The sequence below is a fragment of the Heteronotia binoei genome, chromosome 4 (genome assembly GCF_032191835.1).
Source record: "Heteronotia binoei isolate CCM8104 ecotype False Entrance Well chromosome 4, APGP_CSIRO_Hbin_v1, whole genome shotgun sequence".
Lineage (NCBI taxonomy): Eukaryota > Metazoa > Chordata > Lepidosauria > Squamata > Gekkonidae > Heteronotia > Heteronotia binoei.
Genome location: NC_083226.1, coordinates 184,895,275 through 185,038,548, shown reverse-complemented (window position 1 = coordinate 185,038,548; position 143,274 = coordinate 184,895,275). Strand labels below are relative to the sequence as shown.

The 143,274-nt window shown below is 48.0% G+C and overlaps 2 protein-coding genes across 2 annotated transcripts; both read left to right on the top strand.

Moving 5' to 3' along the window:
* The first annotated feature begins 23,463 nt into the window (after positions 1-23,463).
* Positions 23,464-84,453, top strand: LOC132570216 (zinc finger protein OZF-like). Its single transcript, XM_060236644.1, has 3 exons — positions 23,464-23,509; positions 82,998-83,083; positions 83,198-84,453. Exons 1-3 carry the CDS (start codon positions 23,464-23,466, stop codon positions 84,446-84,448), a joined length of 1,383 nt encoding a protein of 460 aa, XP_060092627.1. The 3' UTR covers positions 84,449-84,453.
* LOC132569816 (oocyte zinc finger protein XlCOF6-like) lies at positions 76,088-116,186 on the top strand. The gene is made up of 6 exons (XM_060236259.1): positions 76,088-76,175; positions 107,807-108,298; positions 108,574-108,688; positions 111,462-111,538; positions 112,447-112,573; positions 114,378-116,186. The coding sequence occupies exons 2-6, from the start codon at positions 107,885-107,887 to the stop codon at positions 115,943-115,945; spliced, it is 2,301 nt and encodes a 766-aa protein (XP_060092242.1). The 5' UTR covers positions 76,088-76,175; positions 107,807-107,884; the 3' UTR covers positions 115,946-116,186.
* The last annotated feature ends 27,088 nt before the right edge of the window (positions 116,187-143,274 follow it).

Genomic DNA, 143,274 nt, shown 5'->3' with positions numbered 1-143,274 from the left:
ACCTTCTGGAGCCACAGAAAACAATTCCACACCATCCTTTATAGGACAGCCCTTCAAGGACTTGGTGATCCTATCACCTCTCAGCTGCCTCCTTTCCAGGCTAAACATCCCCAGCTCCTTTAACCTTTCCTCATAGGACTTGGTCTCCAGACCCCTCACCATCTTCATCGCCCTCCTCCAGACCCCTTCCAGCTTGTCTAGATCCTTCTTAAAATGCGGTGCCCAAAACTGAACACCATACTCCAGGTGAGGTCTTACCAGAGCAGAGTACAGCGATACCATCACATCACGTGATCTGGACACTATACTTCTGTTGATACAGCCCAAAATTGCATTTGCCTTTTTAGCCACCACATCACACTGTTGACTCATGTTCAGCGTATGATCCACTAAGACCCCTAGATCCTTTTCACACAGACTACTGCTAAGACAATCTAGTCTTTGTTTGAGAGAGAAGTTGGGCCACTCCACCTTCCATGACGCCAACAAAAAACAGGCATGCTGCAGTGGCTGGTTAAGAGAAGACAACTGCTACCTGCGACACCCAGGTTCAGATTCCCACTCTGCCATGGAAGCTTTCTGGGTGGCCTTAGGCCTGTCTGTCACACGCAGCCTGACCTACCTCACCATTCTGTTGTGAGGATGACAAAGTGCAGAGGAGAACGACGTCAGCAATAAAATAAATGAATAAAATTAGCCTCTGGGCATCCAGTGAACCCACCCTCAGGCCTTCCACCAGGAACAGGCCTTGCCGAAGAGGAGCAGCTAGGATTGCCAGGTCCAATACAAAAAAGATCTGGGGACTTTGGGGGTGGAGCCAGGAGCAAGGTTGTGACAAGCACAATTGAACTCTGAAGGGAGTTCTGGCCTTCACATCTAAAAGGACTGCACATCTTTTCAATGCCTTCCCTCCATTGGAAATAATGAAGGATCTTTGGCCCCCTGGCCCAATCCTTTTGAAACTTGGAGAGTATTTTGAAGAAAGAAGAAGACGATGAAGACTGCAGATTTATACCCCGCCCTTCTCTCCTAATCAGTCTCAGAGTGGCTTATAATCTCCTTTATCTTCTTCCCCCTGTGGGGTAGGTGGGGCTGAGAGAGCTCTACAGAAGCAGAGCCAGCTCGCCCACTAGGCAAACTTAGGTGGTTGCCTAGGGCACAGGGAGAGGCGTGCCAAATTGGGCTCACCCCCCCTCGGTGCCCAAGAAAAACACTTATATTTGCCTCTCTCCCCACTGCCACCGCCAGCCATTTGCCTGCCTGCCTGCCTTCCCTCCTTCCTGCGGCTCTCAAACATCTGATGTTCTTGTCATGTGGCTTTTGAACATCTGGCATGTATTCTATGTGGCTCTGATGTTAAGCAAGTTTAGCCACCCCTGATCTAATCTGAGGGCAGCAAACACATACAGCTTCGGCCTCCTTCAAAACTAAGAAGTTTTTTACGATGGCCTAGCCAGATTTTTGGCCAGCCTCAGCCACATGCTCGAGATGGACATTCCTTGCCCCTGAGGATTGTGACAAGTTAAAGTGCACAGAACCTCCTCTGCCCTGTGACCATCAATGATCCAGGCTCTGATTTTTGGTCTCTTCCCAAAAGACATAATTCTTGTCCTTCTCCATCTGCCAGGAAGTGTGTCGCCCTCTCCTCCTCCACCACCAGTTTGGTGTCGTGGTTAAGTTTGCGGACTCTTATCTGGGAGAACCGGGTTTGGTTCCCCACTCCTCCACTTGCAGCTGCTGGAATGGCCTTGGGTCGCCAGAGCTCTCTTATCTGGGAGAACCGGGTTTGATTCCCCACTCCTCCACTTGCACCTGCTGGAATGGCCTTGGGTCAGCCATAGCCCTCACATTGGCTTTGAAAGGGCAGCTTCTGTGAGAGCCAGTTTGGTGATGTGGTTAAGTGTGCGGACTCTTATCTGGGAGAACCGGGTTTGGTTCCCCACTCCTCCACTAGCAGCTGCTGGAATGGCCTTGGGTCGCCAGAGCTCTCTTATCTGGGAGAACCGGGTTTGATTCCCCACTCCTCCACTTCCACCTGCTGGCATGGCCTTGGGTCAGCCAAAGCCCTCACATTGTCCTTGAAAGGGCAGCTGCTGGGAGAGCCAGTTTGGTGTAGTGGTTAAGTGTGTGGACTCTTATCTGGGGGAACCGGGTTTGATTCCCCACTCCTCCACTTGCAGCTGCTAGCATGGCCTTGGGTCAGCCATAGCCCTCACATTGTCCTTGAAAGGGCAGCTTCTGTGAGAGCCAGTTTGGTGTAGTGGTTAAGTGTGTGGACTCTTATCTGGGAGAACCGGGTTTGATTCCCCACTCCTCCACTTGCACATGCTGGAATGGCCTTGGGTCAGCCATAGCCCTCACATTGTCCTTGAAAGGGCAGCTGCTGTGAGAGCCCTCTCAGCCCCACCCACCTCGCAGGGTGTCTGTTGTAGGGGAGGGAGATAAAGGAGATTGTGAGCCGCTCTGAGATTCGGAGTGGAGGCGGGATATAAATCCAATATCATCATCATCTTCTTCTTCTTCTTCTTCTCTTTTCCTATTTCCACAAAGGTTTCCCTGGACCCCCCAGCCTCACACGTCCTTTTGAGGCCTCTCCTTCAGCCGACACCCCCTCTCTTTCCCCTCAGCCCTCCTCGCCTTCCAGGCACGTGTGGGAAGCCCTAAACCCAAGCCCCACATCAAATCTACACCCTGCCTGGCTGTTGGCGCCAACAGACTGTTAAGTGGAAATTACAGCCTTTTCATAGAGCCTGCAAAAGAGCCATGTGTGAACAAGGAAGCAAACCCACTTACTCCAGAGCAACCCCATCGCTTTCAAGCAGAGCAGCCGCCAGCCCTCTGCAGCCAACGATGACTCAGCCCACTGCCTCATCTACTCCTGCGGTCACGGGGTGTGGATTTCTACACGAAAGCCCACCAGATTCAGCAATCAGAATAAGGTTGGGGAAATTACTTAATTTTTTCCCCAAAAAAATTGTTTCCAGATGTCACATCTGGGTTTCTGCAAAATTTGAAATTTTTGTTGGCAGCGACTGGAGATGTGGAGGGGGAAGGATCGCATGAAGTGCTGGGGGTGGGTGGAGGAGGGGAGAGGAAACCCAGCGCCAAGGGAGAGCAAGCAGCACGCGATGAGGGGCGCAACAAGATGAAGCGGAACCATGGAAGTTCCTGAGTGAACCCTCACCTCTGCCGTAAACTCTCTACTGATAGCCTTCTTCAACCCTCACGATCTCATCACCCCAGCTGCAAACAGAGCCATTATGGTGACACCCCTCTACCTTGCTCTTGGCTCCACCCCCAATGTCTCCTGGCTCCACCCCCAAAGTCTCCTGGCTCCAACTCCAAAGACGGGGTTGGTATCGCTTTACTCTCTCTGGTAAGTCCTCACCTGGAGCATTGTGTTCAGTTTTGGGCACCACATTTTAAGAAGGATGTAGACAAGCTGGAACGGGTCCAGAGGAGGGCGACGAAGATGGTGAGGGGTCTGGAGACCAAGTCCTATGAGGAAAGGTTGAAGGAGCTGGGGATGTTTAGCCTGGAGAGGAGGCAGCTGAGAGGTGATAGGATCACCAAGTACTTGAAGGGCTGTCCTATAGAGGATGGTGTGGAATTGTTTTCTGTGGCCCCGGAAGGTTGGACCAGAACCAAGGGGTTGAAATTAAATCAAAAGAGTTTCCGGTTCAACATTAGGAAGAACTTCCGTTAGAGCGGTTCCTCAGTGGAACAGGCTTCCTCGGGAGGTGGTGGGGTCTCCTTCCTTGGAGTTTTCTAAACAGAGGCTAGATGGCCATCTGACATCAATGAAGATCCTGTGAATTTAGGGGGAGGTGTTTGTGAGTTTCCTGCATTGTGCAGGGGGTTGGACTAGATGGCCCTGGAGGTCAGATACTGGGAAAGAAGATTAAAATGGCAACTATCATTACAGCTGCCCACTGGTCACTGGGAGAAGCACCACAATCTCCTCCCCCTCTTCCAGGGGTATACACCGCAAGAGCCAGCTGATATTCTGGAACCTTCTGCCAGCAGAGTCTGACCATAAGGATGTCAAACTGGATGGACAACCCAGCTCTTGTGCCAGACCCGTTCATCTCAACCAGACCTTGCTCCCCCACCTTTCTTATATATAAACCCCAAACCCCAGATTCTGCATTTTTTCTATGCCACCAACTTGGATAAGCATATGGAGCAGAGGTCCATCAGTGGCTATTAGCCACAGCGTATTGTTGGGGCAGTGTATGCTCTGTCTGTCTGGGGCAGCGATGCTCTGTATTCTTGGTGCTTGGGGGGGCAACAGTGGGAGGGCTGCTAGTATCCTGGCCCCACTGGTGGACCTCCTGATGGCACCTGGGTTTTTTGGCCACTGAGTGACACAGAGTGTTGGACTGGATGGGCCATTGGCCTGATCCAACATGGCTTCTCTTATGTTCTTATGTGACACAGAGTACTGGACTGGATGAGCCACTGGCCTGATCCAACAGGGCTTCTCTTATGTTCTTATGTGACACAGAGTGTTGGACTGGATGGGCCATTGGCCTGATCCAACATGACTTCTCTTATGTTCTTATGTCTGGGGCAGTGATGTTCTTATGGAACTTCATTCCCCATGTTGCATTAACAAAACGCAACCGGAGCATGATGTTCACTAGTTCTTCATGTTGCCTGCCAACCAGTCTTCCTCCAAAGCTCTTTGAGAAACCATCTCCCTTCCTAAGACCAGCTGTGGAGCTGTGCAGAAAAAGTCACACACACACCCCACACACAACTTGTACCCCATGGATGGGACACAAAAACTGAGATGCTGATATTCTGCTTGTGCCCCATCCCCTGAAGTTACAAGAGGCAAGTCTTCTCAGCAGCGACCCCTGGAATGAGGGTTGCCGAGGGTCTCCCAGTGGGAGATGGGGGTGAGGTTGTCAGATCCAGGTTGGGATGATTTGGGGATGGAGCCTGAGAAGGACAGGAACCTCATTAGATTCTGCATGGGATAGAGAAGGTAGAGAAAGAAGTCCTTTTCTCCCTTTCTCACAATACAAGAACTCATGGGCATTCAATGAAATTGCTGAGCAGTCGGGTTAGAACAGATAAAAGGAAGTCCTTCTTCACCCAAAGGGGGATTAAGATGTGGAATTCACTGCCACAGTAGGTGGGGGCGGCTACAAGCATAGCCAACTTCCTGAGGGGATTGGATGAACATATGGAGCAGAGGTCCATCAGTGGCTATTAGCCACAGGGTATTGTTGGAACTCTCTGTCTGGGGCAGTGATGCTCTGTATTCTTGGTGCTTGCAGGGAGGCACAGTGGGAGGGCTTCTAGTGTCCTGACCCCACTGATGGACCTCCTGATGGCATCTGGGTTTTTTGGCCACTGTGTGACACAGAGTGTTAGATTGGATGGGCCATTGGCCTGATCCAACAGGGCTTCTCTTATGTTCTTATGTGACACAGAGTGTTGGACTAGATGGGCCATTGGCCTGATCCAACAGGGCTTCATTTATGTTCTTATATGGAGCAGAGGTCCATCAATGGCTATTAGCCACAGGGTATTGTTGGAACTCTCTGTCTGGGGCAGCGATGCTCTCTATTCTTGGTGCTTGGGAGGGGCACAGTGGGAGGACTTCTAGTGTCCTGGCCCCGCTGATGGACCTCCTGATCGCACCTGGGTTTTTTGGCCACTGTGTGACACAGAGTGTTGGACTGGATGGGCCATTGGCCTGATCCAACAGGGCTTCTCTTATGTTCTTATATGACACAGAGTGTTGGACTGGATGGGCCACTGGCCTGATCCAACAGGGCTTCTCTTATGTGACACAGAGTGTTGGAGTGGATGGGCCATTGGCCTGATCCAACAGGGCTTCTCTTATGTTCTTATGTGACACAGAGTGTTGGACTGGATGGGCCACTGGCCTGATCCAACAGGGCTTCTCTTATGTGACACAGAGTGTTGGAGTGGATAGGCCACTGGCCTGATCCAACAGGGCTTCTCTTATGTTCTTATGTGACACAGAGTGTTGGACTGGATGGGCCACTGGCCTGATCCAACACGGCTTCTGTTATGTTCTTATGTGACACAGAGTGTTGGACTGGATGGGCCATTGGCCTGATCCAACATGGCTTCTCTTATGTTCTTATTAGGGTACAATCCCATGGAGCCCACCTTCCAAAACATCCATGCAGTCTGGAGATGAGGTGTAATTCCAAGGGATCTCTACCTGGAACACCCTTCCCACCAAGCTACAGTGTCTCGTGAGCAAAAATTCTACTTTGTGAGCTACCGGCATTGACGTTGTGAGCTACTGCATCAATTAGTTTCCTCTTGGGCCCTTTTTTCCTGAGCGAAGCCAAAACTTGTGGGCTGGAGGCTAAAAAACTGTGAGCTAGCTCACACTAACTCAGCTTTGAGGGAGCACTGCTTCCCCCCCGCACTTGGCTTGGCAAAGGCAACCTTCTTTCCCCACAATCTGAGACCTGCTTTCCAGCCCTGCTAACTGTGCTTTATCTCAGATTTTTGAGCACAAGCTGCCCTCTTGGCGGCGACATCTTGTTTTTACTGCTGTCTGCTTTTAGGATGGTTGAATCTCTGCACTGCTGTCAGTATGTGCTTTATGGGTCTCTGGGTCTCCTCTCGCTGGCAAAATGCTCTTTGGCTCCACGAATGTTTTTAAAAGGCAGACTTCTGCTTCTCCTCCGGACAACGGAAGACCAGCCAAGGCCGCTGAGTGCATCGCGATTCGGCCTAAGACGGGAGATGGGCAGGCCCTTCATTGAAGCCAACCCAAATGCACGGATCCGGCCCCAGAGAACCCAGCTGAGCTGACAGGAGGGCGTGATGCCCTAAGGGCACCCTGACCAGCTGTAGCAGTGATTGCTTGGTCCTGCGTCGTCAGGCAGCAACATTTCCAATGCTGTCCAAAGGAATCCCTGCGGTAGTTTTCCTTCAAAGCAAACCAAGACAGCACCCAGGGGTAGAATTCTAGCAGGAGCTCCCTTGCCTATTAGGCCACACCCCCTGCTGTAGCCAATCCTCCAAGAGCTTACGGAGCTCTTTTTTGCAAGCTCTTGGAGGACTGGCTACATCAGGGGTGTGTAGCCTAATAGGCAAAAGAGCTCCTGCTGGAATCCCACCCCTGACGGCTCCAGAGCCAGACGCAAGAGCAGTAACCCAAGGCCCTGGCTCACAAGTCCCCACCCCTGGAAGCCTTGCATGCAAAGTATGTGCTACTTTTAAAAAATGGGCCTCCATAACCCAATTCCATCCTGAGCCTAAAGCGATCTAAAGGTACTTCCATCAACTGCCAAGACGGTGCAACCGACAGAAGCTCCTCAAGGCAGCTGGACATGAACCTGCCTTTTAGTGAATCAGACAACCAATCCCTCAAAGTTAGCCTTGTCCACACTGCCTGGCAGGGGTTCTCCAAGGCCTCAGCATAACCAACACACCGTGAGCTGTAAGAGCACACAAATGAATAGTACGCAAGGCTGCTATTAGAAATATTTGCCACAAGGGCTTTGGAATCAAATAGTGTGGCTTGTCTAAAATAATTACTTGAAAACTTGGACTTAACCACACAATTAATTAATTGGACCCACAAAATATACAGGGTGGACATAAAAACCCGCTATGATGGCATAGTCTGGTACATGCCATTATTATCTAGGGTTCACTGAGGAAGAAGTCATCGGAATGAGGGATTATTGAGAATCCTTGTGTGGACTTCTCATGGACTTGATGGTTTTCATATGAACATATGAAGCTGCCTTCCACTGAATCAGACCCCCCTGGGTCCATCAAAGTCAGTCTTGTCCACTTACACTGGCAGCGGCTCTCCAGGGTCTCCAGCTGAGGTTTTTCACGCCTACTTGCCTGGACCCTTTTTAGTTGGAGATGTCGGGGATTGAAACTGGGACCTTCTGCTTACCAAGCAGATGCTCTACCACTGAGCCACAGCCCCATTCATGGCTCTCCAGGGTCTCCAGCTGAGGTTTTTCACGCCTACTTGCCTGGACCCTTTTTAGTTGGAGATGTCGGGGATTGAACCTGGGACCTTCTGCTTACCAAGCAGATGCTCTACCACTGAGCCACAGCCCCATTCATGGCTCTCCAGGGTCTCCAGCTGAGGTTTTTCACGCCTACTTGCCTGGACCCTTTTTAGTTGGAGATGCCGGGGGTTGAACCTGGGACCTTCTGCTTACCAAGCAGATGCTCTACCACTGAGCCACCATCCCTCCCCATTTTTCATTTGAGAACTAATGAGTGTGGACTTATAACGGACTCTGTGAATTAATTTCTTTGTTTATTGGACTTTATGTACTCTCCCTGTTTGTTTAACGCTCCATATTAAGAGACAGTAATACTGTGTAAAAATACAATAAGATTTTGTCATCATTGACATTTTTGAAAATTGTTCTTTATTTGCGTGCTATTACAGCTAACAGCGTGTTGGTTCTAGATGGTCTTTCATGCTGTAATCCTTAAATATTTTTTTCTCTAAGGTCTCAGGCTGAGGTTTTTTACATCACCTGCTGCCCATTCCTTCTAACTGGAGATGCTGGGGATTGAACCATGACAAGCAGAGAGTCAGTTTGGAGTAGTGGTTAAATGCACAGATTCTAATCTGGAAGAACCAGGTTTCATTCCCCACTTGCAGCTGCTGGGATGGCTTTGAGGCAGTCGCAAGTTCTCACAGAGCTGTTCCTCTCAAGAGCAGATCTCAAAAGAGCTCTCTCAGCCCCACCAACCTCACAGGGCGTCTGTTGTGAGGAGGGGAAGGGAAAGGAGGGTATAAACTGCTCTGAGACTCCACGAGAAGGGTATAAATCCAGTCTCTTCTTCTTCTTCCACTGAGCTGTGGACCTTCCAGCTATCCTTATTCCACGGCGCCTTTCTATGTGTAGCATGGCTCCGGTCTCTCTCAGCTCCCGGGGACCATAAAGCTAACTCAGATACATGCCTTGACAGTCCTATGAGGAAAGGTTGAAGGAGCTGGGGATGTTTAGCCTGGAGAGGAGGCGGCTGAGAGGTGATAGGATCACCATCTTCAAGTCCTTGAAGGGCGGTCACATAGAGCAGGGGTGGCCAAAGGTAGCCCTCCAGATTTTTTTGCCTACAACTCCCATCAGCCCCAGCCAGCAAGCCCAATGGCTGGGGCTGATGGGAGCTGTAGGCAAAAAACATCTGGAGAGCTACCATAGGCCACCCCTGACATAGAGGATGGTGTGGAATTGTTTCTGTGGCCACAAAAGATAGGGCCAGAACCAATGGGTTGAAACTAAATCAAAAGAGTTTCCAGCTTAACATTAGGAAGAACTTCCTGACAGAGCAGCTCCTCAGTGGAACAGGCTTCCTCCTCGGGAGGTGGTGGGCTCTCCTTCCTTGGAGGTTTTTCAACAGAGGCTGGATGGCCATCTGACAGCAATGAAGATCCTGTGAATTTACGGGGAGGTGTTTGTGAGTTTCCTGCATTGTGCAAGGGGTTGTACTAGATGACCCTGGAGGCCCCTTCCAACTACGCTTCTATTACTCCAACATCAGGAAGAACTTCCTGACCGTGAGAGCGGTTCCTCAGTGGAACAGGCTTCCTCCTGGGGAGGTGGTGGGCTCTCCTTCCTTGGAGGTTTCTCAACAGAGGCTAGATGGCCATCTGACAGCAATGAAGATCCTGTGAATTTAGGGGGAGGTGTTTGTGAGTTTCCTGCATTGCACAGGGGGTTGTACTAGATGACCCTGGAGGCCCCTTCCAACTACGCTTCTATTACTCCAACATCAGGAAGAACTTCCTGACCGTGAGAGCGGTTCCTCAGTGGAACAGGCTTCCTCCTCGGGAGGTGGTGGGCTCTCCTTCCTTGGAGGTTTTTAAACAGAGGCTAGATGGCCCTCTGACAGCGATGAAGGTCCTGTGAATTTAGGGGGAGGTGTTTGTGAGTTTCCTGCATTGTGCAGGGGGTGGACTAGATGACCCTGGAGGTCCTTCCACTCTACGCTTCTGTGATTCTAAGAAAAGATCAGCGATGTGGCACACCTTCTGGAGGGACCAGAGGTCCTGATTACACACGGGTGCAGAACCTCAGCAGGGCTGCTTTGGCAGGCAACTCGTTCCAGACCTCTGGCTTGGCACGGCCAGAGTGGGAGCAGGAGGCTGGAAGTCCGCACATCTTGAACCAGTTGAAGAGGTGCCTGCATTGCCAAACACCTCGGTCTTTTGTTTTGTGCCTTCTTGGAAAACTTGCAGGGACGGGCAGAACCCAACACTGAGGGAGGTCAGGACACATCTGGCTCAAAAGATGCTGCCCAATTTGCTCCCAGCTGCCAGCAGAGGCTAATCTGGTTCCATCACATAAAGCACCACGTTGGCACAGTGTGAAGCTTTCTCTTCCCTGCTGTATGCCAGGGCCTGGCGCTTTTCCCCAGCTGAAAGCCACCTCTAGGTCTCTGCCCACTTTTGCCCTGGGAAGCCCCTTGCTCCAAGCCACTTTGGTGTAGTGGTTAAGTGCAGGGACTCTTATTTGGGGAAACTGGGTTTGATTCCCCACTCCTTCCCTTGCAGCTGCTGGAATGGCCTTGGGTCAGCCATAGCTCTGGCAGGAGTTGTCCTTGAAAGGGCAGCTTCTGGGAAAGCCCTCTCAGCCCCACCCACCTCACAGGGTGTCTGTTGTGGGGGAGGAAGGTAAAGGAGATTGTGAGCCCCTCTGAGACTCTGATTCAGAGAGAAGGGCGGGGTATACATCTACGGTCTTCTTCTTCTTCAAGCAGGTAGTATCAGCAGAGTCCCTGAAGCTCTGGAGGTCAAGGTGGTGGAGGACAAGTGGCAAACCAGGGCGCCTTCTGCCCCATTGGTAAGGCTGGAATGGAGGGACTTGTATTTGTGTGTGTGTGTCTGCACCCAGAAGTCATGTTGACTTCTGGTGACCGACCCTTACTGAGGGCCTGGAGGATATTCACAGAGGTGGCGGAATAAAGCCAGCCCCAGCCTCCTGACTGGGTATTTCAAGGAAGTCTCCACTCCAAGTACATGCCAGAGTTGTAATAGAATCATAGAAACATATAGTTGGAAGGGACATTCAGGGTCATCTAGTCCAACTCACAAACACCTCCCCCTAAATTCACAGGATCTTCATTGCTGTCAGGTGGCCATCTAGCCTCTGTTTAAAAACCTCCAAGCAAGGAGAACCCACCCCCTCCCGACGAGGAAGCCTGTTAGAATCATAGAAGAGTTGGAAGGGACCTCCAGGGCCATCTAGTCCAACCCCCTGCACAATGCAGGAAACTCACAAATACTTCCCCCTAAATTCACAGGAATTTCATTGCTGTCAGAGGGCCATCTAGCCTCTGTTTAAACACCTCCAAGGAAGGAGAGCCCACCACCTCCCAAGGAGAAAGCTTGTTCCACTGAGGAACCGGTCTAATGGTCAGGAAGTTGTTCCAAATGTTGAGCCGGAAACTCTTTTGATTTAATTTCAACTCATTGGTTCTGGTCCGACCTTCCAGAGCCACAGAAAACAATTCCACACCATCCTCTACAGGACAGCCCTTCAAGGACTTGAAGATGGTGATCCTATCACCTCTCAGCCGCCTCCTCTCCAGGCTAAACATCCCCAGCTCCTTCAACCTTTCCTCATAGGACTTGGTCTCCAGACCCCTCACCATCTTCCTCGCCCTCCTCTGGACCCGCTCCAGCTTGTCTAAATCCTTCTTAAAATGTGGTGCCCAAAACTGAACACAAGACTCCTGGTGAGATCTTACCAGAGCAGAGTAAAGCGATACCATCACATCACGTGATCTGGACACTATACTTCTGTTGATAGTCCAAAATTGCATTGGCCTTTTTAGCCACCACATCACACTGTTGACTCATGTTCAGCGTATGATCCACTAAGACCCCTAGATCCTTTTCGCACATACTACTGCTAAGACAAGTCTCCCCCATTCTATAACCATGCAATGGATTTTTCCTACCTAAATGCAGAACTTGACATTGATCCCTGTTAAAATTCATTTGATTGGTTTTAGCCCAGTTTCCCAGCCTGTCAAGGTCATCCTGTATCCTGTTTCTGTCTTCTTCTGTGTTTGCAACCCCTCCCAAATGTCGTTGCTTAGCTTTCAAGATCTGACGAGATCGGGCCTGCCTGGGCTAGGAAGACAGATTTATGAAGCGCTTGAAGAAGATGATACAGACAGGAGAGATCAGGGCTCTCAAAGAAGAATTATTCAGTAGAACAGAGCAGAAGGCCCTGCCAGAAACACACCATGTCATTGAGAGCAGCTTCCCCTGCCCCTTCCCCCACTCAACACTGCATGAAAAGCATATTCTGCCTTTGCTCACCTCCTTCTCTCATCTGCGGCTTCTCTTGCAACAGATTTTAGACTACAGACTCCTTGGGGCAGGGAAATAACAGGACCTGTGTACAATTCTGGTCATCACACCTCAAAAAAGGTGTTATAGCTTTGGAAAAGGTCCTAAAAAGGGCAACTAGAATGATTCAACGGCTGGAACCCTTTCCCTATGAAGAAAGGTTAAAACGCTTTGGGGCTCTTTAGCCTGGAGAAACAAAGACCGAGGGGTGACATGATAGAGGTTGACAAGATTATGCACGGGATAGAGAAGGCAGAGAAAGTAGCCCTTTTCTCCCTTTCTCACAATACGAGAACTCATGGGCATTCCATGAAATTGCCGAGCAGTCGGGTTAGAACCAATAAAAGGAAGTCCTTCTTCACCCAAAGGGTGATTAACATGTGGAATTCACTGCCACAGGAGGTGGTGGTGGCTACAAGCACAGACAGCTTCAAGAGGGGATTGGATAAGCATATAGAGCAGAGGTCCATCAGGGGCTATTAGCCACAGCATATTGTTGGAACTCTGTTTGGGGCAGTGATGCTCTGTATTCTTGGTGCTGGGGGGGGGGAGGTACAATGGGAGGGCTTCTAGCCCCACTGGTGGACCTCCTGGTGGCCCTTGGGGGTTTTGGCCACTGTGTGACACAGAGTAATGGTCTGGAGGGGCCACTGGCCTGATCCAACATGGCTTCTCTTATGTTCTTATGACCATCTTGTTGGGATTATAGAGTTAACCTTGTTGTTATTGTTAGCCAACAGTAAGTCACATGTGTTTACTGTCACCTATCTGTTCCCGCGGCACAGAGTGTTAAAGGTGCAGTCCTGCAGTCCTAAGCTCTGCTCACGAGCTGAGTTCGATCCCTGGTGGAAGCTGGGTTTTCAGGTAGCCTGCTCCAGGTTGACTCAGCCTTCCATCCTTCTGAGGTCGGTAAAATGAGTACCCAGCTTGCTTGGGGGGAAAGTGTAGATGACTGGGGAAGACAATGGCAAACCACCCCATAAAAAAAAGTCTGCCATGAAACCAACGTCACCCCAGAGTCGGAAAGGACTGGTGCTTGCACAGGGGACTACCTTTACCTATCTGTTAGCTAAGGAGAAAGCCTGTGAAAGTCTGTAGGAGGTCTTAGTTAAATGACCAGTAATTGAGTGTTGTAATTGGAAAACAATTTATTGCCTATTCTGCATTTTATGACATCTCTTTCTCCTTTTGACTAAGTTTGGAGAAGAGAAGTCATTCCTCGCTTTGTACTCAAGCTGTAAACATGTAGGAGTTAGCATCTGTTATTTTACTCCCAGTTTACCCTCCCTTGTAGTTTTTAAGTAAAGCAATTCTATTCTTTTAAACACACAAATGATCTCTGCGTATTCTCTGCTGTGCTACTCATTTCTAACTCTGCTAAATAATATTTTTCTTTAAGAATACCCAATACATCTCCATCCCACTGCATAGAATCATAGAATCCTAGAGCTGGAAGGGACCTCTAGGGTCATCTAGTCCAACCCCCTGCACAATGCAGGAAACTCACAAACACCTCCCCCTAAATTCACAGGATCTTCATTGCTGTCAGATGGCCATCTAGCCTCTGTTGAAAAACCTCCAAGGAAGGAGAGCCCACCACCTCCCAAGAAGGAAGCCTGTTAGAATCATAGAAGAGTTGGAAGAGACGTCCAGAGTCATCTAGTTCAACCTCCCGCACAATGCAGGAAACTCACAAACACCTCCCCCTAAATTCACAGGATCTTCCTTGCTGTCAGATGGCCATCTAGCCTCTGTTGAAAAACCTCCAAGGAAGAAGAGGCCACCACCTCCCGAGAAGGAAGCCTATTAGAATCATAGAAGAGTTGGAAGAGACCTCCAGAGTCATCTAGTTCAACCCCCTGCACAATGCAGGAAACTCAAACGCCTCCCCCTAAATCCACAGGATCTTCATTGCTGTCAGATGGCCATCTAGCCTCTGTTTCAAAACCTCCAAGGAAGGAGAGCCCACCACCTCCCGAGGAAGAAGCCTGTTCCACTGAGGAACCGCTCTAATGGTCAGGATGTTTTTCCTGATGTTAGAATCATAGAATCGTAGAGTTGGAAGGCACCTCTAGGGTCATCTAGTCCAACCCCTTGCACAATGCAGGAAACTCACAAACACCTCCCCCTAAAGGTGTTGGGCACTTCCCTAAGACTCCAGCTAGATTGCTAGGCGAGGGAGAATTTGGGTCTGTCTAGCACAGCAGCACTTACATCTTTAAACAGGGCATGTTTGAGCAGGAGCTCAGCCTTCATCCACCAAGAGGGCCCACTTATGTTCATTGGGTTGTATAACATACAGACAGAATGTTGCATTCATACTTTGTGGCTAATAGCCACTGATGGACCTAGGGTTGCCAAGAAATATCTGGGGACTTTGGGGGTGGAGCCAGAGACACTGGGGTGGAGCAAAGATCAAGGCTGTGACAAGCATAATTGAACTCCAAAGGGAGTTCTGGCCATCACATTTAAAGGGACAGCACACCTTTTCAATGCCTTCCTTTCATAGGAAATAATTAAGGATAAGGGCACCTTCTTTTGGGGCTCATAGAATTGGACCCCCTGGTCCAATCGTTTTGAAACTTGGGGGGTATTTTGGGGAGAGGTACTAGATGCTATACTGAAAATTTGGTGCCTCTACCCCAAAAAACAGCCCCCCTCCTGAGCCCCAGATACCCGCAGATCAATTCTCCATGATTTTCTATGGGAATAAGTCTCCATAGGGAATAATAGAGTTCCCAGCAGACATTCCCCTCCCCTCCTCCTGCTTTCTGATGACCCTGAAGCAGGGGGAGGGCCTCCAAACCGGGGGATCCCCTGCCCCCACCTGGGGATTGGCAACCCTAGATAGACCTCTGTTCCATAGTCTGGTTCAGGATAAAGCAGCTTTGCGCAACCATGTGTGTCTCTCCGGCACTTGACTTCAGGAATAGGGAAGCCAGAGGAGAGAAGTGACACTTGGTAGGAGTGAGTGAGTCAAAGTCACACACATTTAGTTGCCTTGGAGGCTCTCCAGGGTTTCAGGCAGAGGCCTCGCGCATCTTCTCTTTCCAGATCCATTTCACTGGCGATGCTGGGGATTGAACCGGGAACTTTCTGCTTTCCCACTGAGCCACATCCCCACCCCACATTTCCAGAGGCTGAAAATGCCCCCGGATTGTTCATCCTCTCTGAAGGATGACTCTACGGGGAAAAGTTGAGCTGTCTACAAGCAGAAAACTATGAATTTTGCAAATGGATTTTTAAAAGCCTGTGAATTACAAAGAAAACCATTCTTTTTAAGTGCTGGTATGACCTGGAGAGGTCAAGGAGACTCATGTGCCAACTCTCTCCTCAGCCCTGGGCTGATCTGGAACTCTTGGGGTATTGCTTCCAGCTTTTTGGACAAATTATATCGAATTCCTTTCGAATTTTTCAAGTCTGGCTCAAAAAAAAAATCTAAATGTTCCAAGATTCTAAGGTCTGGGTTCCAAAAATGAGAAATGGTTTTGGAGAAGGGAGTGGAAAGATTGGAGGTTTCTCCCTCCCCCCTAAAAAAAAAGCTGGTTTTCTTTTGCCAAATGCAGTGAGACACCCGGCAGACCTCTCTCTGGTAAGCCAGATAAACAGGGGAGAACGCACATGGAGCGCATCGTCTGTTCGCTGTCAGCCCAGAGAGGCGGGCCAAACCCTCTGTTCCAGTCGGGTGGCCACTCTATTATTCAGAGAGGACACGGTCCTTGGGGGAGCACAAGGCCACTAATTAAGTTCTTACCGATGCCATAAACTATCCTGACAGGCAGGCAAGCAAGGACAGCAAGCGAAAAAACCAGCCAAAAACTGCGCCAGACAGGTGCTGCTGCTGCTGCAATACAAGCTTCCCTGAGCAGCTGCAATTTTATGCATTTTATTGGTTTGAGCCCACACACACACAACAGACACCCTGTGAGGTGGGTGGGGCTGAGAGATCTCTCCCAGAAGCTGCCCTTTCAAGGACAACTCTGCCAGAGCTATGGCTGACCCAAGGCCATTCGTCAGCAGCTGCGAGAGAAGATATTGAAGATCAATATTGGATTTACATCCCGCCCTATACTCTGAATCTCAGAGTCTCAGAGCGGTCACAATCTCTTTTACCTCCCCCCCCCCCCCGCCCTCACACAAAAAACACCCTGTGAGGTAGGTGGGGCTGAGAGAGCTCTCACAGCAGCTGCCCTTTCAAGGACAACATCTGCCAGATTTATGGCTGACCCAAGGCCATTCCAGCAGCTGCAAGCGGAGGAGTGGGGAATCAAACTCGGTTCTCCCGGATAAGAGTCCATGCACTTAACCACTCAAAACAGTTTCCGGCTCAACATTAGGAAGAACTTCCTGATCGTTAGAGCAATTCCTCAGTAGAACAGGCTTTCTTGGGAGGTGGTGGGCTCTCCTTCCTTGGAGGTTTTTCAACAGAGGCTAGATGGCCTCTGCAATGACCTGACAGCAATGAAGATCCTGTGAGTTTAGGGGGAGGTGTGTGTGAGTTTCCTGCATTGTGCAGGGGGTTGCACTAGAAACTAGATGACCCTGGAGGTCCCTTCCAACTCTAGGATTCTAGGATTTTGCAGAATAGGAAATCCAGTGGATCTGGAGATGACGCAGCAGGATAGAATCCTAGAGTTGGAAGGGACCTCTAGGGTCATCTAGTCCAACCCCCTGCACAATGCAGGAAACTCACAAACACCTCCCCCTAAATTCACAGGATCTTCATTGCTGTCAGATGGCCATCTATCCTCTGTTGAAAAACCTCCAAGGAAGGAGAGCCCACCACCTCCTGAGGAGGAAGCCTGTTAGAGTCATAGAAGAGTTGGAAGGGACCCCTAGGGTCATCTAGTCCAACCCCCTGCACAATGCAGGAAACTCACAAACACCTCCCCCTAAATTCACAGGATGTTCATTGCTGTCAGATGGCCATCTATCCTCTGTTGAAAAACCTCCAAGGAAAGAGAGCCCACCACCTCCCAAAGAGGAAGCCTGTTAGAATCATAGAAGAGTCGGAAGGGACCTCCAGGGCCATCTAGTCCAACCCCTGCATAATGCAGGAAACTCACAGACACCTCCCCCTAAATTCACAGGATCCTCATTGCTGTCAGATGGCCATCTAGCCTCTGTTTAAAAACCTTCAAGGAAGGAGAACCCCCCATTTCCCGAGGAGGAAGCCTGATCCACTGAAGAACCGCTCTAACGGTCCGAAAGTTCTTCCTCATGTTGAGCCAGAAACCTTCTCCATCCTCCCTCTGCCCAGTCCGCCCCCCCCACCTTTGCAGAGGCACCAGCACTCTCCCTCCGCCCTCCCAGGACCCAGCAGCAGGCCCATGCCAGAGCCAGGCAAAAGGCGGCAGCTGTCTCCGTTTGCAGAGAGGTCCCTGCTGAAGCGCAAACTGGAGATTTATCCCTTCTGCCAAGCGAGTGCCAGCAGCTGCTGCAGGAAGCAAATGAGAAATACGGGGCGGGGGGGGGGGGAGCAGCAGGGCTCAGCGAGGGACCAGAGGGGCTGCACACAACCCGGTGAGGTTACACAGCTATAAGAGACCAGGAGGATTCAGGGCGATTCTCTGCTGCTCCCAGTTGAGGAAAGGCACAGGAAAGCCGGGAAATGGGGAGGGAGCGCAGAGATACAAATCAGCCTCCTTTGGAACTTCGGAATCGGAAGTTGATCACTGCAGGCTGAGCTCCAGGAAAGGTCGAAGGGGAGTCGGGGCTTCTATACAATTTAAATCACACTGGAGGGAGGGGAGGGCCCCCCCTCTGCAGCTTCTTGCTCTCAGCCCCATGGCCCCTCATCCTACAGCCCCCCTGTGGCCCCCCCCCCACCTCTTTGACCTTGAGCTACGGGACTGATCCAGTGGAAGCCTTCCCTTGCAGTGTCTTTGGAGTTAGAGCAGCTCAGTTGTCCGGGGCAACAGCAAGAGGCCTTGCGAAAGAAGCTGCGGTCAGGAGAGAGATGCTGCCTGCATGCTCGGTAGTAAAAAGCTGGGGAAAGTGATTCCACAAGACGCCGGTTGCATCAGCCCCCCAGAGAAGGGTTCCCCCCCCCACACACACACACACATCTCTTGTTCGAGTTCATACGCTGAACGTGAGTCGACAGTGTGATGCGGTGGCTAAAAAGGCCAATGCAATTTTGGGCTGTATCAACAGGAGTCTAGTGTCCAGATCACGTGATGCGATGGTATCGCTTTACTCTGCTCTGGTAAGGCCTCACCTGGAGTATTGTGTTCAGTTTTGGGCACCACATTTTAAGAAGGATATAGACAAGCTGGAACAGGTCCAGAGGAGGGCGACGAAGACGGTGAGGGGTCTGGAGACCTAGTCCTAAGAGGAAAGGTTGAAGGAGCTGGGGATGTTTAGCCTGGAGAAGAGGTGGCTAAGAGGTGATAAGATCACCATCTTGAAGGGCTGTCATCTAAAGGATGGTGTGGAATTGTTTTCTGTGGCCCCAGAAGGTAGGACCAGAACCAATGGGTTGAAATTAAATCAAAAGAGTTTCCAGCTCACCATGAGGTAGAACGTCCTGATTGTTAGAGTGATTCCTCAGTGGAACAGGCTTCCTCGGGAGGTGGTGGGCTCTTCCTCGGGAGGTGGTGTGCAGGAATGGACTAGATGACCCTAGAGGTCCCTTCCATCTCTATGATTTTATGCCTCCATTTCCAAGAGGAAGGACTGGGCATCACCCTGAAAGGCCTCAACTAGAGAAGATTCCAGAAGGCCGGCGGGCATTCTTGCTCAGTCCTCCTCACCCAGCAACTGTGACGGGGCGGGAGGGGGCTGTGGATAAAGGCATCCGTTTTGGCATCTGGAAGGCTTCTCTCATCCTTTCGCTGCTTGGTGAGGAGGACCAATCCCGCCCCCATTAGTCAGGCATTTGACAACCCCGACTATGTTTCTGCTGCTGATTTTTTTTTTTAACTCCCCCAACAGAGAGGGCCTTTTGCAGCTGGTTCACGAATGCACTTCGGGAAGCCATCCGCAAGGGATTTCCCAGAGGGCTTTAGCATAACAAAACAGGGCTGGAAAATGCTCCCTCCTGGCCTGCCGGCACTTTGCCAGAGGAATCCTGGTGGCCTCTCAGTAGTTTCCCTTCACGAGGCCGGCGGGCTCGAAGAATCCCTGCACTTTAAGCAGTTCTCTTCCTTGGCATTTTGCTTTATTTACAGCAGTCCTATGAAGATTTTCAGTTTTCAAAATGCTTTAAAAACCATGAATTGGACTTCACACTTCATGCGGCCCCGTGGCGCAGAGTGGGAAAGCAGCAGTACTGTGGTCTGAACTCTCTCCTCATGACCTGAGTTCGATTCCGCCAGAAGCTGGATTCAGGTAGCCGGCCCAAGGTTGACTCAGCCTTCTGTTCTTCCAAGGTCGGTATAAGGAGTCCCCAGCTTGCTGTGGGGAAAGTGGGGAGGACTGGGGAAGGCAATGGCAAGCCGTAAAAAGTCTGCCGTGAAAACGTTGTGAAAACGACGTAACCCCAGAGTCAGAAACGACTGGTGCTTGCACAGGGGACCTTTCCTTTTTCCTTTTCTTGCACTTCTAGAGCTCATAGAGTTGGAAGGGACCTCCGGGGTCATCTAGTCCAACCCCATGCACAATGCAAGAAACTCACAAATACCTCCAGTTTGGTGTAGTGGTTAAGTGTGTGGACTCTTATCTGGGAGAACCGGGTTTGATTCCCCACTCCTCCACTTGCACTTGCTGGAATGGCCTTGGGTTAGCCATAGCTCTGGCAGAGGTTGTCCTTGAAAGGGCAGCTGCTGTGAGAGCCCTCTCCAGCCCCACCCACCTCACAGCGTGTCTGTTGTGGGGGAGGAAGGTAAAGAAGATTGTGAGCCGCTCTGAGACTCTTTGGAGTGGAGGGCGGGATATAAATCCAATATCATCTTCTTCTTCTCCCACTAAATTCACAGGATCCACATTGCTGTCAGGTGGCCATCTAGCCTCTGTTGAAAAACCTCCAAGGAAGGAGAGCCCACCACCTCCCGAGGAGGAAGCCTGTTCCACTGAGGAAGTTCTTCCTAATGTTGAGATGGAAACTCTTCTGATTTCATTTTGACCCACTGGTTCTGGTCCTACCTTCCGGGGCCACATCTTCTAATTAGGCACATCCCCCCTTCAAGAGAGACTAACAAGTTGTGTGTGTGTACGTGGAGGGGTGAATCGGATCCCCCATTCTTCCACAAGCATGGCTCTAAGGCAGGGGTGGCCAACGGTAGCTCTCCAGATGTTTTTTGCCTACAACTTCCATCAGCCCCAGCCATTGGCCATGCTGGCTGGGGCTGATGGGAGTTGTAGGAAAAAAAGAAGAAGAAGAAGATATTGGATTTATATCCCGCCTTCCACTCCGAAGAGTCTCAGAGCGGCTCACAATCTCCTTTACCTTCCTCCCCCACAACAAACACCCTGTGAGGTGGGTGGGGCTGGAGAGGGCTATCACAGCAGCTGCCCTTTCAAGGACAACCTCTGCCAGAGCTATGGCTGACCCAAGGCCATGCCAGCAGATGCAAGTGGAGGAGTGGGGAATCAAACCTGGTTCTCCCAGATAAGAGTCCGCACACTTAACCATTACACCAAACTGGAGAGCTACCGTTGGCACTGAACCCTGCGCAGGTCCCCTCCCCAAACCCTGCCCAGGCTACACCCCCAAATATTTGGTAAGGTCACAGGTTTCCCCATCCTCTTACAGGCACTGAGCCCCTCAGGCCATGAGAACTAAACACTGATGCAGCCCTTCCTGCCCTCCCTCTCATGATCTGCCTAATTCACAGGATCCTCATTGCTGTCAGATGGCCATCTAGCCTCTGTTGAAAAACCTCCAAGGAAGGAGAGCCCACCACCTCCCAAGGAGGAAGCCTGTTCTACTGAGGAACCGCTCTGACGGTCAGGAAGTTCTTCCTAATGTTGAGCCACCGCATCACACTGTTCACTCATGTTCAGCATATGATCCACTAAGACTCCTAGATCCTTTTCGCACAGACTACTGCTAAGACAAGTCTCCCCCATCCTATAACCATGCATTGGATTTTTTTCTACCTAAATGCAGAACTTGACATTTCTCCCTGTTAAAATTCATTTTATTGATTTTAGCTTAATTTTCCAGCCTGTCAAGGTCATCCTGTATCCTGTTTCTGTCTTCTTCTGTGTTTGCAACCCCTCCCAAGTTCGTATCATCTGCAAATTTAATAAGCATTCCCTCTATTCCTTCATCCAAATCATTGATAAAGATGTTGAACAGAACAGGTTCCAGGACAGATCCCTGAGGCACTCCACTTGTCACTCCTCTCCAAGAGGATGAGGAAGCATTCACAAGCACTCTTTGAGTGCCATCTGTCAACCAGTTACAGATCCACCTAACGGTAACAGGATTCAAACCACATTTTACCAACTTGTCAACAAGGATAGTATCTGTTAGTTAGGCACAGGGTAAAGATGGAACTCTGTCTGGGGTAGTGATGGTCTGCAGTCTTGGTGCTTGGGGGGGGGGCACAGTGGGAGGGCTTCTAGTGTCCTGGCCCCACTGATGGACCTCCTGATGGCACCTGGATATTTTGGCCACTGTGTGATACAGAGTGTTGGACTGGATGGGCCAGTGGCCTGATCCAACATGGCTTCTCTTATGTTCTTATGTCTGGGGCAGTGGTGCTCTGTACACTTGGTGCTTGGGGGGGCACAGTGGGAGGGCTTCTAGTGTCCTGGCCCCACTGATGGACCTCCTGATGGCACCTGGGGTTTTGACCACTGTGTGATACAGTGTTGGACTAGATGGGCCAGTGGCCTGATCCAACATGGCTTCTCTTCTGCTTTCTGAGGTTAGACAGCCTGGGAGCAGTTCTTGGTCATGGCCCCAAAGCTGTGGAACTCCCTCCCCAGGGAGATCCGTCTGCCCCCTTCAGTTGCCATCGTCTGCCAGCAGGGGAAGACTTTTCGTTTTGTCTGGCCTTCCCCTATGTGATCCCTTCTTCCTAGCAGCACTTTTGAATATATTTTAATATAGCGGAGGGACAGTGGTAGAGCATCTGCTTGGGAAGCAGAAGGCCCCAGGTTCAATCCCCAGCATCTCCACCTAAAAAGGGTCCAGGCAAATAGGCATGAAAAACCTCAGCTTGAGACCCTGGAGAGCCATGAATGGGACTGTGGCTCAGTGATAGAGCATCTGCTTGGTAAGCAGGAGGTCCCAGGTTCAATCCCCGGCATCTCCAACTAAAAAGGGTCCAGGCAAGCAGGCATGAAAAACCTCAGCTTGAGACCCTGGAGAGCCATGAATGGGGCTGTGGCTCAGTGGTAGAGCATCTGCTTGGTAAGCAGAAGGTCCCAGGTTCACTCCCCGGCATCTCCAACTAAAAAGGGTCCAGGCAAGTAGGCATGAAAAACCTCAGCCTGAGATCCTGGAGAGCTGCTGCCAGTCTGAGCAGACAAGACTGACTTTGATGGACCCAGGGGCGACTGATTCAGTATAAGGCAGCTTCATATGTTCATTTTGTATGCGTTTTAACTCTCCTTTTAAACTGTATTTTAATTGTTTTAACTATGTGCATCGTTGAGGGGGGCTGGTGTTAATGGTTTTATAACACGATTTTTATCAAGTGTTTTTAAAGCCGTTAGCCGCCTCGCTGGCCCTTGGAAGGTCTGGGAAGTGAAGTATGTACTTTCCTCCACGCCGACCGCTAAGAAGGAGGCAGAGATGCCGCACAGTAGCAGCAGCTGCTTTGGATTAACACTAGGCAGAGCTTCCCCACTGGTGCAGTGCACAGCTGTCTCCCCAGTGGCACAAGCCCGGTTGGGGTGACATCTGGCCAAGGAGACTTCCATGCCTCTCTCCAGAGAGAAGACAAGGCAGAGAAGGAAAACAGAGTGATCACTAACGAGTCACATGGGGATCACAGCTCCAGGGAGTACTCTCGGATCGACTTTCCCCCTTGGCGAAGCCCCTCGATGGCGGCGATTGCCAGGGTCTCCCTCAGCAGGTCTTCGAACTGGGACAGGAGGGCCTGCAGGGGGTTCATCGAATCCTCAAAATGGAGGGGCTTCGCCAAGGGGGAAAGTCGATCCGAGAGTACTCCCTGGAGTTCCGGAACCATAGCCGCAAGATCTGGGGGTGGAGCGAGAACATGAAGATCCGGGCCTACAAGAAAGGGCCCTTTGATAGAATGCTAGGTATGCCAAACGGGGGGGGGGGGAAGGAAGAGCAGGGCGCCAGAGGCCATAAACGGTGAGAAGACCAGAGGGAGGCGCCGCCGCTGTAAGGACATCGGCCGAAAGGGGGAGGATGGATGGCCCAGGAAGGGAGATAGCCAGCGTGTGAATCAAACACCTTGGAGAGGGAAAATAACTTTGTTTTGAGAATGATTTAGAGGCCCCTGTCTTTGATGTGCCCCCATATATGCTAGTGCCTTTTCAATGTATGTTATCACTCTCAAAGACCTTCTGCAGTAGTAACATTGTATACTCAATAAAAAGAAACTTATTTCAAAAGAAACAGTTCTATTATTTTGAGGATTCGATGAACCCTGCGCTGACACTGGGACCTGTTTTGTTCAACATCTTTATCAATGATTTGAATGAAGGAACAGAAAGAATGCTTATTAAATTTGCAGATGATACTAAATTGGGAGGGGCTGCAAACACAGAAGAAGACAGAAACAGGATACAGGATGACCTTGACAGGCTGGAAAACTGGGCTAAAACCAATAAAATGAATTTTTACAGAAATAAATGTAATGTTCTGCATTTAGGTAGGAAAAATTATTGCATGGTTATAGGATGGGGGACACTTGTCTTAGCAGTAGTATGTGTGAAAAGGATCTAGGGGGTCTTAGTGGATCATACGCTGAACATGAGTCAACAGTGTGATGCGGTGGCTAAAAAGGCAAATGCAATTTTGGGCTGTATCAACAGATGTATAGTGTCTAGATCACGTGATGCGATGGTATCGTTTTACTCTGCTCTGGGAAGACCTCACCTGGAGTCTTGTGTTCAGTTTTGGGCACCACATTTTAAGAAGGATCTAGACAAGCTGGAACGGGTCCAGAGGAGGGCGATGAAGATGGTGAGGGGTCTGGAGACCGGGTCCTATGAGGAAAGGTTGAAGGAGCTGGGGATGTTTAGCCTGGAGAGGAGGCGGCTGAGAGGAGATAGGATCACGATCTTCAAGGACTTGAAGGGCTGTCATATAGAGGAGGGTGTGGAATTGTTTTCTGTTGCCCTGGAAGGTAAGACCACAACCAATGGGTTGAAATTAAATCCAAAGAGTTTCCGGCTCAACATTAGGAAGAACTTCCTGACCGTTAGAGCAATTCCTCAGTGAAACAGGCTTCCTCCTCGGGAGGTGGTGGGCTCTCCTTCCTTGGAGGTTTTTAAACAGAGACTAGATGGTCATCTGACATCAAAGAGGATCCTGTGAATTTAGGGAGAAGAATTCGTGAGTTTCCTGCATTGTGCAGGAGGTTGGACTAGATGACCTTGGACGTCCCTTCCAACTCTATGGTTCTATGATTCTAGGTTTTTAAACAGAGGCTAGATGGCCATCAGACAGCAATGAAGATCCTGTGAATTTAGGGGGAGGTGTTTATGAGTTTCCTGCATTGTACAGGGGGTTGGACTAGATGACCCTGGAGATCCCTTCCAACTCTATGATCTGTCTTGAGCCCATTATGGGAAAGGGCAGAATATAAACCGACTGAATGAATGAATGAATGAATGAATGAATGAATGAATGAATGAATGAATGAATGAATGAATGAATGAATGAATGAATGAATGAATGAATAGTGTCTACCAAGAAGAATCTCTCCCCTATGCTGGTGGCCATGAGATGGCAAAGTCTCAACATGAGAACTAGAAGCTTGAAGCTGATGCAAACTATGGATGGCACAGGGCCTGTGTCAGCTACCCACAAAGATAATGCCCAGGGTTTTTTGAGTGCTACTTCACTATTGCCCATTTTAGGAAGCAGGGATCAGTTGCCCTCATGCAGACAACCAACCGGGGCCAGAGCAGCATCTTCATGGGGACCAGCAGAGAGCACTAGAAAAAGCAGGGCAGAAGAGTTGAAGGCCAAGGAGGAAAGCGGTGCAATTGCGGACGAGGGAGGAGGGTCATAGTTAATCTCAACTGAGAGCTTGCAGATATTTGGAGGACAACTCCCTCCTTCTCCTCCCTCCCCGCCCCTTCCGCCCACAAAGACTCCTGGGAGGGGAAGAAGATTGGAAATCGAAAGTCATCCTGACCTGCAGAAGCTCCTGGAGACAAACACAGCTAGCAGAGAACCATGCAGCATTCGTCAGAGAGGAATATTTATGTTATTTGCTTTATTTATAGGTCATCTTTCTCACTTCCTGTGCAATGGTAGGGTGGTGGTAAAATGATGGCAAGCGAACTCCGGCTCTGCAGCAGTGCCTGCACACAAAGGCTCACGCCCAGAATTAAACTTTGTTGGTCTTAAAGGTGCCACTGGGCTAAATGTTTGTTCTATTGCTTCAGACTAGGGTTGCCAAGTCCAATTCAAGAAATATCTGGGGACTTCGGGGGTAGGGCCAGGAGACATTGGGGGCGGAACCAGGAACAAGAGTGTGACAAGCATCATTGAACTCCAAGAGAGTTCTGGCCATCACATTTAAAGGGACAGCACACCTTTTTAAATGTCTTCCTTCTATAGGAAATAATGAAGGATAGGGGCACCTTCTTTTGTGGCTCATAGAATTGGACCCCCTGGTCCAATCGTTTTGAAACTTGGGGGGTACTTTAGCGAGAGGCACTAGATGCTATACTGAAAATGTGGTGCTTCTACCTCAAAAAACAGCTCCCCCAGAGTCCCCGAAACCTCCAGATCAATTCCCCATTATACTCTATGAGAATTGATCTCCACATAGGGAATAATGAAGTGCTCAGCAGACGTTTTCCTCCCCCCCCCCCCATTTCTGGTGAGTCTGAAGTGAGGGATTGGCCTCTCTACTCACGAGTTGCTGCCAACTTCTTCACAGCAACACAGACACCCCATCCCAAGAGGAAGCCTTTCAATCGGAGACTGAAGCCTCCGGAGGTGCAAAGGCACATGGTCCTCTGGGGGGAGCTTCCTCACGCTAGCGAGCTGACTGGGGGCGGGAAGGAGCCTGGGAAAGCGGAAGAACCCCCGCTAGGACCTGGAGATTGGCAACCCTACTCTCTACTCACGAGTTGCTGCCAACTTCTTCACAGCAACACAGACACACCATCCCAAGAGGAAGCCTTTCAATCAGAGACTGAAGCCTCCGGAGGAGCATATGGTCCTCTGGGGGCGGAGCTTCCCCCCGCTGGACAGCTGACTGGGGGCAGGAAGAAGCCTGGGAAAGCGGAAGAACTCCCGCTGGGACCTGGGGATTGGCAAGCCTACTTCAGACTAACATGGCTACCCAACCGAATCTATCCACAGCACAGAAGGATTCTAGGATCATCTACGCAAGCCCATTTTCCCTTGTTTTACCCTTCCCCAGAGAGGACAGCCAGCATGCCAGTTCTGGCCTATGAAATGCCCAGGGCAGGAAACTGGCACTTGGTAAAAAAGGCCCCTGAAGAGGCAACAATGCCAGTCTGGGGCAGCAGGCAAGTAAGCCAACACCCTCCCTTCCTCAGAGTAACCAACCAGAATAGCCAGCTAACCAAGCTTCCACACCAGAGTGGAGAAAATGGCCGCTCCCCAAACCTCCACCCTCCCCCACCCCCATATCTCCAGGAATTTCCCAACCTGAAGTTGGCAACCCTCCACGTGGGCGTATTTAGGGAGAAGTGGACCTTCAGACATACAGGCTTCTGACTGGGAATGCTCTAAACAGCAGTTTAAAGCACTTGAGCTTTCAGCAGACACATTTCGAAAATAACTTTTACGAGGAGTATCGAACTATTTTGGTCAAAGCTTAAAAGGCACACTAATTTTACCCTAGAAGGTTCCCTAGACCTTAATCCATTTATGTCAGGACTGAGGGACAATCCGTCTTCTGGGCCCCTCTCGGAAAGGCCAAAGACTCTGGACCCTACAAGCGCCAGCCGTTGTTGTGAAAGAGAGAAAAGAACAAAAGTCTAAGCCCCGTGTGGGACTGAAGCAACACCAGAGCGTTGCCTTCCGTTGAGAAGCAGCAAAACAGAACCCCTTAATGTCTGCTCTGGTCCAGGGAATTGCTTGGACACGGACATCCGTCATCTTTTAATTGTTCCTCACCCACTTCCTTCCTCGCCAACCAAGATTTGCAGTCCTACTTATTTCCTTCCCATCTTCTCTCCCTCCAGAAGCTGAGTTTGTACTTATAAGGCGATTGAAATACGCACCCCGATAAGCTTCAGACAATAATCAAAAGACGAAAAAGGGCTGTGCACAGTTGTAATAGAAATGCAGCGTATACTTTCCCGAAATACCAAATGTAACTCATTTTCTCACTGCAGCGCCTTTTCCCCTGAGTGGCAAGGCAACATTTCGTCTGGGATTTTCTCTAAGGCCCTCCCACAAAGATCCACAGGCTGAGATTGGATTTGACCCAAACCGCAATTCCTGCCTCAAGTCCATACGGACACCTCTCTCTTTCATGATCTGAAGAAGAAAGAAGGAAGGAAGAAGACGAAAGAGGAAGCAGCAACAGCATTTAAACCCTGCGCTACACTCTGAATCTCCTTTACCTTCCTCCCCCACAACAGAGACCCTGTGAGGTAGGTGGAGCTGAGAGAGCTCCCCTAGAAGCTGCACTTTCAAGGACAGAGACTCAAAATGGCTTACAATCTCCTTTACCTTCCTCCCCCACAAGAGACACCCTGTGAGGTGGGTGGGGCTGAGAGAGCTCTGACAGAAGCTGCCCTTTCAAGGACAACTCCTGTGAGAGCTCTGGCTGACCCAAGGCCATTCCAGTATGTGCAAGTGGAGGAGTGGGGAATCAAACCTGGTTCCCCCAGATAAGAGTCCACACACTTAACCACTACACCAAACTGGCTCTCCCAGAAGCTGCCCTTTCAAGGACAATGTGAGGGCTATGGCTGACCCAAGGCCATTCCAGCAGGTGCAAGTGCAGGGGGAATCAAACCCAGTTCTCCCAGATAAGAGTCTGTGCACTTAACCACTATGGCTGACCCAAGGCCATGCTAGCAGATGCAAGTGAAGGAGTGGGGAATCAAACCCGGTTCTCCCAGATAAGAGTCCGCACACTTAATCACTACACCAAACTGGCTCTCGCAGAAGCTGCCCTTTCAAGGACAATGTGAGGGCTATGGCTGACCCAAGGCCATGCTAGCAGGTGCAAGGGGAGGAGTGGGGAATCAAACCCGGTTCTCCCAGATAAGAGTCTTTGAACCTAAGAAGAAGACCATAGATGTATATCCCACCCTTCTCTCTGCATCAGAGACTCAGAGTGGCTTCCAAACTCCCATATCCTTTCCCCCACCCCCCACAGCAGACACCCTGTGAGGTGGGTGGGGCTGAGAGGGCTCTCACAGCAGCTGCCCTTTCAAGGACAACCTCTGCCAGAGCTATGGCTGACCCAAGGCCATTCCAGCAGGTGCAAGTGGAGGAGTGGGGAATCAAACCTGGTTGTCCCAGATAAGAGTCGGCACACTTAACCACTACACCAAACTGGCTCTCACAGAAGCTGCCCTTTCAAGGACAGTGTGAGGGCTCTGGCTGACCCAAGGTCATTCCAGCAGGTGCGAGTGGAGGAGTGGGGACTCAAACCCGGTTCTCCCAAATAAGAGTCCGCACATTTAACCACTATGTCTGACCCAAGGCCATTCCAGCAGCTGCAAGCGGAGGAGGGGGGAATCAAACCCGGTTCTCCCAGATAAGAGTCTGCACACTTCACCACTATACCAAACTGGAGAAGGCTGCAGAAAGGGAGGAGGGGACTAGCAAGAAGGGCCTGAGGAGAAATGACCCACCAAGGAGGGAATTAGATGCCCCAGACCTTGAGGCAGGATTCTGGCTTGACAGGAGACAAATCACATGATGAAGCGACTGAGTGACAGCTTCCATGTTTTCACACCACCCCCCATCCTCATTGTGATCTTCAGATGTCTCTTCCCTCATCTCTGAGACTTTCCTGTTCCAGTGTGACATTCCAAGCAGTTCTCCCCGTGGCAATTGTTTGTGGAAAGATGACCAAGGAATCAGAAGGGGTGAGCAGCTTTTCCCCAGGGGGATTTTTGCAATGATGAATGTGATGCTCCTACACGCCAAAGGAACTTCCCTAGAGGTCACAGGAAGTGCAGCATCTACTCAGGCAAAGCTATGTAAGAGGACCATCATGCACAGGGTCACACAGCGAACAGACATCTGATTGCTTCAGATTTTTTGCTACTTTGGCATTGCTTTTTCTCCCATTCTAGACAGATGACGCACTTCTGTATTTCTGTCCTTCATGAGAACATAAGAACATAAGAGAAGCCCTGATGGATCAGGCCAATGGCCCCTCCAGTCCAACACTCTGCGTCACATAAGAACATAAGAGAAGCCCTGTTGGATCAGGCCAATGGCCCCTCCAGTCCAACACTCTGTGTCACATAAGAACATAAGAGAAGCCCTGCTGGATCAGGCCAATGGCCCCTCCAGTCCAACACTCTGTGTCACATAAGAACATAAGAGAAGCCCTGTTGGATCAGGCCAGTGGCCCATCCATTCCAACACTCTGTGTCACATAAGAACATAAGAGAAGCCATGTTGGATCAGGCCAATGGCCCCTCCAGTCCAACACTCTGTGTCACATAAGAACATAAGAGAAGCCCTGTTGGATCAGGCCAATGGCCCATCCAGTCCAACACTCTGTGTCACATAAGAACATAAGAGAAGCCCTGTTGGATCAGGCCAGTGGCCCATCCAGTCCAACACTCTGTGTCACATAAGAACATAAGAGAAGCCATGTTGGATCAGGCCAATGGCCCCTCCAGTCCAACACTCTGTGTCACATAAGAACATAAGAGAAGCCCTATTGGATCAGGCCAGTGGCCCATCCATTCCAACACTCTGTGTCACGTAAGAACATAAGAGAAGCCATGTTGGATCAGGCCAATGGCCCCTCCAGTCCAACACTCTGGGTCACATAAGAACATAAGAGAAGCCCTGCTGGATCAGGCCAATGGCCCATCCAGTCCAACACTCTGTGTCACATAAGAACATAAGAGAAGCCCTGCTGGATCAGGCCAGTGGCCCATCCAGTCCAACACTCTGTGTCACATAAGAACATAAGAGAAGCCATGTTGGATCAGGCCAATGGCCCCTCCAGTCCAACACTCTGGGTCACATAAGAACATAAGAGAAGCCCTGCTGGATCAGGCCAATGACCCATCTGTGTCACACAGTGGCCAAAATACACACACACACTGTGGCTAATAGCCACTGATGGACCTCTGCTCCATATTTTTATCCAATCCCCTCTTAAAGCTGGCTATGCTTGTAGCCGCCAGCACCTCCTGTGGCAGTAAATTTCAGATGTTAATCACCCTTTGGGTGAAGAACTACTTCCTTTTATCTGTTTTAACCTGACTGCTCAGCAATTTCATTGAATGCCCACGAGTTCTTGTATGGTGAAAAAGGGAGAAAAAGACTTCTTTCTCTGCTTTCTCCATCCCATGTATAATCTTGTAAACCTCAATCATGTCACCCCACAGTCGACGTTTCTCCAAGCTAAAGAGCCCCAAGTGTTTTAACCTTTCTTCATAGGGAAAGTGTTCCAACCCTTTAATCGTTCTAGTTGCCCTTTTCTGCACTTTTTCCAATGCTATAATATCCTTTTTGAGGTGCAGTGACCAGAATTGTACACAGTACTCCAAATGAGACCGCACCGTCGATTTATACAGGGGCATTATGATACTGGCTGATTTGTTTTCAATTCCCTTCCTAATAATTCCCTTCCTAATAATAATGGCCTTTTTATTGCAATCCCACACAGTCTTGACATTTTCAGTGAGTTCTCTACCATGACCCCAAGATCTCTCTCTTCATCAAAAAAGGGGCACAGATCCTATTTCTTCTCTAATGAAAAGCTTCAAGAGGGGATTGGATAACCATATGGAGCAGAGGTCTATCAGTGGCTGTTAGGCACAGCTTATCGTTGGAACTCTCTGTCTGGAGCAGTGATGCTCTGTATTCTGGTGCTTGGGAGGGGGCACAGTGGAAGGGCTTCTAGCCCCTCTGGTGGACCTCTTGATGGCACTTGGGTTTGGAGGTTTTTGGCCACTGTGTGACACAGAATGTTGGACTGGATGGGCCATTGGCCTGATCCAACATGGCTTCTCTTCTGTTCTTATGTGACACAGAGTGTTGGACTGGATGGGCCTTTGGCCTGATCCAACATGGCCTCTCTTATGTTCTTATGTGACAAAGAGTGTTGGACTGGAGGGGCCACTGGCCTGATCCAGCAGGGCTTCTCTTATGTTCTTATGTGACACAGAGTGTTGGACTGGATGGGCCACTGGCCTGATTCAACATGGCTTCTCTTATGTTCTTCTGTGACACAGAGTGTTGGACTGGATGGGCCAGTGGCCTGATCCAACAGGGCTTCTCTTCTGTTCTTATGTGACACAGAGTGTTGGACTGGATGGATGGGCCTTTGGCCCTGATCCAACAGGGCTTCTCTTCTGTTCTTTTGTGACACAGAGTGTTGGACTGGAGGGGCCATTGGCCTGACCCAACAGGGCTTCTCTTGTGTTCTTATGTGACACAGAGTGTTGGACTGGATGGGCCATTGGCCTGATCCAACAGGGCTTCTCTTATGTTCTTATGTGACACAGAGTGTTGGACTGGGTGGGCCATTGGCCTGATCCAACAGGGCTTCTCTTATGTTCTTATGTGACACAGAGTGTTGGACTGGGTGGGCCATTGGCCTGATCCAACATGGCTTCTCTTCTGTTCTTATCCAAACACTGTGACACATCTCTCACTCTCTCTCACTGTGACTGTCTCGTAGTCCTCTCTGGGCCATGTGGGGCAGATGTTTCCAATGTGTTCCTTCTTTCAGAAAAACCCTCCGTCCCTGAGGTGACGGCAATTCACTCTTGCTCCCAGGCACGCATGTGAGCAGCTGTGGGTCTCCTGCCTCCGGAGCACAGAGATATGCACTCGTTTTGCCCCACATACCAAGTCTCACCCCATAACCCAACCTTCCAACTCAGCACCTTCTGCCAACGTTACTCTGAGGCCCAGCTGGTGTCAAGATACCTTTCCATTTTGTAATCTTTTATTCTTTTACTGTCTGTACTGAAACACCTTCTATGCTGCTGAGAAAATGAAAGTATTTAGGCCCTCTAACACTGTCTTTCCTTCAAGGTCAGTCCTATCTGTTAGAGTGCTTTGCTAACAAATACTGTGCTGGGGGAATGTCTCCCTTGTTACAATCCAGTGTTTTGAACTTAAATCGCGCCAGAAAGTTTGGTGTGCATGTAATGGCTAACTGCTTCTATATACAACAGCACTACAGATAAGATTTGAATTTCACCAGCCAATCCATATGCAAAAGAACCCCCTCAAATAAGCTCCTCCATTAGCATGTCACAGCCCAGGAAGCTCCCACAAGACAATGACTCAGCCCTACCCCACCTGCCTGAGTGGATATAAATTACCTGCCTACCATCTTCTTCTCAATTTGACCCACAGAGAACTCCAGTTTTCTGGGTTACACCTCTGAGGATGCCAGTCACAGTTGCTGGCGAAACGACAGGTCTCGCAATGCCAAGACCATGGCCACACAGCCCAGAAAATTTAAAGCAACCAATGGACTCTGGCCGTGAAAGCCTTCAGAAGAAAAACCCTCCCAGAAGTATAGAGGGCAGCACTGACAGAAAACCTGAGAGGAGCGAACCTGATGCCAAAGCTTAGGTGGGGTCAGCACAGTCAGAGGTCCCTTTGAGAATGCAGTTCAGAAGCAACATCTGGACTTGAACATGGAAACACACATACACATCAACGTGTGTGCACAAGGTCACCGCTGCAGTTGCAAGATTATTTCTGGGGACCTTGTAAAGGCGACACTTTCCTCATTCAAAATGCTTTCCAAGAATTGGGCCTGACCAAGATTTTGATGAAAGACTCCACAGCAGATGATAACTATTATTTTTGCATACGCTACGGACAGAGGCAGCCTATTTTCAGGAAGAAGTTTTTTCAACTCTGACCACTTTTGGTCCACAGTTAACACAACACACACACACGCTGATGTCATGATTCTGGAATGCTCAGAGTTTGCAGTTTTCTTACGTTGCACTCAACGTCCAGCTCTGCTGATTGCCCCCAGTACTGTGACAGCACAAAGATTGTTTCTTAGTCCAAATAAAGAGCTCTCTTTTATTTACTATGAAAATTTAAAGGCTATATTTTCCAATTTAATTCTTTTTCTCCAGTGGCAGAAGCCATGATCGATGTGCTTCAGCCACAAAGGGTACAGCATTATAATATTGGCCATTTATCATTCTAAATTTCATAAATATACCAACTAGTACACTTTTATATGCCTACAAAGTTCACTTGTTCATCTTCCAACATTATGTATGCCATGAAATGCCAACAATGCCCTTCCGTTCTCTACATAGGGCAAACAGGACAAACCCTCCGCCAAAGGAGAAATGGACACAAACCTGACATTAGGAATCACAGAACTGGGAAATCTGTGGGAGAGCACTTTAACCTTCCAAAGCATTCAGTGGGTGACCTCGAGGTAGCTGTTTTACTGCAAAGGAACTTCAAGAACAGAATGGAGAGAGAAATTGCTGAATTACAAATTATAAAAAATAGCAGCTCTCCAGCAGCCCTGGCCCCACTCAATGCACAGCAGCCAAGAAGGTCTGAGCGCCTGCTCCGGCTGCAACGCCACTGAGGATGTTCTCCGCAGCTGAGAACGAAACGTCTGGAAGGAAAACTTTCCCCACGGCACTTGATCCCGAAAGATTCTACAAACCCTAAAGAAATTGCTGAATTACAAATTATGATGAAACTTGGAAGAAACACCTCCCCAGGACTGAACAGGGATATTGGCTTTTTTTATCTCATTACAGATGCTAAACCCACTCTCAATGAGTATAGCTATACATCCACAGTATCCCAATGTGTTTCTCTTTTAGAATTGTGTATCAGTATAATTATTTGGAATGGCATACTCAAAATAGGGATATTGGCTGTATAACTCATTACATATGCTTTACCCATTTGCACTATATTTTATTGTATTCCTTTTTCCTATGGCAAATTAGAATTATGTTTATGTCAAAAAGTCAATTAGGTGGACAAGAACATCACTATGTAATGTGTTTCTCTTTTAGCTGCATTGACACATTCAAACAGGGACTTTGGTTGCTTATCCCATTACATATATTGAACCCATCTCCCATTGTCATTGGCAGACAATCTCACATTTTGACATACTACTGTTTTGTTGCTTACGCATGCTCATGCTACTCAGATCAAAGGTTTGCTCAATTTGTTAATTTTACTATTCTGTCATTGTACCCTTTTACATTCTAAACCACTGCCTATCAGATAATTTTACTTCACTGTCATTGGTTCTGAAATCTGTACCAAGCTGCATTCTGGGCCACTGCCTACCAGCTCTGTATGGCTCTGCTCAGCTATGTATGACTTTGCTAACTGTGCTGAATTCCTCAAATGATGAAGTGGGCTTAAGAGCACACGAAAGCTGACGTTCGAAATTAAAATAGGTTGGTCTTAAAGGTGCATTTTGAGTCCTGCTTTGTTCAACTGCTTTAGACCAACACGGCTACCCACCTGGATCTAGAAAGTTATAAAAATTCATTTTTAAGTGCACAAAGCAAAATACATTTCATTTTGATATGGAAATAAATATGGCATACGTTTCAACTGTCCTTCAAATGTCTGGGTTTCCCCTCCAAGAACTGCCTCCGTTCCCAGGTTTGTTCCCCAAGGCGTCAACATTTCTTGGAAACGTACCTCTCTAGCCATAGACCCAGGCCTTGGAATTTCTGGCACAGAACAGGTTGCTTTTGAAACCACAAGAATGATTCAGCTGCCTTGAGAATATGGATTTGAACACAAAACATCCAAGGAGCAGAGTTTTACGTGGGGTCCTGTATAGGGTTGCCAATCCCCAAGTGAGAGCAGGAGATCCCCTGGTTTGGAGGCCCTCCCCCTGCTTCAGGGTCATCAGGAAACAGGGGGCAGGGAGGAAATGTCTGCTGGGCACTACATTATTCCCTATGGGGACCGATTCCCATAGGGTACAATGGAGAATTGATCCATAGAAAACTGGGGCGGGGGTGTTTTTTGAGGTAGAGGCACCAAATCTGTAGCATAGCATGTGATTCCTCTCCCGAAAATACTCGCCAAGCTTCAAAAGGATTGGACCAGGGGGTCTAATTCTATGAGCCCCAAAATAAAGTGCCCCTATCCTTCATTATTTCCTATGGAAGGAAGGCATTTAAAAAGATGTGCTGTCCCTTCAAATGGGATGGCCAGAACTCCCTTGGAGTTCAATTATGCTTGTCACACCCTTGCTTCTGACTCTGCCCCCAGTGTCTCCTGGCTCCACCCCCAAAGTCTCCCAGCTCCACCCCCAAAGTCCCCAGATATTTCTTGAATTGGACTTGGCAACTCTAGTGTATCAGAAGTGGGGGACGGCCCTTCCTCAGCACCAATGTCTTGTAGAAGAAGACTGCAGATTTATAGCCCGCCCTTTCCCCTGAATCAGAGACTCAGAGCGGCTTACAATCCCCTATGTCTTCTCCCCCAACAAAATTTTCATTTTTTTTCATTTTATTCGATTTATATCCTGCCGTCCCCAACAGACACCCTGTGAGGTGAGTGGGGCTGAGAGAGCTCTCCCAGAAGCTGCCCTTTCAAGGACAACCTCCGCCAGAGCTATGGCTGACCCAAGGCCATTCCAGCAGGTGCAAGTGGAGGAGTGGGGAATCAAACCCGGTCCTCTCAGATAAGAGTCTGCACACTTCAGCACTACACCAAACTGGCTCTGTAGAGAAGGGCAAAGCTCTTGCACAGACTCAGGGTAGAAATCTGATGTCCCCTCCCCACCACACACACACACTGGATGTATCTGAGGGAAGCAAAACCCTCCCTGCAGGGTGGTTCAGGAAGTCATCTCACAAGCACAGGAAAAAAACACCAGGCCCTCTCCACATGCAAGCGCAGATACTTTCTGGCTAGGGTTGCCAGGTCCGACTGAAGAAATATCTGGGGCTTTGGGGGTGGAGCCAGGAGCCAGGGTGTGACAAGCACAATTGAACTCTGAAGGGAATTCTGGTTGTTATGTATTGATTCCACGAGGTTACCAGGTCCTGGGTGAGAGCTATATGGGGGCCTCAATCAGCCTGCTCCCTGGGTGGCAGTGACTCTGCTAGAACTCAGGGCTGAGAGATCTGAAGCATCGTTGTGCCTCATGTCTTCGCTCTGAAAGTTCTTTCCGGAGCCTGCTTTGAACTCTTGAGATGGGAGGAGGAGAGCTCGGAGGAGATTGATCGTCAACAGCTGACACTGGTTCCTGGAGAGTGATTGATGGGCCAGCTGCTGCTTGGTCAGCTGAGGAACTGGCTGGCAACTCTTCCAGGTCTGTTAACCCTTCCAGCTCCTCCTCGTCAGGGCTCATGACAATAATGAAGGATGGGGGCACCTTCTTTGGGGGCTCATGGAATTGGACCCCCTAGTCCAATCTTTTTGAAACTTGGAGGATGTTTTGGGGAGAGACATTGGATGCTACACTGAACATTTGGTGCCTCTACCTCAAAAAACAGCTCTCCCAGAGCCCCAGATACCCACAGATCAATACTCCATTATACTCTATGGGAACTGGCCTCCATACGCTATAATGGAGTGCCCAGCGGACATTTCCCTCCCCCTCCCGCTTTCTGATAATCCTGAAGCAGGGGGATCCCCTGGCCCCAACACGGGGTTGTCAACCCCACTCTGCCTTGCATTTAGCATTCCAGCGAGGAACACAATCTGGTTTCCGGTTGCTTGTTTGTTTTGCTGACGGCAAAGAGGAAAAAGAAAGGGGGCAAAGCCCTGCCCTGCATAACCCAGACAGGCTCTGCCCAGGTTGCTACTTGAATGGGACAGGCCACAGAGCCACGAAATGGCAAAGTACTCCTCTATGTCTTTTGCCTGATCTGAATGTCACAGGCCAGCTAGCCTAATATGACCAGGTCTCAGAAACTAAGCAGAGTCAGCTCTGCCTAGTCCATGGCTGGAGGACCACCCAGGAAAGGCCATCCCCACACTTCAGGGTTATCAGAAAGCGGGGGGGGGGGGGAGAAATATCTGCTGGGCACTCCATTACGCCCAATGGAGACTAGTCCCCATAGTAGGGTATAATGGAGAATCTATCCGTAGATATCTGGGGCTGGGGGTCGTTTTTTGAGGTCGATGCACCAAATTTTCAGCGTAGCATCTGATGCGTCTCCTAAATCCCTCTGCCCCCAAGTTTCAAAAATATTGGACCAGCGGATCCAATTCTGTGAGCCTCAAAAGAAGTTGCCCCCGTTATTTCCAACGGAAGGAAGGCATTTTAAAGGAACATAGCCCTTTTAAATGCAATGGCCAGAATGCCCTTCAATCGAGCTTGTCACAAATTTGCTCCTGGCTCCACCCCCAATATTTCCTGGCAACCCTACCTGGAGATCAGTTGTAATGGCAGGAAATCTCCAGGCCCCACCTGGAGGTTGGCTACCCTAGCTGCAGGGGCTGAATCCTGGCTGCTGTCACTAATGCAGCGGAAAGACCAGGCCCCAATGACTGCAATGTGTTCCACTGACCAGGTGGAGCAGAAAAGAGCGGCTCCCGGAGACCACAGAAGTAGGCAGATGAAGCGGCCTTCACCCAGGTCTAATCCTTAGGTCTACCCAACTCAGGTGTTCTGCTCACTCCAGCCAGGGCTCTCTGGCAAAGGAAGGTCTTTCCTTCTCAGCAGCTGCAACTTCTACAGCTGGAGATGGAGCCAGGGAGGCACAGCCCAAGAGCTCAGCTTACATTTCTGCTAAAACTGGCTTTAAACGAAGAAGAACGAACCCCCAGTTTGGGCCCCAGATCCAAGCTTTCCCATGGAAAGAAACTCCACAGAATGCCAATTTTGGTCTTTTCAGTTTTGCATTTTCTCACAAAACACACAGTCAAGCAAAGGAGGGGAGGGAAGCAACTAAGACCCCTACAGGGCATTCAGTAGAGACAATTTGGCCTCTAACAAATTAAAGCGGGGGGGGGGGAGTTATTTGGGGAGGGGCCGTTAACCACTTAATGAAGTCACCAACCCATTAAAATATGACATTATCCCAGTGCCTGTGATATACTGAGGACACTGCGTTGGACTTAATAACTCAGATAAATCATTTTTATGGAGCGGGTTTCAGCAAGTTCAGCAAGTGAGCCTCCCTCCAGTCATTTCAAAAGGAATATAACGCTCACAGGATTGTACCCACAGCCTAGGAAATGCCAGTCAAGGCGGCTTACAGACAGGGGCCCAGGAATCATCCTAGAATCATAGAGTTGGAAGGGACCTCTAGGGTCATCTAGTCCAACCCCCCGCAACAATGCAGGAAACTCACAAATACCTCAACCTAAATTCACAGGATCCTCATTGCTGTCAGATGGCCATCTAGCCTCTGCTTAAAAACCTCCAAGGAAGGAGAACCCACCATCTCCCATGGAGGAAGCCTGTTAGAATCATAGAAGAGTTGGAAGGGACCCCTAGGGTCATCTAGTCCACCCCCTGCACAATGCAGGAAACTCACAAACACTTCCCCCTAAATTCACAGGCTCTTCATTGCTGTCAGGTGGCCATCTAGCCTTTTTTATAATATAATAATAATAATAATAATTTTTTATTTCTATCCCGCCCTCCCCGCCGGGGCAGGCTCAGGGCGGCTCACAGCATAAAATACATATTACATCAGTTTATATTATAAAAACATAGTTAAACAATTATAGGTTGTTAAAAATTAACATAACAATAGTAATAATAATAATATGGCGTTATAACATCAAGTTTTTAGTAGACTTCCAAGAATAAAACATTTCAAGAATAAAACATTTTCAGCAGCATATCTAGCTTTCCCACTAGTTCTGTCACTAGTTGAAGGCCATCTTGAAAAGGTGGGTCTTACAGGCCCTACGAAATCGATCTAAACATCTTAGGGCCCTCACCTCCTCGGGGAGTTGATTCCACAAATATGGAGCGGTGACAGAGAAGGCCCGATCCCGGGTGGCCTTCAGTCTGGCCTCCCTTGGCCCAGGGATATTCAACTGGTTTTTCCCAGATGACCTCAGTGCCCTCTGGGGTTCATATGGGGAGAGACGGTCCCTCAGGTAGGCAGGTCCTCGGCCATATAGGGCTTTAAAGGTAATAACCAGCACTTTGTATCGGACTCGGTATGCCACCGGCAGCCAGTGCAGCCCGCGCAGCCCCGGCTGTATGTGCTCCCACCTTGGGAGCCCCAGCAACAGCCTAGCCGCCGCGTTCTGCACTAGCTGCAGCCGCCGAGTTCGACACAAGGGCAGCCCCATGTAGAGGGCGTTGCAGTAGTCCAGTCTCGAGGTGACCGTAGCATGGATCACCATTGCTAGGTCACGGCGCTCCAGGAAGGGGGCTAACTGCCTCGCCCGTCGAAGATGAAAGAACGCGGACTTGGCAGCAGCCGCTATCTGTGCCTCCATTGATAGTGAAGGCTCCAGAAGAACCCCCAAGCTCTTGACCTTATGCGCCGCTTTAAGCTGCACACCGTCAAGGACTGGCAAGGGGATTTCCCCTCCCAGGGCACCGCGACCCAAGCAAAGGACCTCTGTCTTCGTTGGATTCAACTTCAGCCCGCTTAGTCTGAGCCAACCTGCCACGGCTTGCAATGCTAGGTCTAGGCTTTCTGGGACGGAGCCAGGCCGGCCGTCCATTAGTAGATAGAGCTGGGTGTCATCAGCATATTGATGGCACCCAAGCCCAAACCTCCGGGCAATCTGGGCAAGGGGGCGCATATAGATGTTAAACAACATCGGGGAGAGAACTGCCCCTTGTGGCACCCCACATACTAGTGGGTGCCTCCGGGACCGCTCCCCCCCAATGGCCACCCTTTGTCCCCGTCCTTCGAGGAAGGAGGAAAGCCACTGTAAGGCCAATCCCCCAATCCCCGTGTCGGCGAGCCGGCGGGCCAGTAGCTGATGATCGACCGTATCAAATGCGGCCGACAGGTCCAACAATATCAGCACCGCCACGCCGCCTCCAAGGAAGGAGAGCCCACCACCTCCCGAGGAGGAAGCCTGTTCCACTGAGGAATCGCTCTAACGGTCAGGAAGTTCTTCCTAATGTTGAGCCGGAAACTCTTTTGATTTAATTTCAACCCCTTGGTTCTGGTCCTACCTTCCGGGGCCACAGAAAACAATTCCACGCCATCCTCTCTAGGACAGTCCTTCAAGTCCTTGAAGATGGTGATCCTATCACCTCTCAGCTGCCTCCTCTCCAGGCTAACCATCCCCAGCTCCTTCAACCTTTCCTCATAGGACTTGGTCTCCAGACCCCTCACCGTCTTCGTCGCCCTCCTCTGGACCCTTCCAGCTGGTCTAGATCCTTCTTAAAATGTGGTGTCCAAAGCTGAACACAAGACTCCAGGTGAGGTCTTACCAGAGCAGAGTAAAGCGATAGCAGACCCTGAGGAATCTGGGGGCCACTTTCAGTCACTGGGGAGGGGCAACGGCTCAGGGGAAGAGTGCCTGATTGGCATGCAGAAGGCCCCAAGTTCAGTCCTTGCCATCTCCAGTTAAAGGTTAGGTAGGTTGTGTGAGAGCATCTCTGCCAGCTCAAGGTTGACTCAACCTTCCATCCTTCCGAGGTCGGTCGTAGGAGTACCCAGCTTGCTGGGGGGAAAGAATGAGGAAAGGCTGAAGGAGCTGGGGATGTTTAGTCTGGAGAGGAGGCACCTCCCAGGAGAGCTGCTGCCAGTCTGAGTAGACAATACTGACCAATTCTAACCCAGGGTCTATTGCAGCTTCAGGTGCACCAATACAAGAGACTTGCTTTTTAAATCTCAAGGTCACACAACAGCAAGAGAGCCAGTTTGGTGTAGTGGCGAAGTGCGCAGAATCTTATCTGGGAGAAAGGGGTCTGATCCCCCACTCCTGCACTTGCACCTGCTGGAATGGCCTTGGGTCAGCCATAGCTCTCGCAGGAGTTGTCCTTGAAAGGGCAGCTTCTGTCAGAGATCTCTCAGCCCCATCTACCTCACAGGGTGCATCTGAGAGCCAGTTTGGTGTAGTGGTTAAGTGCACGGATTTTTATCTGGGAGAACAGGGTTTGATTTCCCACTCCTCCACTTGCACCTGCTAGCATGGCCTTGGGTCAGCCATAGCTCTCGTAGTTGTCCTTGAATGGGCAGCTTCTGGGAAAGCCCTCTCAGCCCCACCCACCTCACAGGGTGTCTGTTGTGGGGGAAGAAGATAAAGGAGATTGTGAGTCGCTCTGACACTCTGATTCAGAGAGAAGGGTGGGGTATAAATCTGCAGTCTTCTTCTTCAATGCAGGTAGTTTTAGGATTATTAACATTTAATTATTCAGCTCTGGGGTGGGGTGAAGCCCAGCTTTCCAAGACGATGTTACACATGCAAACACCCATGATGTTGCTTTATACTGAATGAGACCACTGGTCCATCAAAGTCAGTATTGCCTACTCAGACTGGCAGCACCTCCCCAGGGCCTTTCACATCAATTCCGACCTGGTATTTTTAAGAATCCCGTGGCGCAGAGTGGTAAAGCTGCAGTACTGCAGTTGGAGTCCTCTGCTCACAACCTGAGTTCAATCCCAGCGGAAGCTGGTTCAGGTAGCTGGCTTCAGGTTGACTCAGCCTCTCCATCTTTCCGAGGTCAGTCAAATGAGTACCCAGCTTGCTGGGGGGGGGCGGAGTGTAGATGACTGGGGAAGGCAATGGCAAACCACCCTGGAAAAAGTCTGCCCTGAAAACATTGTGAAAGCAACATCACCCCAGAGTCGAAAACGACTGGTGCTTGCACAGGGGACTACCTTTTTTTAATTTTTAACTGGTGATGCTGGCGATTGAACCTGGGACTTTCTGCATGCAAAGCAGAGGCTCTGCCACTGAGCCACGGCCTTTCTCTGAGCAGACCTTTGGTCCCTGAAGGCCAGTCTTGTCTTCTCAGAACATTCACAGCTCTGTTGCACCGCAGACCTCCAGGAAAAGGGACGACAGTGCGCACCATGCACGAATAATGCAGGAGACTTTTGATGAAGGGTTTCTCTGGGGCAAAACCTGGCCAAGCACAAGCTCTCTGTTCCCAAGAAAAAGGAGCCCCCAACGGGTTGTAAACAGCTACATAACATTTCTAGAGATTCTTGTTAAGAAGGATGGAACCCTGCAGACCAGAAAGTCCACTGTGAAAACCTCCACGTCTGAAAGTCATGATTGCTGTTTACAGCTTTGGGTTTTCAGCCTGCCTCATCTCAGGAAAAGTTACAAGGCCTTTTAAAAGCAAATGCTTAAAAATAAATGACGGGGGCGGCTGGCTGCTATCTCGAAGTCAGCAGAGGCAGCTCCAAGAGAACGGGCATCCCCAGGGCTTTGGTCAAAGAGGCTGCGTTTCCAGGCCCTTCAAAAGATAAGCAGCAGCAGCTTAGCAGAGCCAGGCAAAGCACAGGCGGTGGGGGGGGGGGGGTTTGAGCAGGAACACAGTTCCGGCTGGCTTGGCACCAGGAGGTGTAGCCTAATATGCAAATGAGTTCCTGCTGGGCTTTTTCTAGCCAAAGCCCCGCATGCAGCAATGGTGCTGTCAGGGGGTGTGGCCTGATATGCAAATGAGTTCCTGCTGAGCATTTTCTACCCAAAGCCCTGTGCGCAATAATGGTGGCATTGAGGGTGTGGCCTAATATGCAAATGAGTTCCTGCTGGGATTTTTCTACCCAAAGCCCTGCATGCAACAATGGTGGTATCCAGGGGTGTGGCATAATATGCAAATGAGTTCCTGCTGGGCTTTTTCTAGCCAAAGCCCTGTGTGCAACAATGGTGGTATTGGGATGTGGCCTAATATGCAAATGAGTTCCCACTGGGCTTTTTCTACCCAAAGCCCTGTGTGCAACAATGGTGGTATCAGTTCCTGCAAATGAGTTTCTGCTAGGATTTTGCTACAAAAAAAACCCCGTGTGCAACAATGGCGATGTCAGGGGGTGTCCAGGGCTTTTTTTGTAGCAGGAACTCCTTTGCATAGTAGGCTGAACACCCCTGATGTAGCCAATCCTCTAAGAGCTCACAAGGCTCTTTTTGTAAGCTCTTGGAGGATTGGCTACATCAGGGGTGTGAGGCCTAATATGCAAATGAGTTCCTGCTGGGCTTTTTCTACAAAAAGCCCTGTGCAAAACATTAGTGCCACCAGGGGGTGTGGCCTAATATGCAAATGAGTCCCAGCTGGGCTTTTGCTACCAAAAAGTCCTGTGTGAAACAACGGCAATGTCTTCACAATAGGGCCAATAGCGTTTGGGAGAAAATACTTTTAAAGGCCTCTGAATGTAACTTGAATCGCTCACTGGAGCCATCTGCCAAATCCTCTTGTCCATTCCTGCTCTCCAACTTGCACCTTGAGATCTGGGCAAAGGAGGGAGGCAGGGATAGCTTCCAAAAACCTCTGACCCCACCGGTTCACAATATTCGTCCCTAGGGAAAGGAGGATTTCAGTGCCCGCCTACCCCTCCCTTTGCCTACCAAGTGGCCCCCGACTGCCACCAAAGCCAGTTTGGTGTAGTGGTTAAGTGTGTGGACTCTTATCTGGGGGAACCGGGTTTGATTCCCCACTCCTCCACTTGCACCTGCTAGCATGGCCTTGGGTCAGCCACAGCTTTGGCAGAGTTGTCCTTGAAAGGGCAGCTGCTGTGAGAACCCTCTCAGCCCCACCCACCTCACAGGGGTCTGTTGTGCGGGAGGAAGGGAGAGGAGATTGTGAGCCGCTCTGAGACTCTTCGGAGTGGAGGGCGGGATATAAATCCAATAAATTCAATATCTTCAAAAAGCACCACTCCCCTCTGTGGCCAGCCTCCACCAGAAAGCAAAGCCCTGCGTGCCTCAAGAAGGAGGCAAACTCCAGCGCCCCCCCTCCACACACACACACACTGGAAGGAGGCAGACGGGCAGTAAATCAGGACTTCGGCGAGGCTTCCGATAAGGCCGCGGCGGGCCACAAAGGGGAAACTTGTGCTGCTTCCAAGATTAGCCGAGCTGGGGGACTGACGGGGAGCTGAGTCACTCTCTCCTTCCTTCCCTCCCTCATTCATTCATTCATTGATTCATTCATGCTTCATAAGGGGCTGGCCAGGCAGCCAAGGAGCTCTCCCCCCCCCCCTCCACTGCAGCTGCCGCGACTCGATTTTACGAGGGCAGAGAAAAGTTGCCGAGCAGCAGCCATCTACATGCTGACCCCTGCCCATCTCCCCTGCCCCCAGCCCCGGTCCAGACTTCCCCAGGGGTGAGGATAACAGAAACACACCAACGCCATGGCAGAAAGGGCAACGCACAGACCTGCCCAGCTCAGCTTCCCAAAAGAAGCACCTGGTAGGCACACACACCCCCCTCTCTGCTGTGCCAGCTCCCTTGCCTTCCCACCCCCCTAGCAGACTTCCTGCCCCCTCCGTGCCCTCCTGTCTGCCCCATCCGGAAGGCTGCCTCCTTCCCTTCAGCAAGTTGCCAAAATCCTGTTGGGAAGAAAAGCCTTTTGCCCTGTTTCCTCCCCCCCACACACACACACACACTGCAGCACCAACCCCAGCATTTCCACAACTGGAAGCCAAAAGGGCAGAGATGCTTGTAGCAGACGCACCCCTAAGCCAAGATCGAGGTTGCCAACGATGTCTTGGGAAATTCCTGGAGATTTGGAGGACAGCCTGCGGATCGCAAAGATTGGGGAGTGAAGGGACTTCAGCTGGTTACATAAAAACAGAAGAGAAGCAATGTTGGATCGGGCCAGTGGCCCATCCAGTCCAACACTCTGTGTCACATAAGAACATGAGAAGCCCTGTTGGATCAGGCCATTGGCCCATCCAGTCCAACACTCTGTGTCACATAAGAACAGAAGAGAAGCCCTGTTGGATCAGGCCAGTGGCCCATCCAGTCCAACACTCTGTGTCACATAAGAACAGAAGAGAAGCCATGTTGGATCAGGCCACTGGCCCATCCAGTCCAACACTCTGTGTCACATAAGAACAGAAGAGAAGCCATGTTGGATCAGGCCAATGGCCCGTCCAGTCCAACACTGTGTCACATAAGAACATAAGAGAAGCCCTGTTGGATCAGGCCAGTGGCCTCTCCAGTCCAACACTCTGTGTCACATAAGAACAAAAGAAAAACCATGTTGGATCAGGCCAGTGGCTCCTCCAGTCCAACACTCTGTGTCACATAAGAACAGAAGAGAAGCCCTGTTGGATCAGGCCAATGGCCCCTCCAGTCCAACACTCTATGTCACATAAGAATATAACAGAAGCCCTGTTGGATCAAGCCAGTGGCCCATCCAGTCCAACAGTCTGTGTCACATAAGAACATAAGAGAAGCCCTGTTGGATCAGGCCAGTGGCCCCTACAGTCCAACACTCTGTGTCACATAAGAACAAAAGAAAAACCATGTTGGATCAGGCCAGTGGCTCCTCCAGTCCAACACTCTGTGTCACATAAGAACAGAAGAGAAGCCCTGTTGGATCAGGCCAATGGCCCCTCCAGTCCAACACTCTGTGTCACACATAAGAACAGAAGAGAAGCCATGTTCCAACATGGATGGGCCAAAGGATGAGAGAAGCCTTCCAGATGCCAAATCGGATGCCTTTATCCACAGCCCCTCCCGCCTTGTCATAGTTGCTTGGTGAGGAGGACTGAGCAAGAATGCCCACCGGCCTTTTGAAATCTTCTCTTGAGGCCTTTCAGGGCGATGCCCAGTCCTTTCTTTTGGAAATGGAGGCATAGAATCATAGAGTTGGAAGGGAACTCTAGGGTCATCTAGTCCAACCCCCTGCACAATGCAGGAAACCCACAAACACCTCCCCCTAAATTCACAGGATCTTCATTGCTGTCAGATGGACATCTAGCCTCTGTTGAAAAACCTCCAAGGAAGGAGAGCCCACCACCTCCCGAGGAGGAAGCCTGTTCCACTGAGGAATTACTCTAACGGTCAGGAAGTTCTTCCTCATGTTGAGTCGGAAACTCTTTTGATTTAATTTCAACCCATTGGTTCTGGTCCTACCTCCTGGGGCCACAGAAAACAATTCTACACCATCCTCTATCTGACAGCCCTTCAAGTCCTTGAAGATGGTGATCCTATCACCTCTCAGCCGCCTCCTCTCCAGGCTAAACATCTCCAGCTCCTTCAACCTTTCCTCATAGGACTTGGTCTCCAGACCCTTCACCATCTTCATCTAGAGAGGAGTTGTAATTCCAGGAGATAACCAGGCCCCACTTGGAGGTTGGCATCCAGAGTCACGTGTCATACAGTGGCAGCAAACAAAAAAAAACCCAAACAACCTTCTGGAGCAGAGCCCCCACTTGCATTCCTATTAAACTATGAAACTTCTCCTACTAAATAACAATACAAAACACATCATTTGTAATATACTGAGGATGTTAAACAGTACTATTAGGCATGCTCAATTCAAAAGTATAAATGTCTATCTTTTTTTAAGGAAAGCTGCAAGCAGCGCCAGTGTGATGAAGAGTATTGTAATAGTATCTGGAAGACCTGGGTTTGGATCCCTGCTTGTCTCTTGGAAGCTCCCAGGGTGACCTTGGGCTGCTCACTCACTCCCTCAGCCGAGCCCACCTCACAGGATTGTTGTGAAGATAAAATGGAGAAGGATGTCGGCTGCGTTGGGTCCCCACTGAGGAGAAAGACAGTGCAGCAATGGATCCAATAACTGACTGCAGTGTTTCATTCTGTTACCCTTGTTCTGTCTGAACGTCACCAAAAGGTTTACATTGATGATTTTTATGGGAACCTTTTTTCATCAGACCTTGGAATGTTTTTTTAATAGAGAAGTGGGATATAAATATTCTTATCTAAATAAGGCAGCCTCTTGGAACAGTCTCTTGCTCTAGTTCAGGGGTGTCAATCATGCAGCCCAGGGGCCAAATCAGGCCCCCGAGCAACTGGCTGTCATCTGCTTTCCCCTCCCTCTCTCTTGCTGCCTTCTGCCTCACAGCTTGCTTTGCAAGGCTTGCTCAATCGCACAGGAGCTACAGAACAAAACCTCTATTTTTTTTCCATTGGCTGAAGCTCCTCCCTTGGGGAGGAAGGGGGGAAGGCAGAGCTTGCTTTTCCAGGCTCTCTCAGTTGCGCAGCAGAGCTACTGAGCCAAGCCTCTCTTCCTTCTATTGGCTGAGGCTCCTCCCCCTCCTGGTCCCCTGGGGAAGGAAGGAAAGAGCCAGAGCTTCCTTTGCCCTGTTCCCTGGATCCTATGGGAGAAATACAAAGAAAGCACCTTTAAGGCCAAGAAGTGCTAACATTTTAAGTTTTTTAAAAAATATATATTTGTGTTTTTCTGTGTCCTTTACAAAGTTTATACCTCTGCTACCTAATCTTAAATAGGAACACGCCTGGCCTGGCCCAGCATGGCCCACCCCAACCCGACGTGTTCTGGCCCAACGAGGTCTCATTTATGTCAGATCCGGCCCTCATAACAAATGAGTTTGACACCCCTGGTAGTTTCTCAGGCATGGCATGGAGAAACAAAGCTCGTCCTTCTCCTGAGTTCACCGGAGGCCCAGCAGCCTGGCCCAGTCTCTCTTCCCCACTCCACCCCACACACGGAGGGGGCAGGGGTGCTGTAAAGGGTCACCCAGAGACCACAAGACCTACAGATGACACACAAGGAGGGAGAAGAGGCCCTGGCTGCAAAGGAAGGAAACCCCTGGCTTGCCCCAAAGCCCTCCATCCCTCCAGCTCCTACGCATTGGCTAAATTCAGTGCAGCCCCAAAGAGGGAAGAAGGATGGCTGCTAGGCAGACAAAGGGCTCTCCCCCACCCCCCTTGTGGCCACAGGACCCCTGTTCAAAGCAAAAACCACAAATACTCGAAATACTTTCCCCAAGAATCCAAGAGCCCTCGGTGCCCAAAGCAAAGTTATTCATTGCAGGCATCTGCCGGTCCCCAGTCTCTCTCTCTCTCTCTCTCGCCAGTTAAATTCTTTGCAGGTTTCTATCGATACTTTCTCCATGTCAGCGATCAGGACCACGGCGGCAAACAAAACTGGAGAAAAACAACACATACACTGGATTTTCAGTGTAATCCACAATTCACGACTTGTGCGCTACTAAGCAGTTCAGTGATACAGACAGCAAACCATCCCGTGCACAACACAACTACTGTCCAAAGAACTGTGCAACATTTAAACATTTGATCAAATGCTGAAGGACTGCGACTGGCGGTGGCCTTCCGGAGAGAATTTTTAAAAATTCAAAACAAAAAAAGTATTTGGAAAGCCAGGATATGAATTATGGCACTCTGCTGAACCTGTGAGTACAAAAGACGGTCCCTTGAAGAAGGAGACTCCCGAAACAAAATTGGACCGGTTCTTTTCTCATTCGTTTGACTACAGTTTAAATGCTGCATGGTTCTCTGGACAGTAGCTGTATCATGCATAGGATGCTTTGCTATCTGTATCACTGAACTGCTTACTAGAGGTGATAGGATCACCATCTTCAAGTATTTGAAGGGCTGTCATTTAGAGGAGGCTGTGGAATTGTTTTCTGTAGGACCAGAACCAGTGGGTTGAAATTAAATCAGAAGAGTTTCTCGCTCAACATTAGGAAGAACTTTCTGACCGTTAGAGCGGTCCCTCAGGGGAATAGGCTTCCTCGGGAGGTGGTGGGGTCTCCTCCCTTGGAGGTTTTGAAACAGAGGCTAGATGGCCATCTGACAGCAATGAAGATCCTGTGAATTTAGGGGGAGGTGTTTGTGGGTTTCCTGCATTGTGCAGTGGGTTGGACTAGATGACCATAGAGGTCCCTTCCAACTCTACGATTCTATGAACTTCCTGACTGTTAGAGCAATTCCTCAGTGGAACAGGCTTCCCCTCCTTGGGAGGTGGTGGGTTCTCCTTCTTTGGAGGTTTTTCAACAGAGGCCAGATGGCCATCTGACAGCAGGGGGTTAGACTAGATGACCCTGGAGGTCCCTTCCAACTCTAGGATTCTATGATGATTCTACTAGCGCACAGAAGTTGTAAATTGTGGATGAAAATTATTTTCTACATGGAGTGGATGTGTTGTTTTTCTCCAGATACTTTCTCCATGTGCTGCAAAGAGCCACACAACCTAGTGGTTTGTTCCAGGAGGAAGAGGCCCTCCAGCTCCCGGCGACAGGCGCGAACAAAAACGAGATCCAGCAGAAGCAGACTTGTACTGCTGGGACCACCACACCCAGCTGCTGCCTCTAACTGGGGGGGTGGAGAGGTGGGCCTGGCAACCTCCAGGGGACTGAGCTGGGCTGGTGACAGGCATGTTTCAAAGAACACAACACTGCGATCACACATGCTACATAACCCACTTTCAGTGAACTATTTAGTGTGTGTGATCATAAGAACGTAAGAGAAGCCATGCTGAATCTGGCCAATGGCCCATCCAGTCCAACACTCTGTGTCACACAGTGACCAAAAACTAGGTGTCATCAGAAAGTTCACCAGTGGGACCAGGACACAAGAAGCCCTCCCACTGTGGCCCCCTCCAAGCACCAAGAACACAGAGTATCATTGTCCCAGACATAAGAACATCAGAGAAGCCATGCTGGATCAGGCCAGTGGCCCATCCAGTCCAACACTCTGTGTCACACAGTGGCCAAAAACCCCAGGTGCCATCAGGAGATCCATCAGTGGGGCCAGGACACTAGAAGCCCTCCCACTGTGCCTCTTCAAGCACCCAGAATACAGAGCATCACTGCCCCAGACAGAGTTCTAATAGCCACTGATGGACCTCTGCTCCATATGTTTATCCATTCCCCTCTTGAAGCTGTCTATGCTTGTACCCACCGCTACCTCATGTGGCAGTGAATTCCACGTGTTAATCTCCCTTTGGGTGAAGAAGTACTTCCTTTTATCCGTTTTAACCTGTCTGCTCAGCAATTTCATCGAATGCCCACGAGTTCTTGTATTGTGAGAAAGGGAGAAAAGTACTTCTTTCTCTACTTTCTCCATCCCATGCATTATCTTGTAAACCTCTATCATGTCACCCCGCAGTCGACGTTTCTCCAAGCTAAAGAGCCCCAAGCGTTTCAACCTTTCTTCATAGGGAAAGTGTCCCGACCCTTTAATAATTCCGGTTGCCCTTTTCTGCACTTTCCCCAATGCTATAGCAGTCACCGTAGCAGAATGCAGGACTCAAACCTGGGCTTCCCAAATCCTTGGCCTACACTTGAAGCTTCACATCACACTGCCCAAAAACATCTTTGGTGTTAGGAACGGCATATCGAATGGCCGCTTCAGTCTGTTCCTACAACATACATAGGGTTAGTAGACAACAGCACCTTTGTCAGCTAGCAGAGGCCAATGATCGCTCTGCACTTGGAGAGCTCTCTGGTCTGGGGCACCAAAGAGGTCGGCTGTGGCCACATGGGGGCGGGGGGGGGAGATCTGGGGTGGAGCCTGGGGAAGACAGGAACTCTGTGGGGTATGTCATAGAGCAGGGGTGTCAAACATGCGGCCCAGGGGCCATATGCGGCCCCCAGAGGGCTCCTATTAGCCCCCACCCCACCCCAAGCAATTGGCTATCATCTGCTTCCTTCTCCCTCTCCCTTGCTTCCTTCTGCATCGCAGCTTGCTTTGCCGGGCTTGCTCAATCGCACAGGAGCTGCAGAGCAAAGCCTCTATTTTCTCCATTGGCTGAGGCTCCTCCCTTGGGGAGGAAGGGAAGAGGAAGAGCTTGTTTTTCCAGGCTCTCTCAATTGCACAGCAGAGCTACTGACCCAAGCATCTCTTCCTTCTATTGGCTGAGGCTCCCCCCAGTTCCCTGTGGAAGGAAGGAAAGAGCCAGAGCTTCCTTTGCCCAGTTCCCTGGATCCCATGGGAGAGCTACAAAGAAAGCACCTTTAAGACCAACGAGTGCTAATGTTTTAAGCAGGTTTTAAGGGGTTTTTTTAAAAAAATCTTTAATTGTATTTGTCTGTATCCTTTATAAAGCTTATACCTCTGTTGCCTAATCTTACATAATCTGAAATAGGGGAAGGTCAGTGGCTCAATGGTAGAGCATCTGCTTGGTAAGCAGAAGGTCCCAGGTTCAATCCCCGGCATCTCCAACTAAAAGGGTCCAGGTGAATAGGTGTGAAAAACCTCCGCTGGAGACCCTGGAGAGCTGCTGCCAGTCTGAGTAGACAAGACTGACTTTGATGGACCGAGGGGGCTGAGTCAGTAGAAGACAGCTTCATAGGTTACCTTAGGGACCGTGGCTCCCCATGTGCTCTCCAGAGAGTGCTTCGATGTAGCTCACAAAACCTGCTGACAATCCCTGGGCCGAAGGAGGTCAAATTGAAAACAACAGGAGAAAGGGCCTTCTCGCTTACAGCACCCCGCTGTTGGAACCAGCTATCAGAAGAGGTACGGGCCTTACGGGACCTTACCCAGTTTCGCCGGGCCTGTAAGACCATCCTCTTCCAGCTGGCTTTTTAATGCGGAAGTATCATATCATCACAATGCAAGCTATGTTGTATTTGTAGCACCAAATTAATCTGTGTTTTAAATTGTTTTACTGATGTTTTAATGCTTAACGAATGTAATAATTTAAATCGGGGTATTTTGTTTGTTTATTATCTACTACTGTAATGCTGTATTTATGTTATATTATGTTATGTGAGCTGCCCTGAGCCTGCTTCGGCGGGGAGGGTGGGATATAAATTAAAAATTATTATTATTATTATTATTATTTGTTTCTCTTTAGGGGAGGGACAGTGGCTCAGTGGTAGAGCATCTGCCTGGTAAGCAGAAGGTCCCAGGTTCAATCCCCGGCACCTCCAACTAAAAAGAGTCCCGGCAAATTGGCATGAAAAACCTCCGCTTGAGACCCTGGAGAGCCATGAATGGGGCTGTGGCTCAGTGGTAGAGCAGCTGCTTGGTAAGCAGAAGGTCCCAGGTTCAATCCCTGGCATCTCCAACTCAAAAGGGTCCAGGCAAATAGGCGTGAAAAACCTCAGCTTGAGACCCTGGAGAGCAGGGGAGGGAGGGTGGCTCAGTGGTAGAGCAGCTGCTTGGTAAGCAGAAGGTCCCAGGTTCAATCCCTGGCATCTCCAACTCAAAAGGGTCCAGGCAAATAGGCGTGAAAAACCTCAGCTTGAGACCCTGGAGAGCCTCATAAGTGTTAGGGAGGGATGGTGGCTCAGTGGTAGAGCATCTGCTTGGCAAGCAGAAGGTCCCAGGTTCAATCCCCAGCACCTCCAACTAAAAAGGGTCCAGGCAAATAGGCATGAAAAACCTCCGCTTGAGACCCTGCAGAGCCATGAATGGGGCTGTGGCTCAGTGGTAGAGCATCTGCCTGGTAAGCAGAAGGTCCCAGGTTCAAACCCCGGCAACTCCAACAAAAAAGGGTCCAGGCAAATTGGCATGAAAAACCTCCACTTGAGACCCTGGAGAGCCGCTGCCGGTCTGAGAAGACAAGACTGACTTTGACGGACCAAAGAGGGTCTGATTCAGTAGAAGGCAGCTTCCTAGGTTCATATGTTCAAATAGGTGCACACATAGCCCAGCCAGAGAAGGTCTTGTTCACTTCAGATTCGGCCCTCATAACAAACGAGTTTGACACCCTTGCCATAGCGAGTCTACCTTCCAAAGCATCCCTTGACTCCAGGGGCACTGATCTCGGTCGCCTGGAGTTGCGCTGTAATTCCTGGGAGATCTCCAGGCCCGCCCTGGAGGCTGGCATCCCTAGGAAGAGCTCTAAATGCTCCTTCAAAGTCAGCCTGGAAAGGCTCCAGAATCCAAGGACCAGCCAGTGCATAGGCTTGGGAGGGGAGACAGGGCTGTGGCCTGGAGACCCGGGCAAGCATTCCTCCACCAGGCAGCCCGTGCCCCTTGCCGCCCTCCCGGGGAGGGCCCTCTCCTCTGCCAGGCAGCCCGCAAGGTTTATCTTTTCCGCTGCAGTTCCCAGCAGGAGGAGGAGACGCAGCGGCGGGTGGCGCATTTCCCAATCCTGGGGCTGCGGGAGGGGGGCAGGGGGGGCGCAGAGTCCTTGCCAGAGGGGACTAGTTATATAAAGGCGAAACACTCACACTCGTGTAACTATTGACCTCCTCCCTCCTGCCCCGTGGCGCAGAGTGGGAAAGCAGCAGTACTGCGGTACTGTGCTCTGAGCTCTCTGCTCACGACCCGAGTTCGATCCCGGCGGAAGCTGGGTTTAGGTTGCTGGCTCCAGGTTGACTCCACCTTCCATCCTTCCGAGGTAGGTCAAAGGAACACCCGGCTTGCTGAGGGGGGGAAGGCCACGGCAAACCACCCCAGCAAAAAAAAGTCTGCCGTGAAAATGGGAAGACAACGTCACCCCAAAGTCGGAAGCGACTGGTGCTTGCACAGGGGACTGCCTTTACCTTCAAGAGCCCTGTGGCGCAGAGTGTTAAAGCTGCAGTCTTGCAGTCCCTAAGCTCTGCTCATGACCTGAGCTCGATCCCCGGCGGTAGCTGGGTTTTCAGGTAGCCGGCTGGAGGTTGACTCCGCCTTCCATCCTTCCGAGGTCAGTCAAAGGTGTCCCCGGCTTGCCAGGGGGGGAAGCGTAGTGGCCAACAGTAGCTCTCCAGATGCATTTTTTTGCCTACAACTCCCATCGGCCCCAGCCGGCATGGCCAATGGCTGGGGCTGATGGAAGTTGTAGCCAAAAAAGTATCGGGAGAGCTACGTTTGGCCACCCCTGGCCTTAGAGGACTAGGGAAGGCCAAGGCAAGCCAGCCTGTCAAAAAAGCCTGCCCCGAAAACGTTGTGAACGTCGCCCCAGAGTGGGAAACGACTGGCGCTTGCACAGGGGGACCTTTCCTTTCCTCCCCCCTAAGTGCTGCTGGCGCTTTACCGGCAAGGAGGCGCTGCTGCCGCTGCCTTCTCTCTCTCTTTCCCCAGCCCTAAAAGGGGGCTGCAGCTGCGAAGCGCGCGGGGGGGGGGGGGGAGCGCGTTGTTTGCAAAAGCAGCTGCAGGGGATGGGGAGGGGGGGCGGCAGAAGCTCTCCAGCGGGGCTCCCTGCCCTCTCCCCTCCCTCCGCCCCCCAGGCTGCTTGTCCCAGCCGGGGAGGGAGGGGGCGGAGGTGAAGTCCTGGGGGGGGGGGAGACTTGGGGAGGGGGCTGCAGCTGGGAAACTGGAGAGGGGGGGCGTTGTTTGCAAAAGCAGCTGCCGGTCACGGTCCCTCGGCCCCCCCCCCCAGGGATCCCAGCCGGGGGGAGGGAGGTGAAGTCCTGGGGGGGGGGAGACTTGGGGGGGGGCTGCAGCTGGGAAACTGGGGAGGGGGGCGTTGTTTGCAAAAGCAGCTGCCGGGCACGGTCCCTCCGCCGCCCCCCCCCAGGGATCCCAGCCGGGGGGAGGGAGGTGAAGTCCTGGGGGGGAGACGCGGGGGGCGGAGGGGGCAGAGCCGCTGCTTCTTACCTTGGCCGTCGGGGGCGGCGCTGCTCCTGCTCGGCTCGGCTCTGCTCTGCCCCGCTCGCTCCCTCCCGCCTTCCAGCCTTCCCTCGGGGCGGCGCAGCAGCAGCAGCAGCACCGGCGGGCAGGCGCGGAGGGAGGCCCGGCCCGGCGCGACCCGCCCAATTGGAGGCGGCCGCAGCCAATCCCCGCCCTTGCTCTCCTTCTCCGCCGCCGGCCGCGCCGAAAGCTGCAGGTTCGAGCCCCGCCGGGAGCCGCTGCCGCCCTGGCTGGAGCGAGAGGGCGCTCTCTCTCTCCCGAAGCCTCGGCCCGCGCTTGAATTGGGACACCGCGCTGCTCTAGCATTCTAACCCACCAATTGCCATCAAGGCAATCAATTGCAAGGAGGAGGAACATTATTGTTAATCAGGGCTTTTTTGAGCAGGAATGCCGTCAGTTGGTGTGACCTCACCTGCAAAAGAGCCCCTGCATAGAATCCTAGAATCATAAAGTTGGAAGGGACCTCCGGGGTCATCTAGTCCAACCCCCTGCACCCTGCGGGAAACACACAAACACCTCCCCCTAAATTCACAGGATCCTCATTGCTGTCAGGTGGCCATCTAGCCGCTGTTGAAAAACCTCCAAGGAAGGAGAGCCCACCACCTCCCCAGGAGGAAGCCTGTTCCACTGAGGAACCGCTCTAACGGTCAGGAAGTTCTTCCTAATGTTGAGCCGGAAACTCTTTTGATTTAATTTCAACCCCTTGGTTCTGATCCTATCTTCTGGGGCCACAGAAAACAATTCCACCCCATCCTCTCGATGACAGCCCTTCAAGGACTTGAAGATGGTGATCCTATCACCTCTCAGGCGCCTCCTCTCCAGGCTAAACATGCCCAGCTCCTTCAGCCTTTCCTCATAGGACTTGGTCTCCAGACCCCTCACCATCTTCGTCGCCCTCCAGCACAAGTCCAAGGCCCCCCAGCCAACTTCCCTGGGCTCGAACCTGGCTCTCCCGGACCCTTGTCCCACACTTGAATTGCCACACCACACCGGTCTAGCATTCTAACCGACCAATTGCCATCAAGGCAATCAAGTGCAAGGATTATTATTGTTGTTGTTGTTATTGTTATTATTATTATTATTATTTAAGGCTTTTCTGAGCAGGAACGCCATTCCGGCTGGCTTGGTGTCAGGGGGTGTGGCCTAACATGCAAATGAGTTCCTGCTGGGCTTTTTCTGCAAAAAAGCCCTAATAATAATAATAATAATAATAATAATAATAATAATAATAATAATAATAATAATAATAATAATAATAATAAATTTTGCCTTTAATAATAGTAAAGTTTTTGCCTTCTCCTTTGCCTAAGGAACTGAAGGCAACGTCTACAACGTCTCTTTTTTTCTTGTCCCGAGCCCCCTGTGAGGTAGGCTGGCCAGGAAGACGAGGCTAGGCCAAAGAGCACCCAGTGTGGCGGAGTACTTAGAGTGCTGGGCTAGGAACTTGCGAGTCCCAGGTTCGAATCCCCACTCTGCCCCCAGAAGCCTATTGGCCGACCTTCCAGTCATACATGGTCTCGGCCTCACTGCCCTCCTGGGATCAAATGGTGGAGAGGACAATTAGGCAAGCTCCCTTTGGGTCTCCATTGGTGAGAAAGAGAGGAGGGTACCAAGGACAAAGAAATCCGTGGCAGAATTTGAACCAGGATCCTTCTGTGCTAGTCTGTTGAGCATGCATTGACCTTTTGAGGTTGTACCCTCTGCCGCCACCACAAGAATTAAGAAGTTTTGTTCCAAAGCTCTGTTGTAAATTCAGCAGCAGCATTTTCCTTTATTGCCATTATAAAAGGGATTAGCATAGATAGGAATAGGATTTTTAAAAAATGCAGGAATTAAATATGGATATGCCCTTCAGGCCTGCGCAGAGGAATTTTTAGGTGAAGCACAGTGTGTGCGGTACTGTGACCCTTTCACCTTGGGGTCATCTGCCATGGCCCAGTAAGCCGGGACGCCGGCAGCGAGTCCTCCAGGTGGTAGGTGTTACATTAACGAGCTCTATCTGCCCGGGTTTGATGTTAGAGTTTTCCTTCTCTTGGCTGGCGAGGTTGGTGAGCCCAGCCTGCCCATCCGGTTATACCGCCGGACATTCGGTCGCACCATGACGTGGCAAACTCTGTGAGAAACGGGGGGGACCAGCGGGAAGGTGTTGCCATGGATGCAGTAATGCAGGAGAGGCCATTGCAGTGACCATCTGCCAGGCATAGCCGGACAGTGACCACGCGGCGTTCACTACACCGGGAAGGAGAGGCTATGTATTGCGCATACACTTTCCCTGGGGGGGCAGGATACCCAGAGGGAGCCCACCCCTTCCCCCCCCCCTCTCTCTCGGCTTGGCTTTGCGAACGAAGATTTAAGAAGGGTGCAATAGTCCACGTTTGCTGCAGGCTCGCTGGTGGCTGACAAGACCAATGTGGGACAGGCAGGTCCGGCCACAGCGGCTGCAGGGAAAAGTCTGATTTAGGGTTGGTCCTGTAGCAGTGCGATTCTTCCTCAATCTCCTTTTGTCCTCAAGACCAGCTATGCGTGTGTTCTCAAAGGAAGAAACAGCCTGGTGGATGGTGTGCCTCCATGCTTTGCGATCTGAGGCTAGGTCAGACCACTGGTGATGGTTGATGTGACAGGTGCTAAGGGATTTCTTCAAGGAGTCCTTGTACCTCTTCTTTGGTGCCCCTCTATTTCGATGGCCGGTGGAGAGTTCGCCATACAGGGCAATCTTGGGAAGGCGGTGGTTTTCCATCCTAGAAATATGCCCTGCCCAGCGCAGCTGCGTCTTCAACAGCAGTGCCTCGATGCTGGTAACCTCTGCCCGCTTGAGGACTTCAGTGTTGGTCACAAAGTCACTCCAGTGGATGTTGAGGATGGTGCGAAGGCAGCGCTGATGAAAGCGCTCAAGGAGTCGCAGGTGATGACGGTATAAAACCCACGATTCGGAGCCATAGATGAGGGTTGTCATCACAACCGCTTTGTAAACATTGATCTTTGTGCCTTTTTTCAGATGCTTGTTGCTCCACACTCTTTTGTGCAGTTGGCCAAATGCACGGTTTGCCTTTGCCAGCCTGTTGTCAATCTCCTTGTCGATCTTGGCATCTGAGGAGATGATGCACCCCAGGTAGCTGAACTGCTGGACTGTCTTCAGAACTGATTCACCCACAGTGATGCAGGGAGGGTGATAATCTTCCTGGGGTGCAGGCTGGTGGAGAACTTCTGTCTTCTTCAGACTAACTTCTAGGCCGAATAGCTTGGCAGCCTTTGCAAAGCAGGACGTCATATGCTGCAGAGCTGATACCGAGTGGGAGACGAGTGCAGCATCATCAGCAAACAGTAGCTCTCGGATGAGTTTTTCCATTGTCTTGGAGTGTGCCTTTACTCGCCTCAGGTTGAACAGGCTGCCATCAGTGCGATAGCGGATGTAGACACCATCGTCCTCATCTAGATCTACTGCGGCTCTTTGAAGCATCATGCTAAAGAAGATCGTAAAGAGAGTTGGCGCGAGAACGCAGCCTTGCTTTACACCTGTGCCTATTGGGAAGGGCTCCGAGAAGTCGTTGCAGTGTCTGACTTGGCCTCGCTGGTCTTCGTGTAGCTGGATGATCATGCTGAGGAACCTTGGGGGACATCCTAAACGTTCCAAGATTTGCCACAGGCCTTTCCTGCTAACGGTATCGAAAGCTTTGGTAAGGTCGACAAAAGTCACATACAGACCCTTGTTCTGTTCCCTGCATTTCTCTTGGAGCTGCCTGAGAACAAATACCATGTCGGTGGTGCTCCTGTTAGCTCTGAAGCCGCACTGGCTCTCTGGGAGGAGTTCTTCTGCAATGGTGGGCACCAGTCTGTTCAGGAGTATTCTGGCAAGGATTTTGCCTGCGATGGAGAGCAGGGTTATCCCCCGGTAGTTGGAGCAGTCTGACTTTTCCCCTTTGTTCTTGTATAGGGTGATGATGATTGCATCGCGAAAGTCCTGTGGTAATTTGCCTTGTTCCCAGCAGGTGACAAGTACTTTGTGAAGTGAGCTATGTAGTACTGTGCCCCCATGCTTCCAGATCTCTGGTGGAATTCCATCAACTCCTGCTGCCTTGCCACTTTTCAGTTGCTTGATGGCTTTACAGTCTCTTCTAGGGTGAGACTAAGGAATGAAATATATACATGTAAAAAATGTATTTCCATATTTCAGTTCCATTCTAAAATAAGTTAAATTATTGTAAAATAGCTTAATTTACTGTATAGTGCTATGTATAAAAGAGCCCCATGGCGCAGAGTGGTAACGCTGCAGTACTGTGATCTGAACTCTCTGCTCACAACCTGAGTTCGATCCCAGCGGAAGCTGGTTCGGGTAGCCGGCTCCAGGTTGACTCAGCCTTCCATCCTTCCGAGGTCGGTCAAATGAGTACTTCTCTTGCTGGGGGGAAAGTGTAAATGACTGGGGAAGGCAATGGCAAACTACCCCATAAAAAGCCTGCTGTGAAAATGTAATGAAAGCAACGTCACCCCAGAGTCCAAAACGACTGGTGCTTGCACAGGGGGACTACCTTTTACCTTTTTACTATGTATAAATATAGAGCCCCGTGGCACAGGGTGGTAAAGCTGCAGTACTGCAGGCCTAAGCTCTGCTCACGACCTGAGTTCAATCCCGACGAAAGCTGGGTTCAGGTAGCCGGCTCGGGGTTGACTCAGCCTTCCATCCTTCCGAGGTCGGTCAAATGAGTCCCCAGCTTGCTGGGGGGGGGGGAGTGTAGGTGACTGGGGAAGGCAATGGCAAACCACCCCGTAGAAAGTCTACCGTGAAAATGTCCTCATGCGACATCACCCCAGAGTCAGAAATGACTGGTGCTTGCACAGGGGACTAACTTTACCTTTTTTTACTATGTATAAGTAGAGCTTCCTGGAGGAACTCTGCCACAGTTTCAGTAACATCATCGCAGTGTTATTTAGCAGATAAGGCAATTTGTGTGTATCAGATAAGCCTAAAATACTACCAAGAATGGGTGATAAAATACTACGTCGTGCATTGGTATAGTAAGAGCATTCTGATAGCATGTGGGAACACTGTTTTGATGGCACCACTGGCCCAGGGGCATAGTTTTGTTGCAAATTAAACTACTGCATTACTTCTGTAGGCATTACTTCTGAGTAACAATTCTTCACCTCCTCGGATCTGTGGGAAGGATTACAGCAGTAACCGTCACTTTCCTTCCCCCAACTAAAAGGAAAAATCTGTGATTCCCCCCCGCCCCAAGTAGCAGGGAATATTTGGCCAACTAAATATTTCCAGACTGCTAGTAGCCAGTCTGGAAGAGCGAATGGCGAGTCAGGATGGGTCTGACTTCAGAGGGCAGCCATCCTGGTTTGCAGCAGAGGAGTCCACGAGCGCTTCAGAGACATGAGCAAGATTTCCAGGGGGTGGGCTTTCCAGAGTCAAGGCGCCCTTCCTCAGATACAAGATTGGCTCTGAAAGGCCCAGGTTCGAATCTCCGCCCTGCCATGGCAGCTTGCTGGGTCACCTCGTGCCGCTCGCACAGACTCATCCTAAGCTACCTCACAGGGTTGTTGTGAGGGGAAAATGGAGAGGGATGGTAGCTAGTTTCAGTACCCCGTGGGGAGAAAAGCAAGCTGTAGATCAAGAACTAATAATAACGCCATCTGGGGATCAGAACTTTGAGATGTTTGAGATGTTTTAATGATTTTATTGGGATCTTCTTGTAACAATTTAATTCCATGTTGTGCGCCACCCTGATCTCATCAGGGAAGGGCGGGATATAAATATAATAAAATAAATAAATAGGCGTTCATTGATGTATTAATTGATATCTCTTTTCTAATTCTGGGAAATCAACTCATTGTTGCCTACAGATTAAAAGGGATAATGAAGAAGAAGAAGATATTGGATTTATATCCCGCCCTCCACTCCGAAAAGTCTCAGGGCGGCTCATAATCTCCTTTACCTTCCTCCCCCACAACAGACACCCTGTGAGGTAGATGAAGATATTGGATTTATATCCCGCCCTCCACTCCGAAGAGTCTCAGAGCGGCTCACAATCGCCTTTACCTTCCTCCCCCACAACAGACACCCTGTGAGGTAGATGAAGATATTGGATTTATATCCCGCCCTCCACTCCGAAGAGTCTCAGAGCGGCTCACAATCTCCTTTCCCTTCCTCCCCCACAAAAGACACCCTGTGAAGTAGATGCAGATATTGGATTTATATCCCGCCCTCCACTCTGAAGAGTCTCAGAGCGACTCACAATCTCCTTTCCCTTCCTCCCCCACAACAGACACCCTGTGAGGTGGGTGGGGCTGGAGAGGGCTCTCCCAGCAGCTGCCCTTTCAAGGACAACCTCTGCCAGAGCTATGGCTGACCCAAGGCCATGCCAGCAGGTGCAAGTGAAGGAGTGGGGAATCAAACCCGGTTCTCCGAGATAGGAGTCCACACACTTCACCACCACACCAAACTGGCTCTCCTTTTATGGCCACCCCTACATTATACCTTTTAATCTGTAGAGGACAAGTTGATTTCCCAGAATTGGAAAAGAGATATCAATTAATGCATCGATTTTGGTCTCCAAGATACAAAAGAGAGCAACAGAAAGAACAGGGGTGACCATTCAGGGGGGTTGACCCGTGACCCACTTCCAGAGGCATCACAACCCACTTCTGGGACACGACCCACAAGCTGGGAAGCATCATCTTAGAGCACACGGACGCAGCCTCTCCAGAGACCACAAAGGTCACAAAAGCAGCAAGTCTGAGACCCTCTTGCCCTGGAGCAGGGGTGTCGAGCTAATTTGTTATGAAGGCTGGATCTGACATAAATGAAATCTTGTTGGACCGGGCCATGTATGTACCTATTTAAGTTTAGGTAGCAGAGATATAAACTTTATAAAGGACACCGACAAACACAGATCTAAGGTTTGCTCCATTTGTTAATTTTACTGTTCTGTCACTGTACCCTTTTACATTCTAAACCCCTGCCTCCCAGATAATTCTACTTCACTGTCATTGGTTCTTAAATCTGTGCCATGTTGCATTCTGGACCACTGCCTACCAGCTTTGTATGGCTCTGCTCAGCTCTGTGTGGCTTTGCTCCCTGTGCTGGATTCCTCGTCTGAGGAAGTGTGCTCAAGAGCACACGAAAGCTGATGTTCTAAATAAAAATTGTTCGGTCTTAAAGGTGCAACTTGACTCCTGCTTTGTTCAACAGACAAACACAAATACTTTAAAAACAAACAAACACGTAAAACATGCTTAAAACATTTACACTTGGTGGTCTTAAAGGTGCTTTCTTTGCACTTTTCCCATGGTATCCAGGGAACTGGGCAAAGGAAGCTCTGGCTCTTTCCTTTCTTCCCCAGGGGACCAGGAGGGGGAGCCTCAGCCAATAGACAGAAGAGAGGCTTGGTGCAGTAGCTCTGCTGTGCGATTGAGAGAGCCTAGCAGAGCAAGCTCTGCCTTCCCCCTTCCTCCCCAAAGGGGGAGTCTCAGCCAATGGAGAAAAAAGAGGCTTGGCTTTGTAGCTCCTGTGCAATTGAGCAAACCTGGCAAAGCAAACTGATGCAGAAGGAAGCAAGAGAGAGGGAGAAGGAAGCAGATGACAGCCAGTAGCTCGGGGGCCTGATAGGTTCCCTCCGAGGGCCTGATTCGGCCCCTGGGCTGCATGTTTGATGCCCCTGACCTAGAGGAATGCAGGCCAGCGTGTTCTCAGTCCCACCAGATGCGCTGCAGGAAGCCACCTCCTGTTTATGCATGTTTATGCCGTAATTACACCCCTCGGGCTTGCGGCCTTTTTAGAGTCTTCCTTGGGATGCCCCACTCTGCCAGACCTGATGCCAGGAGCTGTGGGGGGAGGGGAGAGCTGTATTTCCTCCCCAGTGAGCAACACCTCCCGAGGCTGTAATGCGAGCTGAGTCAGGAGGAGGAAGTGGGTTGCAGTGGTGCCAAGGAAGGTCTCTGTGGGGCACATGGATCCGGGCCCGGTGGAAAGCTGCCAGCACAGATAATGTGTGTGAACCGCAGATGCAACCAGTGGGGCCGGGGCGGATTGGCTGTTGTCCTCGCCTGGAGATTCTTGGAAATGAACGGAGCCTCGGATGTCTGACTTTTCTACAGGCCGGCCTGTGATCCTGCCCCCAGGAAGCCGTGCCCCCTCTCAAGGGTGCCACAGGGCTGGGATGTTTGGAACTCGCTTCCCCAAGAGCAAAGCGCCTGTCCCCAGACCGCAGCTGGTTCGTGTCTGTTTTGCGCTGTATTCTCTGTTTTGACATTGCCTTAGATTCTGTGGTTGCGCAATGGCTGGATCCTCTGATCTTACATGTCTTGCCACAGGCAGGACTCTGCCTTGGATTCTCAGGTTGCGTATTCACTGTGTAGACTTCCCACATTTTCCTGTGCTTCTGGTGGTGCGATGTGCTGGTTTTGCATTGGCTTTTGGGGCCTCTTGGTTCTGTCTGCTTTGAGAAGCTTTTGGCTAAGAGTTGCTTTGCCCTGGAGAAAGCATGGAATTCCGCCCCCCACCGCCAGGAAACAAAGGATTGCTGGAGACCCCTTAATCAGGGCCAATAGAACTGGACCTCTTGGTCCAACACTATTCATACCTGGGGGTTATATAAAGGACAGGTGTCAGCAGATTTGCTGCATTTTTGGTGCAGTTTGCTCAAAAAATGGCCCCTCCAGCTCACCAGAAATATTAAGAGAGAGGGAAATATGAGGGGAAGGGGGTGTGAAGAGACCAAGAGCCTGTGAGTTTTCTGGCTGAATGAGAGTGTGAATCCAGGCTTCTCTCTGCAGAGCATGATTTTCAGCAACATTTAAATAGCCACACTTGGATATATAAGAACATAAGAGAAGCCCTGTTGGATCAGGCCAATGGCCCATCTAGTCCGTGTCACACAGTGGCCAAAAAACCCCAGGTGCCATCAGGAGGTCCACCAGTAGGGCCAGGACACTAGAAGCCCTCCCACTTTATCCCCCCCCCCCCAAGCACCAAGAACACACAGTATCACTGCCCCAGACAGGGAGTTCCAACAATATGCTGTGGCTAAGAGCCACGGATTGCCCTCTGCTCCATATGCTTATCCAATCCCCTCTTAAAGCCAGCTATGCTTGCAGCCACTGCCACCTCCTGTGGCAGTGAATTCCATGTGTTAATCACCCTTTGGGTGAAGAAGAACTTCCTTTTATCCGAGGTGATATGATCACCATCTTCAAGTACTTGAAGGGCTGTCATGTAGAAGATGGCGTGGAATTGTTTTCTGTGGCCCCGGAAGGTAGGACCAGAACTAAGGGGTTGAAATTAAATCAAAAGTATTTCCAGCTCAAAATTAGGAAGAACTTCCTGACTGTTAGAGCACTTCCTCAGTGGAACAGGCTTCCTTGGGAGGTGGTGGGCTCTCCTTCCTTGGAGGTTTTTCAGCAGAGGCTGGATGGCCACCTGACAGCAATGAAGATCCTGTGAATTTAGGGGGAAGTGTTTGTGAGTTTCCTTTCTTATGCTTGGGACATCCAGGATCATCTAGTCCAACCCCCTGCACAACTCAGGAAACTCACAAACACCTCCCCCTAAATACACAGGATCCTCATTGCTGTCAGATGGCCATCGAGCCTGTTAGATTCATAGAAGAGTTGGAAGGGACCTCCAGGGCCATCTAGTCCAACCCCCTGCACAATGCAGGAAACTCACAAACACCTCCCCCTAAATACACAGGATCCTCATTGCTGTCAGATGGCCATCGAGCCTCTGTTGAAAAACCTCCAAGGAAGGAGAGCCCACCACCTCCCGAGGAAGCCTGTTCCACTGAGGAACCGCTCTAACGGTCAGGAAGTTCTTTCTAATGTTGAGCCGGAAACTCTTCTGATTTAATTTCAGCCCATTTGTTCTGATCCTACCTTCCGGGGCCACAGAAAACAATTCCACCCCATCCTCTATAGGACAGCCCTTCAAGGACTTGAAGATGGTGATCCTATCACCTCTCAGCTGCCTCCTCTCCAGGCTAAACATCCCCAGCTCCTTCAGCCTTTCTTCATAGGACTTGGTCTCCAGACCAGGGCTGATAAAAATCATACATGGCTTGAAGAAAGGCCAAGAGAAATTAATGAGAGGATGGAGATCGTAATTGTTGGACTTCAGCTGTTGTAGCAAAATGGAGCCTCCATGAGCAGGGGCAGTGCAACTCTGAGTGCCTTATGCTAAGGTCTAAAAATAGGGGAGGACTCTGCCTTTCACACTTTGCCCATGGACTTGCCAGAGTATTCTGGTTGGCTACTTTGGGGAACGGGGCCCAGGCCCCAATTCTTCTAGGATCTTCGATGAAGATAGACCAAGAAGCTATGAAGAAGAGAGCAGTGACAGAAGAAGATGATGATGATATTGGATTTATATCCTGCCCTCCACTCCAAATCTTAGAGTCTCAGAGTGGCTCACAATCTCCTTTATCTTCCTCCCCCACAACAGACACCCTGTGAGGTGGGTGGGGCTGAGGGAGCTCTCCCAGCAGCTGCGCTTTGAAGGACAACTCCTACAAGAGCTATAGCTGACCCAAGGCCATTCCAGCAGCTGCAAGTGGAGAAGTGGGGAATCAAACCTGGATCTCCCGGATAAGAGTCCATGCACTTCACCACTACACCAAACTGGCTCTCCAAAGCTCAGATTTTATTAGTCTTTGAGGTTCTGCTGGACTCTTGCCACTTTGTGACACAGAGTGTTGGACTGGATGGGCCATTGGCCTGATCTAACATGGCTTCTCTTATGTTCTTGCCGTTTTCACTGCTGGGTTCTTGTTCTCTCCGATTTGCCTGTTCATGCTCCAAAGCCACACTGACCTCATCCCTTCTGTGACTGCTGTTTCCACATCTGGAGCAGCAACCACGGCCTCTGCTCAGGTTTCTGGGAACACACAGTTGTGGCCGCTCTTCCCACTCCAGCATGTTTCTGGTTGCCCCGGGCTGGGTCCTGTGGGTGCCAAGCCATGTTCTGTGGAGGCCCACAGCCCCAGGGAACAGTTTCCTCTCCTGGCCTCAGGAGAAAAAGACCTCTGACTCTTTGTTGGTCTTTGTTTGTTGCTGCTTTTGGTGTCAAGTCACATCCGTCTCAGAGCAAGCTTCCCGGAGGTTTTCAAGGCAAGAGATAGTCTGTCCTAACAGTGGCCTCTTGTCTGGAGGAGACGTTGCCCATCAAAACAATCAGATGCTACGGCAGAGCCATTCCTTTAAAGTCAACCATCTCCTTTCCTTGTTGGAAAGGTTGTGGTTCTAGGTCAACTTTTTTCATGCTTGGTGATCTTGCCCTGTGGTTACCATATTTTGGAAACTGGTGGTTAAGGAAATTCTCAAGATCACAGGTGTTAAGATTCCATTTTCTCCAAGTTTGATTCTTCTAAATCTATGGGAATCTGGTTCTGCCTCGAAACAAGAGAGAGAGCTTATAATAAGAACATAAGAGAAGCCATGTTAGATCAGGCCAATGGCCCATCCAGTCCAACATTCTGTGTCACACAGTGGCAAAAAAAAATTGTGTGTATGTGTATACACACACACACACTGTGGCTAATAGCCACTGATGGACCTCTGCTCCATATTTTTATCTAACCTCCTCTTGAAGGTGGCCATGCTTGTGGCCGCCACCACCTCCTGTGGCAGTGAATTCCACATGTTAATCACCCTTTGGGTGAAGAAGTACTTCCTTTTATTTGTTTTAGCCTGTCTGCTCAGCAATTTCATCGAATGCCCACGAGTTCTTGTATTGTGAGAAAGGGAGAAAAGTACTTCTTTCTCTGCTTTCTCCATCCCATGCATTATCTTGTAAACCTCTATCATGTCACCCCGCAGTCGATGTTTCTCCAAGCTAAAGAGCCTTACAGCAGCTAAAGCGGTCATCGCTTGTAAACGGAAAGATGTGCAGCCTCCCAATATTCACGCTTGGTATCTCAAAGTTTGGGATTATTTTACTATTGAGAAACTCACTGATGAGGTGCAGTGGCATGCTAGAACACCTCCGTATAAGTCTGTAATGGAAAAGCGGTCGCCTTTTTTAAGAATTCATTTTGCTAATGATTTAACTTCGATTTAAAAAAAAAATTGTTATTATCTATGTGTGGAATTTAAGTTGTAGCGAATTTTGAAGCTTTATGATTTTATGTAAGCTGTCTGAATTTTCAATAAAGAAAATTTTGAATTTTTTTTTTTAAAGTCTCCAGTTCCCATCACTAAGTTGTTCTCCCTCTCAGAACAACTTCCCAGCCAAATTTACATATGAGTTCTCGAGATGGGATTTACGCACAATAAACCAAACCTTTTTAAATGAATTAAGGTTTAGTTGATTACTAAAATATCAAGTATGCAGTACAAGTGTCATCAGGTTAAAAACAAGGATATAAGATAGCTGTCTTTTCTATCAAGTAAATGTCATACCTGTGTTAAAGATGGTATGTTTCTCACAGCATGCAAACCAAATATAACTAAGAGAGCCAGTTTGGTGTAGTGGTTAAATGTGCAGAATCTTATCTGGGAGAACCGGGTTTGATTCCCCACTCCTCCACTTACAGCTGCTGGAATGGCCTTGGGTCAGCCATAGCTCTCATAGGAGTTGTCCTTGAAAGGGCAGTTCCTGTCAGAGCTCTCTCAGCCCCACCCACCTCACAGCTAAAAGAGATTGTGACCACTCTGAGATTCAGAGTATAGGGCAGGGTATAAATCCAATATTCAACGCATGGTTATAGGATGGGGAAGACTTGTCTTGGTGGTAGTCTGTGCGAAAAGGATATAGGGGTCTTAGTGGACCATACGTTGAACATGAGTCAACAGTGTGATGCGGTGGCTGAAAAGGCAAATGCAAATTTGGGCTGTATCAACAGGAGTCTAGTGTCCAGATCATGTGAAGTGATGGTATCGCTTTATTCTGCTCTGGTAAGACCTCACCTGGAGTATTGTGTTCAGTTTTGGGCACCACATTTTAAGAAGGATCTAGACAAGCTGGAAGGGGTCCAGAGGAGGGCAACGAAGATGGTGAGGGGTCTGGAGAAGAAGAAGATTATGATGATGATATTGGATTTATATCCCACTCTCCACGCCGAATCTTAGAGTCTCAGAGTGGTTCACAATCTCCTTTATCTTCCTCTCTCACAACAGGCACCCTCTGAGGTGAGCGGGGCTGAGAGAGTTCTCCCAGAAGTTGCCCTTTCAAGGACAACCTCTACGAGAGCTATGGCTGACTCAATGCCATTCCAGCAGCTGCAACTGCAGGAGGCAGCTGAGAGGTGATAGGATAACCAGCTTCAAGTACTTGAAGGGCTGTCATATAGAGGATGGTGCATAATTTTATTCTGTGGCCCCGGAAAATAGGACCAGAACCAATGGGTTGAAATTAAATCCAAAGAGTTTCTGGCTCAACATTAGGAAGAATTTCCTGACCGTTAAAGCGATTCCTCAGTGGAACAGGCTTCCTCGGGAGGTGGTGGGCTCTCCTTCCTTGGAGGTTTTTCAACAGAGGCTAGATGGCCATCTGACAGCAATGAAGATCCTTTGAATTTAGGGGGAGGTGTTTGTGAGTTTCCTGCATTGTGCAGGGGGCTGGACTAGTCAGTGGTCCCCAACCTTTTTGGCACCAGGGACCGGTTTTGTGAAAGACAATTTATCTATAGACCAGTGGTGGTGGTGATTTCAGGATGATACATTTGTGCACTTGATTTTTGTGTGGTGGTTAAGTCTGCAAACTCTTATCTGGGAGAACTGGGTTTGATTTTCCACTCCTCCACTTGCAGCTGCTGGAATGACCTTGGGTCAGCCATAGCTCTCATAGGAGTTGTTCTTGAAAGGGCAGCTTGTCAGAGCTTTCTCAGCCCCACCTACCTCACAGGGTGGGAATAAAGAAGATTGTGAGCCACTCTGAGATTTGGAGTGGAGGGCAGGATATAAATCCAGTGTCGTCATCTTTTTATTTCTACATTGTAATATATAATTAAAGATTTATACAACTCACAGCCCGGTTGCTAACAGGCCACAGACCAGTACTGGGCCACGGACCGGGGGTTCGGGACCTCTGGGCTAGATGACCCCAGAGGTCCCTTCCAACTGTGATTCTATTATTCTAGTAGTAGTTGGCTCTCACAATGAAATTATGATGGATGTAACAGCCAATTTATACGTGCATATGCCAACATGTCATCAAGGTTATGTAAAGTACTGCCCACTCTGAAAGGGATGGAGCACCTTGGTATTCAAGCCTTGGTTTAACTCTGCTTCACAATCTCTTGCAATAAATTCTCCCCCCCCTCCCCCCCGGACTTCAGTTGCATGTCTTTTATTGGACAAAGGCATTCCGATTGCAGACTTGCTCCAACACAATTAACGTCTGGCCTTGAAAGAGACAACCCTGGTGGTCTTTAACTCTGTGGGCTCAGCTAGACCCCATAATATTCTCTTTAACCCTTGGGGAAAAAATAAGGTGTTTAGTATCACACCGTCCATTGCCTTTCGTGAGCCATATGGTCAAACGTTTTGCTGTAATCTATGAAACAAACTGTGTCTAGAGCCTGGAGAACCCATTCCATCAGACACCATAACAGGGAAAAAAGGGCCTATGCGTTTCTGTGCATGCACAGACACCACCAAGCATTCAGGGGTGGCCAAACGTGCTTAATGTAAGACCTGCATAGAATAAACATGAGATGTTTCAGAGCCGCAAGACATGAATGTTAGGTGTTTGAGAGCTGGAAGAAAGAAAGGGAGGGAGGGAGGAAGGAAAATAGATGGAGGGGGAAGGAGAGAAAGGTAGAAAGAAAGCAACTTTTAACCCTTAAATACATTCGCCAAACCTCCAGCTAGCTTGACTTCCAAGCCAGCCAATGGGACGGTAGAGACTCCAAGAGCCACACAATATGTGTAAAAGAGCCACATGTGGCTCCCGAGCCGCAGTTTTGCCACTCCGATCTAGCATCTCAGTCTCATTTTGTTAAAAACTAGCAACGGCCACAGCAAATTGCATTCTAAAAGCTAAATTGGACCAAATAGTAAATTTCCTCCAACCCAGGCAGAGGCTTGCGCTGCCATCTGCTGGTAGTCTCTTGTAAGTGCAAACAGGATGCTGCTTAAAGAAGGGGGGCGGGACCATGAAATGCTCCCTGTAAAATCACTGTAATATTTTCGGGGTGGGGGGGGGTCAAAGTCCAATGACTGAGGCATATGCAATAGTAGCTTTCCTGGCATTTGGCTTGAGGGTGGGCACTTTAAGCGATAAAACAAAAATTAGGGCTCTCTCCTATGTGGCAAGATGTCACCGGTTCTGCAAAGTGTGCTGACGCGGCCTATCCTGCAGCCTCCAGGTGGGACTAGAGATGTAAAAGCTTGGGGGGAAAAAACGGAAAAATTCGTGGGGGGGAAACAGTTTTTTTCCGTTTTTTTTTTCTGAAGCCTTTTTTGTTTTGTTTTTTTCTGAAAAATTGAAAGAAAAGAAAAGAAAAAAGATTGATTATGGAACATTTAACATGATGAATAAAATATTTTAAGACAAGGTGTTCAAATATTTTCCAAATCATTTCTAAAAAATATGTCCGGTATCAGATTATTCTAATTTCCGTACACCGAGGACAAGCAAGTCCTAGGTCATGCCCCATAATTTAAACTTAGTCCTACACTCCCTTCTATACACTTCCCCCCTCTTCAATTCTTTTTATGAGAATGAGTTTTGTATTTTTATTTAATACTGTGAAGAGAAAATATGAATAATTGCTACTTCTGGATTTTTAAAAACTGTTTTGTGGAGGGGGGTTTTTTGTCTGTTCCACATAAACTAGTAAACAGTTCAGGAGATTGTTGCTCCATTTGTTACAATTACAAATAAATATTATTTTAAAAGTAAATTCTGTAATTGTTTGGATACACTATATTTTTAATATGCTAGTTGTGATAATTTCATGCCAAGTAAAATTGTCCATAGTCATATTTTATGTTCCTAACATAACAGAATGACTTTCAATCTGGAAAAGAAAAAAGAAGTGCTAATGTAGAAGTTTTAAAAAAAACGTTTCCGAAAATTTCTGGTTTTAGGAGAAATGAAGAAACTTGAAACTGTTGACATTTTTAATTTACAGTTTTGTATTTTAAATTTTAATTTTGAAAAAAAAATTGTGAGATTAAGCAATACAAATGGTGAGAGTACTACTTGATCCAGGGACAAGACATTGCGCATGCGAGAGAGATGCTCTGCCACTGAGCTAAGGCTTCCACTCCATGGCTCTCCTTTTAGCTGGAGGGGCCAGGGACAAGACATTGCACGTGCGAGAAAGATGCTCTGCCACTGAGCTATGGCTCCCATCCCAGGGCTCTGTGAAAGTACAGTAGGAAGGACGAGTGGCAGCAGACAGCTTCAACAGGAGCCAGTTTTTAGAAACTGTCATTGGCTCTTCTTCAGCTTTTACAGTTGGTGAATTTATCCCTGCTGGGCTCCGAGGAGCCCACTGCCCAGGCACCACCTGACTTTGCTTTTCCCATGTCTGTAAAAGAAGGCGAAACCAGCTGGCCAGCATCTGCACTCCATGGAAACTGCTTTCCATTGTGGAAGGCAGACTGTAAGGCAGGGCTGTCAAACTTGTGGAGGTCTCTTCCAACTCTTCTATGATTCTAATAGGCTTCCTCCTTGAGAGGTGGTGGGCTCTCCTTCCTTGGAGGTTTTTAAGCAGAGGCTAGATGGCCATCTGACAGCAATGAACATCCTGTGAATTTAGGGGGAGGGGTTTGTGAGTTTCCTGCACTGTGCAGGGGGTTGGACTAGATGACCCTGGAGGTCCCTTCCAACTTTTCTATGGTTCTAACAGGCTTCCTCCTCGGGAGGTGGTGGGCTCTCCTTCCCTGGAGGTTTTTAAGCAGAGGCTAGATGGCCATCTGACAGCAATGAAGGTCCTGTGAATTTAGGGGGAGGTGTTTGTGAGTTTCCTGCATTGTGCAGGGGTTGGACTAGATGACCCTGGAGGTCCCTTCCAACTTTTCTATGGTTCTAACAGGCTTCCTCCTCGGGAGGTGGTGGGCTCTCCTTCCCTGGAGGTTTTTCAACAGAGGCTAGATGGCCACCTGACAGCAATGAAGGTCCTGTGAATTTAGGGGGAAGTGCTTGTGAGTTTCCTGCATTGTGCAGGGGGTTGGACTAGATGACCCTGGAGCTCCCTTCCAACTCTAGGATTCCAGGATTCTATGTTTCTATGAAAAGCCCAGCTGAAGCCCCGCTCGAAGCGGCAAGGACGCCTTTTTCGTTCCTCTGCAGCGGTGAGAGGGTTAAAGCCGCCCAGCCGGAGGCTGGAGAGGCGGGGCGGGGAGCCGGGAGGGCGGGGAAGGGGCTGGGGGGAGGCGGGGAAGCTGCCGCCGGAGGTCAGAGGCTTGCAGGGGGCCTCGGAGGTGAGTCGCTTGCAGGCAGGGCGACCGCCTGGCGCGCTCGGGCCCTGGGGGTCAGCGGGTTGCCAGCTCCCGGGCGGGAAGTGCCTGCGCATTTGGGGGAGGGGTGCATTGGAGGAAAGGCCAATTCGGGGGAGGGGAACCGGAGCTGGGGACAGTCAGTCCCGCGCCTCCCCCCTCCAGCGCAGAGCTTTCCTCTGGTTGGGCTGGTCTCTCCCGGCGGGAGGTGGGTTTCCTGCATTGTGCAGGGGGTTGGACTAGATGACCCTGGGGATCCCTTCCAACTCTTCTATGATTCTAACTGTTGGTCCCGCCCGGGGGTTGGCAGCCCCGCCAGGCACTCCTTTTGCACAGGGTGTGGGGGAACTGCGGGGAGTCAGGAAGAAAGCGCCTCCCCGGCAACAAGCGGAGACAGGCAGAGGGAGACAAGCCAGAGCGCCCCCCCTCCCCGCACCACCTTGGCTGTAGATCTCATTACATTTGCTTTACCCGTTTGCACTGCATTTTATCGTATTGCTTTTTCCTCTGGAAAACTAGAATGATGTTTCCATGTTAAAAAGTCAGTTAGGTGGACAAGAACATCACTATCCAATGTGTTTCTCTTTTAGCTGTGTTGACACTCTCAAACAGGGACTTTGGTTGCTTATCCCACTACATGTATTGAACCCCTCTCCCATTGTCGTGGACCTTTTGACATACTGCTGTTTTGTCGCTTACGCATGCTCATGCTACTCAGATCCAAGGTTTGCTCCATTTGTGAATTCTAGTATTGTCATTGTACCTTTTTACATTCTCATTGGTTCTTAAATCTGTACCATGTTGCATTCTGGGTCACTGCCTACCAGCTCTGTATGGCTCTGCATGGCTTTGCTCACTGTGCTGGATTCCTCGTCCGATGAAGTGGGCTTAAGAGCACATGAAAGCTGACGTTCCAAATAAAAATTGGTTGGTCTTAAAGGTGCCTGCTTTGTTCACCTTCAAGGAGTTCTCTTGTCTTCTGGACTCCCAGCTGTGGCTTTTCTTTCTTTTTCTTTTTGGTGTTTGAAAGTTTTATTGGTTTTCTAGTAAGTTAAGGGGACAGATGCTCAAGACTTTGAAGATTCTTTGGTGTGAACTTATGTCTCCTTTCTCCTGTATTCTTTATTAAAATAGTATTTTTATTGGAGACGTATGCTTAAATAGACATTTTAACAAGCAGTGGCTTTTCTACCCGCATGTCGGTCTCTACAGGTCGGAGTGCGAGGAGGACTATCCTCCTGCAGGAATTTTACCTGATGCTGCTGGTCTTTCTAATCTGCAAACAAACACACAAATAAAAAGCAGGCCTTTTCCCTGTCGAAGGAGCAGAAAGGGGAGCCTGGGAGCTAGAGGGGCCAAGTCGAATGCAACAAATATCTTGGGACTTTGGGGGGGTGGAGCCAGGAGACATTGGGGGTGGAGCCAGGAGCAAGGTTGCAAGAAGCAGAGGTCCATGAGCGGCCACAAGGTGTAGATGGAGCACTCTTTCTGGGGCAGTGATGCTCTGTATTCTTGGGGCTTGGAGGGCAGCAGTGGAAGGATTTCTGGAGTTCTGGCCCCACTGGTGGACCTTTTTATTTTTATTTTATTTTGGCCACTGTGTGGCACAGACTGTTGGACTGGATGGGCCATTGGTCTGATCCAACAGGGCTTCTCTTATGTTCTTATGTGACACAGAGTGTTGGACTGGAGGGGCCACTGGCCTGATCTAACAGGGCTTCTCTTATGTTCTTATGTGACACAGTGTTGTACTGGATGGTCCATTGGCCTGATCCAATAGGGCTTCCCTTATGTTCTTCTGTGACACAGAGTGTTGGACTGGATGGGCCATTGGCCTAATCCAACAGGGCTTCCCTTATGTTCTTCTGTGACACAGTGTGTTGGACTGGATGGGCCTCTGGCCTGATCCAACAGGGCTTCTCTTATGTTCTTCTGTCTGGGTCAGTGATGCCCTGTATTCTTGGTGCTTGGGGGCGGGGGCACAGTGGGAGGGCTACTAGTGGCTTGACCCTACTGGTGAACCTCTTGATGGCACCTGGGTTTTTTGGCCACTGTGTGACACAGTGGTGTACTGGATGGGCCACTGGCCTGATCCAGCATGGCTTTTCTTATGTTCTTAAGTGATGGGCAGAGGCGATGTGGTTGGGACAGCTGTGTTCCCTCCCTGAGCATCCACTTTGCAAAACATTGCTGCAGGGGGGTATTCGAACCCACATTTGTGGCTCAGTTTGGTTTCTTTACTCTAGGGCAGGGGTGGCCAAACTTGCTTAACATAAGAGCCACATAGAATAAATGTCAGATGTTGGAGAGTCGCAAGACATGAACATAAGAAGGGAGGGAGGAAGGAAGGAAGGAAGGAAGGAAGGAAGGAAGGAAGGAAGGAAGGAAGGAAGGAAGGAAGGAAGGAAGGAAGGAGGAAAAATTGAAAGAAAGGAGGAAAGAAAGCAAATAGATGAGGGAGGAGGGAGAGAGAGGAAAAAAGAAAGCAACTTGAACTGTAAATGCATTCTCCAGACTGCTGCCTGGCTTGGCTTGGCGAGCCACACAACACGTGTGAAAGAGCTACATGTGGCTCCCGAGCTCTTGTGTTAAGCAAGTTTGGCTACCCCTGCCCTAGAGTAAAGAAACCAAACTGAGCCACAAATGTGGGTTCAAATACCCACCTGCAGTAATGTTTTGCAAAGTGGATGCCCAGGAAGGGAACACGGCTGTCCCAACCGCATCGCCCCTGCCCATCGCTTAAGAACAGAAGGGAAGCCATGTTGGATCAGGCCAGTGGCCCATCCAGTCCAACACTCTGTGCCACACAGTGGCCAAAATAAAAAGAAATAAAAATTAGAAGGTCCACCAGTGGGGCCAGAACTGCAGAAACCCTTCCACTGCTGCCCTCTGAGAATCAAGAATACAGAGCATCACTGCTTCAGAAAGAGTGTTCCATCTATATCTTGTGGCTGCTCATGGACCTCTGCTCCAGTTGTTTATCCAATCACTTTTTGAGACTATGCTTGTAACCGCCGCCACCTCCTCCTTTGGCAGTGAATTCCACATGTTCATCACCCTTTAGGTGAAGGACTTCCTTTTATCCATTCTAACCTGACTGCTCAGCAATTTCATGGAGTGCCCACAAGTTCCTGTCTTGTGAGAAAGGGAGAAAAGTACTTCTTTCTTCTCCAGGGGTGGCCAACGGTAGCTCTCCAGATGTTTTTTGCCTACAACTCCCATCAGCCCCAGCTACCATGGCTAATGGCTAATGGCTGGGGCTGATGGGAGTTGTAGGCAAAAAACATCTGGAGAGCTACTGTTGGCCACCCCTGGAGTAGTGTATCTCCACTCTCTTTTATTTTCCATCTGACAATCTGTGTCTCTCCTTCCCAGCAGAGAGAAGCTTTTCTTCATAGCCCAGGGACTAAAGGCATCTTTACCCAGTCGGAGGTGACCTGAGAGAAGGGGAAGGAGATGGAAGAGCAGAACCCAGAAGCACCTGGAACCGGCAAGGCATCAAGGAAAGGCCCTCGTCCCACCCAAGCTGGGAGCGGTGCTGAATTCTGGGTGCGAGATATCCATGATCAGCTCACTGCCATCTCAGATGTAGATTGCAGACGCTTCCGGCAGTTCTGCTACCAGGAGGCAAATGGGCCCCGAGAGGTCTGCAGCCAGCTCCATGGACTTTGCAGCCAGTGGCTGAGGCCGGAGAGGCGCACCAAGAAACAGATTCTGGACCTGGTGATCCTGGAGCAGTTCCTGACTGTTCTGCCGCAGGCTATGCAGAGCTGGGTCAGGGAATGTGGGCCGGAGACCAGTTCCCAGGCGGTGGCCCTGGCCGAAGGTTTCCTCCTGAGTCAGGCAGAGGAGAAGAGGCAGGCAGAACAGGTGAGGGGACTCCATCCAGGTATGTCCAATTCCAGCAATCATATCTGTCCTCCCAAAGGTTCCCTGCCAGACATCTGTCCAAGTGCTAATCATCCAAATGGGAGATTGAACAGGCTCTTCTACTAGAGAATTTCTGATCCCTCCAGATAACTGACCAGATCTGCTGATGGGAGGGTGCAGAGTCTGGGAGTGGGGCAAGTTCTCTTCCTTGGTCTCTCTTCCATTCCAACTCTTACCCCTCTTCCTCGCTGCTGTTTCAGATGTGGGCACCATCCGCGAAGACAGAAGCTACACTCCCTGAGGCGGAATGGGCTTCCTTGGAGCAAAAGCAGAGCGTGAAGGCTGTGGAGCGTGCCCAAGATGCCCTCTCCTGTGGTAAGGACTCCTTGTGCCAGGGTGCGATTGGGGCACACCATGAATTTGATGGGCAGATACTAGTTTAGGTCAGGAAAAGAATTAAATACTTTTTCATACAACACAAGTGTTAATTTGCAGCTCTCCATGTTCACTAACTCTGGTGGCTCTTAAAGTTTATTATTATTATTATTAATTTCCACTTAATGAATGCCAGACTCTGGGAGATGTACAACACAGGAATAAAATACATACATTTAAATCAGGGGTGGCCAATGGTAGCTTTCCAGATGTTTTTTGCCTACAACTCCTATCAGCTCCAACCATTGGCCATGCTGACTGGGGCTGACGGGAGTTGTAGGCAAAAAACATCTGAAGAGCTACCGTTGGCCACCCCTGATTTAAATCAATAAAACCAATTACATTAAAACGAAATGATAAACCTCAATTCCGTCACATTGTTCAGTTCATGGTCATTATATCGGGTGTAGAGGAATCCCCCAAAAGATGTAAAAGATCCCGCGGGGCCCTGATGTCTTCTGACAGAGCATTCCACCAAGTTAGAGCCAGAACCAAAAAAGTCTTGACCAGGGATGGCCAAACTTGCTTAACGTAAGAGTGACATTGTATACCAGATGTCTGAGAGCCACAAGACATGAACATCAGATGTTTAAGAACAGGAAGAAAGGAGGGAGGGAGGGAAAATAGATGGGGAGGGAGAGAAGCGAAAAAAGCAAGTTTATTTAAAAACGTTCTCCAAGCTCCCAGCTGGCTTGGCTTAAAGAAGTGATTTAAAGAAGAAGATACTGGATTTATATCCCGCCCTCCGCTCCGAAGAGTCTCAGAGCGGCTCACAATCTTCTTTATCTTCCTCCCCTGCAACAGACACCCTGTGAGGTGGGTGGGGCTGAGAGAGCTCCTCCAGAAGGGCACTTTCAAGTACCACCTCTGCCAGAGCTATGGCTGAGCCAAGGCCATTCCAGCAGCTGCAAGTGGAGGAGTGGGGAATCAAACCCGGTTCCCCCAGATAAGAGTCTGCACACTTAACCACTACACCAAACTGGCTCTCCCAGAAGCTGCCCTTTCAAGGACAATGTGAGGGCTATGGCTGACCCAAGACCATTCTAGCAGCTGCAAATGGGGGAGTGGGAATCAAACCCAGATCTCCCAGATAAGAATCCACACACTTCACCACTACACCAAACTGGCTCTCCCAGAAGCTGCCCTTTCAAGGACAATGTGAGGGCTATGGCTGACCCAAGGCCATTCCAGCAGGTGCAAGGGGAGGAGTGGGGAATCAAACCCGGTTCTCCCAGATAAGAGTCCGCACACTTAACCACTACACCAAACTGGCTCTCACAGCAGCTGCCCTTTCAAGGACAACCTCTGCGATAGCTATGGCTGACCCAAGGCCATTCCAGCAGCTGCAAGTGGAGGAGTGGGGAATCAAACCCGGTTCTCCCAGATAAGAGAGCTATGGCTGACCCAAGGCCATTCCAGCAGCTGCAAGTGGAGGAGTGGGGAATCAAACCCGGTTCTCCCAGATAAGAGAGCTATGGCTGACCCAAGGCCATTCCAGCAGCTGCAAGTGGAGGAGTGGGGAATCAAACCCGGTTCTTCCAGATCAGAGTCCCCACACCTAACTACTACACCAAACTGGCTCTCAAACTGTGGCTCTCAAACTGGAGAAATGCCTTCTCCAAGCTGGCTGATGGGCAGTGGGGGCTTTGAGAGCCGCCCAATACGTTTGAAAGAGTCACATGTGGCTCCTGAGCCACAGTTTGGCCACCCCTGGTCCTGACCTTCGTTGAGGACAACCGGACCTCTTTAGGGCCAGGGGTCATCAGCAGATTTCAACCAATGGAGAGCAACGCCCTTCCAGGTACATAGTGAAGGAGGCGGTCCCGTAGATATGTGGCTTCCGGTCTGCTCAAGGCCTTAAAGGTCATAACCAAAGCCTTGAATCTGACTCGGTACTCAGCCGGAAGCCAGTGTAGCTGGCGCAGCACTGGTTGTACGTGTGCTGTCCTTGGTATTCACATCGGAACCGTTTTGGACCAATTGAAGCTTCTGGGTCAGGTGACACAAATGCATGAAAGGCAATCCCTCCAATTAATTTTAAATCTTCATATCTCAACTTCCTTCCACAAGAGCAACTCCAGTGTGGCTCACAAGAGAAAAGGTAGACAAACCTCGGCAGGGCGATTCAACCTGGTGAATAAAGGGAGCCTCCACCTTCCGGAGCAGCAGAGCTCTAAAACCTAGATTCCAGGGCCCAATAATACTGGGGGAATGTGGCTTGTGTGCCCAACTGTATAACTGACTGGTGGGCTGCTGTGGGGGAACAGGATGCTGGAGAAGTGATGGCCTAGCCACCCCCCACCCCAAGCTTTGGGGAGGCCTTTGGGAGGGCTGTGATGCCCTAATTATGCTGCATCTTGTTGGAAACCTGGTTGTGAGGTCAGCAGCATGCCAAGAGACACCCTGAAAACTCCTTCCGATGGCTCTCAAGTTTCCAGTCCCTGACAGAGACTGACCAAGAGAGAGATCTTGGGGTGGTGGTAGAGAACTCAGTGAAAATGTCAAGACAGTGTGCGATTGCAATAAAAAAGGCCAACGCCATGCTGAGAATTATTAGGAAGGGAACTGAAAACAAATCAGCCAGTATCATAAGGCCCCTGTATAAATCGATGGTGCGGTCTCATTTGGAATACTGTGTGCAGTTCTGGTCACCGCACCTAAAAAAGGATATTATGGCACTGGAAAAAGCCCAGAAAAGGGCAACTAAAATGATTAAAGGGTTGCAACACTTTCCCTATGAAGAAAGGTTGAAACGCTTGGGGCTCTTTAGCTTGGAGAAACGTCGACTGCGGGGTGACATGATAGAGGTTTACAAGATTATGCATGGGATGGAGAAAGTAGTACTTTTCTCCCTTTTTCACAATACAAGAACTCATGGGCATTCAATGAAATTGCTGAGCAGTCAGGTTAGAAAGGATAAAAGGAAGTCCTTCTTCACCCAAAGGGTGATTAACATGTGGAATTCACTGCCACAGGAGGTGGTGGCAGCTACAAGCATAGCCAGCTTCAAGAGGGGATTGGATAAAAATATGGAGCAGTATATTATTGGAACTGTCTGGGGCAGTGATTCTCTGTATTCTTGGTGCTTGGGAGAAGGGCAAAGTGGAAGGGCTTCTAGACCCACTTGTGAACCTTTTGATGGCACTTGGGGGGGGGGGGGGTTGGCCACTGTGTGACACAGAGTGTTGGACTTCTCTTATGTTCTTATGTTGATGCACTCAAGCCACATCTGGGCTGAACGTGATGGTGATGTATCATGTGACATCATTTCCACACACACCCATCCCTCCACTGCCAGACCCAGGTCTCACAGAGGTCTGAAATAGGCTGGCAGCATTGATAATCCCTGAGGCTCATAGGTACTTTGTGCCTCTCTCCTGTCTCTGTCAGAGTGCACTAAAAAGTGTTTGTTGAATGTGCGCAGAGGAAAGCTTCAAACTCCTGGGGAGGGGTGTTTGTGTGAAGCAGGAAAGAAACAAGCAAACACCTTTCCTCTTTTGTCTCAGTCACAGGCAGTGAAGAGATGCTGTTGAGCCGTCCTCTTTTCAGGGGTGTGGAAACGGCTGCTGCAGCTCCAGTCCAGGTAGGGGAGATGAGCAGGCAGTGGGGAGAGCCTGGGGGGCGGGGCTTTTGCTCCTTTCTGAGGGGGGCTTATGCTCCTGCAATTGCTACAAGGTGTGTGAGTGAGAGTTCCTCTGAATGCCACTCCGTTCCCAGATGTTCCATATAACCTGTGGCCTGATGTGTCCCCTGACCCAATTAAGGAATGCACAGGAAGTCCTGTTGAGAGAAATGTAAAAGGTTTATTAACATACCTGGGGGAGCAGGCCCCTAGAGACAAAATTCTCAGGAAACCAGGAGTTCTCCCAAGAATACAGGATTGACATGTGGGTCTTATGCCCTTTGTGACGTAAGCAGAATCATTATACAAAACCTTCATTATTGGATACACTGGTCACGAGTTGGTTGACCTGATCCAGTTCTATTGGGCATCCCGTAATTAGGGTGATCTTTACACAAATTACAGAGCCCCGTGGCGCAGAGTGTTAAAGCTGCAGTACTGCAGTCCTAAGCTCTGCTCACAACCTGAGTTCGATCCCCGGTGGAAGCTGGGTTTTCAGGTAGCCGGCTCAAGGTTGACTCAGCCTTCCATTCTTCCAAGGTCGGTAAAATAAGTACCCAGATTGCTGGGGGGGGGGGGGAGTATAAAAGACTGGGAAAGGCAATGGCAAACCACCCCGTAAAAAGCCTGCCGTGAAAACGTTGTGAAAGCAATGTCACCCCATAATCGGAAATGACTGGTGCTTGCATAGGGGACCCTTCTTTTACCTTTCCTTACACAAATCAGCAACTGTTTACATTTCAAAAAGATACCCTGTTTCAGGCTGGTACCTTACATAATTAAAACAATCTTTGTTCTAGCTCAGGGGTGGCCAAACTTGCTTTACGTAAGAGCCACATAGAATAAATGTCAAATGTTTGAGAGCCACAAGACATAAACGTCAGACGTTTGAGAGTCGCAAGATAGGAAGGAATGTGGGCAAAGTGCGGAAGGAAGGAAGATAGATAGATGGGAGAGGGAGGAGGCAGGGAGAGGTGCAAATAACTGCATTCTCCTTGCTGCTGGCTGGCCTGCTTGGAGAAGTGATTTAAAGAGGGAAACACCTTCTCCAAGCCAGCTTATGGGGTAGTGGGGGCTTCAAGAGCCACACAAGATGTCTGAAAGGACCACATGTGGCTCCCGAGCCACAGTTTGGCCACCCCTGTTTTAGATGCATGTTCTTTCTCAGGGATCTAGTTGCCGTTCTTTAGGCTTGTCCTGTGAATGTGATGTAGTGTTCTGCTGTGTGCCCTGACTGCTCCAAGCATGCAGGGGTGTTGCAGCCGTGATGCTGGGCAAAGTCGTTAGGAGCTGTCCAGGAAACAAAAGAGACCTTGGCAAAAATAACTTTTGATTTCAGGCAGCAGAGAGACACAGGAGTAAATATTAAATGCAAAGAATAAATGTGATTCTATGTTCTAATCCGTTCTCTAACTAATATAAAAGTATAGCAAGACGCGTGTGTCCCACGCAGATGACTCCCTTCCCGGTGTAACCTCTGCCTGGCATGATCTCGAAGAAGGGAATCTGCTTTTTCTTCCAGGGTCCCTTTTCCTTTGAGGAGGTGTCCGTCTCTTTCACGGAGGCTGAGTGGGCCCTGCTGGGTCCAGGACAAAGAGCTCTGTACAGGAAAGTCATGCTGGAGAACTATGGGAGCGTGGCCTTTCTGGGTAAGGATTTTTCATAGGGGCCAAAGGTGCCAATTGCTGCCATTGTGATGAGGCTTGAATCAAAAGATTCAATAGCAATACACCGTTTTGAGGCCTGTCCCGCTACTTGGGGAGGGACTGTGGCTCAGTGGGAGAGGCTGTGCTCAGCATGAGAAGGTTCCGGGTTCTATCCGCAGCATCTCCAGCTAAAAGGATCAGATAGGAGGTGATGAGAAAGACCTCCACCTGAGACCCTGGAGAGCCGCTGCTGTGCTGAGTGGACAAGATTGACTTCAGTGGAATATGAGTCAACAGTGTGATGCGGTGGCTAAAAAGGCAAATGCAGTTTTGGGCTGTATCAACGGAAGTATAGTGTCCAAATCATGTGAAGTGATGATATCGCTTTACTCTGCTCTGGTAAGACCTCACCTGGAGTCTTGTGTTCAGTTTGGGGCACCACATTTTAAGAAGGAGATAGGCAAGCTGGAACGGGTCCAGAGGAGGGCAACGAAGATGGTGAGCGGTCTGGAGACCAAGTCCTATGAGGAAAGGTTGAAGGAGCTGGGGATGTTTAGCCTGGAGAGGAGGCGGCTGAGAGGTGATATGATCACCATCTTCAAGGACTTGCAGGGCTGTCATATAGAGGATGGGGTGGAATTGTTTACTGTGGCCTCAGAAGGTAGGGCTGAAATTAAATCAGAAGAGTTTCCTGCTCAATATTAGGAAGAACTTTCTGACCGTTAGAGCGATTCCTCAGTGGAACAGACTTCCTTGGGAGGTGGTAGGCTCTCCTTCTTTGGAAACAGAGACTAGATGGCCATCTGACAGCAATGAGGATTCTGTGAATTTAGGGGGAGGTATTTGTGAGTTTCCTGCATTGTGCGGGGGGTTGGACGAGGTGACCCTGGAGATCCCTTCCAACTATGATGGGGGGGGGGCTGAAATCTGGAGACTCAGAAACTGGGGAAAGGACTCTGCTGTGGTTCTTGAGGAGGTGAGGTATTCTTAAATATTGGATATTCTGGGGAAAGGTGGAGGATGAGCCAAAGGGCCATCAGTCCATTCCCACTGCAATCCCAATGCCTTTGGCCCCTTCCAGCCTCCCGGGTGCTAACAGGCTCTCCTTGTTTATTCCAGCAGAGGATGATCAGAGGGATGAGGAGGGTGAGGAAGTTCAACAGCAAATGCCAGACAGAGTTAAAAATGAAGACTTGAAAGAAAACGTCAGTGATCGAGGCACACCTAAGAGAAAGAAAGATGGCCATATGGTTGATGGAAGAAAGCATAACGTACATTTTCCAAAGCACAGCATAATGAAGACAAGGAAATCCATTCAGTGTGGAAAGTACTGCAGAAATAAATCACAGCTCCTTGTGGAGCAAAGAACCCACACAAAGGAGAAACCACTTGAATGGTCAGAGTGTGGAAAGAGATTCACTCGCAGTAGCAATCTTCACCAGCGTCAGCAGACCCACACAGCAGAAAAACCATTTGACTGCTCAGTGTATAGAAAGAGAGTCACTCGGAGTGGCACTCTTAAAGTACAGCAAAGAACCCACACAGGGGAGAAACCATTTGAATGCTCAGAGTGTGGAAAGAGATTCAGTCAGAGTGGCCATCTTCAGCTGCATCAAAGAACTCACACAGGGGAGAAACCTTTTGAATGCTCAGAGTGTGGAAAAAGATTCAGATACAGTGGCCAACTTAAGGGGCATCAGAGAACTCACACAGGAGAGAAACCTTTCGAATGCTCAGTGTGTGGAAAGAGATTCGGTCAGAGTGGCACTCTTCAACTGCATCAAAGAATTCACACAGGGGAGAAACCTTTTGAATGTTCAGAGTGCGGAAAAAGATTCAATCAGAGTAGCCATCTTCAGCTGCACCAAAGAACCCACACAGGTGAGAAACCTTTTGAATGCTCAGAGTGTGGAAAGAAATTCCGTCAGAGTAGCACTCTTCAACTGCACCAAAGAACCCACACAGGGGAGAAACCTTTTGAATGCTCAGAGTGTGGAAAGAGATTCAGTCAGAGTAGCCATCTTCAGCTGCACCAAAGAACCCACACAGGTGAGAAACCTTTTGAATGCTCAGTTTGTGGAAAGAAATTCCGCCAGAGTGGGTATCTTCAAAATCATCAGAGAACCCACACAGGGGAGAAACCTTTTGAATGCTCAGAGTGTGGGAAAAAATTTAGTCTGAGTGGCGCACTTCAACTGCACCAAAGAACCCACACAGGGGAAAAGCCTTTTGAATGCTCAGAGTGTGGAAAGAGATTCAGATACAGTGGCCAACTTAAGGGGCATCAGAGAACTCACACAGGAGAGAAACCTTTTGAATGCTCAGAGTGTGGAAAGAGATTTAGTCAGAGTAGCACTCTTAAACTGCACCAAAGAACCCACACAGGGGAGAAACCTTTTGAATGCTCAGAATGTGGAAAGAGATTCAGTCAGAGTGGCACTCTTCAACTGCACCAAAGAACCCACACAGGGGAGAAACCTTTTGAATGCTCAGAGTGTGGAAGGAGATTCAGTAGGAGTGGGTATCTTCAAGAGCACCAAAGAACCCACACAGGGGAGAAACCTTTTTAATGCTCAGAGTGTGGGAAAAGATTCACACGGTGTGGTACTCTTCATAAGAACATAAGAGAAGCCATGTTGGATCAGGCCAATGGCTCATCCACTCCAACACTCTGTGTAACACAGTGGCCAAAAAAACAGGTGCCATTAAGTGGTCCATCAGTGGGGCCAAGACACTAGAAGCCCTCCAACTGTTGCCCCCCCAAGCACCAAGAATCCAAAGCATCACTGCTCCAGACAGTTCCATCTATACCCTGTGGCTAATAGCCACTGATGGACCTCTGCTCCATATGTTGAGCCAATCCCCTGTTGAAGCTGTCTATTCCTGCAGCCGCTGCCACCTTCTGTGGCAGTGTTACTCACCCTTTGGGCAAAGAAGTACTTCCTTGTATCCGTTCTAACCCGATTACTTATCAATTTCATTGAATGTCTATGAGTTCTCGTATTGTGAGAAAGGGAGAAAAGTACTTATTTCTCTACCTTCTCTATCCCATGCAGAATCTTGTAAACCTCGATCCTGTCGCCCCTCAGTCGACGTTTCTCCAAGCTAAAGAGCCCCAAGCATTTTAACCTTTCTTCATAGGAAAAGTGTTCCAACCCTTTAATCATTCTAGTTGCCCTTTTCTGCACTTTTTCTAATGCTGTAATATCTTTTTTGAAGTGTGTTGACCAGAATTGTACACAGTACTCCAAATGTGACCACACCATTGATTTATACAGGGGCATTATGATATTGGCTGATTTGTTTTCAATTCCCTTCCTAATAATTCCTAGCATAGCATTCGCCTTTTTTATTGCAATTGCACACTGTGTTGACATTTTCAGTGAGTTATCTACCACGACCCCAAGATCTCTCTCTTGGTCAGTCTCTGCCAGTTCACACCCCATCAACTTGTATTTATAGTTAGGATTTTTGGCCCCAATGTGCATTACTTTGCACTTGATCAGGTTGAACCTCATTTGCCACGTTGACACCCACTCGCCCAGCCTCAACAGATCTCTTTGGAGTGCCTCACAATCCTCTCTGGTTCTCACCACCCTGAACAATTTAGTGTCATCCTCAAAATTAGCCACTTCACTGCTTACTCCCAACTCCAAATCAATGAACAAGTTAAAAAGCATGGGACCCAGTACTGAGCCCTGCGGCACCCCACTTCTTGCCACCCTCCATTCCGAGAACTGCTCATTTACACTCACTCTCTGTTCCTATTAATAAGCCAGTTTCTGATCCACAAGAGGACTTGTCCTTTTACTCCATGACTCTCGAGCTTACTAAGAAGCCTTTGATGAGGAACATTATCAAAATAATTCTGGAAGTCAAGGTAAACAACATCTATCGGGTCCCCTTTGTCCACATGTTTGTTCACCCCCTCAAAGAACTGTAACAGGTTAGTGAGACAAGATCTTCCCTTACAGAACTCATGCTGAGTCCGATGTTTTTTGATTTCTATATTATAACCTAGATTCTGGGCCCATTTGATCATATGATCTTTAACCTCCTCATCTTGCATCTTCATTTGGAGGAGTATCAAATAGATTTTTTAAAATTAGATGTTGATGTGTCCCTAAGTTTATGTTATCAAATCCATATTGTTCAGTTGCAAAACCTATTGATTTATCTTTAGAGTATCTCGATTCAAGTTGTAATCTTGTCCACCAATCAAAAGAAACATTGTAGGCCTTTAAACCTTCTTGTGATTTCAGTCTATTATTGTCTTTCAGGAGCTCATTATATTTAAGTATCGTATTTTGAGTCAACAGTGTTCGTTGAACAAAGGCTTCGGTTGGTGAGACCCACTTCGGAATTTTGGTATAAATTTTCAGCTTTAACCAGGTCCGATTCAAGGACTTCCTTAATATATTACTATTAAAATATCTATGACCATCAATCAAATGGGCACAGAATCTAGGTTATAATATAGAAATGAGGGGTTGGGAGGCTGTATGGAAATTCCATATAAAATCTATTGGAGCTGCTCTTTTTAAAGAAAATATTTATAAAAGGTCCAAAGATGGTACATAACTCCTGATAAACTTTCAAAAATGTATACTACTGTTTCTAATAATTGTTGGAAATGTATCTCTCAGGTGGACACGTTTTACCATAAGTGGTGGACTTGTGGTGTTATTGAGAAATACCGGATTATGCTCCATGAAATGTTACAAAAGATATTTCAAACCAGAACTCTTTTTATTGAACATATCACTGATGACTTTCTGAAGCAAAATGGATATTTGATGATACATATTATAACAGCAGGAAGAATTTTGGTTGCACAACACTGGAAACATCAGGAAGCTCCAAAGAAGCAGGACGTAATCGATAAAATATCGGAGACAGCTGAAATGGACACACTTTCATTCCACCTAAAGGGCAAACCGGTAAAAGCTGTAGAAAACTTCTGGAAACCTTTCTATGATTGGCTTAATGTTTCAGTTTGATCCATGTATTTTATATGCTGCACATTAAATTTCATCCCATGTATGTGAATGTTTAAAGGTAAAATAGCAAACTATTTAGGTTTATTTATAATCTATAAATTTGTTTAGATAAGATTACTATGTTATAATCATAAAATGCAGAAATTAAGATGATGATTTACCTTTATTTCTTACCCCTTTCCCTCCCTTCTTTTCTGTATCCCCTACACCCTCCTCTCCAAAAACTTGAATAAAATATATTAAACAATATATTTTGTTCATCGATGTGCCTACTAATTCTCTCTTTAATAACAGTTTCCACCAACTTTCCTGGTATTGAAGTCAGACTGACTGGCCTGTAATTTCCCGAATCTCCTCTGGAACCCTTTTTAAAGATGAGGGTGACATTTGCTACCTTCCAGTCCTCAGGAACGGAAGCAGATTTCAATGAAAGATTACATATTTTTGTCAGGAGGTCCACAAATTCATCTTTGAGTTCTTTCAGAACTCTTGGATGTATGCCATCTGGGCCTGGTGACTTATCAGTTTTTAAATTGTCTATCAGTCGTAGGACCTCCTCTCTCATCACCTCAATCTGACTCAGGTCTTTCAACACCCTCCCCAAAATCAGTGGTTCTGGAGCGGGCAAACACTTTCATCTTCCACAGTGAAGATGGAGGCAAAGAATGCATTCAGCTTCTCAGCCATTTCCCTATCGTCCTTCAGTAATCCTTTTACCCCTTGGTCATCCAAGGGCTCCATGACCTCCCTGGCTGGTTTCCTGCCTTTGCCCTTGTCTTTCCCAGTCCTCTACACATTCCCCCCAGCAAGCTGAGGACTCATTTTACCGACCTTGGAAGGATGGAAGGCTGAGTCAACCTCAAGCTGGCTACCTGAAAGCCCAGCTTCCACCGGGAATCGAACTCAGGTCGGGAGCAGAGCTTAGGACTGCAGTACTGCAGCTTTAACACTCTGCACCACGGGGCTTTATCTGGGAAGGTATCGGCATTTGGGGTTGCTTGCCGATCTGAAAGTGGGGTGGGGGGAAGAAATACTGCCTCTTTCCCAGAGGCTTAGTGTGTGGAAATGGGCATCCAAAGAGATAACATCCCATAATGTTTCTGTGAAAGGGAGAGAACACTTTTTTCCTCCAGGCTGTTGGCAACCGTCAATTAAGTATTTCTTTATGAATCAAAGAAAACAAAAGTCACCTACATAAGGGTCGTTGCTCATTAAAGAGATTATTATTAAAGCTCATTAAAGAGATTATCAGAGGCTGTGTTTTCTTTTCTATGCTTTGTGAGGGTTTTTAGGAGTTAAATGTGCCAAAGGTTTTGTGGCATGACTTTTCAATTGTGTATAAAGTTCTAAATAATAAATGCTCTTGGATCGTGATGATATTGGATCTATATATTGCCCTATACCCTGAATCTCAGAATCTCAGAGCAGCTCACAATCTCCTTTATCTTTCTCCCCCACAACAGACACCCTGTGAGATGGGTGGGGCTGAGAGGACTCTCACAGCAGCTGCCCTTTCAAGGACAACCTCTGCCAGAGCTCTGGCTGACCCAAGGCCATTCCAGCAGGTGCAAGTGGAGGAGTGAGGAATCAAACCTGGTTCTCCCAGATAAGAGTCCAAGCACTTAACCACTACACCAAACTGGCTCTCCCAGAAGCTGCCCTTTCAAGGACAATGTGAGGCCTATGACTGACCCAAGGCCATTCCAGCAGCTGCAAGTGGAGGAGTGGGGAATCAAACCCGGTTCTCCCAGATAAGAGTCCGCGCACTTAACCACTACGCCAAACTGGCTCTCACAGAAGCTGCCCTTTCAAGGACAGTGTGATGCCTATGGCTGACCCAAGGCCATTCCAGCAGCTGCAAGTGGAGGAGAGGGGAATCAAACCTGGTTCTCCCAAATAAGATTCCGCACACTTCACCACTACATCAAACTGGCTATGGATATGAAAGCATAGCTGTGCTGCATCAAGAAGTTCATTAGAGCAGCGAATTGTCAAGACTGCCTCTTGCCATGGTTCTGGGGGACCCGTATGTAACCTGTAATAACTCCTTGGGTCCTATTCTGCAGCACTGGTTATCATATCATCTCTGTCTTTTATTATGCCTACAACATATTCCGTATCTTTCCACCCTGAGCTTTCCAAGGGCACAGACACTGTTGGTTCTCAGAGACTTTCAAGTGTATCTTTTCTCCTGGACATAGGGAGGCTCAGCTGAGGGGAGAGGTTGACGATGATGATTGGTAGAATTTGGCACTTTAGCTTTTGAAGTATGTAATGGATGGACTCAAGCAGTGTTTCCTCTAAGCTTCAGATTCTCGTGAGCAAAAATTCTACTTTGTGAGCTACTGGCATTAAAGTTGTGAGCTACTGCATCAAGTAGTATGCTCAGGGGTCATCTTTCCTGAACTAAGACAAAAATGTGTGAGTTGGAGGCTGAAAATCTGTGAGCTAGCTCACACTTACTCAGTTTAGAGGGAACACTGAACCCAAGGTTAGGATTGCCAAGTCCAATTCAAGAAATATCTGGGGACTTTGGGGGTGGAGCCAGGAGACATCGGGGCGGAGCCAGGAACAAGGCTGTGACAAGCATAATTGAACTCCAAGGGAGTTCTGGACATTGATAGGCACATTGATGAACACGGGTTATTGAGGAAGACTCAGCATGGGTTCTGCAAGGGAAGATCTTGCCTCACTAACCTGTTACATTTCTTTGAAGGGGTGAACAAACATGTGGACAAAGGAGACCCAATAGATGTTGTTTACCTTGACTTCCAGAAAGCTTTTGATAAAGTTCCTCATCAAAGGCTCCTTAGAAAGCTTGAGAGTCATGGAGTAAAAGGACAGGTCCTCTTGTGGATCAAAAACTGGCTGAGTAATAGGAAGCAGAGAGTGAGTATAAATGGGCAGTCTTCGCAGTGGAGGACGGTAAGCAGTGGGGTGCCGCAGGACTCGGTACTGGGTCCCATCCTCTTTAACTTGTTCATAAATGATTTAGAGTTGGGAGTGAGCAGTGAAGTGGCCAAGTTTGCAGATGACACTAAATTGTTCAAAGTGGTGAGAACCAGAGAGGATTGTGAGGAACTCCAAAGGGATCTGTTGAGGCTGGGTGAGTGGGCGTCAACGTGGCAGATGCGGTTCAATGTGGCCAAGTGCAAAGTAATGCACATTGGGGCCAAGAATCCCAGCTACAAATACAAGTTGATGGGGTGTGAACTGGCAGAGATGGACCAAGAGAGAGATCTTGGGGTCGTGATAGATAACTCACTGAAAATGTCAAGACAGTGTGCGTTTGCAATGAAAAAGGCCAACGCCATGCTGGGAATTATTAGGAAGGGAATTGAAAACAAATCAGCCAGTATCATAATGCCCCTGTATAAATCGATGGTGCAGTCTCATTTGGAGTACTGTGTGCAGTTCTGGTCGCCGCACCTCAAAAAGGATATTATAGCATTGGAGAAAGTCCAGAGAAGGGCAACTAGAATGATTAAAGGCCTGGAGCACTTTCTCTATGAAGAAAGGTTGAAACGCTTGGGACTCTTTAGCTTGGAGAAACGTCGACTGCGGGGTGACATGATAGAGGTTTACAAGATAATGCATGGGATGGAGAAAGTAGAGAAAGAAGTACTTTTCTCCCTTTCTCACAATACAAGAACTCGTGGGCATTCGATGAAATTGCTGAGCAGACAGGTTAAAACGGATAAAAGGAAGTACTTCTTCACCCAAAGGGTGATTAACATGTGGAATTCACTGCCACAGGAGGTGGTGGCGGCCACAAGTATAGCCACCTTCAAGAGGGGTTTAGATAAAAATATGGAGCAGAGGTCCATCAGTGGCTATTAGCCACAGTGTATGTGTGTATATAAAATTTTTGGCCACTGTGTGACACAGAGTGTTGGACTGCATGGGCCGTTGGCCTGATCCAACATGGCTTTTCTTATGTTCTTATGACATCACATTTAAAGGGACCGCACACCTTCCATAGGAAATTATGAAGGATAGGGGCACCTTCTTTTGGGGCTCATAGAATTGGACCCCATGGTCCAATCGTTTTGAAACTGGGGGGATACTTTGGGGAGAGTCACTAGATACTATACTGAAAATGTTGTGCCTCTACCTCAAAAAACAGCGCCCCCAGAGCCCCCGAAACCTCCAGATCAATTCCCCATTATACCCTATGAGAATCAATCTCCACATAGAGAATAATTAAGTACTCAGCAGACTCCCCCCCCCCCATTTCTGGCAACACTAAAGGGGGGCTGGCCTCTCTAGTCACGAGTTGCTGCCAACTTCTTCAAAGTAACACAGACACCCCATCCCAAGAGGAAGCCTTTCAATCAGCGACTGAAGCCTCCGGAGGTAGAAATGCACATGGTCCTCTGGGGGCGGAGCTCCCCCCCCCCTCCGCCGGCCAGACTCCCCGAGGAAACGCCTGTGGCAGCCGGATAGGATGCAAAGACTACGAGTCCTAGCATGCACCTCGCGAAGGGAGGCCGGACTGGAGCGAATAGCAGCCGGCGGTGGGCGGGTCTTTGTGACCCGGAGGAAGGGAGAAGCCTAAAGCCTGCAAGGGAGGAAGGCAGGCAGGGAAAGAGACACCGAGCCGTTTCCCCACCCCCACCCCCCGCTACCACATATTTTGACAGCGGGGGATGAGGCTGCTAATCCAGGGGTCCCCCGGCAGGCCGGGGGGGGGGGGGTTGGGAAGCCTACCCAAGGTATATCTATGTGAGTAGAGGCCTTTCCTTTTAGTTTCAGCAAACACATGCTTAATGTCTTTGATTACCCCAATAAATAGTTTTGCACAAGAGAAGGTGTATTGACTGGTAAAGAACCTGACACCAGTGCTTCAAATTCTGCTGAACCAAAACTGGGACCCCTGTCTGTGTGGACTATTTGCAGGGTGTCGATTGTGATCTAAGGCGCTAAAGCCATGACTAAAGTCCTAGTTGTCAACTCTTTCTGGTCAATAAACCACACAGCTTTTATCAGAGAAGCTGCAATGACTAAATATCTATAGCAGGGGTGGCCAGACTGTTACCCTAAGTGGTTGTGAGGGTCTCCTGAGTTTGTTTGTTAACTAGGAGGCCCAGACAATGCAAGAGGGGGGTAACAAGCAGGATCTCCACCTATGTTTACGGGGATTTTTTCCCTCAGTAGAACTCTCAAATGAACCAGCCCTTAACGAATGAAATGATTTTTGTTAATAAAAGTTAAATAAAATAAAACATCTCAGACATCTGGCATTTATTCTATGAGGCTCTTACATTAAGCAACTTCAGCCACCCCTGTCCTATAGCCATGAGTTGGAGACAGAGTCCCTCTGTGATCCATGTAAAAAATCTCAGAAGGTTGAATGTTTGCGCGAGAGGCAGGTTTGGCTATATTTGAGGGATGAACCAACAAACATGATTTGCAATCAGGCACATCGTTCCAGAACCTTTAAATTTTATTGTTTATTGTTTCTTACACCCCTCCCCAGATATTGGCTTCTGGGCTTCATTGTTCAAACCCCCTGTGAGGATTTTGCTGAACTCTTAAGATTTGACAAACTTTCTAATGTTCTTCCCCACACACACAAAAAATATGAGAAAATAATCAAAACATGTAAAGCAGACAGACAGAAATCTTCATCATGCCACTGTGGCCACATAGCAGAAAGTGTAGAGTAGAATAATGAGGCCCCACTCATTGCTTGGTTTAAACCGAGAACCTTGTCAGCATAAGCTTCAAAATGACAAAGTTAAAATCATCAGCCTTCTGACCATTTTTATTCATCGCCAAAACAAGCAGACTAGCCCACAGTCCTTATCTAATTCAAATGTTCCACCTCCTGCTTTCCTTTCAGTAATTTCTTGTCGTTTTCCACTGCTGTGTTCCTTCTCTGCAGGCCCCTGTTATCTTGGATTCACACTCTTACCATGTCTGGTTTTTCAGTTTATCAGAAGTTTCTCTAAGGGGCCTCTTCACAGTCGCTCTAAATGTTGCATGAGACATTCTCTTTTGAAGGCACAACCATATTTTCAATTATTATTATTATTATAGGGGTGTTCATAATTATTCAGGGGCCCCCCTTCAAAAGTAATTTAAAATGTATGATGGGAGTCAGGTTTTCTTACGACGATTCTAATTCAAGAAGCATTTTAAGGAAGATGCTGAGCTGCTATCATTTAGTCCACCTTCTGGTGATGTCAGAGGGGTGTAGCATATGCAAATGAGCTGTGCTAACGAGCTTTTTTTTTTTTTTACAAAATAACCCCTGCACGTTTTGCAATTAGGCACACAAAGGACAAGTTGTTTAGCCAGACTGGGGCATCAATATTTACTCTGGAGTACAAAGTCCTTGTTTCCCAGGTGGAGGAAAACTCTTTGATAAAAAATATGCACAGAACAAGAAGGTACTGTCTTGTCTACAGCTTCTGGGAGAACTGCCGGACACCAACCATCCTGTGTAAGGCACAGGTGTGTCTTTGGGGGTCACCCTTGGAGTTCGGCTTGCTGGGGTCTAAACCATGCCTGCAAACCATCACTCAAAAAGCATTACAACCTGTTCACAACAGCTCCAAAAGATTGCTGCCTTGCTTCCTTAGTAGTTGCACCGAAAACAGAATTCCCAGGGTCACAAAGACCCCGAGTTTGCGGGGCTTTTACGAGATAATCATAGATCAGCTTCCTCTCATAGAAGAAGAGTTGCTTTTTGTTTTGTTTTTTAAATAAAAACAAGTTTATTTCAATAAACAGATTAACATTTAGGATCATAGTCAAAATAATAATCAAAATTATGATCCAACGAAGTCTGCTAGTCATCAATAAGCATCCAAAGGAACCATAGGTACAAACAGGGCATAACCAAATTAAAAACAAATTAATGCCAGACCAGTATATTATTTGCAGTTGAACCAAAATTTCCGCAAGAAAAATAATCCAGAAAAGGGAACTACTTAGCTAAAATATTTGACCTTCGATGTGAAGTAGGTCTCCCTTCAAAATTACATGTAATTTTGTCCAAAACAAAATACTCCCAGCATTTGCTTAACCAGGCCACCAATGAAGGAACTGAATTCTGGCTCCAGTGTAATGCAATAGCATACTGAGCCGCATTCAGCAACAAATAAATCAACTCTTTAATTCAGGAAGTCTAAAATCATCCCAAATGTTTAGGAGTCAAATTTTAGGGGATAATGGAATCTTTACTCCTGTAATATAAAAAATTTCCATAATGACTTTGTTAGGAAATTAATAATGATAATTAGAATGTTCATTTATTCAATTGTGTTTCTCTATACATTCAATGCTAGATGAGGCAACAAGAAGCCCCCCCATTATAAGCATTTTCTATAGAAGCATGGTTAGCAGTTGTTTCAGTTACTAGGAGCCAAAGAGCCCCCACCTTTTTCCTGACATTTGAAAATTAAATATGAAACAAAACCACCAACATCACACCTAGCCTATAAAACCAGACCGCAAACACAAGAACATCTGGTTTATGCTAGTTTCCTGTGACTTGTGGGCAAACACCTTTTTCTTAAAGTTTATTAATAGCTTGCTAAACATATGTTGCCTACTGCTTCTTTATAGATTTTAGCCCTATATAATCTAAGGTAAATATAAATGCTTCTCATTTGCTTTAAGGCTTGCTAAGGAAACAAAGGCAAGATCAATATTTAGCAGAAGCAAAAGGATAAATGAATAACTAGCAGGGACGCCAAGTATCGCTCCTCTGACCTATTAAAACTATGTACCTATCTCTCTGCTGATAATTTCCGGTTTTTTGTCTGTGGGTTGCGGCAAGGCGTTTCCTCTTGCAAAGTTTCATAGCAACGTAGAAATAAGAGCTAAAGGTCTGTTTTAATTGCTTTCTATTCTCTATGAGTTAAGTTTAAAGTATATTGAGCAAAAAGCATTTTTGGAATCTTAGTAAGCCAAATTGGTATGATTTTAACAAATAGGCCATTAGGGCAGGCATTAGTCGTAGAGTTATATTAGGTTTAGAACTTTGAATTTAATAAAATAAAACAAAGGGAAGATGATGCTGAAGGATGTTTACCTTATATGGTTATAGGATGTTTGTATTTGATGTGGTCATAGCCTACGTCAGCGGCCGTAAAAGTTAGACTGTACCTCCTGCGTTCGATTGGCTATTTGCCACAGGGGAAGGTAGGGACTTTGTGACGTCGGGAATGGATAAAAACCCAGGCTGGACCACGAATTAGCGAGAGGGAGACAGCCATCCAAACTTGACCTCCCTCTCCACTTTTGCAAAAGTGAAAATTAAAACTGTTTCTCTGAGCAACGTCTCTGCCTAGTCATTGGAATCTGGAAGAAGGAGGCTTTCCTCCAAAAACCGGTTGACAATTTTCTGGTGTCAGAAGTGGGATAAATATAGGCCCCTTTTGGGGTTGGGCCTCTGGTCCATTGGAGAGCAGGGCGAACACTCCTCTCCTGTGATTTTGGAGGGATCCCCGGCCGAGTTTGGCTGCCAACTCACTGTTTGAGGCGTGGCACTCTGCTCCCCAAGAACCCACAACGAGACGTTCAGTTGAAAACAGCCCACCGGAGGAGTCTGCTGTGTGGAACCGGTGAGTAGAAAATAAAATTGGGTAGAGAAAATTAAAATTAGTTTTGGGTATTGAGGCTTGTTTGTTGGTGTGAATGTTGTGCGTGTGAATGGGATGGAAAAATAAGACGTCAAAGGTGAAAAAGGAAAAGGTACCAAGGTAGGGGGAAATTCCGTTGGGGACGCCCAGATCACTGGAAAGGAATGGCCAGGGTCAGGAAATTTCCGGAGACTGCCGATGGAAAGGCTGATCTCCCACTAGGATGGGGTCTCTACAGGGTATGAGACAAAGGAGCAGGAGCCCAGTGGGGGCTCCTGAGAAACTCCGCCAGATATATGATAGAGATATTGCCTGCATCAGGAGCAGGAGCCCAGCCCTGTAGTGGGCAAGGGGGCACTTTACATTTTGTTATGGGTGTACTTCATAGGGAAGAGAAGTGATATTCCCCCATTTAAAGGCAATTAGACAAGAAGAAACCTATGAAAGTTGCACCCGTAAAGGACAGAATGTCTGTCCACCCTTGATCCTCTACACTATGTCATCCCCACTGCTCCCCCTCCTTATCAGCACGGCCAGGTACGATGAGATCTGAAAAAGGGTCAGACAGGCCTGGTGCGAAGGGACTCGGTGCCCCTGGTGAGAGGAGGGAATGGAAAAAGCAGCGACGGGGGGGGGGGCATAGAGGAGGATTCACAGAAGGTACTCCCCTCCAGCAAGTTGGAGAGAGAGAGATGAATAAATTAAATACAACACTCAAAATTGTACCCCCAAAACAAGAAAAAGAGGATTTAAAATTTAGACAAAGAAACAGAGGATTCATTGAGGCAGGTCTCAATAAATGAGGGAAGGTAAAGAATTACTTTCTGCCTGTGGCATTCTAACAGTGCTTGGACGACGGAGAAGGGAAGGAATCGGTCCCTTCTGCCGGCGGACCTTAGTCGGTTCCGCATGCAGCCAGTACATTAGGGTACTTGGTGCATTCGAAAAAGGTTTAGGGAAATTGTGTGTTTAATTTGTTTTGTCTGTCAGGTTAACCATAATAGAATTATAGTCTGAGGGGACGCCCTTGACGACATAATTAATTGTACTGCTGCTATCATTATATTGCTGCTATAATTGTATTACTGCTAAATATTGGTAAAAGAATTTTAGAGCTCTGGTATTGAAAATTTAGAGATTTGCATCAGGACGTTTTTGTTAATATAACCTGTCTGGTGCGCCTGATGTATATAAGTAATAATAGATTTGTCAGTACTGCGTTTCCCGTCTGCGTTAACATGGTGGGTTGGGACCGCAGAGGAGTGAGTCAATAGGATCCTGTATATGTGAACCCTACCTTATTTTTAAGTTTTGGTTGTCTTGTGTGTTAACTTGATTATAATAGGAGAGTTCGGGTACATGACCACTCTCCAGGGATTTCTTTTTATAATAGGAGAGTTCGGGTACATGACCACTCTCCAGGGAGATTGCCTAGGCTCCAATATATGTTTTCCTTTTTATAATAGGAGAGTTCGGGTACATGACCACTCTCCAGGGAGATTGCCTAGGCTCCCGCACATGTTCTCCTCTTTCTCCTTTATTTTTTTGTTTTTTTTTGTTTGTTTCTTGTTTTAGTCGCTTTGTCGGTTTGCCATAAAGACAATATAGCCGTATGCATTCCCCACCGGACTTCCAGAGGGAGGACCAGCCTCATTGGAGCCCTCGTCGGAGATTCCAAATGTTGGTTGCCCCCTGGGTCCACACTCCAGGTTTGCTGACCCTTTGTTGGCGCACCCCTGGACACCATGCCTACATTGTTTCCCTGTGGAAGGGGGAGCAAGGAGAGGCGACCGCTTGGTTGGTAAAAGGTCAAAATAGGAGATTGGATGAAAACTTGGGGAGATTGGATGAAAACTTGGGACCCCGCCGCCCCCGGTGGTGTTTCCTGAGGAAAATTGGGGACGACCCCCCCCTGGTTTGGAGAATAAAGAATCGAACTGCTCTTCCAGGAGGATTCCCGGTGGAACCGCTTCCCTGGGTAGGGCCACCACTAAGAATCTGAAGGGGCCGGTTGCCATTGTTACCAGGTCCCCCCCCCCTATACGATCCCCTCTGAGAGGCTTCCAATTGACAGGACCATAAAATCTGTTTTACATAATGTAAGATGTTTCTTTTGTGTAATGTTCCCATTTATGTTTTAAAGTGCTTCCTGAGGAAGAATGGGGAATCTCAAGCAGCGTCCACCAGCTGTAAGATCCCGAAGTGTAGGATCCCGAAGTGTATTATGGAAGAAGAAATTTGTAGTTGTCTCCTTTGTGTTTGTAATTATAATTGTTATCATTGTAATGGCTGCCAAAGAAACACGGCCATGCTCGCCACGCCCTTTTCTTGGTAAAACTGCCTGTCCACAATACTGGATTGGGTATCATGGGAAATGTTATTATATGTCTAACATTGAAAAGGATTGGAATAGTAGTGAAGCTGAATGTTCCACATTTGATGCCACGTTGGCCCTGATTGATTCGCTGGAAGATATGCATTTTCTAGTGAATCTGACTCGCCCCGTGCATCATTGGATTGGCCTCTCCAAACAGACAGGCCTAATGTGGAAATGGCAAAATGGCACAGAGTTTGATGATCAGTTTCTTGTGCGAGGAGATAATGCGTGTGCCTATTTAGATGACACTGGAGTGAGTAGTACCAGATGTTCTCTGGAAAAGAACTTCCTTTGTAGCCAGCCAGATGCCTGTGCTGGAAGCAAAAGGAGAAATTAAGATCAGAGCAGTCAAATGATTCACTTTGCTAAAAGCAGCAAGGTCATGTAAAGACTGTTCTAGATAATGTGAAATATGTCTGTGAAATTGAGTAAATTTGCCTTCACTCAGAGAAGGGGAAGTGCGGGCGGGTTTGTCTTTTGTGTTTGAAATAAAATTGTCCTGTTTAGGTCATGATGGTTCGGCGACCGTGCAGTACTTGAACTTGCACATGGGCGTGTAGTTTGAGTGGGTATATAATTGCCGGATGTATCATCACTGAATAAGTATTTCTTGAACAAGGCACCTTTGGTTGAGGTGCCTCTGGGAATTAGATATTGAGATATGGACTGCGGAGTTGCTTTGGTCCCTGCTACCTAACGGTATGGAAAATGTATGGGGAAATCAAAGTTGCTCTGAGGGTTGTTCCCTTTCATTTTTGCAATAAACTTCTACGGAAGCGTAGATCAATTTAGTGTAGAATTAGAGCGAGTATTAAAGGGAAAGGTTTGGAGGCCATTGGTACTTAGAACAGTCCCTGAAGGGTTCCTGCTATCACTGTGTTCACCTGGGAAATATAGTAGATCCTATAGTGGGCCTGGCAGCCAAGGAGAGTGGACTGACTCCTGCCAATTTGAGGAAAGGGGACCGGTCGAGACTGTGTAAATGCTTGGATTGACCCCTTTGGAGTTTGGCAGGAGGCGGCTCAACCCTGAGGTCCCGGCATTTGTCCCCATTGAAAGTCAAAACATCTTCTTGGCCAGTTCCCCTCCTTTATCTTATGACCAGTCTCTTGGTCTAGCCTTCACTGCCACTACTTTTGCAGCCATCAGATTTGGCTCAACTAACTTGTCTAAATAAGTTTCTTCTTGTGCAGTTTATTGAAAGTGGTACTAGACAAGACAATCGGGAAAGATAAGAGAGAATGGCATCATCCCCTCCATCATCAGAGGCCCAGAGTGACGGATGCCTTGACTGGAGTAAGGACCCGGAAGGAGGCTGGTCCCCTGAAGTTGGTTGTAGGGGACGAGCCGAAGAAGCAGTGGTTCCAGCCGAATACGACCCCGGAGAGAAGAACACTTTCGAAGGTACCTATAATCTCGAGATCAAGGGAAAGAAACGGTTCGAGATGTTTAGAAAGTTAAATGAAGCCCTAGAGTTCCAAGAAGCCTGGAAAAACCTCCAAAGAAGGAAGAGGACCTCGAGGGGTCGGGGTAGGGCTAGGCGACCACCCTTACCACGTGACGAGTGCAGCTTTTGCCACGGAAGGGGCCATTGGATCCGTGCCTGCCCACACGCCCCTCCCCAAGTCCGAGGGAGAGGAAGAGGCCAAAGAGGAAGGGCGAGTGACAACTACTGGTGTGAGAGTCGAGAACCTAGAGTCATGAAAGTGGCTACGGAAGGGGATCTCGACCCCTACATGTGGAACCACACGGCTGGGATCGAGGTCTCACTTAGTGTAATTGAGGAGACCCCAGAGGAAGACAACCATGGAGAAGAACCAACCCCGAACCACATGTGAGTCCATAAAAGCCTCTCCGGGAAGAAGTAGCGGCTTCTGCTCTGCTAAACCTCAAAGGTCCTAATTACAAATACTCCAATGTGATGCCACAAAGAGGGGACCCTCTTTGAAGCAACTTTACTTTGCTTTGTTTGCTGTTTGGTATTTAAAATAATGTGTTTCTCTCCTAGTAGAAGGTGGAAAGATCCCTGGGAGAGTTGAGTGACAAAAAATTGCATCAGAAAGCTAGTTTTAGCCTGACAAGATTGTCCAGAGTTTTGTTCAAAAGACCGTGCCTCCTGAAAGAAGAAAAACCCAGTTTCTAAAATGAAAGATTATATGCTATCTTGACTTGTGTAGTTTTAATCAGTTTTCCTAGATAAATTTTGCAGGTGCAGTTTTTCTCGGATCTGGACTGAGCACCAACCTCTGGACCTCACTCACCGGCAGTAGTGAGGTTCCACAGGCAACTCCTTCTGGAGTCCGTGCTTACCGGAAATAGCAGGATTCCACAGGCAACCAAGACGACCCACAGGAGCTGATTGTTTTACGCTCAGGAGAAGAAATCCCTTGAATAATAACCAGCGAGCTGAGCTAAGGAATCCATGATCGGATCAGTTCCAGGCTCAAGGACTGGAGTAATGAAATGGTGCAGCTCTTGGGCCAGGGGCAGGCCTGTTCAATGGTTGCCAGAATTATTCCCAGAGATGTTTTCTTAAGTACTGGTTAATGACAATGTGTGATTCTTTGCAGAAAAGGCTACCAGACCCCTAGCAAAATGGGAATCCACTTGGGTGCAGAAGGAAGAAAATGTGAATAAATGAAGAGTTTATAAAATAAAAGGGGGGATTGTTAGGAAATTAATAATGATAATTAGAATGTTCATTTATTCAATTGTGTTTCTCTATACATTCAATGCTAGATGAGGCAACAAGAAGCCCCCCCATTATAAGCATTTTCTATAGAAGCATGGTTAGCAGTTGTTTCAGTTACTAGGAGCCAAAGAGCCCCCACCTTTTTCCTGACATTTGAAAATTAAATATGAAACAAAACCACCAACATCACACCTAGCCTATAAAACCAGACCGCAAACACAAGAACATCTGGTTTATGCTAGTTTCCTGTGACTTGTGGGCAAACACCTTTTTCTTAAAGTTTATTAATAGCTTGCTAAACATATGTTGCCTACTGCTTCTTTATAGATTTTAGCCCTATATAATCTAAGGTAAATATAAATGCTTCTCATTTGCTTTAAGGCTTGCTAAGGAAACAAAGGCAAGATCAATATTTAGCAGAAGCAAAAGGATAAATGAATAACTAGCAGGGACGCCAAGTATCGCTCCTCTGACCTATTAAAACTATGTACCTATCTCTCTGCTGATAATTTCCGGTTTTTTGTCTGTGGGTTGCGGCAAGGCGTTTCCTCTTGCAAAGTTTCATAGCAACGTAGAAATAAGAGCTAAAGGTCTGTTTTAATTGCTTTCTATTCTCTATGAGTTAAGTTTAAAGTATATTGAGCAAAAAGCATTTTTGGAATCTTAGTAAGCCAAATTGGTATGATTTTAACAAATAGGCCATTAGGGCAGGCATTAGTCATAGAGTTATATTAGGTTTAGAACTTTGAATTTAATAAAATAAAACAAAGGGAAGATGATGCTGAAGGATGTTTACCTTATATGGTTATAGGATGTTTGTATTTGATGTGGTCATAGCCTACGTCAGCGGCCGTAAAAGTTAGACTGTACCTCCTGCGTTCGATTGGCTATTTGCCACAGGGGAAGGTAGGGACTTTGTGACGTCGGGAATGGATAAAAACCCAGGCTGGACCACGAATTAGCGAGAGGGAGACAGCCATCCAAACTTGACCTCCCTCTCCACTTTTGCAAAAGTGAAAATTAAAACTGTTTCTCTGAGCAACGTCTCTGCCTAGTCATTGGAATCTGGAAGAAGGAGGCTTTCCTCCAAAAACCGGTTGACAACTTGAGACCAAAATGAAAACAGTGAACATTTAACTTTAAAAGCTTGGGCTCTAATATTAAGGGACTTTGTAGAAAGTAACGATGATGACCATATTTCTCTCCAGTCCCCACTGGTAATTCCAAGATGGCATACATCCGAGAGTTCTGAAAGAACTCAAAGTTGAACTTGTGGATCTTCTAACAAAAATCTGTAATCTTTCATTGAAATCTGCCTCCGTTCCTGAGGACTGGAAGGTAGCAAATGTCACCCCCATCTTTAAAAAGGGTTCCAGAGGAGATCCGGGAAATTACAGGCCAGTCAGTCTGACTTCAATACCAGGAAAGTTGGTAGAAAGCATTATCAAGGACAGAATGAGTAGGCACATTGATGAACACGGGGTATTGAAAAAGATTCAGCATGGGTTCTGTAAGGGAAGATCTTGCCTCACTAACCTGTTACATTTCTTTGAAGGGGTGAACAAACATGTGGACAAAGGAGACCCGATAGATGTTGTTTACCTTGACTTCCAGAAAGCTTTTGATAAAGTTCCTCATCAAAGGCTCCTTAGAAAGCTTGAGATTCATGGAGTAAAAGGACAGGTCCTCTTGTGGATCAAAAACTGGCTAATTAATAGGAAGCAGAGAGTGAGTATAAATGGGCAGTCTTCGCAGTGGAGGACGGTAAGCAGTGGGGTGCCGCAGGGCTCGGTACTGGGTCTCATGCTCTTTAACTTGTTCATAAATGATTTAGAGTTGGGAGTGAGCAGTGAAGTGGCCAAGTTTGCGGATGACACTAAATTGTTCAGGGTGGTGAGAACCAGAGAGGATTGTGAGGAACTCAAAAGGGATCTGTTGAGGCTGGGTGAGTGGGCGTCAACGTGGCAGATGCGGTTCAATGTGGCCAAGTGTAAAGTAATGCACATTGGGGCCAAGAATCCCAGCTACAAATACAAGTTGATGGGGTGTGAACTGGCAGAGACTGACCAAGAGAGAGATCTTGGGGTCGTGGTAGATAACTCACTGAAAATGTCAAGACAGTGTGCGTTTGCAATAAAAAAGGCCAACGCCATGCTGGGAATTATTAGGAAGGGAATTGAAAACAAATCAGCCAGTATCATAATGCCCCTGTATAAATCGATGGTGCGGTCTCATTTGGAGTACTGTGTGCAGTTCTGGTCGCCGCACCTCAAAAAGGATATTATAGCATTGGAGAAAGTCCAAAAAAGGGCAACTAGAATGATTAAAGGGCTGGAACACTTTCCCTATGAAGAAAGGTTAAAACGCTTGGGACTCTTTAGCTTGGAGAAACGTCGACTGCGGAGTGACATGATAGAGGTTTACAAGATAATGCATGGTATGGAGAAAGTAGAGAAAGAAGTACTTTTCTCCCTTTCTCACAATACAAGAACTTGTGGGCATTCGATGAAATTGCAGAGCAGATAGGTTAAAACGGATAAAAGGAAGTACTTCTTCACCCAAAGGGTGATTAACATGTGGAATTCACTGCCACAGGAGGTGGTGGCAACCACAAGCATAGCCACCTTCAAGAGGGGTTTAGATAAAAATATGGAGCAGAGGTCCATCAGTGGCTATTAGCCACAGTGTGTGTGTGTGTGTGTGTGCGTATATATATATATATATAAATAAATTTTGCCAGTGTGACACAGAGTTTTGGACTGGATGGGCCATTGGCCTGATCTAACATGGCTTCTCTTATGTTCCTATGTTCAAGATCTCTTTCCCAAGCCTTTTGATAAGGCAAAGTATCACGAGGTTTAAGTGAATGAAGCAACACACACATTTTTGAAATGCCCCCTAATCGGTTGGACCTCATGAAAGAGCACATTTTCAAAGTAGGCGAGAGTCTCCCTAATAGGAAACTTATGTAACCAGTTCTTTAACTTTAAGCACTCAAACCATGGAAGGCACACTAGATATTCATCTTCCAGAACTTTCAAAACTTTCCAGATCTTTCAAAACGCCCTTTGTGCAAACATCAATGAACCTCAATAAATTACATTCTCTACACTTAGGAAGAGTTGGTTTCATACCCTACTTTTATCTACTTACCCAAAGGAGTCTCAAAGTGGCTTCCAATCCCCTTCCTCTGCCCCCAACAGTCAGTCAACTTGTGGGGTAGGTGAGGCTGAGAGAACTCTGAGAGAGCTTTGACTGATTAAGGTCACCCAGCTGGCTTCATGTAGAGAGGGGGGAATCAAACCCAGTTCTCCAGATTAGAGTCCATGGCTCTTAACTATGCTGGCTTGTAGAGATCAGCTAAGGATCCCAGATCTCTTTGGTTTTAATTCCCAGATGCTTTTGGTTTTAAGTGGCTGGCCCCGGGAATAATGGAAGTCACGCTGCTTGCCAAATGTAAGGTAAGGTGAGAAAAGGACCAGTGGCAGAACTATTCTGCCCTGCCTTCCAAGGTTAAGAACAAACATAAGAACATAAGAGAAGCCATGTTGGATCAGGCCAGTGGCCCATCCAGTCCAACACTCTGTGTCACACAGTGGCCAAAAAACCCAGGTGCCATCAGGAGGTCCATCAGTGGGGCCAGGACACTAGAAGCCCTCCCACTGTGCCCCCTTCCAAGCACCAAGAATACAGAGCATCACTGCCCCAGATGTAAGAACATAAGAGATGTCATGTTGGCTCAGGCCAACAGCCCATCCAGTCCAAATCTCTGTGTCACACAGTGGCCAAAAAAACCAGATGCCATCAGGAGGTCCACCAGAGGGGCCAGGACACTAGAAGCCCTCCCACTGTGCCCCCTCTCAAGCACCAAGAGAATACAGAGCATCACTGCCCCAGAGAGAGAGTTCCAACTATATGCTGTGCCTAATAGCCACTGATAGACCTCTGCTCCAGATGTTTATCCAGTCCCCACTTGAAGCTGTCTATGCTTATAGCCGCCACCACCTCCTGTGGCAGTGAATTCCATGTGTTAATGCCCCTTTGTGTGAAGAAGGACTTCCTTTTATCAGTTCTAGCGCGACTGCTCAGCAATTTCATCGAATGCCCACGAGTTCTCATATGGTGAGAAAGGGAGAAAAGGACTTCTCTACCTTCTCTATCCCATGCAATATCTTGTAAACCTCTATCTTGTCACCCCGCGGTCGACATTTCTCCAAGCTTCTCCTAGCTCCTTTTCTTTCTCTCTCCAGCAATGTATTGTCAGCACCTGACCTTTGTCCAGAATTTCCCACTGGGAGGGTCAGGGCTCCCAGCTTTCCTTTCAAGTTCTGAAGCTTGGCCTCTGTGTCTTTTGCGGCCCAGTATCTAGTCACCAAGGGGGCAGTTTACAGCCTTGGACACGCCCCCCCCCACCAAGGAATAGCCACTTGCCAACAGCCTGCCTTCCCCCTGGCACCTCTTTTAAAACAGTGTGCCCCAGACAGTGGAGGTCTATGTGTTACAGAGAACCACTACCAGCATCCATTTATAAAGTATATTAAAAAGAAAATGTTTGCAAGCATACTTTTAGCATAGCAAGAGATTGAACAGGGGCTTCCAAAAGAAATGGGTAAAACGCGAATCCTCAGCGGAGTGAAGGGTGGAGTCCCTCAAGGATCTGTCCTGGGGCCTGTTTAGTTCAATTGCTTTATAAACGATTTGGATGACAGAACTGAGGGAATGCTTATTAAATTTGCAGATGATACTAAGTTGGGAGGGGTTGCAAATGCAGCAGGAGGCAGAAACAAGATACAGGATGACCTTGACAGGCTGGAAAACTGAGGTACCAAATTTGCAGCATAGCATTCGGTGCCTCTCCTCAAAACAGCCCCCAAGTTTCAAAAAGATTGGATCAGGGGGTCCAATTCCAGGAGCCCCCAAAGAAGGTGCCCCTATCCTTCATTCTTTTCAATGGAGGGAAGACCTTTTAAAAGGTGTGCAGGCTCTTGAAATCTGATGGCCAGAACTCCCTTTGGAGTTCAGTGGTGTTTGTCACATCCTTGCTCCCGGATCCACCCCCAAAGCCTCCCGGCTCCACCCCCCAAGTCCCCAGATATTTCTTGCATTGGAGCTGGCCAGCCTCTCTCTCTCCTTTCTAGCAAAGGAGTCTGCAAATCATGTGTGGAAGGGAGGGGAGGAGAGGGGAGGAGGCTGCAGCGCCGAGAGGGTTAAAGCCACCGAGCTGGCGGCTGGAGCGGCCGCGGGAGGACCGGGAAGGCGGGGAGGGGGCGGAGAAGGCTCTGCAGCCCGCGGAAGAGGAGCGGGAAGCCGCGGAGGTGGGTGGTCCTCCCGGGGGAGAGCTGGAGACCCCCCTGGAGGTTGGCAACCCCAGCAGGCAGCAGCAGCCGGAGGGTGTCGGGCAGGGGGCCTCGGGGGGAGTCCCAGGCTGGCAGCTGCAGGGAGGGAGGGGTTGCCAGCTCCCGGGCGGGCGGGAAGTCCCTGGGCATTGGGGGAGGGGTGCATGGCGGGGAGGGCCAGCTGGGGAGGGGAACCCGAGACGGGGACAGCCAGTGCCGCAGAGTCCTTCCCCCACCCCCGTGCCAGGGTTTCCTCCCGGTGAGCTGGTCTCTCCCGGCGGGAGATGGTTGGTCATTCTGGGGGGGGGCTGGAGACCCACCTGGAGGTTGGCAACCTCCTTCGGCCCTCCTTTTGCACTTGTGGGGGGGGGGGACTGCAGGAGGTCAGGAAGAAAACTCCTCCCCAGCCATAAATCGGGTCTGTCTGCAGCTAGAAACAAAGGAACCGCAGTCCCCGCACTTCCAGGACTCACCCAAGCTGGGGCCGGGAAGGATCTACCTTGTCACTCTTCTTCTGGTTTTCTGGTATCTGCAGGAAGGAGCCGTGATTCCCGATTGTGCCTCCCTAGCCACAAAATTGGGTTAGGCTGGAAGGTGCTTGTGGACGCTGACATGCGTCTGACATTCTGCTGCGGGTCCTCTTAACCTGCAGAACTCCCAAACAAACAGAAAGGAGGCCTTTCCCTTGTCAAATGAGCAATAAAGGGAGAGTTGGGAGGCCCTGCCTGCATAGGAATCACCCCCAGCCCCATCCTGAGACCCAGATGCGCTCCATGGTGGGCTGCCAGCCGGTCTCCAAGGCCCACTCAGCAGAAGGGAGGGGAAATGTTTAAAAACTGGTTGTGAAGGTGCAGAGAGCAATGCCAGCAGAGATCATGGGAACACCGGCAATGCCCCTCAACCACAACCCAAGGGAGCATATAGCCACACACACACCCTGCACATGGGGCACACAGCACTGTGAGGGTCGTGACATTAGCCACAGGACCTGTGGAGTAAAGAAACCAGGGAGTGCTACAGATGTGCATTCAAATACTCCCCCACAGCAGTGTTCTGCAAAAGGGATGCCCAGGGAAGGAACACGGCTGTCCCAACCACATCGCCCCTGCCCCGTCCCTCACAGGCACTCAGGCAACTAAACAGGGAGGGACACCCAGGTGCAGCCATAGCCGGCACAAGTTCAAGGGGCTACAAAGCTCACCTTTGGGTGATTAGGGGGTCCAGAAAGGAGTCCTAGATGGGATCTAATAGGTGTCAAGACCCCTGTAGTTCAAAGAGCACAAACGCTCCTCTTTGGTTTGGTGTAGTGGCCCAGTTTGGTGTAGTGGTGAAGTGTACGGACTCTTATCTGGGAGAACCGGGTTTGATTCCCCACTCCTCCACTTGCAGCTGCTGGAATGGCCTTGGGTCAGCCATAGCCCTCACATTGTCCTTGAAAGGGCAGCTTCTGTGAGAGCCAGTTTGGTGTAGTGGTGAAGTGTGCAGACTCTTATCTGGGGGAACCGGGTTTGATTCCCCACTCCTCCTAATAGCCACTGATGGACCTCTGCTCCATATTTTTATCCAGTCCCCTCTTGAAGCTGGCTATGTTTGTAGTTGCCGCCACCACCTCCTGTGGCAGTGAGTTTCACATATTAATCACTCTTTGGGTGAAGGAGGACTTCCTTTTATCTGTTTTAACATGACTGCACAGCAATTTCATTGAATGCCCACGAGTTCTTGTATTCTGAGAAAGGGAGAAAAGGACTTTTTTCTCTACTTTCTCCATCCCATGCATAATCTTGTCAACCTCTATCACGTCTCCCCACAGTCAACGTTTCTCCAAGCTAAAGAGCTCCAAGTGTTTTAACCTTTCTTCATAGGAAAAGTGCTTTGTCTCTGTTTTCTTTAATTTTCCATGTGACTGTCTGTGTCTCTCCTTCCCCCCAGAGAGAAGCTTTTCTTTATAGCCAAGTGACTAAAGGCATCTTTACACAGTCAGAGGTGACCTGAAATAAGAGGAAGGAGATGGAAAAGCAAAACCCAGAAGGACCTGGAACTGGCAAGGCATCTAGTAAAGGCCCTTGTCCCACCCAAGCTGGGAGCGGTGCTGAATTCTGGGTGCGAGATATCCATGATCAGCTCATTGCCATCTCAAATGTACATCGCCAACGCTTCCGGCAATTTCGCTACAGGGAGGCCGATGGGCCCCGAGAGGTCTGCAGCCAGCTCCATGGATTTTGCAGCCAGTGGCTGAAGCCAGAGAGGCGCACCAAGAAGCAGATTGTGGACCTGGTGATCCTGGAGCAGTTCCTGACTGTTCTGCCCCAGGCGATGCAGAGCTGGGTCAGGGAATGTGGGCCAGAGACCAGTTCCCAGGCGGTGGCCCTGGCCGAAGGCTTCCTCCTGAGTCAGGCAGAGGAGAAGAGGCAGGCAGAACAGGTGAGGGGACTCCATCCAGGTATGTCCAATTCAAGCAATCATATCTGGCCTTCTCCCAAAGGTTCCCTGCCAGACATCTGTCCAAGTGCTAATAATCCAAATGGGAGATTGAACAGGCTCTTTCACAGACTCTTCTACTAGAGAATTTCTGATCCCTCCAGATAACTGACCAGATCTGCTGATGGGGGGGTGCAGAGTCTGGGAGTGGGGCAAGATCTCTTCCTTGGTCTCTCTTCCATTCCATCTCTTACCCCTCTCCCTCGCTGCTGTTTCAGATGTGGGCACCATCTGTGAAGACAGAAGCTACAGTTCCTGAGGCAGAAGGGGCTTCCTTGGAGCAAGAGCAGAGGGCGCAGGCTGTGGAGCGTGCCCAAGATGCCTTTTCCTGTGGTAAGGACTCACTGTGCCAGGGTGTGACTGTGGCACACTGTTAATTTGATGGGTAGAGACTAATTTGGGTCAGGAAAAGAATTAAATACTTCTTTGCACAACACATAGTTAATTTGTGGCTCTCAGAGTCCTCCAAGAGGGCCAGTTTGGTGAAGTGGTTAATTATGCGGACTCTTATCTGGGAGAACCGGGTTTGATTCCCCACTTCTCCATTTACAGCTGCTGGAATGGCCTTGGGTCAGCCATAGCTCTGGCAGAGGTTGTCCTTGAAAGGGCAGCTGCTGTGAGAGCCCTCTCAGCCCCACCCACTTCACAGGGTGTCTGTTGAGGGAGAGGAAGGGAAAGGAGATTGTGAGCCGCTCTGAGTCTCTGTCCTTGAAAGGGCAGCTGCTGTGAGAGCCCACTCAGCCCCACCCACCTCATAGGGTGTCTGTTGTGGGGGAGGAAGGGAAAGGAGATTGTGAGCCGCTCTGAGTCTCTGTCCTTGAAAGGGCAGCTGCTGTGAGGGCCCTCTCAGCCCCACCCACCTCACAGGGTGTCTGTTGTGGGGGGAGAAGATATAGGATTGTGAGCCGCTCTGAGACTTTGAGATTTGGTGTGGAGGACGGGATATAAATCCAGTGTCCTCCTCCTCCTTCTTCCAACACAGAGTTAATTTGTGACTCTCAACGTCCACTAACTGTGATGGCTCTAAAAGGAAACTATTATTATTATTAATTTCCACTTAATGAATTGCCCCATCCTGACCAGTGCCAGGCTCCGGATGATGAAGAACACAGGAATAAAATACATACATTTAAATCAATAAAACCAGTTGCATTAAAAAACCAGATTCTAGGGCCCAATAATAATGGGGAGATGTAGCTCCTGTGCTTATAAGGGAATCTGGCAGGCTATGGGGACCAGGATGCTGGAGTAGGGAGGGCAGGCGATGGCTTGGACCCCAGCCCCCAAGAGCTTTGGGGAGGGCCTTTGGTAGGATCTTGGGACAGGGGTGATGCCATATTTATGTTGAGTCTGGTTGAAAACCTGGTTGTGAGGTTAGCATGCCAAGAGATGCTCTGAAAACTCATTCCTATTACCCCCCCCCCAAGTCTCTAGTTGCACTCATAAGAACATAAGAGAAGCCCTGTTGGATCAGGCCAATGGCCCCTCCAGTACAAGACTCTGTGTCACAGAAGAACGTAAGAGAAGCCATGTTGGATCAGGCCAATGGCCCATCCAGTCCAACACTCTGAAGCACATAAGAACAGAAGAGAAGCCATGTTGGATCAGGCCAGTGGCCCATCCAGTCCAACACTCTGAGTCACATAAGAACATAAGAGAAGCCCTGTTGGATCAGGCCAGTGGCCCATCCAGTCCAACACTCTGAGTCACATAAGAACAAAAGAGAAGCCATGTTGGATCAGGCCAGTGGCCCATCCAGTCCAACACTCTGTGTCACATAAGAATATAAGAGAAGCCCTGTTGGATAAGGCCAATGGCCCCTCCAGTCCAACACTCTGTGTCACATAAGAATATAAGAGAAGCCCTGTTGGATAAGGCCAATGGCCCCTCCAGTCCAACACTCTGAGTCACATAAGAACATAAGAGAAACCCTGTTGGATCAGGCCAATGGCCCATCCAGTCCAACACTCTGTGTCACATAAGAACGTAAGAGAAGCCCTGTTGGATCAGGCCAATGGCCCATCCAGTCCAACACTCTGTGTCACATAAGAATATAAGAGAAGCCCTGTTGGATAAGGCCAGTGGCCCCTCCAGTCCAACACTCTGTGTCACATAAGAACATAAGAGAAGCCATGTTGGATCAGGCCAATGGCCCATCCAGTCCAACACTGTGTCACATAAGAACACAAGAGAAGCCCTGTTGGATCAAGCCAATGGCCCCTCCAGTCCAACACTCTTGGTCACATAAGAACATAAGAGAAGCCATGTTGGATCAGGCCAATGGCCCATCCAGTCCAACACTCTGTGTCACATAAGAACACAAGAGAAGCCTCTGTGTCACACAATGGCCAATATATGTGTGTGTGTATATATATACACACACACACATATATACATACATACATATACACACACACATATATATACACACACACACATATATATACTGTGGCTAATAGCCACTGATGGACCTCTGCTCCATATTTTTATCCAATCCCCTCTTAAAGCTGGCTATGCTTGCAGCCGCCGCCACCTCCTGTGGCAGTGAATTCCACATGTTAATCACCCTTTGGGTGAAGAAGTACTTCCTTTTATCCGTTCTAACCTGCCTGCTCAGCAATTTCATCAAATGCCCACAAGTTCTTGTACTGTGAGAAAGGGAGAAAAGGACTTCTTTCTCTACTTTCTCCATCCCATGCATTATCTTGTAAACCTCTGTCATATCACCCCGCAGTCGACATTTCTCCAAGCTAAAGAGCCCCAAGCGTTTTAACCTTTCTTCATAGGGAAAGTTCCAACCCTTTAATCATTCTGGTTGCCCTTTTTCTGCACTCAAGTCACATCTGGGCCGAATGTGATGGAGTTGTGTCACGTGACATCCTTCCCCTCCCTTTTCCTTCCCCCCAGAAAGACCCACGTCTCACAGAGGCCTGAAATACGAGGGCAGCACAGGTGATCCCTGAAGCTCATAGGTACCTGGTGCCTCTCTCCTGCCTCTGTCAGAATGTAGTAAAAAGTGTTAAGGTTTCAAACTCCTGTGAAGAGGTGTGTGTGTGTGAAGCAGGGCAGAAACAAGCAAACACTCTTCCTTCCTCTTTTGTCTCAGTCACAGGCAGTGAAGAGATGCTGTTGAGCCATCCTCTTTTCAGGGATGTGGAAACTGCTGCTGCAGCTCCAGTTCAGGTAGGGGAGATGAGCAGGGAGGGGGGACAGCCTAGGTCCTTCTTCATTTCGGGGGGAGGGAAAGTGGCTTTTGCTCCTGCAGTTGCTACAAGGAGCATGAGTGAGAGTTTCTCTGAACCCCATTCCCTTTACCCATCCCAAGCCTTACCTGTCTGTGTACCTTCCCAGACTCCCTTCTGAGAGCCACTTTGATGTGGTGGTAAAGTGTGTGGACTCTTATCTGGGAGAACCGGGTTTGATTCCCCACTCCTCCCCTTACAGCTGCTGGAATGGCCTTGGGTCATCCATAGCCCACACATTGTCCTTGAAAGGGCAGCTTCTGTGAGGGCCAGTTTGGTGTAGTGGTTAAGTGTGCAGACTCTTATCTGGGAGAACCGGGTTTGATTGCCAACTCCTCCACTTACAGCTGCTGGAATGGCCTTGGGTCAGCCATAGCTCTCGCAGAGCTATCCTTGAAAGGGCAGCTGCTCTAAGAGCCCTCTCAGCCCCACCCACCTCACAGGGTGTCTGCTGTGGGGAGAGAAGACATAGGAGATTGTAAGCTGCTCTGAAACTATGATTCAGAGAGAAGGGCGGGGTATACATCTACGGTCTTCTTCTTAGGTTCAAAGACTCTTGTCTGGGAGAACTGGGTCTGATTCCCCACTCCTCCACTTGCAGCTGCTGGAATGGCCTTGGGTCAGCCATAGCTCTTGTAGGAGTTGTCCTTGAAAGGGCAGCTGCTGTGAGAGCCCTTTCAGCCCCACCCATCTCACAGGGCGTCTGTTGTGGGGGAGGAAGGTAAAAGAGATTGTGACCTCTCTGAGATTCAGATTATAAGGTGGGATATAAATCCAATATCATCTTCTTCCCGGGTGCCACCTCTGCCTGGCGTGATCTCTGAGGAGGGGATCTGCTTTTTCTTCCAGGGTCCCTTTTCCTTTGAGGAGGTGTCCGTCTCTTTCACGGAGGCTGAGTGGGCCCTGCTGGGTCCGGGACGAAGAGCTCTGTACAGGGAAGTCATGCTGGAGATCTCTGGGAGCGTGGCCTTTCTGGGTAAGGATCTTTCATAGGGGCCAAAGGTGCAAATTACTGCCATCGTGATGAGGCATGAATCAAAAGATTCAGTAGCAATACACCACTTTGAGGCCTGTCCTGCTACTGTGGCTCATGGGCAGAGCCTCTGCTTGGGATGCAAGAGGCCCCAAGTTCAATCCCCAATATCTCCAGTTAAAAGGATGAGGTAGGAGTTGTTGTGAAAAACCTTTGCTTGAGACCTTGGAGAACTGCTGCTGCACTGAGCGGACAATACTGACCCTTGATGAACCAAGGGGGGCCTGATTCAGTAGAAGGCAGCTTCATCTGTTCATGTAGATGTACTGCCCAGGGTGTACTGTCCAGGGGCAACTGAGGCCGGTGTTGTGACCATCACCCAAGCCAGAGAAGGTGTCCTGGCCTAGAAGATGGTGAGGGTCTGGAGACCAAGTTCTATGAGGAAAGGCTGAAGGAGCTGGGGATGTTTAGCCTGGAGAGGAGGCGGCTGATAGGATCTCCATCTTCATGTCCTTGAAGGGCTGTCCTATAGAGGATGGGGTGGAATTGTTTTTTGTGACCCCAGAAGGTAGGACCAGAACCAATGGGTTTAAATTAAATCAGAAGAGTTTTCAGCTCAACGTGAGGAAGAACTTCCTGACCGCTAGAGTGATTCCTCAGTGGAAGAGGCTTCCTCAGGAGGTGGTGGGCTCTCCTTCCTTGGAGGTTTTGAAACAGAGGCTAGATGGCCATCTGACAGCGATGAAGATCCTGTGAATTTAGGGGGAAGTGTTTGAGTTTCCTGTGTTGTTCAGGGGGTTGGACTAGATGACCCTGGAGGTCCCTTCCAACTTAGGATTCTATGAAGTTCCTTACCGTTAGAGCAATTTCTCAGTGGAACAGGCTTCCTCGGGAGGTGGTGGTGGGCTCTCCATCCTTGGAGGTTTTTCAGCAGAGGCTAGATGGCCATCTGAAAGCAATGAGGATCCTGAGAATTTAGGGGAAGGTGTTTGTGAGTTTCCTGCATTGTGCAGGGGGTTAGACTAGATGACCCTGGAGGTCCCTTCCAACTCTATGATTCTAAGGCAAAGGTGGAGCTAAGAGGCCCTCAGAAAGACTGGAAGAAGCCAGATCCTTATTTCTCAGTGGCCAAGGTTTACAACACAGCCTTCCCTCTGAATGGGGTTACAGACCTCCTCACCGTGTGTGATCTCGAAATGATCATGTCCAGAATTGAAGGGATTCTTGATTCATTTCTTAACAACAGTTGGTCTGGGACATTCATACAGCCTGCTGGATGAGGGAGGGAAGGTGGCCTTCTGGGGCCTGAAACCTAGAGGCTCAGAGACTCCTTCTGGGTAAGAGCTCAGCTGTGATTCTTGAGGGGGTGAGGTATCCTTAAATACTGGATTTTCTGGGGAAAGGTGGAGTGGTCTGAATGGTCAGGCTGGGCGAGGCAAAAAGGTCATCAATCCTTTCCTTGGGCAGTCTCATAAATGCCTCATAGAGAGCCAGTTTGGTGTAGAGGTTAAGTGTGCAGACTCTTATCTGGGAAAAGTAGGTTTGATTCCCCACTCCTCCACTTGCACCTGCTGGAGTGGCCGTGGGTTAGCCATACCTCTTGTAGGAGTTGTCCTTGAATAGGCAGCTGCTGTGAGAGCCCTCTCAGCCCCCACCCACCTCACAGGGTGTCTGTTGTGGGTGGAGAAGATATTCTAAGCCGCTCTGAGTCTCTGATTCAGAGAGAAGGGCCGGGTATAACTCTGCAGTCTTCTTCTTGACCCTCCGAGCCTCCCAGGTGCTAAAAGAACCTCTCTGTTTATTCCAGCAGAGGATGATCAGAGAAATGAGAAGGGTGAAAAACTTCATCAGCAAATGCCAGGCAGAGTTAAAAATGAAGACTTGAAAGAAAACATCAGTTATCAAGGCACACCTCAGAGAAAGAAAGGTGGCTGTATGGTTGAGAATCGAGATGGACAAAACCATAATTTACATTTTCCAAAGCACAGGATGATGAAAGCAAGTAAATCTGTTCAGTGTGGAAAGTACTTCAGAGATCGATCACAGCTCCTTGTGCAGCAAAGAATACACGGAGTGGAGAAACCTTATGAATGCTCAGTGTGCAGAAAGGAATTTGTTTGGAGCGGCACTCTTCAACTTCACCAAAGAACCCACACAACAGGGGAGAGATCTTTGGGATGCTTAGTGTGTGGAAAGAAATTCACTTGCAGTGGCAATCTTCACCAGCATCAGCGAACCCACACAGCAGAGAAACCATTTGAATGCTCAGTGTGCGGAAAGAGATTCACTCGAAATGGCACACTTCAAGTACACCAAAGAACCCACACAGGGGAGAAACCATTCAAATGCTCAGAGTGTGGAAGGAGATTCAGTAGGAGTGGGTATCTTCAAGAGCATCAGAGAACTCATACAGGGGAGAAACCATTTGCATGCATAGAGTGTGGAAAGAGATTCAGGTTGAGTGGCCAACTTCAGGGGCATCAGAGAACTCACACAGGGGAGAAGCCGTTTGAATGCTCAGAGTGTGGAAGGAGTTTCAGACTGAGGAGCACTCTTCAGCTGCACCAAAGAACCCACACAGGGGAGAAACCTTTCAAATGCTCAGAATGTGGAAAGAGATTCAGTCGGAGTGGCAGCCTTCAAATGCACCAAAGAACCCACACAGGGGAGAAACCTTTTGAATGCTCAGAGTGCGGAAAGAGATTCAGTCAGAGTAGCCATCTTCAGCTGCACCAGAGAACCCACACAGGGGAGAAACCTTTTGAATGCTTAGTGTGTGGAAAGAGATTCAGTAGGAGTGGGTATCTTCAAGAGCATCAGAGAACTCATACAGGGGAGAAACCTTTTGAATGCTCAGAGTGTGGAAAGAAATTTAGGTTGAATAGCCATCTTCAGAGTCATCGGAGAACTCACACAGAGGAAAAACCTTTTGAATGCTCAGAGTGTGGAAAAAGATTCAGATCCAGTGGCCAACTTCGTGGGCATCTGAGAACTCACACAGGAGAGAAGCCTTTCGAATGCTCAGCATGTGAAAAGAGATTCAGTCTGATTTCCACTCTTCAAAAGCATCAGAGAACTCACACAGGGGAGAAACCTTTTGAATGCTCAGAGTGTGGAAAGAGATTCAGTCAGAGTGGCACTCTTCAACTGCACCAAAGAACACACACAGGGGAGAAACCTTTTCAGTGTTCAGAGTGTGGAAAGAGGTTCAGTAAAACTAGCAATCTGAAACTGCATCAAAGAACGCACACTGGGGAGAAACCTTATGAATGCTCAGAGTGTGGAAAGAGGTTCACTCGGAGTGGCACTCTTCAAGAACATTTGAGAACCCATTACACAAAGCAGGGCCTTTTAAGCGGTTACCCTCCTCTGTGAAACTCATTACTTCCGGATATTTGCCAATCTAACTCTTTCTGACATCCAGAAAACTGGCAGAAACATTTATTTTTCCAAATCCTGTAAGGAAATAGACAAGTTGAGGAACAGATATCTACAGCCTCTCTGCTACTGACATAAACATCGTGTGAACTAGCCGGTATTCTAAATTCACAAGCATTTTTATCTGGGAAGCATTACACAACCCTTACAAGCATTACACAACTGCAACATCTCTCCAGTCTAGCCTGCTGTGTGCTTTTTTGGGTGTCATCACATTGAAGCCGAAAGTGTTCTGGCCATAGGATTTATTTGGGTTGAAAGGAAAAGCTTGTGTCTCCCAAACCAACAATGCAGTATGTTCTAAGGGGCCAGACCGCCCCCCCCAATCATCCAGTATTGTGGAAACGGACTGGTATTTGTGGGGCTGGTGGGTGAACCTTGTGGGATACAAATTCTCCAATCCCAATTGTCCTCCACACTCACCCCCATATTCTCCCAGAGAGAATCAGGAAGGAGAAGTAAGATTCTCTCCGCCTTCTCTGACCCACCCACCCCCCAACTGCATGAGCCAGAAATGCCCTCCCTCGGCCAAGGCTTACTTCCCACCTCTGACTCCTCAGAGCTGCTTTGAATTCCTCCTTGGAGATGGTGCCTTCATGCAGTAAGCTGAGAAATTCCATCTCACTACTTTTATCTGGAAAGGTACCTGCATTTGGGGTTGCTAGCAAACCTAAAGCGGGGAGGGAGATACTGCCTCTTTCCCAGAGGCTTAGTGTGTGGAAATGGGTTTCCAAAGAGATAACATCCCATAACATAACCTTTTGAATGCTCAGAGTGTGGGAAGAGATTCAGTTGGAGTCTCAGTCTTCAAGAGCATCAAAGAACCCACACAGGGGAGAAACCTTTTGAATGCTCAGAGTGTGGGAAGAGATTCAGTCAGAGTCACAGTCTTCAACGGCACCAAACAATCCACACAGGAGAGAAACCTTTTGAATGCTCAGAGTGTGGGAAGAGATTCAGTTGGAGTTGCAGTCTTCAAGAGCATCAAGTAACTCATACAGGGGAGAAACCTTTTGAATGCTCAGAGTGTGGGAAGAGATTCAGTTGGAGTGGCGGTCTCCAACGGCATCAAATAACCCACACGGGAGAAAAACCTTTTGAATGCACAGAGTGTGGAAAGAGATTCAGTCATAGTAGCAGTCTTCAAGTCCATCAAAGAACCCACACAGGGGAGAAACCTTTCGAGTGCTCAGAGTGTGGGAATAGATTCAGTCACAGTCGCAGTCTTCAACAGCACCAAACAATCCACGCAGGGGAGAAACCTTTTGAATGCTCATAGTGTGGGACGAGATTCAGTTGGAGTAGTAGTCTTCAAGAGCATCAAAGAACCCACACAGGGGAGAAACCTTTTGAATGTTCAGAGTGTGGAACGAGATTCCGTGAAAGTGGCACTCTGTGAATCCACCAGAGAACCCACACAGGGGAGAAACCTTATGAATGCTCAGAGTGTGGAAAGAGATTCACTTGGAGCGGCACTCTTCAACAGCATCTAAGAACCCATACGGGGAGAAACCCTTTTAATTCTCAGAGTGTGGAAAGAGATTCATTTGGAGTGGCCATCGTTCACCAGACCTAAGAACCCACAGGGAAGAAACATTTTGAGTGCTCAGAGTGACTGATTAATGATAGGAGACTGATTAACAATAGAAGTCTTCAATAGCAATACAGAGGATAAATGCTCAAAATGTGCAGTTTAATTCACCATGGAGATCGTCTAGAGAATCTAAGAACCACCAGAAAGAGAAACGGTGAAAATGCTTACCCCATAAAAAGGTTTTTCTTCATATTTTACACCTAAAAAACAACTACTCTTCACATAAATCATTAGAACCAATAAAATGAAGTTTAACAGATATAAATGTAAAGTTCTTAATTTAAGCAGGAAAAGTCGGAAGGGACCTCCAGGGTCATATAGTCCAACCTCCTGCACAATGCAGGAAGTTTGGAAATACCGCCCCCTAAATTCACAGGATCCTCATTGCTGTCAGATGGCCATCCAGTCTCTCTTTAAAAATCTCCAAGGAAGGAGAACCCATAGCCTCCTGAGGAAGCCTGTTCCATTTAGGTAGGAAAAATCGAATGCATGGTTATAGGACAGGGGAGACTTTTCTTAGCAGTAGTATGTGCAAAAAGGATCTAGGGGTCTTAGATACGCTGACTCTTCACACATACTACTGCTAAGACAAGTCTCCCCCATCCTATAACCATGTATTGGATTTTTCCTACCTAAATGGAACAGGCTTCCTCAGGAGGTGGTGGGCTCTCCTTCCTTTGAGGTTTTTAAGCAGAAGCTAGATGGCCATCTGATAGCAATGAGGATCCTGTGAATTTAGGAGGAGGTGTTTGTGAGTTTCCTGTATTGTGTAGGAGGTTGGACTAGATGACCCTGGAGGTTCCTTCCAACTTTTCCTACTTAAATGAAGAATTTTACATTTATACCTGTTAAAATTCATTTTATTGGTTTTAGCCCAGTTTTCCAGCATGTCAAGATCATCCTGGATCCGGTTTCTGTCTTCTACTGCAGGGGTGGCCAACGGTAGCTCTCCAGATGTTTTTTGCCTACAACTCCCATCAGCCCGAGCAATCAAGCATGCTGGCTGGGGCTGATGGGAGTTGAGGGCAAAAAACATCTGGAGAGCTACCATTGGCCGCCCCTGTTCTACTGTATTTGCAACCCCTCCCAATTTAGTATCATATGCAAATTTAGTAAGTGGTCCCTCTATTCCTTCATCCAAATCATTTATTAGGATTTTGAATAAAACAGATCCCAGGACAGATCCTTGAGGCACTCCCCTTGTCACTCCACTCCAAGTGGAAGAGGAGCCATTCACAAGCACTCTTTGGGTGTGATCTGTCAGCCAGTTGCAGATCCACCTAACGGTAACAGGATCCAAACCACATTTTACCAACTTGTCAACAAGGGTAGTATGTGGAACCTTATCAAAAGGCCATTGACACTATATAAACTCTTGTACAAAGCATGAATCTATACAGAAATCTTACCCTAACTAGGAAGAAATGTTAAAAATGCCTGGATTGTGGAAGGAGCTTCAGCCATGTTTGAAGCCCTCAAATAGATCTCGCAGGGAAGAATGCAGGGTTGGGCTCTGCCAATTGAAAGAGATTCAAGACCAGATCACATTTCCTTAGCCTGGAGGAGTCCACACAAGATTGCAACCTCATCTATGCTCAGGGTGTCACAAGAGCTTGAAGCACAGATCTGACTGTCATATTCCTCAGAGGATCTATAGAGGGGTGAAACATTCCTATATCTGGCTCTGAGGAGGGTCTTCTTTAGACACCCAGGTGTTGAAAGCTCAGAAAATAGTTACACAAAAAGCTTCCGGGTTCAGCATAGCGACGAGCAGTTGCATTCCCAATCGCTCTTGCAGGGGATGGGCTTTTGGGGTCACCAGAAGCAGGTAGAAGCAGGTAGGACCCCAGTCGGGGGGTTCTCAAGGCAGGGGGAGCAAGAGGAGGGTCTAGTTGGGGCTGTCGGCTGCATTTTGAACTTCCTGGTATTCCCAAAGCCCAGGTTGTTGTGGACGCCTTAACGGCGAAGGAACTGTGAATGCCGGAGAGGAGGAGAAAGGGCAGCAAGGTTTTTACAACTGAGAAGAGACTTCGAACAAAAGGCAATAGACAGAGCTAAGTGATTTACTATGTGCTAAAGAATAAGCAGCGGATTGGAATTTATGCTCGGGTAATGAAAGGGGGGATGAACTGAGTGCGGCGACGGAGAAGAGCAGAAGTTTGGAACTGACGACGGCAACAGCTGAAATAGATTAAAGGTTTAGCGTTTGGTATACTTGGTTAGCAGGCAGATTGCGGCTGCTGATGCACCTATTGCTGATTATTGTTATAAATACAAACTTTCTATTCAATTAATTTTGACTGCATGATTTTTGGGGCTGTAAAAATAATTGTATGTGACTGCTGCTTTTGTGCTATTTGGACAGTGTTCTGGAAGGGACAGAATAGCGGAAATCAAAACACTACAGGAACTGGCTAGTGGGAGTTATTCCAGAGCGCGTGGACGGAAAGTAGAAGAGCAACAAGAAAAGGAAGAGAGAAGACTTAATGCAGGGGTGGCCAACGGTAGCTCTCCAGATGGTTTTTGCCTACAACTCCCATCAGTCCCAGCCAGCATGGGTGATGGCTGGGGCTGATGGGAGTTGTAGGCAAAAAACATCTGGAGAGCTACCGTTGGCCACCCCTGACTTAATGAAAACATTTTGGACTTTAAATGAAAGCATGAGATGATAACACGTTAAGGCGACAGTAACTGGAAGCAGGAGAGAGAGAAAAGAGTAAATGTGGTTCTTGTTGCAATGAAGACTTTGACATGAGTTCTTGAGGAGGGAATGAAATTCAGCTTGCTGGGCAAGCAGTCTTTATTTTATATATGTTCACCAGTTATTCAAAACCATTCTAGTCTCAAAATACAATGACAAAATAGAGCATCACAGGAAGGTCTGGCGTGGAAGATAACATCTTGCTTAGTCCTCAAGAATTCACAATAGTCTGGTTGTTTCTTCCCAAAGTACCATTATCAGAAAGGAGGAAACAGAAGGAATGCTGTGACGTTTAAAGGTTGCTGTTTTTTCTCAGAGATTGGCAAGCTTGCCAAATCTCTTGATAGCTGGTCATTAGGTCAAAACCTGATCTTTCCAGTTTTTGGGGGTATAAGTAGCCATTCTCATTACATGATATCTACATTCCACTCTCTTCTTTTATATGACTGCTTACAAGGGGCAGCAAAAATGACAATTTGGTTTTGACATTCCCAGAAAAGAAAAGGATGACATTACAATGGGGTAATGAAATATAGAGGTGGGTTAAAGATAAACCACAGGTGGGAAACAATGATGGATTTATGCATTCACACTGGCACATTTTAGTATTTAATTTTTGTCCGTCCAGAAAAGATGCATGTTATAGGGGGAGAAGGGTTATTCAGAGGCATACTTTTGGCTAGGCAGGCCAGCCTTCCACTACAAAGCTGTTTAATTCTCCATCATGGGGCTGGGTATGCAGGCTAGCGTGAGAGGGCCCACCATGTCTTTTGAGGCTAGGTTACCCTCTTTATACAATAGCACCCTGGTATCAGTTCTCCCCCTTCCTGCACTGTACCATTCCTGGAGAGTGTAGGCCAAATTGCACGATGTGTTCTCATTTAGATTTCAAACAACCAGGGTTAAAACACAGTTGAGACAAGAGGGGGATGGGAATGTCAATTACCAAGAGTTAACCTTCTGGCGGGGGCCATTGTGTCAACATCTGGATTTCTGGCTTGTAGGCCAACCTTCTATTGAACCATTTCTTCCTAAACTTTCTGATTTTATTGCAGGACGACTTTTGGTAAAGGACCCAGTTCTGAATCAGTACAGGGAAAAGTATAGATTTGCCAAGGTCGGGGCAGATCCGAGGGCTTGGAAAGAGTGGACCGTTTATGAGTGGGACAAGGAAGGGAACCCTCAGGGTTTGTTGCCACAAGGGCCAAGTACTGGGCAGTTTCAGTGGTGGACAGAACTTTATTTTGATCCTGTAATTTGGGGTGAAGAATTGTGTAACACCTGTGGGCCTTCTGGTGTATGGGTGGGTGGAAGAGATCCGGAAGAATGCTGGGACCCTTTTGGGCAGCTTTCCTTTTCCCAGCCGTATTAGGGGGCCGGGATGTGAACATGTGGCATCAATCAAATTGTTGTTTGGAAATAGGAGACACCCAGGAGGTTGTATCAGAAATTACCACCAAAATGAAGGAGTTGGCACATGTACCATTATAGACCTGGACAGGTATTATGGAAACTGGTGGGTGGCTAGGGGGGATATTTGATATTGCCATGTATTATCCCCCTAGTACGGAACATGATTAATTCAGCAATAACGGCCGCCATGCCACCTAGCAAAATGGCCGTATTGCACCCTTATGAAATGTGCCCAAGTTATGAAATTATTAAAACCCAGGAATTTTGTGAGTGAACAAGAAGTTTAAAAAAGGGGGGGAAATTAACATCTTGCATAGGGGGAGCGGAGTTGCCTTGACAACTCAAAAGGTTTACAAATAAACCTTTGGATTTCTGAGCAAAAGGACTCTGCCTGGTTAAATTGTTTGGGGTTCAAGGGCTGTTGGCCCCAAAAACTGGTTAACACCTATATAGCAAGCATGCACCTAGAGATTCATGAGAGGCCACTTACTTTGTTGCATTGTGCACAAGATTGGAGCTCCAAAAAGAGATTACCAGACTTGGAATTATCCCTGGATTCTGAAAATGGTCACAAAAAAGGAAGAAAATTTTTTTGCTATAGCTTTGGTCACAAAAAAGGAAGAAAAATTTTTTGCTATAGCTTTGGAACATATGAAATTGTCAAAAATAAGAAAAACCTTTAAAAACAAACAAAAGGAAATGGAGGCCTCAATAGAACAATGCTAGCTTTAACATACATATATGTACGGGATCAGACCCAAAATGGTTAGAGAACTGGATCAGAGAATTTAAACCACTGGAAATCAGTGGGTTGATCAAGTCCCACTGAACCCCATTTTTCTCTGTGCCAGCCCATTCCAAATTTTGTTCTGTGGGTCTCACATAGGTGTGAGAGTGGGTTTCAACAAACTTTAACAACAAAATCCTAAAAACAAATAATAATTAATCCTTAAATAAACAATTCTTAACAGATATACACCAGCAATTCTTAAAACTATCATAATGAACATGCATTTAAACTTTACTTGCAGGTCCAGATTTCCTGCACAGAATATTGAAAGAAAAGATGAGCAATCTTAATAAAACAATGAGAAAATCGTAGAAATCAAAATATGGTTAATACCTGGTCAAAAACACAAAACAATTCTTAAATCTATTTATAATAAGCATGCAATTATATATATAAACTTAGGAAAAAACCTAGTAAGGAGCTTGCACAGCCAAGAAGATGTGTGGGGCAGTGCAAAGACAGAATTTAGAACTGATGCATAAAGCAAGGTGCTAAAACATGCACCTTGATGAAGAATGGTTGAAATAATGGAAAGGCTGAAACTTAAAACAAGCAAATGGAAATGTGTTATCCAGTAGCAAGCCTGGCCAGGACTGCAGACAGGACTGAAACACAAGATCAAGCAGAACTGGAGTTCTACCATGGTAGAAACATGAAATATAGAAAGGATTTTCTAAACAAAACAGTCAGAAAAGGTCAAACTCTAACAAGATACTATAGAGGCATAAAATAAAATAGATAAGCATGTAGATGCCTCTTTCCACAGGTAAGAAGTTCACCAAATAGCTAAATAGGAAGATTGATATGTACAGTTCATAGATGGAAATAACTATAAATGACATGAAGAGAGCAAATGAAGATATACATTTGAGGAATGCAGAACATTATTAAAGTCTAGATTTCTAATAAAGACCAAGAGTTTTCAGGAATTCTGCCTAGTGAATCACCAACAGATCTAGAAAAGGTATTTCTGTGAGAAACATGACACTGAGAGTAATTGGGTCACTGATAAAACAAGGTATTAGTTTTTCAAGACTTAAAAGAGAAGGTGCACAGTGAGAGGGTAACTTTATCCAAGGAAGGATACAGATGTTCTATAACACATGCTATAACTTCAAATGGAAAAAGGTCTTGTTGGAACCAAAATTTCTGAGGTAGAATTTTAAAACACTGATCTTTGCAGAGCTATAAAAAAATTTAGTACCAGCAACAAAAGGAATTTTCAAATTTTAATAAATAAAAATTGTGAAACAATTCAAAGTAAGATAGAAAAATTGTGATAAATGTAAAACTAATAGCCTGGACAGGAAATGAAATACATAAATGCAAACAATAGAAACTAGTCATGGATTTCATTATGAATTGCAAAAACAGCAGCCACCAAATTCTCTGGAGAAGGCTCTTGCCCAGCCTCTTCCAGCATTTGAGGCTGAGATTGAAATTGAGAATCAGATTTGGGAGACCATGATTGCCATGCCATCTTTAGCCGGGCAAATGCAACATGCCAGGACCCACAAAAGACCGGTAAGAGAAAATACAGCAGCCTGCCTGCCCCCCTAGGTAAAGGGGGAACTGGATCATGCCAAGTTAATAAGACCAAATTCGATTTGAACCCTCATTTTCACTCTTTTTAAATTGTTTTTAAAGAGTGGTTTTTAATGTATGATTAGCATGTTCCACAATAACTTGACTTGTGGAATTACATGAATTGCCATGCTGGAATTAAATGTTTCATTGTATAGGAAAATCAACAAATTAAAAAAAAACAGGTAAAGCAAAATGGAATTCAGCAAAAGAAATATAAAAATATAGTTAAAGGCCTTGTCTAGCATGTACAAAACTAACAGGCACATAGTAAAATTTGTTATCACCCCCCTTTGTGTTCTTGCAGGAGGTATGTCTGGAACCATCATTCGTTGCTTCTCTGTCTAGAGAGGACAGGTTTTTAGATGCACGCTTGTATGGGCAAGTTGAAGTCACCAGGGCCATTTGTACTGCTGGTGTGTGTGCATGTGACAATATTAAAATAATATTCTGGAAAAACAAAATTTATTTATTTATTTATTTATTATTTATTTAGTGGACTTATATCCCGCCCTTCTCACCGAAGTGTCTCAGGGCGGCTATATCATATGGCTGATCAAAAATGTCTGTTGGTTTTTCATGAAAAGAAAAGCTGGGGTTAAAAATAAGGTTGCCCTTTGCTTTTCAGGGCAATTTGTAACACAAAGGATTACAGTCTGTATTAAAAAAAATTCTTCCATGGGAAAAGGTGCAACTTTTGTAAAAAAAATCTGGCTGTTTTTTTTTAAGTAATGCTATCTGTCTGTCTGATGCTGTGCTATTGGCAGTAAGGTTTTTTGGGCTGTTTTTCTGTCTTCATTGCACAAGCCCGTTGTTTGTACTTGGCCCGCCTCGCTCCAGCAGCACATCACACTTCTCCAAGGGAAGGGAAGGCTGTCCTGAAATCCCGTCTTCTCGGAGTCACTGGAAGTGATTTTTTAGGAGACCACTGGACTGCCAGGGTTGGTGGGCGAACTGCAGGGCCTCAGGTCACCACAGGCAGGGAGGGGGGGGGGCTTTCCCGGCCCTGCCAAAACAGCCCAGGAGGGGATCCCAACAGTCTCTTACAGTGGGCACGCCCAGGAGGGATTGCCCTGCGTGGTTGCTTTTTTGGTAGGGCTGGGAAAGGCCGCCAGCTCCGCCCCCTCCAGATGGGAATCCCTCCAGCGCTGCCCATGGAGGGCAACCCACGGTTCTCCTCTAATCTCACCTTTCAGGTGTTGCTTATGTAAAGGTGGGGGGAGGGTTATTTCACCCTTAAAGCATGAGATTTCAGGAGAAAACTGGAGTGCCGTGGGTGGGGGCGCTTTTAGCACAGCCAGGAGCCTTCCTGAACATATATATGAACATAGGAAGCTGCCTTCTTCTGGGTCCATCAAAGTCAGTTTTGTCTACTCAGACTGGCAGCGGCTCTCCAGGGTCTCAAGTGGAGGTTTTTCACACCTACTTGCCTGGAGCCTTTTGAGCCTTTTCGCGGTTGTAGCGGGAAAACCCTATTTATACGTTACCAATTTCAGCTGGAGCAATCACAGAGGCCAGAGACGAGGTCAGGAAAACAGCTTCTTTATTTAACGTGCACGGGCCCTGCACACGGGCTACAGACTCAAAAGTCTGAGCGAGATCGCAAGAAGCTCACAGCCTTTTATAGCACAGAGAAGTATTGATACATAGTTCTGATACCGTTACACAAGATACAGTGTTTTACTTCCCCATTTCCTTCCCAGTTGACAGTATGTCCACCCTGTTATTGCACTTTTCACTGAGCTGCACATTTGTACCTTTACTGCCATATTTGGCTCTGACTTCCTGTGTGCTTTGCCCATATTTAGTTAGAGGAACTGAAGCCACTATTCTCCTCTGGTGTTACTCAGTGTTACTTGGGGTCACCTTGTGGTTCCAGCTGGTTTTCCCTCGTGTTGGGTATCTGTGTAGATTATACAGTGTATTCACTGGTAGGACACTGGGGGGTTCTGTGATGGTAAACTATTAGGGACTTTCCAGTTCCCCGTGCATAGTATGGATTCGCCTCGTGCACAGTATGAGTTCTCTGCTTCCCTTGTTGTAAGCACCTGTGATCTATGGTTAGCTATGTAGATTATGTAAGCACTCATTCCAGCAATCACTGTATCACTTGCTAGGGTTAGTTCCTCTTTTGTGGTTTGCTGAGGCTCTGCCTGTGTATTGCTAAAGAAGCCGTTTGTGTTTGCCTTTTTCAAAGCCTGCGTTTCTGCTTTATATGTGGCTTATAGATTATTAAATCATTTATTCTGGGGTCCGCTACACGGTCAGTACGCGAAACCGCGTACTGACCGTATGGTGACTTGCCTGCCTGGTGCGAAGGTAGCAGACATTACGCGTGTAGTAGATAGACTGATAGACAGTGCTGGGGAGGAGCCTGTGGTCGTGGTGCATGTTGGCACCAACGATGTGGGGAAATGCAGTCGTGAGGTCCTGGAGGAAAAATTTAGGCTGCTAGGTGGGAGACTTAAGGCGAAGACCTCCAAGGTAGACTTCTCAGAAGTGCTACCTGTTCCACGTGCAGGGCAGGAGAGACAGGCACAAATTAGAAGTCTCAATGTGTGGATGAGACGATGGTGTAAGGAGGAAGGGTTTAAGTTTGTTAGGCACCGGGATGCTTTCTGGAACAAGCGGGAGCTGTACAAAAGAGACGGTCTCCACTTGTCCCCGGATGGAACCAGGCTGCTGGCGCTTAAAATCAAAAAGGTGGCAGAGCAGTTTTTAAACTAAATCTTGGGGGAAAGCCGACAGGAGATGAAATGTCTCTGGTTCGGGAGGACTCGTCTCAAAGAGATGAAGGGTTAGCTGCTATTTTTCTACCGGGTAACGGACCAGAGTTGTCCACTGTGAAGGTGACAAACAATATGGACTGTCTGCCAGAGTCTCGAGGTGGCAGGAGGAAGGTGGCGGGCCTAGCTCGCCTGGGAAATTATAGATGTTTGTATGCAAATGCTAGAAGTGTTTGAAGTAAAATTGGTGAATTGGAATGTTTAGTGTTGGGAGAAAACATAGACATTGTGGGAACTTCAGAAACTTGGTGGAATGAGGAGAATCAGTGGGACACGGTGATTCCTGGATATAAGCTGCATCGGAAGGATAGGGAGGGAAGGGTTGGAGGTGGGGTGGCTCTGTATGTCAGAGAGGATATACGGTCCAGTAAGACTGAGTTCAGAGAATTAGATTCACTTTTAGAAATGCTTTGGGTTGAAATAGAGGGCCTGTGGAGAAACACCATCTTAGAGTGTTGGTGCTTCATCCAAAAAGGCAGGGATCAGTAAATCCCTCAGCAGGGCTTTGTAGCCTTCCCCTCACTCCCCCCCTCCCTTCCAGAGCCAAACCAACAACGCTAGGGGGAAAATCTCCTAGAGAGGCAGGAAGTGCTGTTGTTCCTTGCATGTGTTAGGCAGGAAGAGAAGGCAGATTTGAACTGGGGCTCGAGCGAGCATGTGGTGAGCAATGGAGGCTCCTGCCTGGGAGCTCCCAGGCAGGCAGACTAAGTAAGTAATTCACAAGACAGGGCAAGTTTAGATCAGGGCCAGCCGGATGCGTTTATAATCAACTTTTCTTTGTTATGCTGGTTGCTGGGCTGGGCTGTGCTAATTTTGTAGATGCAACTGTTTTTGTTTTGTTTTTCTTTCCATATATTTTTCTCTTTTAAATAAATGTTTTTTCTGTTTAAAATGCTGGCAGTCAATCTCTGTACCACATAGATCCCCAGACCGCTTTAGACCACACTGTGTTAAGAAGGGGGCCCCAGGTGAAGGGGGGAAGGCATGCAGTTGGATAAGGTGCCAATCCTCCAGGGGTGCCCCAAAGAAGTGCTGAGGTCTCTGTGAAACCCAAGTGTAGGGTGGCAGAGGACCTTGAGGCCTGGCCTCACAGCTGGAGAGGGGGATTGGGAGTCCTGTTCCTCTCAATCTGAACCCCGGGACTGAGCAGGTGGTGGCAGCGAGCCCAAGGGGCAGGAGGAGAAATAGCTCCCTCCAGGAGTTGGCGACTCCATAGGGAGCTGACGGGACCGGGCCTGAAGGCAGAATCGGGCCGGTTCCGCCACACTTGGCGGCAGCGGTGGGATAAGAACAAACAGAGAACTTGATTGGCCAGGCATTTTTGTTTTTTGATACGTGCAAGCACCCAGAGGAAGCAACAGCGGTTTTGTTTTATTTTCGGGTCAACTGGAGTAGGGAAAGTTTAGCTAGTTAGGATGGAGCGTGCTAAGATGCGGGAAATCCTGGAGATGACAAAGCCACAGCTCCAGGAAGAGTGTGCAAAGCACAAGCTGGAGTGTGACAACATGACTGTAGTAGATATGAAAGACCTCCTTTTGGAGTATCATCAGCATGCAGGGGCACTTGCAAAAGTGTTCCCCACCCAGTCAGAAGCAACCTTGCAGCTACAGTTGGAACTGGCAAGAATACGTACCAAGGCGTACCAAGAGCGCAGACAGGAGGAACGAGAGAGAGAGGAAAGACAAAGAGAGAGGGAGCTGAGACGAGCTGAGCTCCGCAGACAGGAGGAAAGAGAGAGGGAGCTGAGACAAGCTGAGATCCGCAGACGGGAGCTGGAAGAGCAACGTCGCCATGAGCTTGAGGTGCTACGTCTGGAAGCTGAACTAAGCAAAGAGATCCAAGGCACCCCCAAGGACTTTGCAGTGTACCAAGAGGGAGAAGACCCCTCCATATACCTCTCCAACTTTGAGAGGGCAGCCAAACAGTGGGGGATTGCGGAGGAGGACTATATGTCTTAACTCTGTAGCAACCTGACTGGAGAGCTTTCAGCCATCTATTACAGCATGCCTATGGAAGATGGGGGGATAACTTTTGCGGCCTATAAAGCCACTGTGTTTAAAAGGTTTAAACTGGGGCCAGACCACTCCCGAAAGCAGTTCAGGGGTTTGGCTCCACAAGAAGGTAAATCCTATTCTGAATGTGGGGTAATGAAGGAACAAACAGTTCCAGTGTTATTGGGCCAGGATTTGTTGGTTGGCCAGTACTCTATCAATGCTGTACCCCGCAGCCAAACCCCCAGGGGAAAGTGGGAGGAGGAAGGCAATTTTAAGGAAGCCACCTCACCACCAACCAGGGAGGGGGAAATAGCCCAGGTTACTGAGGATGAAGAGAGGGCAGTCACCCAGGAGGGGGAGGACCAGCCTGTCTCAAGCCCTGGAGTAGGGTGTTCCCAAGGGGAAGAGGGGAGTAGCTTTCCCCAAGTGCAGCAAGAGGCTGTGGATGTTCCTAGCGAGGAAGGGAATCTGTCTAGCGTAAAGGATGTGCAAGCTGAAGAGACCGAGGTGGAGAGTGGAGATTTCACAGGAGGTTCTGAGAACAGCAAGGCTAATGTGGGCTCAGAGGAGCACATAGCTGAAGGCTTGGGGGGACGGGAGCGGTTCCAGAAGGGGGTCCGGAGCGGCCTTAGGTTGGAACCGGTTCACCAAGTAGCTGTGGATCAGGAAGTGGGATCGTCCGAGACGCTCTCAAGACAGGTCGTCTTGAAGCAGGGCAGACAGGAATCCTGGGAAGCTGTGGGACCTTCCAGGCAGGAAGGGGGTCAGTTGGGTAGTGCTGAAAAACCAACCGAGGGGACTGAGAACCCAAGCCAAACCCTCAGGGGAAGGTGGGGGGAGGAAGGCAACTTTAGGGAAGCCACCTCACCACCAACCAGGGAGGGGGAGGACCAGTCTGTCTCAAGCCCTGCAGGAGGGTGTGCCCAATGGGAAGAGGGGTGCCAATTTCCACAAGGGCAGCAGGATGCTGTGGAGCGTTCCAGGCAGGAAGGAGCTCAGTTGGCTGACACTGAAAAACCAACTGAGGGAGCGGAGAACCCAGATCAAACTTTGGCTGAGTGTTCTGGAAACAGTGGGACTAGGGGTGGCTTGAAGGAACAGATTATAGGAAGTCTGGGGGAGCCAGAAATGTTCCTGTCTGAGGTTCAAAGTGACCCTAGGCTGGAACCACTGTGTGAGGTGGCAAGGGACCAGAAAGTGGAGTTCTCAGAAGCTGAGACAGGGGATAGGGTGATGGATTTCCTGCCCCTTCATACTGGTGAACGGAAAGTGGAATGGGAGGGACCCCATATGATTGTGGATGACCTGGGCGATGCTACTTATGTGGTGGCTATGGAGAAAATGGGAAAGGCAGTTAAAGTGGTGCAGGTGAATATACCACAGCCATTCTCTGCGAGGTCCATGGTGTTGCATATAGGTAGGAAGGACGGAGACAAAAAGAAGCTGGGACAGCAATTGTTTGCAGCACCAGAGGTAGTTTTCTGGGAGGACAGAGTGGACAGAGGGAATATTCCACCAATGAGGGATAAAGAAGAAGCAACTGTGTGGGAACTGGGCCGTTTCCAACCTCATATGTGGGGCCAGGGATTTCCTCCTTTGATGGACCACTCACCCCAGCAACAGCAGCAACGAAGGGAGAGCACCAAACTCCAGAGGTGGTCCTGGGAGATAGAGGAGTACATCTTAAAGACTGGACATTCCTTCTGCATGCAGCAATGCAACGTTTGGTCCAGAAAGGACATGGACACCGAGGGTGCTGGACTTTGTGTATTATTGGAGAAATACCTGAATGTTTGTGTAATATTTTGGTTAATGGGTTACTCCTTGTTTGATTGGATTCTGCTACGGGGTCACCTCTGTAGGAGGCAACCCCTCCGGCTCAGAATTTAAGGAGGGGGACGTGTGGAGAAACACCATCTTAGAGTGTTGGTGCTTCATCCAAAAAGGCAGGGATCAGTAAATCCCTCAGCAAAGCTTTGTAGCCTTCCCCTCACTCCCCCCCTCCCTTCCAGAGCCAAACCAACAACGCTAGGGGGAAAATCTCCTAGAGAGGCAGGAAGTGCTGTTGTTCCTTGCATGTGTTAGGCAGGAAGAGAAGGCAGATTTGAACTGGGGCTCGAGCGAGCATGTGGTGAGCAATGGAGGCTCCTGCCTGGGAGCTCCCAGGCAGGCAGACTAAGTAAGTAATTCACAAGACAGGGCAAGTTTAGATCAGGGCCAGCCGGATGCGTTTATAATCAACTTTTCTTTGTTATGCTGGTTGCTGTGCTGGGCTGTGCTAATTTTGTAGATGCAACTGTTTTTGTTTTGTTTTTCTTTCCATATATTTTTCTCTTTTAAATAAATGTTTTTTCTGTTTAAAATGCTGGCAGTCAATCTCTGTACCACATAGATCCCCAGACCGCTTTAGACCACGCTGTGTTAAGAAGGGGGCCCCAGGTGAAGGGGGGAAGGCATGCAGTTGGATAAGGTGCCAATCCTCCAGGGGTGCCCCAAAGAAGTGCTGAGGTCTCTGTGAAACCCAAGTGTAGGGTGGCAGAGGACCTTGAGGCCTGGCCTCACAGCTGGAGAGGGGGATTGGGAGTCCTGTTCCTCTCAATCTGAACCCCGGGACTGAGCAGGTGGTGGCAGCGAGCCCAAGGGGCAGGAGGAGAAATAGCTCCCTCCAGGAGTTGGCGACTCCATAGGGAGCTGACGGGACCGGGCCTGAAGGCAGAATCGGGCCGGTTCCGCCACAGGGCCCAAAAGGAAATTTAACTATAGGAGTTTGTTATCGCCCACCAAATCAAAAGAGAGAGGACGATTATAATATGATGGAAGGGTTAAAGATAGCAGCTAAATGTAAAAACTGTGTCGTAATAGGTGATTTTAACTACCCGCAGATTGATTGGGTCAATATGTGTTCTGGTCGAGAGAAAGAGATTGAGTTTCTTGATGCTCTCAATGACTGTGCTATGGAGCAGATGGTCTCAGAACCTACCAGGGGTGGGGCGATCCTGGATTTGGTCCTAAGTAATGCCCAAGACTTGGTGAGAGATGTAAAAGTGATCGCGCCACTTGGGAGCAGTGACCATAATGTTATTGATTTCACCGTTTGTATAAATAGGGAGTTGTCCAAAAAGACCGCCACAACCACGTTTAACTTTAAAAGGGGTAAATACACTGAGATGAGGAGGCATGTGAGGAGGAAACTGAAAGGAAAGGTACATACGGTAAAAACCCTTGGGGAAGCTTGGATGCTATTTAAAACTATAATCCTAGAAGTTCAGATAAAATACATACCACAAGTTAGGAAAGGCACAAACAGGCATAAGAAAAGGCCTGCGTGTTTAACAAACAAAGTAATGGAAGCTGTAAAAGGTAAGAAGGACTCCTTTAAGCGGAGGAAAACCAGTCCAAGTGAGATTAGTAAAAGGGAACACAGGCTGTGGCAAATCAAATGCAAGACTGTGATCAGGCAGGCAAAAAGGGACTATGAGGAGCATATTGCAAAAAACATAAAGACCAACAATAAAACTTTCTTCAAATATATTAGAAGTAGGAAACCAGCCAGGGAGGCAGTGGGGCCCTTGGATGACCATGGGGTAAAAGGATTACTGAAGGAGGATAGGGAAATGGCTGAGAAGCTAAATGAATTTTTTGCCTCCGTCTTCACTGTGGAAGATGAGAACTTTTTGCCCGCCCCAGAACCACTAATTTTGGAAGGGGTGTTGAAAGACCTGAGTCAGATTGAGGTGAAAAAAGAGGAGGTCCTACAACTGATAGACAAATTAAAAACTAATAAGTCACCGGGTCCGGATGGCATACATCCGAGAGTTCTGAAAGAACTCAAAGTTGAACTTGTGGATCTTCTAACAAAAATCTGTAATCTTTCATTGAAATCTGCCTCCGTTCCTGAGGACTGGAAGGTAGCAAATGTCACCCCCATCTTTTAAAAAGGTGCAAGAGGAGACCCGGGAAATTACAGGCCAGTCAGTCTGACTTCAATACCGGGAAAGTTGGTAGAAACCATTATCAAGGACAGAATGAGTAGGCACATTGATGAACACGGGTTATTGAGGAAGACTCAGCATGGGTTCTGCAAGGGAAGATCTTGCCTCAGTAACCTGTTACATTTCTTTGAGGGGGTGAACAAACATGTGGACAAAGGAGACCCAACAGATGTTGTTTACCTTGACTTCCAGAAAGCTTTTGATAAAGTTCCTCATCAAAGGCTCCTTAGAAATCTCGGGAGTCATGGAGTAAAAGGACAGGTCCTCTTGTGCATCACAAACTGGCTGAATAATAGGAAGCAGAGAGTCAGTATAAATGGGCAGTCTTCACAATGGAGGACGGTAAGCAGTGGGGTGCCGCAAGGCTTGGTACTGGGTCCCATGCTCTTTAACTTGTTCATAAATGATTTAGAGTTGGGAGTGAGCAGTGAAGTGGCCAAGTTTGCGGATGACACTAAATTGTTCAGGCTGGTGAGAACCAGAGAGGATTGTGAGGAACTCCAAAGGGACCTGTTGAGGCTGGATGAGTGAGCGTCAACGTGGCAGATGCAGTTCAGTGTGGACAAGTGCAAAGTAATGCACATTGGGGCCAAGAATCCCAGCTACAAATACAAGTTGATGGGGTGTGAACTGGCAGAGACTGACCAAGAGAAAGCTCTTGGGGTCATACTAGATAACTCACTGAAAATGTCAAGACAGTGTGCGTTTGCAAAAAAAAGGCCAACGCCATGCTGGGAATTATTAGGAAGGGAATTGAAAACAAATCAGCTAGTATCATAATGCCCCTGTATAAATCGATGGTGCGGTCTCATTTGGAGTACTGTGTGCAGTTTGGTCGCCGCACCTCAAAAAGGATATTATAGCATTGGAGAAAGTCCAGAAAAGGGCAACTAGAATGATTAAAGGGCTGGAACACTTTCCCTATGAAGAAAGGTTGAAACGCTTGGGACTCTTTAGCTTGGAGAAACGTTGACTGTGGAATGACATGATAGAGGTTTACAAGATAATGCATGGGATGGAGAAAGTAGAGAAAGAGGTACTTTTCTCCCTTTCTCACAATACAAGAACTCGTGGGCATTCGATGAAATTGCTGAGCAGATAGGTTAAAACGGATAAAAGGAAGTACTTCTTCACCCAAAGGGTGATTAACATGTGGATTTCACTGCCACAGGAGGTGGTGGCGGCCACAAGCATAGCCACCATCAAGAGTGGGTTAGATAAAAATATGGAGCAGAGGTCCATCAGTGGCTATTTGCCACAGTGTGTCTGTCTGTCTGTCTGTCTGTCTGTCTGTCTGTCTGTCTATCTATCTATCTATCTATCTATCTATCTATCTATCTATCTATCCATCCATCCATCCATCCATCCTCCATCCATCCATCCATCCATCCATCCATCCATCCATCCATCCATCCATCCATCCATCCATCCATCCATCCATCCATCCATCCATCTATCTATCTATCTATCTATCTATCTATCTATCTATCTATCTATCTATCTATCTATCTATCTATCTATCTATCTATCTATCTATCTATCTATCTATCTATCTATCTATCTATCTATCCATCCATCCATCCATCCATCCATCCATCCATCCATCCATCCATCCATCCATCCATCCATCCATCCATCCATCCATCCATCCATCCATCCATCCATCCATCCATCCATCTATATACAGGGCTTCTCTTATGTTCTTATGTGACACAGAGTGTTGGACTGGATGGGCCACTGGCCTGATCCAACAGGCCTTCTCTTATGTTCTTATGTGACACAGAGTGTTGGACTGGATGGGCCACTGGCCTGATCCAACAGGGCTTCTCTTATGTTCTTATGTGACACAGAGTGTTGGACTGGAGGGGCCACTGGCCTGATCCAACAGGGCTTCTGTTATATTCTTATGTGACACAGAGTGTTGGACTGGAGGGGCCATTGGCCTGATCCAACAGGGCTTCTCTTATGTTCTTATGTGACACAGAGTGTTGGACTGGATGGGCCATTGGCCTGATCCAACATGGCTTCTCTTATGTTCTTATGTGACACAGAGTGTTGGACTGGATGGGCCATTGGCCTGATCCAACATGGCTTCTCTTATGTTCTTATGTGACACAGAGTGTTGGACTGGATGGGCCATTGGCCTGATCCAACATGGCTTCTCTTATGTTCTTATGTAACACAGATTGTTGGACTGGATGGGCCATTGGCCTGATTCAACATGGCTTCTCTTCTGTTCTTATGCGACACAGAGTGTTGGATTGGAGGGGCCACTGGCCTGATCCAACAGGGCTTCTCTTATGTTCTTATGTGACGCAGAGTATTGGACTGGAGGGGCCACTGGCCTGATCCAACAGGGCTTCTCTTCTGTTCTTATGTGACTCAGAGTGTTGGACTGGAGGGGCCACTGGCCTGATCCAACATGGCTTCTCTTCTGTTCTTATGTGACACAGAGTATTGGACTGGAGGGGCCACTGGCCTGATCCAACATGGCTTCTCTTCTGTTCTTATGTGACACAGAGTATTGGACTGGAGGGGCCACTGGCCTGATCCAACAGGGCTTCTCTTCTGTTCTAGAATGATTCTAGAAGGGCAACTAGAATGATTAAAGGGCTGGAGCACTTTCCCTATGAAGAAAGGTTGAAACGCTTGGGACTCTTTAGCTTGGAGAAACGTCGACTGCGGGGTGACATGATAGAGGTTTACAAGATAATGCATGGGATGGAGAAAGTAGAGAAAGAAGTACTTTTCTCCCTTTCTCACAATACAAGAACTCGTGGGCATTCGATGAAATTGCTGAGCAGAAAGGTTAAAACGGATAAAAGGAAGTACTTCTTCACCCAAAGGGTGATTAACATGTGGAATTCACTGCCACAGGAGATGGTGATGGCGGCCACAAGCATGGCCACCTTCAAGAGGGGTTTAGATAAAAATATGGAGCACAGGTCCATCAGTGGCTATCAGCCACAGTGTGTGTGTAGATATAAAATTTTTTGCCACTGTGTGACACAGAGTGTTGGACTTGATGGGCCGTTGGCCTGATCCAGCATGGCTTCTCTTATGTTCTTATGTTCTTATTTTTTTTTAATTTTTAAACGATTTTATTGAGACATGAAGGTAACTTACAATCCATAAAACTGAGAAGTTTACAATTAGAGTCAACAGAAATAGCATCACAAGCATAGTAATCAAAATTCATAACAAAAACAACATTTAAAAACAAAATACAGACTAAAAATAGTAATATTTAAAGTTGTTACAACAGAATAATTAAAAATAAAATAAAATCGGGAGAAGAAACAAAATAGTGTAATACACTTGTAGGTAGCTTGTTAGAAAATTATCTATAACAAAAGGAAATCCTTGTACATTTTGTTTTTGGTATAGGAATTAACATAAAATGGATCGCTGTCGAGCTTTTCCAAAATGGGACGCCAGGTTGCCAAGTACTTAGAGTAGGCTTGGTATGGGTCTTTATGATCTATGGCTGCCTGAATTTTATCCATTACAATGTGGTCCCATACTTTAAGTAGCCAATTATCGAGTGTCAAGTTAAACGAGTTTTTCCAAGACTGCGCAATCGTGGTTTTAGCAGCCGTCAGAAGTTTAACAACCAAGGATTTCTTAGAAGAAGACAATCGAGTATCGGACCAGTGATTAAGAAGTATCATTGTTGGGTGATCAGGGATCAAAACCCCTGACAGGGAAGAAAGATGGGCACAGATGGAAGTCCAGAATGGTCTAATTTTAGGGCAGTCCCACCAGCAGTGAAAATAAGAGGCTTTGAGCCCACAGTTTCTCCAGCAGTCCGAAGAGCCTAACTGAGTCATGTGGGAGAACTGATTAGGAGTGAGATACCAACGTGCCATTAGTTTGAAATTTTGTTGAGATATATTTATTATGTTAGATTGAAGGGTGTCACTGGCCCATATAGAATCCCATTGGTCGGGGGAAAGTATGGTGCCACAGTCCTTGTGCCATTGAGTGGTGTAGGAAGGTAGGGAAGCTTCAAGTTTAGACAATAGGATTCGATAAAGTCGTGAAATAATACTTTTAGGTGTTTTTTCTTCATGAAAATGAAGAACCAGGTGTTCATAGTCAGATGAAGGGCGAGAGAAGGAAGAGATCACTTTAGGGTCCTGAAGGAAGTGCCTGATTTGAAAGTATTCAAACCAAGGTATTAACTTAGTCGATACTTGGTCTAGCTCGTTTTTAGGTAGAAGTTGTTTAGAGGGTGAAAGAAGGTTGAAGAAAAAGACTTTTGAAGAGTCCCTCCAGACCTTGAAAGAAGAGGGTAGTTGGGCAGGAGGGAAAAATTTTTGACCTATATAGGAGGAAATAATAGAAAGTCCAGGAGCCAGAAAGTGACGCTCCGAATCCCATACTGACAAGAGCGCCCTGAGGAATGGGTTTATGAATTGCCACGGTGGGCGTTCATTTTTCCTAAGCCATAATAGTTCATAATATTTCAGTGGGGTGAAGTGAGCTTCTTCTAAGGGCGTCCATGGCGGCGGAGGATGTTGATACAGTATTTTGGTCATCTGAGACAGAATAGCTGCTTTATAATACTTAGTAATGTCAGGGACGGCTAGGCCACCTTTTAGTCTTGATCGACATAGAGTTGATACTTTAAATCTTGCTTTTTTATACTGCCAGATGAAAGAGGTCAATACTTGTTGCCAGGATTTTAATATGGGCTGAGGGATCTCAATAGGGAGAGCCCGAAACAGATATAAAAACTTGGGAAAAATAAAGGATTTTATTGTGTGGATTCTTTCCATCCAGGATAGTTGTAACTTATCCCATTGCTTTAACGTGGCAATAATCTCGGCTACAATAGCCTTGTGGTTGGTTTTTAATAAGCCAGCTATATTTAAGGGGATTTTCAGCCCTAAATAAGACCAGGAATCAGAAACCCAATGGAAAGGGTAGTTTGCAACTATGTCTTTTTTGGAAGTGTCAGAGAGTTTTATCGGGTAGAGAATTGATTTCGAATGGTTGACAGTAAGGCCTGAGAGTTTACCATAAACAGATAGGAGAGAAGAGACGGCTTTTATAGACTGTAATGGGTTTGTGATGTATAAAACTATATCGTCGGCAAATAGACTTATTTTAAAAGTAGAATTTTGAACAGAGACGCCAGGGATCTCTGGGGAAAGCCGTATCGAGTTTGCAAAGGGCTCTATAACAATGGCAAATAGCAGTGGTGATAGGGGGCACCCTTGGCGAGTTCCTCTTTCTAGAATAAGCGGAGGGGACTGTTGACCATTAATTTGTATAAACGTGGATTGATGGGAGTACAAAGAATCTATGACCGTCTTAAACTTTGGTCCAAAACCCATGTAATGTAAGACTTTTTTAAGGAAGAGAGGTTCTACACTATCAAAGGCCTTCTCTATATCTAAGGCAAGAATACAGGAATCATATGGCTGAAAAGTGCAATATTGTATTAAATTAACTGTTTGTCTAGTATTATTCGTGATATCACGATTCGGGATGAATCCTGATTGGTTGGTATGAATATAAAACCCTATGATTTTATTTAATCTAGCAGTCAAAATAGAAGTAAATAGTTTATAATCATTATTTAATAAAGAAATGGGGCGGTAAGATTTAACATTTAGTGGGTCCTTGTACTTTTTGGGAATCATAACTATTTTTCCCTGAGACCAAGAGGGGGGCATACGGCCGGAGTCCAGAACAAGATTACAAACAGTGGTAAGGTGGGGTACCAGGGAAAGGTTGATTTTTTAAAAAAATTCCGAAGGTAGTCCGTCCCTACCTGGGGTTTTATTAATTTTGGAAGCCTTAATAGCGTCAGCGACTTCAAGAGGGGAAATCGGAGAATCTAAAAAGACTTGATGTTCATATGAGAGTTGGGTAAGGACCTTCTGGCTCTGGAAGAAGTGATCTATTAGGTGAGAAGGAGGATTGGACGAGGTATATAGCTGTTGAAAAAACTGATGGAAGGTGTCCAGGATTTTTTTATTTGATGAATGTATTTTACCTGAGTTATCTCTGACACAATGAATCTGTCTTTCACCTAGTTCTATCCTAAGTTTCCACGAGAGTAGCTTCAACGAGCGAGGATAATTATACCAGTATCTTTGTTTCACAAATAGCAAGTTTTTACGGATATTAGATGTTTCTAATAAGTCTAGTTTCTGTCTTTCTAGAGCTAGTTTTTGGTAAACTTTGTTTGAGCAAGTTTGCTTATGTTTTTGTTCTAAAAACTGGTTTGGTGTAGTGGTTTGGTGTAGTGGTTAAGTGTGCGGACTCTTATCTGGGAGAACCGGGTTTGATTCCCCACTCCTCCACTTGCACCTGCTAGCATGGCCTTGGGTCAGCCATAGCTCTGGCAGAGGTTGTCCTTGAAAGGGCAGCTGCTGTGAGAGCCCTCTCCAGCCCCACCCACCTCACAGGGTGACTGTTGTGGGGGAGGAAGGTAAAGGAGATTGTGAGCCGCTCTGAGACTCTTCGGAGTGGAGGGCGGGATATAAATCCAATATCTTCTTCTTCTTCTAAAAATCTAATGTTATCTAAAATAAGATGTTTAAGTTCTAATTTTCTTTTTTTATAGGCCGAATGCAGGGAGATACATTTGCCTCGCAGGACGGCTTTCATTGCGTCCCATACAATTTCCTTGGAGACCCCGCATTCCGAATTGTTTTCGAAATAAAAATTAATCTCTTGCTCTATTTGTGTACAAAATTCTTGGTTCAGGAGAAGTGACTTGTTTAGTGTCCAATTAAATGTGGGCCTGTCCTGAGAACCAACATGCAGTGTGCACTCCAACCAAGCATGGTCAGAAAGTGTCCTGAGGCCAATATTAGTGTGAGTGACCTGGTTCAGTAAAGAAGGAGAAATAAGAAAGTAATCGATCCTTGTAAAAGTATTGTGTAATGCCAAAAAATAGGTGTAGTCTTTAACCCTGGGGTTGTGTACTCTCCAGATGTCGCACAGGTTAAAATCATGAAGCACAGATTGCATAGGTGCGGGGAAGAGGTCGGGGGAGAATGTGGCTTATATGATCTGTCCCATTTGGGGTCTATGATTTGGTTAAAGTCCCCCCCTATAATGACTGCCCCTTCTTGGAAGAGGGCAAGATTAGTTAGCGTGTCTTTTATAAAAGTAATTTGTGAGGAATTGGGAGCATATAAGGAAGCCAAAATAAAAGGAGAATCATTGAGCATACATTTTATAAAAATATACCTTCCTTGGGGATCAACTTCTTGAGCCGACAGAACAAACCGAATATTTTTTGAAAGTAGGATGGCAACTCCACGTGATTTGGAAGAACCGGGAGCTACATAGTGTGTGTGAAACCACTTGGATCGAAGTATGGTGGTGTTTGCCGACTTAATATGGGTTTCTTGTAGGAAGAGAAGATCGGGTTGCAATTTGGTCAAAGCAGAAGAAAGCCGTTTAACTTTGATAATATTGTTAAGGCCTCTGCAATTAAGAGAAATTAACTTTAAATCAGACATAATTTAAATACATTGAAGTATAAGAATATTGTTAAATTCCATATAAAACCTATGAAACCCGAACTGGAACGCTGCATGACAATAATAATGAGAGATGAAAAAACAAATAGCAATGGTGACAATTTCCCTACCCTTACATCCCAAAATGAACAAATAGAGAGCATTAGGGTGGGAGTACCAAAGTTAATAACCTGACTAAAGAAATTCAAGTTAACAACTACAACCATGTTTAACTGATCAAAGTTGAACAAACACAAGCCACTTTTCAGTATGGAAATAAGAAAATCCCAAAACCAAAACACCACTGAAAAGATCCACTGAATTCGTGAGTTATGGCCAAAACATACCAAAACATACCAGTACTGATCAAGGAATACCTTCTGAGTAAAGCCAACAATGGGCAACAGTAAGAGGTAACTTTTCCCCCTAAAAAAACAAATCAACAATATTAACAACATAAATCTTACTAAACTGTTCATTGTTTCCAACCAGGGAACAATGCAACCTTACTCAGTAATTAAGAAATATACAATCTAATATGAGGGGAGCAAAAAGAAGGAACATCCCGACTGTCCCCTTGGAAATATGACAAAATATAAGAAGAGAAAAACCCGCTCCCTTAAACTAGAACAAAATGGCATGGGAGTTGTAAATGCAACAGATCAATAGCAGGAGATAGAGGTAGTAAGAGGTGAAGTAGACATCTGTGGTGGACTCAGCATCGTCTTCTTGGCTTGAGAGAAAACGGTAGGTTGGTTGGGCGGAATGAAGTAGCCACGCTTGGGTCAGGAGGTGAAGGAGAGTCAATGTTCAATTTCTGAAGAAGATCACAGCTGGAGGTGAAATCAGAAGCTGTTAGTCGAAGGCCCTGGTGAACAACCAGTATCTGGATAGGAGAGGCCCAGCGGAAGCGTATTTTATGTTCAGAGAGTAAATTTAAAATCGGCCTCATTTCCTTTCTATGCTGCAGGGTTTCCGGTGAAAGATCGGCTAGAACCAGGATCTTTTTTCCCTTGTAGAGTAGGCCCTCTTCGGAACGGGCTCTCTGTAGGATCAGGGTTCTGGTCCTGGAGTCTGGAACCGTGGCTAGTATATCCCTTGAGAAATCCTTTGACTTGGGCTGTAATGCCCCCAGAAGGTAGGCAGAATCAATGAGAGGGGCGACGCTATCTTGGAGGTGGAGGGCTGAAGCAAGCCACGAAGCAATAAAGATTTTTACCTCCTGGTTCTCCTCAGCCTGTTCTGGCAGGCCTCTGAATTTCAGGTTTGCAGCCCTTAATTTGTTGTCCAAGTAAAGCACTTTCTCATGGAGCCATGAATCTGAGCTTTGCAGGGCTTGTACAGCGTCATGGGCCACTGTGGCCATTTCCAACGCTGAATCTGCAGTTTGAGTGACTGCTGTTAGTGTTTCGTTGATTTTTTTCAGCTCTGATTGAATAGGGACGATAGCTTTACAGATTTTCTCCCCTATTGTGTCCTCCAAGCGTGAAATCGCAGTTTGGAATGTTTGGGTGGTTAATAGAGAGCCCTCTTCCGAAACGGGGCCGGGGGAAGGGCTGGACGCCATTTCAGAATGGAGTATAGGCCCGGGGCTCGTTGGGAGAAAATTAAGTACCTGCTGCGTCGGTGCGGCTTTTGCAGGGGTTTTCTTAGCTGCCCTGGAGTTCCCTGCTGTTCGTTTGCCCATGCCAGGTAAGAAAATCGGCAGAAAGCGGGAGCGGGAAGAGCGGAAAGGGACTGTGAGCCGGGAGCCGCCGCTTCAAGCGTCCGCCATCTTCCTGTTGGGGTTTAGAAACACTTTAGCAGAGTTGTGTGGAGAGAACCACAAAGATAAACAAGCCAGGCACACAGTTTAGCTTAAGAACAAAGTAGTTTACTTTTACTATGAGGAAAGGGTTACTGGGATTACTAGAAAACAAAGAAGGACTCAATATCCTATCTAGCTCTCTAAGCTACATCTCGACACTGAGATGTCCAAACTCTAACTGCCAGGAGATCTGAGGACTTACACAAAGGGCTGTAAAACTGACCAAATGGTTTTCCCCAGACCACCTCCCAAATATATGGATTAACCAATTAGGGCATTGCTTCAATGGTCACTTTACATTTTGACACCTAGCCTGAGCGGGAAATACGTGCACACATTCTCATTGGCTCTACCTCTCACTGGCTAAGCATCAGCATGCATATACATTCATTTAGTTAACTCATGACAACAGGAAGTGAAATTGCAATAGAAAACCCAACACCTCCGCGTCGCCACGCGCCTCTCCATCCACTTGAGAGCAAACCTTCCCAGGGTCCGGCTGCAAGACCGGTCCGGATGTCTCACGGGGATTCCAGAAACGTGAAACCAGTAAACGGAAAAGCGCACAGCACGCTCTCCAGCAAGCCGCCACGTGCTACTCTTGCGCACGCGCGCTCATCCCTTTTTCTTCTTATGTTCTTATGATGGACTGAGGGTCTGATTCAGTATAAGGCAGCTTCATATGTTCATATGTTGTGAAAGCAACGTCGCCCCAGAGTCGGAAACGACTGGTGCTTGCATAGGGAACTACTTTTACCTTTACCTTTTTTTAATTGTCAAATATATATAACTTTCATGGTTTCAAACTTTAAAAGTATATCAAATTAGCATACAAAGTGTTATTTGGTATAATTTAATTTTGCGATAAATATTCAGTTACCGGAAACCATGGTCTAACAACCTTTTTTTTAATATTTTTCATCATGGCACCTGGGTTTTTTGGCCACTGTGTGACACAGAGTGTTGGACTGGATGGACCATTGGCCTGACCCACAGGGCTTCTCTTATGTTCTTATGCATGAACTCATGAAGCTGCCTTATGCTGCCTCAGCCCCTCTGGTTTAATATTTTCTGCTCAGACGCTAAATATTTCCTCGGTGTGTGTCAAAGTCCAATGT

Coding starts and splice junctions, on each gene's coding strand:
- LOC132570216 (XM_060236644.1), top strand. CDS start 23,464: ATGAAGATCCGGGCCTACAAGAAAGGGCCCTTTGATAGAATGCTAG. Junction 23,510..82,997: donor GCCCTTTGATAGAATGCTAG/GTATGCCAAACG, acceptor TGTTTATTCCAG/CAGAGGATGATCAGAGGGAT. Junction 83,084..83,197: donor ATGAAGACTTGAAAGAAAAC/GTCAGTGATCGA, acceptor AAATCCATTCAG/TGTGGAAAGTACTGCAGAAA.
- LOC132569816 (XM_060236259.1), top strand. CDS start 107,885: ATGGAAAAGCAAAACCCAGAAGGACCTGGAACTGGCAAGGCATCTAGT. Junction 111,539..112,446: donor CTGCTGCAGCTCCAGTTCAG/GTAGGGGAGATG, acceptor TTTTTCTTCCAG/GGTCCCTTTTCCTTTGAGGA. Junction 112,574..114,377: donor TGGGAGCGTGGCCTTTCTGG/GTAAGGATCTTT, acceptor TGTTTATTCCAG/CAGAGGATGATCAGAGAAAT.